General features: G+C 33.1%; 1 protein-coding gene across 2 annotated transcripts; it reads left to right on the top strand.

Moving 5' to 3' along the window:
* The first annotated feature begins 53,301 nt into the window (after positions 1–53,301).
* On the top strand, positions 53,302–133,448 carry LOC118187441 (proton channel OtopLc-like). Of its 2 annotated transcripts, XM_035357657.2 has the most exons (8): positions 53,303–53,642; positions 106,715–106,851; positions 107,303–107,516; positions 114,340–114,454; positions 118,958–119,237; positions 124,103–124,263; positions 128,542–128,722; positions 128,823–133,448. In XM_035357657.2, the coding sequence occupies exons 1-8, from the start codon at positions 53,404–53,406 to the stop codon at positions 129,806–129,808; spliced, it is 2,313 nt and encodes a 770-aa protein (XP_035213548.2). In that variant the 5' UTR covers positions 53,303–53,403; the 3' UTR covers positions 129,809–133,448. The 2 variants fall into 2 exon arrangements, with proteins under 2 accessions (XP_035213549.2, XP_035213548.2); XM_035357658.2 differs by lacking the exons at positions 106,715–106,851; positions 107,303–107,516 and having other exon boundaries at positions 53,302–53,642.
* The last annotated feature ends 10,731 nt before the right edge of the window (positions 133,449–144,179 follow it).

Below are 144,179 nucleotides of genomic sequence, written 5' to 3'. Positions count from 1 at the left end.
ATCTGCGTCATATATGCGCAATATGCAGGAATAAAACAATAAAACTAAAAGTTTCCATTGAATTCCATGTAAATGCTAAAAAACTTATTCTTTTGGTCAGAAAGCACTAAGGAACTTGCTGGCAACATTACTACAGAGGGAAAGAATACCTTTTTTTTCTACCTAATTTGAATATCGCGCGCTATAAATTTGCATTCTGGCAGGGAAATGAAACGAGGCTTAATAGGAATGAGATTTAACATAAAATAACGGTTATGAAATTAAAATGAACTTTACAGTATCTATTAGATTTATTTATTTATTTTTGTTATTACCGCAAAGCCACGACGGCTATCTGTCTAAGGTAAGGGATGCGTTCGTGGAGGACTTTCTAATGGAAATGGAATTAGAATGAACTCGTATACATGCTACACATAGGGAAAACGACGAAAGCGCCCATGCAGCTAGTCCGTTCACGGGATTCGAGCCTCGGACCGAACTACCAGTGTTCAGCGACTTTACTGCTTGGTCGCTAGTGGCTTATTATCTATTAGAAAAGTGATTGAAAAGTCAGTAAATATTTAAATTACTAAAACACGCTTTTATTTCTTTCAAATCGCTCAGTTTGCCCCCCCCAAATAATCGTAACTTTGAAATAAGTGAAAAACCATTATATTAATAGAAAAAATTTACTATTCTTTACCTTGTTGTTGACTAATGATCACTTGTCTGATCTATAGTCAGCCCAAGCCCACGAAATTCTTCGTGGCAAGGAGTGCAAGATTACGCCTGCCGTTGGCAACAGCCTTGAGCACTTTACAGATGTGAGTGCGACTTAGCTCAATTGCATCTAACATCTAATGGCGAACGTGTCTTGACAGCTTAGAGCAATGCTGAATGTGCAGGAGATACCTCTGACATAAAATCGCCATTGGAATATGTATTTAAAATAGGAAACAGTACAGTATCAAGTACAAGCAAGAAAGAAAGTTGTGTTGCCTTATTTTCGACAGAAGCTGAATACATCGCTCTAGCTTTAATTCTGCAGGAGTTACAATTGCTGAAACAACTAATGAAAGGCTTAGATTTTTTTCAACAGGAAGCTAATATTATATTCCAGGGCAATATCTCCTGGACAAATCTTTTCAGAAAAGAAAAAGGGAGGAGATACATTAAGCATATTTTTGTAAAATATTATATTTTCTCCCTCCTTTCTGCATGCCTTCGTGGTGTAATGGTAGTACACTCGGCACGTATTCGGGAGGTGCAGGTTCGAGTCCCGGCGAGGGCATTGCTCATTTTTCATGCCTCCTGCTTCAAAAAAAAATTAATAGCTCTAAAATATCACTACGTCTGTGATTTACAAAACCAAGGAATCGTTAAATTACTGTACTGAAACAACGAAATGCTGTATGCGGACATGTTCACAAAACCTTTGCCTAGACCATAACTTGAATTTTCTAAAAAATAATCGGTCTTGCTACGGATGACACAGCTGATTGAGTGGGAGGCTATAGAATTGCCACTGAAAACAGAAGCGATTAAACTGCTCATCCGACGTTACGTTCCCTCAACTGAAAGTAGGCTTGATATAAAAGAAACTTTCTCCTCATATGACTTATACATTCTTCTATGGAGGGCTGATAATGTTTGCACCATAGCTAGATATTTTTTTCCTTTTTCAGAGCTATGTAACTTTATTACGTTACACCACGAAGGCATGCAGAAAGGAAGGAGAAAATACCTTATATACTGGCCATACCATGCTGAAAGTACCAGTTCTCCTCCGACCACCGACGTCAAGCAGCATCGGGCGCGGTCAGTGACCTTGTATACTACCCCTTTCAAATGACGACTGAGGATTAGGGAAACCAGTCGCCAAGTTCTGGTGGTGAAGCATCGTCATCCACCACCTTTTTTTTTTTAAGTTCTGGTGCCACTGTAGAGTCATTAGTTTTATTTATTTATTTTTTTTTTTTTAAGCAGGAGTATATGAAAAATAAGCAATGCCCTCACCGGAACTCAAACCTAGACCTCTCGAATATGCGTCGAGTGGGCTACCATCACACCACCAAGGTATGCAGAAAGGAGGGAGAAATACCTTATAAGCACATTAAAATCGGCACAGATCAGGTGGAGGAAGAACTGCAATAACTTGGAGGGAAGCTGTTGAGGTAGTACGATATGCTCTGCATATGAGCAACAACTGCTGTCGTTATATTTTGAGCATTTTTCTCCCTATGTGCAAAATCCTTTTATCTCCTCAGACAAAAGCTGCATAAAGAACTACAGGCTCTGCAACAGTCTCATACCATGCCCTCAGTGGTGACGGAATGCCCCATTTTAATGATGTTGTATGTTGCATGGTATTGGTAAGCTTACTAATTGTATGCTTAAATAGTTCGAATCCTGCATCCATGATAAACGGATGTCAGTAATGAGACCCAAGTATTTGAACTCAGAACCAAATTCAATAGGCAGGACCAAAAGTTTAGACTACGTTCCCGTCTTGAAATTCCCTAGCGACCTATTACTGTCACCTGTGTTTTGTGAGCCGACATCTGTAGCTTATGTTCTCTGGCCAAATGCGCAAATTTGTCTAGACATTTTTGTGCTCTTTCATGTATAGTGATTCTGCACGGTCACTTTTTTCCGCAGCCACCCGACTGGAAGTAGTCACCATAGGATATCAGTTTAGTGCATTCTATGTCACTGACTTGCTGGAATGCCGTATTAGCAACCAGGTTCCATAAGGTTGGTCCCAGGAATAAACCTTTAGGGACCCTGCGTAACGTAGATCTCTTGACAATTCTTTGTCCAGCGGGATTTACACTGTTTGATCTGCTATCCACTGTAAATGTCAGAAAAAATGCATAAAAATTTGGCAAGATGATTGGATAGAAGGTTATAACATTTTTTTGAAGTGTTAACATATCGTAGAAAAAAATGTTCTGCAAAAAATATATGTACAGTTTTAAATTGTTTAAGTGCTACGAATCGCAGGATATTCAGAAAAATGCACTTTTGAATTTTTACAGTGAATTTTAATGATAAAATAAATTTTACGGCTGCTAATTAAAATCTAAATGATGAGGCTGCATAACGGGGGGAAAATAGATTGTCTATTGGTGGTAATACTTGTTTAAACTTCGGCTTTATATATACAATTGTATTTAAACGTTTATACTAATCTAGATGAATGCCCTATGGCCTTTCTAGTTTTATTAGCTTTTCCAGCTAACAGTTTTATTGAAACTCTTATCTAAAAATAAAAATACTTTCTTACATTTATTTGCTTTTCTTTACGCTCAGATAGTCTTTAATGTCATAAACAGGGAATGTGAAGTGGTTCTGATTCCTTTCATTTGTCTTAATATATGCAAAATGGCCTTAAAATATACTATTAGAAAATTTTTAAGAAAAAAACAATAGTTCCCTGTCTCAGCAAATAACATTTAGTGCAGAAGATGAGAGCTAGAGAAAGGGAAAATGAAGTTTAAGTCGTTGATCGGAGCTACTGTTAAGGCGAAGAGGAATCGCCATAGGATGAAAAGGCACGATTTTGAACAGAGGATAAAACACCTCTCCCCCCCCCCCGCAATAAATATTCTTCCCTCATCCGTTTCAGTGTACATTTCAGCGAAATCAGCCTTTTAGTCGTGTTGTGATAATTTGGAACATAATTGTAGCAAATACATTATTAAGGGTACTGAAATAAGTATACTAAATTTCACTCTCATAAACCAGTTTTAAAGATACTGAAGTTTAAAATGTGTTCATTTTGGGAATTACGGCATTTTTTTAAGTACTTGGCTTAAGATATTTATCATTCTTAACACGTTAACACATACACAATACAAACGTTTTGTTATACACTATTAGACAAAAAAAAAAAAAAAAAAAAAAAAAAAAAAAAAAAGATGCACCTAGACGCAATGAGAAGATATAAAGCAAATTGGACACAAAATTGATATTCACACAGGTTTGACGGAAAATGCAAAATTTTACATTTTGGCTGCCAATGATTGAACGATTGTCGCTACAGCGCATCTGATCTGCGCAGGCTATTTAAGAGGAAAAATTACGATTCCGGGTCATAAATTCTTCACGAATTTCATTCCGTGTACTCTGGTAGACAGTAACTACGCCTCGCATACAAGTGCGCGAATGATATGCGCAGATGTCAGAATTTGAGAGAGGTCGTGTAGTTGGCTCAAAGAAGCCGGTGTGTCTTATCGGCGACTAGCTCGACATTTGAGCAGGAGCGATGCCACTATTAGACGATGTTGGCAGGAATGGATGAAACATGGCCGCACACAGCGTCAAGAAGGAAGCGGTAGCAATCGTCAGTTCTACTGCTTGCCTTAGTGCTTGCCGAACATTACCTTGGCCAGCAATGTCGCCGGATCTCTCTCCTATTGGGCACGTTTGGAGCATTATGGGCAGGGCCCTCCAACCTGCTCGGGATGTTGACGAACTAACGTGCCAGTTGGACAGAATTTGGCACGATATCCCTCAGGAGGACATCCGCAACCTCTATCAATCGATGCCAAGCCGAATAACTGCTTGCATAAGGGCCAGAGGTGGACAAACGCGTTACTGACTTTTTCACTTTATGAAGCTCTATCACTTCAATAAATCATCCAATTTTTCTCAAACTGTAAACATTTGTTTTTCTGTACATGTACATCACTTCTAGCGATTTTCGACCCATTCGTATAACTCCTTCTTGGTGCGTCTTTTTTTTTTTCTTTTCTCTAAGAGTGTATTTGTGCAGCCCAGTAGCTTAAAATTTTGTAAATTAATAGCCCCAGTCGCTGTTCAGAGTTATCGAAAGATAGTCAAGAAGATTGTGTCGCAAAACTGCACAAACTACTATTACCCATTCACCAATCAATATTTTTTGTGCACAAGTGTATCTGCTTTCCGATTTGTGCGCAAGTCCCTCTAAGCCGGGTGGATTTGAATTTGTATATATCTTCAGATTCCCCCCCCCCAGATTCTCACAGATTTTCCACAGATATTTTGAATCAATTTCTGATAAATTTTAGAGATAACTTAAATTATTATTGGGCTATTTTAGGAGCTCTAAACTTTCATTTACAGATGTTCACTTAATATCTAAAAGTGTAGTATAGAGTATCATTTAGCATCACCTTCATATAGAGGTGTGCAGCTAGCACATGAACCACAGCACACAGTACATAATTCTAAACTAATGTATACTCGTAAAGCTTCTACACTGTTCTGTCTGTACCCTGTTGGTGGTAACCACTAGCATTTCTCTATGTATTGTTTGAATTTCTATACATATAATCGTACCAATATCATATGAATATTTGCTATTAACTTTGTAACTCTATGTAAATCTACGCACTTGTATCTCTTAATCATATGTAATGCAACAACAGTGTAAGTATTTGCATATTCAGTTGTAATCCACTATTACTTGGTTTATGCAGTATAACAATAAAATGTTAGCAACTCTTCTAGGGCCCCTTAACCGTGCCCATGTTGTGAGCTCCCCTTTGTTTTTTCAGAAATAGAACATTAAATTTGCCGCCTCCGCGGAGTTGTGTTACCGTGGGATGGTCCTCTTTGGCATCTCCCTGCTGGGTTTGCACTCAATTGCGTATGGGTATACCCAGATATATCCGGAGCGGAAGCCAGCTCTGCGGTTCAAACCTGTTATTTTATGTTAATTTCCTTTTCTATCAGCCTCGTTTCCATTTCCCTACTAGAATGGAATTTTCTAGCCCGCGAAATATTCAAATTAAGTAGAAAGGAGAAAGTATTTAAAGGGAAGATTTAGAGGGTAAAATCAGAGCGTGTTCTGCCTGCTTGAAGGCCACGTTGCTAACGTTGATTCTCTAACGATCAGTATTGTACTCAGATCAGTATTGATCACGATCAGTATTGATAACGATCAGTATTGATCAGATCAGTATTGATCACGATCAGTATTGATAACGATCAGTATTGATCAGATCGTATTACTCAACAATCCATTGATTCTACATTGACAATGGTTGTATGTCAACTAGTGCGACGGGCGATATCACAGAACGATAATCTACAATCTCGATAGGCAACGATCCTGCCTCTATACAATTCCGACACTTGCTGGTAAGCATTTCTTCTTATTATTCGAGACATAACACAATATTCTGAGCAAACTTCGACCTTATAAAGCGCTTTTCGATTGAGAAATCCACTGCACAACTTTTCTGTTATGCAGTACTTCAAATGTCGTTTCTCCCTCCTGCGCTGTCTAAATTGGCTGAAATACAAATCATTTGGATATCTCAACCTTTTCTTCCTTTCATGTGCTTTTGACGTTCGTTAGATACTCGTAATTTCTTCCCGGTGTTGCTATTTTAATGGCCAGCAGTGTATCTCGAAGCTGTTTGCGAATAGGAAATTTACTGTTAAGAATATCGTAACAAATTATCATAAAGGAAATAAAATTTAAAGTTATGAATTTAGCACATAAATTTGTGCTTCATATTATACTGCATTATTAGAAACTTTGTCGTTCATTAGTTCATAAAATTCCTAAATTTGTCATACCTGATATCGTCGATTTGATTCGAATTTTATTTTCCACCGGATGTCCGATGGCTGTTTCAGTGTTGAAATAGCTATCAAAACTGGGTTAAAAAATTGCTTTTTTGATGAAAAAACGAAAAAGAATGTTTGATTAAATTGTGAATAAGAAGTTCTTAAACTGGGAACAGCAAAGCGAAATAAAACAGCAGTTTTGTGAAATATGGAAAGGAAATAAAACCAGCACGGGTTTAACCCAGCATAGGTGAAATTACAGGCTTTTAAATGAATTGGTAAAATTTAAATAATATTTTTTTAACAGTGGTTTTAATTTTAGACGACAGAAGTGAAGAATTCTTGAGGGTATGAACTTTCTGTTACAAATCTTGCAGCTCCATCAGTATGAGCATTTTTGTTCAGAACAACTTAAGCACTGACAGCTTGAAGGTAAAAATAGTATTTGGATCGTAGTAAATTTCAGACAGGGCATTTTTCTAAATTTTGGATTTAGATTAGAATGAAATTTTTTACTGAATGACTTATAATTGAATAACAATAGCACTAACAGTATTGCCACTTAAATGTTTTTTCACTTGGGCAGTCCAATTTTTCGAATGTTCTGCCAACTACAGGTTTTATAAAATGATTTTCCAGTCTTTCAAAAATTTCTGTCAAAAATTGTACATTTAATCACATACTTTAAATTAAAATTAACTGTTATGTTTCGTATTATTGTATAGAATATTCATAAATAAATAATTATTTGGTAAATGATTTGAATAATTCAGTTAATCGTTCATTATACTTGGGTAGTTGCTCACTAGGTGTCAGTACAGTAATGCTCGGCTTTATTGAAATCCATCTTAACAGTAACGGTTACGGGAAATAGTACTGACATAATCGCATTCAACACTTTTTTTTTTCTTTTCCTCTCTCTCTCTCTCTTTTTTTTTCATTCTCCAGCTGTATGCGTAAACAGAAAACGGTGAAGTAGATCTTTTCAGGGAATAACTTTAAATGCCTTTGACAGATTATGCCAATTCGAATTTGCGTTCCATTAAACAAGCTAGAAGTTATTCAACTACTAAATTAGAAAAATTTAAAAGTTCTAAGTAAGTTTACAAATATTTTATACAACATCTTAAGCGGAATTTAGTAGTCTATGAGGAAACTTGCCTGTTATCAATTACTGAAGTTGACAATATACTGAATTTCCTGTTGCAAAGTACCTCAGCCGCATAACTCGACGAATCCCCCTCTTTTTGATCTTTAAAATCTGCTGGTCAAGCAGAATATTACCTCTGAAGTGATGTGGTGGTTTATTAATAACTAAATTGTTATAATTTCTAACATTGCTTCTGCGGTGCTAAGAGTATGAGTACATTTTAATAATTGTATTAGTGTAAGTATAGTATATATTTACGTGTTTTCAGCATGTTTTTCTGTTCTTTTCAAAGATTTGTTATGGTATCCTATGTTGCAATTTTCTCATTTTCTTTGATTGTTTCCCTTTCTTTGTTGGAACCTGTATAAAGCCTAAAATGCTGTATGCGTCAGTCTCGAAACGGCATTTTGCGTCGGGTCACTATAAATGTCCTTCTCACGTTTCAAATCGTTGCCACCAAATATTATTGCCTTGTATTATATTTAAAGAAATTAAATAATGAAGAATCTGAATAAATGTATGTAATACGTTTCTTGCACTGTGAAAAAACAACGTTACCTAGAGCCATCAAATTTTGAATAACGTTATAATTTTGAATAATCCACCCGAATATGCGCACTTGGAATCCCGAATTTTGAATTTCGAATTTGTTTTATTATCTATTTAATATTTTGTAATAAAAAATTTTTGATTAAAAAAGTCAACGATTTCAAAGCGAGCAGTGGCAGCACTGTACGGAACAAAACATTTTTATCTCCAGCGCGCGAGACTCTTTATCGGAAATTCTAAAGATATGCTGTTTTAAATATTTTAGCCCACAGAAGCGTTAGTCCAAATGCTCTCTAGGGCCCACCAGCGGCCGAGCGGTAAAGACGCTGAACACTAGTAGTTCGGTCCGAGGTTCGAATCCCGCGAACGGGCTGGCTGTATGGGCGTTTTCGTGGTTTTCTTCATGTGTAACGTGTATACGAGCCAGTTTCCCTTAGAAAGTCCTCCACGAAGGCATTGCTTCCTTTAGGCAGATAACCCTCGTGTGCTTTGCCATAATTAAATAATCCAATCCAATCCAAATGCTCTCAAAACGTGTATGTGTGTGTAAATGAAAAAAAAAAAAAAAAAAAAACTTTTGGGCGTAATCAGAGATTAAATTGCGCCGGAGCCCGGCACCGGTACTTCTTCGTTTTGGGTATAAATCATAATTCTAATCGCAGAGCAACGGAGCCCTAAATAAGAAGGTTCCAGCACTTCCTTTTATGAAACTGAAAAAAAATTTCAATAGAAATTTAATCACGAAAATTTTATTTTTATTAATAAAAAAAAAATCTGAAAGCTTTCAGCTTTTTTATTACGCCCAAATGGGCCTTTTTTTTTTTTTTTTTAATTTGCAGATACATACACATTTCGAGAGCATTTGGGCTAACACCACATTGTGCTAAAAATATTTAAAAACAGCATATCTTTAGAATTTCCGATAGACAGTCTCGCGTACTGGAGATGAAAGTGTTTTATTCCCTACAGTGTTGCTACTGCTCAATATGAAAGTGTTGAGTTTTTTAATCAAAAATATGTTAAAGTTTTATAAAATATGAAATAGACAATAAAACAAATTCCAAATTCAGGTTTCTAAGTGCCCATGTTCCGGTGGAGGAATATGTTACTCAAAATTTGATGACTCGAGGTAACGACGTTTTTTCACAATGCGAGAAACCTACATACATTTATGCAGATTCTTCATTGTTAAGTTTCTTTAAATATAATATTTGGTGGAAACAATTTGAAAATGAATTCAGGATTTTCAGACTAATAGTTCTTCTGGGCCCAGAAGGCTAATTGTATTAGCTATGGGCTAATTATATTAAAAAATGCTTACTGAATTGTAATTTAGCTTTTCAGATTGTATTAAATTTTGATTCGAATTATTTAATTACTTTGATAATTAATTATTTAATTATTAATGATTTTGTTAGTCATTTTATTTTTTTATTCTTGTTCCTCATTCCTGACGGTCTTCCATAGGATTCCGGCACTTCTAATTTTAGATATTAAGCCCTGGGCGTAATGGAAAATCTGAAACCTTTCACATTTTTTTAAGCATTATTATTATTATTATATTTCGATCTACCCATTCCTTCTATCAGTAAAAAAGTGTTTGAAGAAAGTCAGGTTACAGCTATCGATTACCGCTCGCATTCATCCTTTCAGGTGAAAAATGGCAGCAGATTTATGGCTGTAGCTTACTGGGAACTATAGTTCATTTTGGTTAGAGTTTCTTAGTTTATATCTACGCTGACAAATATTCTGTTCTGCTTGGATCACAATTATATCCATTTTGACGTAGACACGGACACCTCTCTTTGTATCATTAAGAGATTCAAGCTGCCAGGCTGCAAAGTTCGACGTCTCCCACTCACCTTCGCAAATATTCTTTTTAGAGAAGAATCAATGCTTTTTTCCTGTAACAGTTCGGAAGATATGGAGACCTTCACTGACCACCTTTTGGACACCATTCGAAATACCTGTGAACAGATCCTACCCATTCGAACAGTAAAAAAACTCCAAGGAGTCTCATGGTGCTCAAAGGAGCTAAGGCTACAAAGGCAGAAATGTCGAGTACTACGTCGCAGACTCTAAGCCGACCTACATGAAAGAGGCAAGGATCTAACACTCGAAGCCTTAACCCTTTCCGGCACGCTACCTTTTAAAGTCGGAGTTTTGATTAAAAAAAAAAAAAAAAAAAAGCCAGCTCGCAAAGGACTTGGAATACGCACAGAAATTTCTAAACAACGAGCTAGTTCCACAGCATAATCTTTACCGACGATTCAAAGTATGACAACAGCGTGGGAATTGCTTTTATTCATTTCAACTGAAGACAACGTAGTGCAGGAGTGGAAAGGGTCTCTGAATACACAAAATAGTGTATTTCAGGCTGAGGTGTTGGCCATAACGGCAGCAATTAACTACTTAATTGACGGCAACATTACATGGTCGTTGCTCATTTTTCAATCTCTCTCGCTTCCAAAAAATCCTAATGTCTCTACAGTGGCGCCCGAAATAATAGGGTGGTGGATGGTGACTCTCCGCACCCAGGATTTGGCGATTGGATCTCCTTAAAGCACCAGTCGCCCTTTAAAAGGGGGAGTATATGAGGTATTTCTCCCGGCTTTGTGGTGTGGTGGTCTGCACGCTGGGCGCGTATTCCAGAGGTCGGGGGTTCGATTCTCGGCGAAGGCGTTGCTCATTTTTCAATCTGTCTTGCTTCCAGGGAGTTGTTTCCCTTGCCAGGGAGTTGTTGCCACTAGACAATGGAGGGCATGAGACACATGCCTGCTTACCTCTGGTAGTCATCAACGTCCCCGTCCTCCATTACCTGTCTCCTGTCTGTGCAAGTGAAAATGTCGAACAAGAAGTAAAGAAAACAAATTAACATAGCAATGAAAATGCAATTGGAAGCCTTAAGAAAGTGGAGAAAGAGAAAAGTATTAATAAGATTGCGATGGATTTAGGTGTTGGATGAAATATTTTGAGTTGCGAATAACCTATCCTTTACTCAGTAAAACCCGACGTTTTCGATAATTCGACATCTTCTCAATCCATATTAGGTCGAGGTTGCGGGATTCTACTCTACATATGTATGTGGATTTCCTCTGTTGCGGTCTATCAGGAAGTCATCGCACAGAAATTTCTCTATACTATTCTAGGGGGGGGGGGATCTAATATACTTGCCTTTTTCGACGAAATTTTTAGTTTTGGCTCATTGAATACCAAGCTCAGGATGATTTGTCCTAATTTTTGATCACTTTACTATCGTAAAACAGGAATAGCCTGCCGATTCTGAGATAACAATGCTGGGCTCCTGAAGTTATTTCTGTTGTTCCAAGATTTTGAAATACAAATGAAGGAAACAGAAGATGTATGGAAGGAAAATAATAAGAAGGATAAAATCTATAGGATTTATAAAACCAAAGAAGTCTAGTAGGAAAGATTAAACAGAATACCACAGAAAATGTAATGAGGAAAATAAAGTGGAATAATAGCAATAACAGTAGCGAAATAGTAATATTTATATATGAGGTTCTTAGACTATGGTGATATATAGCCAGAATGAACTTGAATTTAATGCCATTATAGCTTTGCACAAAGCTGCTGTATTCATTCAACATGACTCTAAATAAAAAGAAGAATGTAACAAATGTGTTCACAGAGAAATAGTGAAAATATACGTAGGGCCAGTGCTACGTTTTTTGCTGCCCAGAGTCTATAGAAATTGTCTGCCATCGCAATTAATTAATTTTGCCGCCCGGGGATCTCGCAATGGGCATGGCGCCAGCCCTTATTATACGTAAGTTTTTATTTTTGTTTTCAAATCAGATTCTAAGCAGTGGGTCATGCATTTAACATCGAATTACCGTGTTACTTCGACTTTAAGTTGCACTTTTTATTCAAATTTTTATGATATAAAAGTAGATTGCGAGCTAAATTCAAAGCGAATATTTTAACAATTTATTTTTGCCAATTTCTTTCTTCCCATCAATCAAATATTAAATACGTAATTTAGATCTTAAAAACGAAAATTATTTTATAACAGGTATTCGGTCTTTTATAAAAACATTTATATTTTTTATTAATTTTTCAGTTTTAAAATACAACAAATTCGAAGTAATAATTCGTTACACATTCGAAATAATTCTAATGTGGACTGCCTTCATACATCTAAAACTTAGGAAGAGTATACTTTGTATGTTTCCTATAAACTAATAACAATTTCACAAAGTCATTTTTGGATTAACAGTATTTTTAGATTATGAAAGCACATCCGTGCATTAAGCACTAATTAAGACAATTGGGAGACAGTTGTTCTACAGAAAAGCATTTCTAAAAATGAAAATCTACTGCTATTTACGAAATATTAGATTTATTTACTTCATATTTTTTAGAATTACACGATTTTCAAATATTCACAAGTTTAAACTATAGTACTATTTATTTTAATTAATGAATTAAAAACGAATTAAAAATTGAAACTCCAGTAGAATCCTGAAGATTGTTAATTACACATAGGCAAAAGTTTTAGGAATAATTTTGGTATTATGCAAACCTAACAAAAAATAACTTTTATGAAACAATTTGCTAATTAAAACAGCTCGTAGAAAATTTGTCGACATATTCAGATAATGACATTTTTCGTCACTGATGTTTCGAGGATTATACTCAAATGATCGACATTTCTAAAATTGCACCCCGTTAAAAGTGCTCAAGTCTTCCAAAATTTCGTTTTTGTATCGCAAAATGTGAATCATTTCTATTACTGTAAAACAGTTAAAGTTTTATGAATTATCGTTAACCCAAGACTCGTCATTTTTTCACTTACATGAGAGGGTGGTGCAGCGTGTCTCGATTTTTCCAAACAAACAGGTAAAAATTTGCAAGTTCAGTGCAAGATAGCGTGGTGCATTAACGTTCAGAATTTTTAACTACTGACTTCTTCCTGTACTTTGTATGTGCAATAAGTTTTAATTTGATTTTAAATATACTATTTTACATTACACATTTGTATAAAACATAATTTCTATCATTACGCATTTTTCGTTTTAATTATTTTCCAGATATTTGCTTATAAACACATAATTATTAATAAAAGTTCATGTGGTTGATTACTGTTACAGAAGCGTCTGCTGCCCCTTCCCTCTTTCTGGACGGCGATCGCTTTTAGCCATCGTTGTAAGACAGGCCTTACAGGTCCGCTTCCGCCGGCTTAGTGATTCATTATTCGCGACTTCATTTTTCAGCAACTCAGAGTAGTAGCTATCTTTCCCCACCCCTTTTATAAGCTTCGTACGTTGTAGGCAGAGTCGAATTAAGACTTTTAGAGGCCCTAAGCACTTAAAAGATTTTGGCGTCCCCACGTACAATTACAATATAACGCCTGTTACCTTCCACCCCCATTCCTTCTCCCTCGATGTTAGTTTAGCTGCACCATAAATTCCCTAGCAAAACAGGCAATGAGAAAGTTTTTTAGTGCCCGCTTTCTAGAGTCTTTATTGTGTGTCTTTCCTTGATGCCTTAAGCACAGGCATATTTTGCTTAATGGTTATTCCAGATATGATCATAAGTTTCGAAAGATAACCGGAATAATAACAGTCCTTAATGTAGCAGAAATATAGCAACTCAGACACACTCAAAAGTGTCTTCCTAACGTACGTGTACGTTCATTTTGTGCTGATATAACTAAAAATACGTAGAAAGGAATGTGTGTTATTTGGTTATGTATATTGTTTGGTACTTATGTGTACTGTTCGCTTACAGGAAACCTCTCAAATTCTGAGCCTATAACCCAATTTGATAATTATAAATATAGTACGTTTAGTAAGGAATCTTGGCTTTCAGTAGTCTGAGAGTGTGCGATTTCTTTTGGTATATGTGCTTTTTAAACTTGCTTCCACTAATGCTTCTAACAGCCGAGTGGTAAAGTCGCTGAGCACACAGATTTGATTTCAGGCGTACGGACTGGCTGCATGGGTGTTTTCGGAATTTTATGTGTAAAGTGGATACGAGTCAGTTTCTTTAGTAGGTCCTTCACTAACATATCTACCCTTAGGCAGATAACCCTGGCGTGCTTTGCCATAATCAAATAAACCAAACCATGCTCCTGGCAATCACGCCATTCTCATTAGTACAGTGACATTTTGGCCGCCATGCATTTAAGGACTTTCTAGAGTCTTTATTGTGTGTCTTTCCTTGATGCCTTAAGCACAGGCATATTTTGCTTAATGGTTATTCCAGATATACCTTTATTATATACCTTTATTATATACTTTTATTGCTGCAATAAAGACATTCAAAAGGAAATTACTGTTGCGTTTTTAGTGCTAGGAAAATCAATTTATTTCTCTGGTCTTTTGATGCAGTTATACTGTGCAATACAATAGCTGCATCTCTATTTCATATTAATATTTTACGAATTAAACTAAAATATTAGAAATCTTTTACTTTTGTACATACTAGAGAAATACTATATACCAGATACGATGTATTTTATATTATTCTAGTACAGACTATTTCATGATTATTTTATTAGTATTGGTAATGTCTTGCTTGCATAATTTGTCAGTTAAGCTCAACCATAATTGTGTATGATATATAAATATCTTGTTTCACTCAGCATTTCCTGCTATCCAATCTCGCGATACGGGTAGGAGAGGCACACCACCATATATGAACGAAAAGCTACAAAATCCCAAATCAAAAATATGACGTTTCATTTATATAGTTGTTTGTTCTCTTCCTTACATCAAATATAGGCCCACCAGCGGCCGAGCGGTAGAGTCGCTGAACACTGGTAGTTCGGTCCGAGGTTCGAATCCCGCGAATGGGCTGGCTGCATGGGCGTTTTCGTGGTTTTCCCCATGTGTAACGTGTATACGAGCCAGTTTCCCTTTGAAAGTCCTCCACGAAAGGCATCCCTCCTCTTAGGCAGATAGCCCTCGTGTGCTTTGCCATAATTAAATACACCACACCACACCACCTTACATCAAATAAAATTCAGTTTATGTTGACAGAGATACACGCCAGCTTTGAGAAATTACTGGCAATAATCCTTCTTTGTCAAGATAGAATCAATTTCCCACTCCAATTAATCAACCATATCGTACATTCTCCCCTCAACACAATTTATATCTATGCAATCGATACCCCTTGCTATGAGGATACAAATACCCAGCACTGATTTATTATTACTTTTCTTTTACTGCTCCCAATTTCGGAAAGCTTTCATTTTTAAACCTTGAACAAAAAGGTAATATTTTTATCTTATTCTGTCTTCCCTTTCTCCCTCAAGCAAAAGGCTTCCCTTTCCCAGTAAAAGACCAGAGGGGGGAGGGTTTGAGAGCTAGAATAGCATCGCATGCCTTTTCCTCCATCGTAAAAAAACCCCACCCAGCGGACGGCGAGATACCTAATTTACGGACGCCTACTCCGGAGTAGCGTCACCCCTCCTCTTAAAGGGAAGTGCGCTTGCTTCTTCCAGACTTGGCGCTTTATCGCTCAATCTATAAGCACAAATTAAGATCGCCATTCACTTTACCAACTCCCAATCATATTTATTGTGTTATTGTATGTGTGTGTGGGGGGGGAGTTGTTAGGAAATTACAGACAAAAGAGCGTAACATATAATAAAGGTAAATCTGTATTATCCAGTTAGCTACAGTTTTACAGATAACAAAGAAAGGTACGAAGTTCGCAAACGAATTCAGGTTAAGTAGTTTGTAGTTATCGCATCCTTAACACTTACGGACGCAGCAAAAATTACGCTAAATTTGGATTTTTTTAATAAAAAATTGTTTGTTTAGTGAGCTTGAAACTAGACATCAGTCTAAATGAAACTTTATGCTTGTCATATATTATAATAACAACACGGGTATATGAAGATATTGCATTGCAAATGATTTATGCAGATGATTAAAAATATGTAAAGGCACTCCTTGCAAGTAATTTGGTCATAATTAATTTGGTATGGATTAGTCAGTGGGTTCCAAATTGCGGATCGCGACAAATCAGCGACAATTTTTAGTGGGACGCAAGAAGTTTCAAAGTTCTGTTTTACTTATAGTATACTACATATATTTAATTATAATTACATAGCCGCCCAACGGGATACTGATTAGTGACTTTGACTACTTAGTGACTGAAGGACCTCGAATCCCGGAAAAGATAGGCATACTGTAAATGCATAGTGTTTTTGATGGATGGCGCCCTCTAAATGTGTGGAATAGGGTGGGAGACCCTCGTACTGGCCCCTGTGTGCTGTTCCTCAAAATTGGGAGAGAACTTGTACTGTCAGCTATATACTGCTCATGACTCTTGTCAACGGCAGACGCAATCTTGTACTCCGTGCCAAGATAAAAATTTGTGGGCTTGTTCTGATCAGGTAAGAAGAGTGAGAGTGAGTAGTCACAACAACAACTGTAATTACAAATTAATTTACAATCATCAATTATTTTTAATAGTTACATAATTTTATGTATTATTATATTTTTCTTCTGGGAAGTTTCTTTCCTTCTTTCTTTTCTTTTTCTTCTCCCCCCCCTTTTTTTAGGGTAACGTTAGTTGCATTAGTGATTACTATGGATAAGTTCATGGAAATTGCCCCTTGTTTTTGGTGCACATAAGGAAATACATGAAATCCTTACGAAATGAGCTCCTTCAGCTGCTGGAAACAGAATCCAAAATGAACGACCAAGTTTTCGCCACTTTAAACAGTGGGTCATCAGTGGGAAAAATATTATATGAATTAAAAGAATTGTCAACAGGCCTTGCGTAAATCATTGAAAACAGATTTCAGAGGATCCCAAGCTCATCTTATAACTGTTAGAAAAATACAGTATTTTTATTTTCTAACATAAATATTAAGGAAAGTGTACATTTTCTTAGTCGAGCCGCTGTTAAGAAATGAAACTGAGCGAAAGAATTCCTTTTCTCACTTATAAAACGTACGTTTTCATGAACTAGTCCTGTTTCTGCAGCTTCTTTCTGTTTGCGGCAATTCGGAGAATACCTCTCCCCTCAACGTTCTTCTGAAAGGTTAGTGTAGGGGGGGAAGAGTCGTTAAGTAGGATTTGGGCTATTCCTATGTGTGAATGCGTTAAGTCTTCACCCCGAAACTGTTACGTTGAAGACGTGTCTGAGCTTAGTCTCTTTCTGGATCTATTTACTTTCATTGTAGTATTGGTAATTTTTTTTTTTTTTTAATATTAGCAGCTATTTTCCTTTCTCTCCTTGTTATTGTTGCTGTTGTGACTAATCTCGCTTGTCTGATATAGAACAAGCCCACGAAAATCATAGTGGCAAGAAGGCAAGATTGCGCCTCTCCTCGGCAACCTCTCGAGAGGACTTTTGGTTCGCCGCATATTTGGAGTGCCCCCCATGCCGCACTGTTACTATACATTTACAAATATCCATGCCTTCTACGGGATTGGGTACGCCGACTCCTTCGGTACGGCAGTCCAAATCACTAACGACTATCACGGTTGGGCGGATTTCTTGGCTTAATGAATATGTACATTTTAGATATTATTGAGACTAGAAGGACAGAAACCATTTTGTTTATTGCAGTAAGGGAACGTAGTTTATTGGATTTGCATAAAGAAAAGAACTAAAAAATACTAACGAGCATTTAAAACCAAAGATGAAACCATTTTAGAAGCTGAATTTCATTCCTGTCAATCTGAGGCAGCAGATTCCTTACTGTGGGAAACGAAAGCTCGAAAGAAGAAAATATTCCCATTTCCAAAATTTACAATGAAGAAGCAGAAAAAAAATATATAATCGAGATTTTGATATTCTGATTAATATTCCACAAGACAGTTTCTTTGGAATAAGTTAATCTTCATCTTGATATTGTTAGACAGTGTGCCTTAATTTAGGCTCCTCTCAAAATCTTTAGTTTCACTCTTTTTGTAATTCTGTTACAATATTAACTGTTATTTTCACATCTTATCTTAATCAATATGGATGTTTTAGAGTCCACCAGCGGCCGAGCGGCAAAATCGCTGAACACTGGTAGTTTGGTCCGAGATTCGAATCCTGGGAACGGGCTGGCTGCATGGGCGTTTTCGTGGTTCTCCCCATGTGTAACACGAGCCATACGAGCCAGTTTCCCTTAGAAAATCCTCCACGAAGGCATCCCTCCCCTAAGTCAGATAGCCCTAGTGTATTCTCAATACACCACACCATGGATGTTTTAGACATTATTGAAACTAAAAGGAAAAAAAAAAAAAACTTTAGCCGTTTATAAAAGTTATCTTTATCGAATTCGGAATAGAAATAAGGAAAATGTAGTTCCTTGGATTTGCACAAGTGAAAGGATTAAAAGCTACAAAGGCGCAATTAAGACCAAAAAAGAAATCGTTTTAGAAGAAAAAATTCATTTATGTCAACCTGACACACAGATTCTTTAGTTTAAAAAAAAAAAAAAAAAAAAAAAAAAAAGAGCAAAAGAAGAAAATTTTCCACTTTCTCAAATTTACAAAGAAGAAGTTGGAAAACTATACAATCAAGGCTTTGACATATTAACCAATACACCGCAGTTTTCAAGTGTTAAAACAGCTCTACGCAAATCTAGGCAAAGTGCCGAAGGATACGCTCCAGAAGCTACTTGTATGGAAGATTTAGAAATTCCTAACATTATTAGCAACAGATGTTAACTTTTAGTTTCTTATTGTTCGATGATTTAAAAGATAGCCGGATTTTGGTTTTGTTCAAGCAAGAAGGGAAGGGAAAATGAAAAGCGGCAAAATTTTCTTTATGGATTGGAACTTTTAAAAGTTGCTCAAAGCTTTTCTCTCAAACTTATACTATTCATGTTGATATTGGGAGTACCTCCAACGAGATTAATGTTGGTTCTGTGTTGTTTTGCTTACTCCCCGATAAGCGAAAGCAGACTGAAGAGAAATTATTTTGTTTAATTAAAAATCATCTTTCTGATTGGGATCCTAAAGGAATTGTAATGGATTTTGAAATTTAATGATGATTTAGAGGCATTTTATAACTACTTTGTTAAGCAATGTCTTGAAAATGACGTCGTAACTTTACAGAGTTTGAATTTTAATGAAAAATTGCACAGGCTAAATAATATTGTTGAAGGATGGCATCATAAATTAAATTCCCTTATTAGAAAAGTCCATCCCAAAACTCTAGAACTGATGAAAGTTTTGAAAAAGCTAAAGAAAGTGATTCTTTTACTGATCATTGTTATGTAAATTTAGAAGGGAACAGAAGGAAAAAACAAACATAGTTGAAAAATAAGGAAAAAAAATCCAACGTACTCTGCTAGAGTTTTACGGATCACAAACAATAAGAAAGTATTTATCTCTTTCTTATCTATAAAATTTTGAATAAAACATGCAAAAAATTTTCTCTAAAAATATTTTAATAATAATATATATATAATTTTTAAAGAGGAAGTGATTAACACCACGCAACTTTTAAACACCCACAGTATTTTTACTGCCAGTCCTAAGCCTGGGAAATTGTGAAGGAAAGTTGGATTTTCTCTATCATTAATTCAATAATTTTAGTCATAAGGTATTTTTTCCCTCCTTTCCGTATACTTTCGGAGTGTAATTGGGATCATGCTCGACTAGTGTTCTTGAGGTCCAGGGTTAGAGTTCCGGGGAGGGCACTGCATATCTTTCACGTTTCCTGCATTGATTAAACCTAATTACTATACAAGTGAATAGAAGTATCCAATAGACGCTTGGAATAGGCGACTATTGTTCCATGTAATATGGACAAGACAACAACAACCATTGTACAAGTGTCGCCCGAACTAAAATATAGTGGAGAATAAATAAATCGTCCCCACCAGAATTCGGCGATTGGGTCCCCTTCTGCCCAGTTGTCCTTTAAAAGAGGGAGCATATAACGTATTTTCTCCCTTCTTTACGCATGCCTTCGTGGTGTAATAGACAGCATACTCGGCGCGTGTCGAGAGGTCCGTGTTCGAGTCCCGGTGAGGGCATTGCATATTTTTCACTTTTTCTGCATTTATTTAACCTATTGGCTCCACTAATCAAATTTATTAAATTTCGTATTCGTAACATGCATTTTAAAGGATTATCAGAGATTTCAAGAATATCACAATATTCCACGAATATTGAATTCACCACTTTTAAAATAGCCCTCGTCACAGTAAACCAAAGTCGCTTGATAATTGGCTTAAAAGAAGTTGACTCTAAATGAATTCAGTAACAAGTGTTGAACCAGTATTTCCGAGGTTTTAAATATTGCGATCATACGAATAAATTTAATTACGAATCAAGTTTACAGTTGGAATTGCAAGTGACTCGCAAAGTACATTTTCCCTTAAGAGAAGCTAGATGAGTAGTGGACATAGAAAAAGAGCATTGTAAAATAAAATAATATTAAATAAGTTAATAATAATTTGCAATTTCATTATATACATACATGCATTATATATATAAAACTGAGTTATTTAAGATATACTCTATAACTACTTATATTTGTTGTCAATAATTACTTACAAGTATATATGCATAATTAATTATTTTCAATTATGATTACAAATATATGGAATCACTGCTGAATCGTGCGCCATACTTCTTGAACCTTTGAATTAAATCTTTGAAACTAACACATTTACCTTTGACGATTAATAAATTTATCAATGTATTTGGATATTCTTATGAATACAAGCAAATCAAGTTCATTCAATCATGATACAGTGTTATATTTCTCAGTTACGACTTTGAGAGTTTGCGACTAGGGGGGAGAAGAGAAGGAGAATCGAAGTGTTTTGTGTTCAGGAAGAAATCTTAATTCAGCGTGGGTTAGTTTCGATTTATACATCATTTTGATTAGCTCATTAATAAAGCTCTAAAATTATTATTGGCTGTTTGAGTTTTAGTTCGCAAATTCTTTTACATCACCAGCGTTATGTAATAGTCATATGATATGGATTAATTTGGAAATGACGCAGCCTAGAACAGTTATTTATAACCAATTACTAGTATTATAATAGAAAGGTGAAATGCAGAAATATTTAAAATGAAGAGTTGATGTGCTACTATAAATTTAAATTAGAATTTCCATTTACATATTTTTTACCTTACCCCCCCCCCCATATTATATGCACCTTATTTACTTGCGCAATAGTCGCACTTCTTTTGCCAATTTTCCATTATGAAAGTCTAGGTATTATGTTTGAAAAACTACTACATAGAATTGTACAATTTTGAGGATTTTTTTCTGCTTTAAAACGGGGGTGCGACTATTACGTGAGGGCGACTATTAGGCGATTAAACACGGTATATTCATCCTAAAACTCTAAAGGTTAATTGTTTAAAAATTGACGTGAACTATATATTATTATACCAGCAACTTTTTGTTGGTGAATGTTATTTAAATTTAGATGGAAACGATCTTTACTCAAAAAGATGAAATAATAATCTAACGTATAATGCAAGAGTTTTTCTTACCTCAATATGTAAGCAATTGCGTATTAGCTCTTTCTAATTTACAAAAATGTCTCAAAATGTATGCAATTTAAAAAAAAATAATTTGAAAAATGGGGGAGAAAGTGATTAACACCACAAAACTTTCAAATGCGGCATCATTTTTTTTTCTACCGAGCCTGAAAAAGGTAAACGGAATTTTAGAGATTTCGCGAAATTTTCCTCGAATGTTGAATTTACCAGTCTAAAATACTCATCGTTCCAAAATCATCTGGTAGACTATTTTGGGAGGACTCAATGTAACTAAATTTGTTGAATTAGTGCTTCCTTAAACATTTCAGAATTGCAACTCACAGGCGTAAATTGCAGTCAATCGCGAGACGCAGTTGCAGTCGACATTGCGACTGATTGTGATATATTGTTTCTCCGGGCGAAAAAAAAAAAAAAAAAAAGAAAGAAATTAATGTAATAATGAAATAACATTAAATGAGAAAACTATAATTAAAACTAATTATTAAAAATGTATATTTATGATTATTTATTTAATTATAAATACATATAAATTCTTATTCTTACTATCAGTAATTATATATATATATGATTATGTAACAAAACGAAAATTTCAAGAGGTTTCATTACTTACCAAAAGTTTCTCCTGATCTATTGCTGCTGGGCAACAATGCCACACTGATGCTATGCTATGACCCACTGCTGCTGTGCTGCTATGCTACAGTCAAATAAGAAACATCTTTAAAGTTATTCTACAGAAACGTTTTAAATAAATCTTCGAAATTATATTATAAAATTAATTGCTTATTGTTTTAACTAATCTGAGTCCTTATATAAACGAATTTATTCTTGCAAACCAAAACCCCAATTTCTTGGTAATTAACTAATTTATCAGCAATTTAGTCTCATTCACATATATGTTTCGATGAGTATAAACAGAGCAAGTCCTTTCAACCGAGATTCAGATATAATACTTTTTTAACACGGCTTTTAACTGTTTGAGGCTGGAAAAAATGCTGCTGCGGAAGGACGCATTAGTAAAGGACATAGTAAATATTATTATTTTATTTTATTATGTATAGTAATAAATACTATTAATACACATAATAAATACTATTAACTATGCACATTAATGAGTATGTTTGAAAAATAAGCCTTGTCAGATGCAGCAATGACCATTAGTGGTAATGTAGGGGGTATATTTTTTCACTAATTCGTCTCACTTATCATGACCAATATTTTCTCTGAACGGTTTATTTACAACTCATTTTAATGCAGGAATTTGGAAGATTGCATTGTATTGATATTATTTGTACTTTATGACACTGGAAGCGATCTTTTAGTCCATCGCCAAATTCATCGCAATGGCTGTTCTGCTCTTTCGCTTTTTAAACATACCATTTGTTCATTCATGCAAATATTCTGAGATCATGGGTATTTTTTGTCTATACCTACTAAAAATTTTTTGTCTTTCTTTGCACTTCGGGAGGGGCCACGACCCAATCAGCCTGCCTTAAATGTTTCCTGTGGGAAAGGGGTGTAATGAAGATTGATGATTTCAAGCACACAAAAACGATTTTGACAATTGCGCAAACAGGAAGACAAGGTTTTTTATTTTGGAACTTTTTCCTTGGAAGTAATGTGGCGGATGTTTGCTTCAGAGCTCCTTTCAGAAAATAAAAAGAGAAAGGACAAAGGCTAGGAATTTCTTGGGAATATTTTGGCCACCTGAGATGTTCAGTTAATTTTAAAAGCTTATAGAGCCATTAGGCTTAATTTGGGGCAGAAAACACTTAAAATCGCTTCCCGGAATTCGAAACACCGATCTTCCAGTTGCTTAGCTGGACATATAACCAACTACACCCCAGGAGTACTTACCGGGGAATGCTCATGTGTTCTTACATTCTGCTGCACTTAAAGGGCGAGTGGAGTGAGTTCAAGGCCCACTCGAACTAATCTATGTGTTGATAAATTATCACCTACGTTTTAATTCAGACATCATTAGTTATTAGGTTCATTTCGGAGAAGAAAGCATGGAAAATAAGTTACCCAGGATTCTAACTAGTGTCTTCCAATTACTAACTGAACGTGCTAGCAGTTACACCATGAGAGTACGGAAGAGGGAATGCAATGGTTTCTTATGAGCTGCAGGTGTTTATTTGCAAATAAATAAGTATTTATCCAGTGACGGTATTATTTTAAATACCTACATCATTCAGAGAGATTGAATCATCATGAATGATGACAATCTGTAGTTATTTATATTAAAAAACTCATTGGGGGGGGGGAAGTCTTGAATACATGAATCAGTTATTGAAGAGATTGTTGTTATTATTATTATTATTTTATAAAGTACAATGTATCTCTAGATTGTAGCAATAAAATTTCAAAGATAAGAAAATATAATTTAAAATTTTTTTTCATCATATTGTGTGACTGAATTTCTATCATCGTCTATACTATTAATTATGTTTGTTTGTTAATATGAAAATGCACACAAGGGTTATCTGCCTTAGGGAAAGGATGTTTCCGTGAACGGCATTTTAATGGCAATTGGCTCGTACTTAGGTTACAAATTATTGTAAACTACGAAATTTCTGCCTGAAAAAGCGTATGTCATGAAAGAGATTGTAAGGTATTTCTCCCGCCTTCCTAGCGTGCCTTCGTGGAGTAGGGGTTCCGCGCGCTGGGTCGGTGTTCCAGAGGTCCGTGGTTCGATTTCCGGCGAAGGCGTTTGCTTATTTTTCATCTTGCGTACTTCCAAAAAATCATAATGTCTCTACAATGGCGCCCGAACTAAAAGGGTCGTGAATGATGAATTTCCACACCCAGGATTCGGCGACTGGGTCCCCTAAAAATCCCAGTCGCCCTTTAAAAGGGGAGTATATAAGGTATTTCTCCCACCTTCTTGGCGAGCCTTCGGGGTGTAGTGGTCAGCACACTGAGCCGGTATTTCGGAGGTCCGTGGTTCTATTCCCGGCGAAGGTGTTGTAATTTTTCATCTCTCCGGCCTCCAAAAAAACTCTGATGTCTCTACAGTGGCGCCCGAACTAAAAAGGGTGTTGGATAAGGATTCTCCACACCCAGGATTTGGCGATTGGGTTCCCTAAAGAACCCAAGTCGCCCTTTAAAAGGAGAAGTATGTAAGGTATTTCTCCCGCCTTCCTAGCGTGCCTTCGTGGTGTAGTGGTTCTGCAAGCTGGGCCGGTATTCCAGAGGTCCGTGGTTCGAATCCCGGAGAAGGTGTTTGCTCATTTTTCATCTTGCCTGCTTCAAAAAACTACCTAATGTCTCTACAAGATGAAATTCTACATAAAATTAGATTCTTTCTTAAATGTATCTTTAACAAATATTTAAATTGCTTTATACTTCTAACATTTCTACCCAAATAAAGTACCTTTTCGTTTTGTTCATTATTAATTTAGGTTAGGTTAGTTTTACTATTAAAGGGAAAGCACTCAGTAGTTATCCCCCTAAGTGAACGAGAGCTTTATGAAAGGTGTTTAGGAAAAAAAACTGGTTTTATGTTGTAGCTTTGCCTGCTTTAGGTTGTAATTTCTCAATTTATCCTTTCTTGTTTCATTCTGTGATTAGAATCTTGATCAGATGATTGTCGTGCCGCGATTACAGACAGGAAGGCCTATTCTGAGTGTAGCAATGTGAACAGTATAACATAGCTCTATGAGCGAGGTTAGATATCGTGGAATTTCGGCAAAGCAGAATCCTCCAAACGATGCTTAGAAATGGGACTCTTTCAGATATCTGAGTGTTCATGAAAGAAAGCCGCCGACTGGAAGAACTGGGTTTCACGGCTGATTATTAAACGAGGTAAACGACGGAGAAGTGCATCTGGTCAGATGATTTACAGGAGCTAAATAATTGGGCATAGTAAAAAAGTGCAAAATGATGTAGCTCAGATGTTTGAGTCGATTCGTCCGCTACTAACCCACTTTTTTCCTCATCAAAAATCCTTTTGAAGGACTCTTTCCTTTTTCATTCTCATACTCGAAAAGTCGTTTGTTGAAACAGGGAATATTACCTGATAAATTCCTTTTCGGTAATAACCCGGTTTGCTTGTTTGCATAAACTGTGTTTTGTACCATTCGATCAGTTTCATGTAATGATTCACCAATACTGTAAAATTCTGTTCCAGTTAAATATTGATTGATTGCAGAAAAAGGTACATCAAAATAAACGGAATTGGCAGAAACCAACAGTAGACACACAGCTATTGGTTGTCAGCTATGATGCTGCTAATATCATTCTCCTAATCCTTTTCTGAATATAGTAAAATATAATCTTTCTTACAAAAATAATAAAAATAAAACTGCGCGACTTAAGAGGTGTGTCAAAAAAGAAACGGATCTTTTAAAATAGTCCTCCAACTGCCGCTACTATATGCACGTAGGGCAGGTTTAAACAGCAAACTCTCATCTGTGTTATTTCACTCTGACACATGCACTAGCTGTTCATCGGATTAGTGCCAAAGTGGCAATGAAAGAGCTTGAAGAACAACGTATGTGTTTGAAATTTTGCTACAAACAAGCGATGAGACGTGGTTAAGGCTATGATATTGAAACGAAAGTGCAATCATAGCAGTGGGTGAAAATGAACAAATACGATGCCCTAAAGGCGCACTTTCAAACTAGGAATAGTTCTCATTGCAGTGTCCATGGAAGTAAGAAAGGAGGTCTTCCTATTTCCTGTCTTTTTTAGTGAACTTTGCTTTGTACGATCCTGATACAACACAACTCTGCAGAAAGAGTGACCGATGAGTTCATAATTCTTCTCTTTTCATTTTCACTGCTTTCTGAGTGTCGAAAAGCACGAAGCGACGAATATCTCTCAACGATAACGATCCAAGCTACATTTCATTTCGACGAGTGCATCTCGGTGGTGACGCTTGACAATACTTTCTAAATCAACGAGTCTGTATCGTATAAAACAGTGAAGTGGTTAAGTGCTAGTATAACGCAAAGTTACTACACATTTGCAAACATTGAAGCTTTCTCCGGTAATGAAGTCCTACTCCAACGCTACGACAGCCAGCTACGCTAGCCTTTATATTAATTAGGGTGGCTTTGTTAAGATCTAATAAGAGATTATCTAACTACAGTTTTTATAAAGTAGGAGCTCACTAGAGGCCCAGCGGTAAAACTGCTAAACACTCATATTTCTACTCGGATTTAGCTCCTGGAAAATGGGCTATTTGTACGGGAGAGTTTGTGGTCTTCATCATGTGTAACATGAACAGGAGACAGTTTTCCTCAAAATGCTCTCCTCGAAGGCATTCCTTCCCCAGACATCCTTGTGTGCATTGACACATTCTAAATAATTTAAGTGTACTCATTTAAAACGTTAGACCTGACACCTTTTTTAATGGGTGTTTTTGAAATTAAATGAAGAAACATGACTCAGTTTTAGCCAAAATCTAGTCATCACAATACAAAAAACTTTTAAAAAGACTTATTTGATAAAAATAACATTTAAAGCATGAAACAAGTAGTTTAAAATGAATATTTGGAAACAAACGTACACTCACTGACTCTTGACTTGACTTTGACTCAAACGTTTTGCCATTTTGTAAACAAATGAAAAATTACTGTCAGATTTCTAAAGCACTCCTTGGAATCTCTCATGCACTCCTTATTACCTCACAAATATCCTTTAAAACAGAATACCTGGATCTGTATGGCAAAAAATATCTGAAGTTGTAATGAGGACAGTACAAACAATCATTTTACTGGCTGTAGGGTCTTGAAAAGATACATACATATACCTAAATGAGTTTTTGTTAAATTTTTGCTTTTAAAGTTAAAAATGACTTGGTACTGATCCATCGTTTGCCGCTTCATCCTCTGATATCTAAATTTCCCGTTTCATACTTCTGTTATAGAAGTTTTTTTTTTTTTTTTTCCTGAGACAGTGAATTTTGGCATTTTTCATTAAAATGGTTTAAAGAAATTTCTATTGTTTTTACTTGATTTAATCTTGATTTCGAATACTTAATAATAGTAATATTAGAAATTTAATATTTAATCACCTTATTTTGAAAATTTACTTTGGGAAGAAGAGTAGTGAATTTCAGTCACGATATTTCAAAATACGATAACTAAATTCTTAATGATTGTTTGTCATGTAATGATCACTTTTAGTTTCAATTATTTTGAAAGCAACAGATGTTAGTGTAAAACTGTAAAATATTTGTAACTGAATCTTTATTTATTTATTTTACTGTTAGAAATTAATGACATTAAAGACCTTATTCATATCAAATATGTGTTTGTAATAAACTACTTTATTTCATTACATATAAACAAATTATATTACTTTCGTAATAAAACAGAAAATTATGTAAAACGCAATCGCCAAATACACGGAACAGTTTTCCACTTTAGATGCATTTCACCTCATGTCTGCTTATCGAAAATTTAAAGGGCCATTCACGATGGGGTTTATCTGAGCTAACGGAGTCAATTCCATGTGTCAACTAGCTCCGCTATACTTGCAATTCAGATTTTTCAACTCGTTGCGTTTTAGGGAAAAACTGGTTTGAGAAATAGGTCGGCTATGCCAGCTGTCTCCGTTAGCTCAGATAAACATCATTGTGAACGGCTCTTAAGATTTTTAATCTAAGGATTTCCGCAACAAAGTGTAGTCCCAAATACCGTGGCATCCTTATAAATTTGCTAAACTGGAGGTTTTCATGAAATCTTTTTTGCATTTGTAACATACCTTGAAAATTTTTATTACGACAACCTCCATAAAATGAGTTTCACTTTGAAACGCTTTCGCTTTTGAAAGTGATCAGTACTTTTCTAAGCACCTAAATAAACATATTTAATATAGCCTGTTTAAGACGATCACTTCTCAACCTTAAGACCAAAATGATGTGGAAATGTGCTTAGTCATCTCAGAGAGAATATAATCCCTTTCACTGTCTCCATCTTAGTTGCACTCTTATTAAGGGCCGTTCAGACTGGGGTATATCTGAGTTAACGAAGTCAGTTCCATTTGTCGAAAAAGCTCCGCTATACCTGCAGCTCAGCTTTTTCAACTCGCTGCCCCATGGAGGTAGGAAAGGGAGGAGGGGCCAACCCGCGCTAAAAGTGAAGCACTGCTTTGAAGCTTGGGTCACCAGATGGGGTGTTCTTTGTTTACATTCAGAAGCTCGCTTGACAAGATTTTGATAGTATTTCGACATACGACAGTTCCATAGAAATCGAAAAAGGGACACTTTCGCATGAAAGAAACATTCATAGTGTGATGGATAATAGCAATTTGTATAGTTTAGTGACATTTACGCAAAAATCACGTCTTGGTTATTTTTCGACAACTAACAACAGCGATTTTGATTATGAATTTGTTTTATAAAATTCTAAGCTGTTGCACTACAAAAATATAGATTTTAAGAAAAATGTTATGCTTGAAGAATGAAAAATACCTTACGGTACATTTAAAATTGTATACGTCTTTCGATACCCTTGATAGAGTATTCGCTACTTTTATTTTATTTTCCAAACGTCAAAATGTTTTAAATAAAACAAATTTTTTTCACATCCATATATTATTGTAACATGTACCTTTTAAAATTTTTTAGAGGAGAGGCTTTACTGCTGCTCAGTTTAAACCCATCGTTTTAATTTTATATACCTGAAAAATAATCACTTTGGGCTTACACGTTTTACTTATTTGGGTTAATTAAAAATAAAATTACCATCAAATGCTGCAATCCTCGTCGAAATTAATAAATATACACACAGACATGCCAACAAGTTAGCTTTCCCTTGATTTGGAACCACACATTTGTGTAAAATTATGTACAGTTTTACACAAATGTGTGGAACAGAAGAGGGATACATTTGCGAATTTGGCGGAAGTACCATGTGCGGTCAAGATGATGTGACCATGTGAACGTGCTACATCATCAAGACAGCTTATTAAGAATTTGAAAATAGGGTAATCGACGCAGGTGAAAACATTTGTATATCCTGCCAAAGGAGGTCCGATCATGAATGGTCCTCTTATTGATTCCAGACTTATAATTTTCACTCAAATTATATTCATATATATTTTTTATGTAAAACTTTCGGGTGTATGCTAAATTAGTGTAAATTACTTTACACGAAAAATATAGTGAATGCACAGAAATTAAAGATTTGCACATGCCTGAAATGAAAAATAGGAAATATGTATGGGTATTTATGCATGTGCTTGCAAAAAGCATGTATCTGCCTTTGACAAAATACTTAAATATTCATTAAATTATTTATAAATGTATTTGAAATGAAGAATTTACTCACTTATAAACAACTGTGAAAGTACTGTGAAGAAATCTAATTATTAAATGCATCTAATTTATAATGATTATAAATGTTATCTAAATATATAGTAACTTTAATATTGAATTATAAACATAAATTGAAATCCTGTTGACAAATACGTTATAAAACTATTAAGCAAGAATTGTTCGTATTGGAAAGCAATCTGTTAAAAGGTATTGTAAAGCAAATGCTATGAGATGCGCACTTAAGAACGTAATAAAGAGTTTTGGAATATGTATTGTTGAAATGAAGGGTAAAAAAATCTGATAAGTATAATTAAAAGAATTTTTCCCCTTACATTTTATAATAACTCAGTTACAAGTTTTAAATAATACTTAAAAAAAAAAAAAAAAAAAAAAAAAAAAAAAAAAAAAAACTTATTTTATTCCTTTTCAGAAATGTTCAGAGAAAGTTAAGTACTATTTAAAGTATTTCGCTAATTCCTAATAATTCTCTAATTTAAAATGAACCGCATAGAGCATTAATTATAAATTGACTTACATTTTCCGATTTAAAAGATGCCTCAGAAGCCAAAAAAATCATGTCATATTTAAAAAAGTATTTTAGGAAGAAGCTCTATAAATAGAAAAGAAATAATGCATAATTTTAATATTAATAATACAATAAAATTTGATCTTAATTTTTGTACCTTAACCGAATAAAATCGAATTACCTTAATTTTTTTTTCTAATGTAATTAACGAAAACTTGTGAAAATATTTCATTCAAATTAAACCATTCTGAGAAAACTGTCCTGTGAAAAGTATAGCATTTAATTCCGTTCAGAATGAAATGTTGTTTAAAAATATGTTGTTTTCACATACTTAGGTCTCTGAAGTGTTGTAGAAAAAGAAAATATATACATTTATATGTATATTTACGACGTAATTACAAAATATTTACATCCGAACGCGTCAAATCCCATTGAACTCAATGGTAAATGACTCAATGTTTTGGTCACCACGTAGGGATCGCCGGTGCTTCAGAGCAGGGTATGGGAGAAACTTGTTTAAGGCGACTCCATCTTACTTCCTACCTCCATGCGCTGCCCTATGGGGAAAACTGGTTTGGGAGATGGGTCGACTATGTCAGATGCCTCCCTTAGCTCAAATAAATCCCAGTCTGAACGGCTCTTTAGAGCTCAACTTTCATGCTACTAAGGACTAGAAAAGTTACTTAACACATAGACTTGCATACATACTAAATGTTAAGCAACGAGGTGAAAATTATCTAAAATATGCGACATTGATTTTTCAGTCTCAATTAATTAATTCTTGATTTGGTTTGGTTAATTGATTAAAAGCAACGCATACAACGCCAATTACCAGACTTGTATAGGATGCATAACACAGACTGCAGCTGCTATACCGTCAAATATATTAGATGCAACCATTATGATTTGCAGCCAAAAACGGGATTTAGATGCAAAGACCATGTCATTCGACCCTCCAACCGTAGCATTATAAGCACCATTACAATCGCAAACACCTTTGGTGTGCAGTCAAAGGCAACCGATGCAATGGGTAACTTGGAAAGATTCTCCTACACTGCAGAGAATATCGAACCGTGAACGGAGACTGATTACCGCAGGCTTTGTAATCATCGTAATTTTTGACGCAGACTTTGTGATATGCCTGTACAGTCAGTAATAATCATGGCAAAAAAGGCCTTTCTTCTGGTTCGGGGCTGTATCAATGCCTTACGGATCACACGTGACTGCAATTTAGTTCCTTCACTAACCATAGATTCTACATTTGCATCTTGTAGCTGCATTCTGTCCAGCATGAGCATCAGTTTTTCTGAAAGATGATCTGTAGTCTAGATAAGCCCTAATTCTTCAGTGATCGAAATCAGAAACTTGTGTGACTCTCGTATCCTTCAAGTAGACATATTATAAATTATTTGTGCACAAGAACGGCGTGCAAACACAGTTCCAATATTTAACATTAGTTTTGAGTTCTTTCTTCATGTACTGCCTCTGGGGAGTTACTGGGGCACATGATTTGTTGCGTGGGCTTCACTGCTTACAATTTATATACCCTGCTATGAAATGCTAATGATAGAGGATTTTCCGTCATGAAAATTTAGGATCAATCAGATGCGTTCTCTTTGTGTATACTGGCCAGTGTGTATCACAAAATTGAAGAATCGCTAAAAGTTTTCAAGTTATGAACATGGTTTGCTTGCCTTGTAAAATTTTTTTTATATATTTTTCTAAACATTTATCTCTTAATTTGCTCATGATCGTTTCATTTTCTAACTCCGAAAAACGTGTAACTAAAATACCAAGTGAAATTTCTTGGTGCTTGTAAGAACTTAAATTATAGTTGCTACGAATCACTCAAAGAACTGAAGTGCCTAATGATAAGTTTGATTTAAGATCAGTCTACTCAAGAGGTGATAACCAAATACATCTCTTAGACAGTTAACTAAGTTTACTGTTATAGCATATAATTACGTGGAGCTCTTTTATTAAGCTTTTGATCTGTGATCACCAAACACTTATTTATGTTAAGTTTGTAATACCAAATTTAATGTTATAAATTTAAGTTGCTTGCTTTAGATTTTTACGTTTATTTAGGCTTCTCTAATATGAAGTTACTATTGTATTTACAATAACTTACAAAAAGGTAGACGACGGCTTAAGAGATAGAAAAAACAACAGCTAAACTGTAATCTTTGTTTACTTGAGTACAAAGCAAGTACTTGCAGTCACTAGTAAAGACCAAGCAGATGAGGATTATTGAAAATTATCATTTATAGTTTTACATTTTATTTGGTTTTGCATTTTATTTTCAAAGACGTAAAAACTTACAAAGGTTATTTGATTGCTGAATTCTGTGCAAAATATATTACAATTCACTATGCACTTTGTTCTAGCTTCAGAAGCAACCATAAAGGGGATTAGATTTCGTGGAAGGAATTTATGTTTTTGTGATAGCTGAGGGAAAAATACATAATATACTGATGTCTATTCGATTTTAATACACTCTTTTTAATTTAATTTATTTACTTGAGGTTAAATGTTAAGCTTTTTTAGTCAAAGCAAATGAACACTGCTGGCAACTTCTCATAACTGCAAATTTATAACTATTGATTGCAAATGCGGGAAGAAAACCGTGCTGTAAAATTATGATCACAATAAGCAAAGAAAGGAAAGATCCTTCTAACGGAAGAAAGGAAAGATAAAGAAGACGGAATAAATAACAAACAACGATATTAACTAATACTAAATATAAAGTACTAAATATAAAGTTCAGACAAAACACTACAAAATAAAGGAACTGTTTCCAAACAAATTGTCTTCTTTCTGAAGAGACTTTTATTGACTTACAGCACTACGATTCTCAAACTTGTTTTACATTACAATACGCCCAACAGTGGTTAACATTTATACGTCTTACTTCTTCAAACAGCATGTGTGTATACTATTTTAAATTGTAAATAAATTCTGAAGTAATTTGCTTTGTGTTAAAATTCTAAGCAAATCAAATTTAAAATAAAATAAATATGTATTCTTTGCAAAGTTTGCAGAATTCAAATATGAGAATATTCTTTAAAAACAAACATTATTTTAGTAAAACGCTCTCGATTTTTCTTAAATTCTTTTAAGCCAAAAATATTTCTTGAATTGACTACTCGAATTCCTGATCTAAAAACTTTTACATGAGAGTAATTTTTTCCATTTTTCATGTTTACTAGCAATAAAAATACAAATTACTTTCTGTATTAATTCTCACTGAAGCTGTTTATTTTTAAGAGTTTTTCAGCTCGAAGTTATTTCGTCTTATTAAGTGAATATATACGCTGCAGACTTTCAAAATTAGCATGATAATAAGATTCATTGTATATCTTCAAAAGTTTCCTTCGGTCTTAACTTTCAATTTTACCTTCAAGAACTAGGTTTAGCTTTCAAAACTGAAACTAATCCTTCGTTAGGGAATATTTTAAATGGAAAAAAAAGACTCAAATTTTAACACTAACCATTGACATCTCCATTAGAATTTTTAAATTTTTTCGACTATTATTCTATGCAGTTTTGCTCACGATAATACATCCATTCAGTAGTAGCATTCTTGCATATATTGTACAAACAGGTACCAATTATTTTACCCTATAATGAGTAGTAACTGAGCTCTGAATTACGCATATCTGTAACCATAGACTTTTATTCAATGTAGTGCCACGAACCTTTATGAGAAATTTAGATTTGCAACTTTTGTAATTATTAGTGCTCCTTTCACCAGGACAGAAATATTCAAAATTTTCCTGTTAAAAGTTTTCATTATGATCTTATCAATTTAAATTTTTCTATTATTTATATTCAGTATATTTAACAGTTAGAATTCTTATAATCAATCTTTTCCCTGCTTAGATATATTTATCGTTGTATGACTGAATGAAAATTATGAAATCTCGCGATTTTCCAAAACATAAAAGAAAACGGCTTATGTTTGAGAAATCTCATAGAACTTTTTTCTACCTTGAAAACTTTACACTTCATCCAAACTTCTAACTACTTGGTGAGACTGGAAACTAAGTTTTTGCTTCCGAAATTCTAAGCCTGTTATTAAGAAGAAATTTCAATGATTATTAGTGATTTATCACAATGAGGCCTATCACAAAGAGATTTGATAAGACATCTGAACATTAGAGTTCTTTTACGTTTCGATTCCCAGCCAACAGGGCTGGCTATAGGAAATTTGCATAGTTTTCTCCCTGTGTGTGACGTACATACGAGCCTGTTTTCCTTAGAAAGTCTTCTACGAAAGTATCTCTCTTAAGACAGATAGACCACGTGTGGTTTGTAATATTGGTTGTCATAAAATCACTAATTATTTCATTAAGCAAGATAGGCGACAATAATGCACCGTTTCAATGAATACTAATAACGTAAAAATTTGGATCATCAGCTGATCGTACTGTTTTTCTAGTTAGTACAAATTTTGACGCGTATTTTAAAAGCCAGGATACTTTTAATATCGAAGAAAAACTTCTGCTATTTCTTTTACCGTAGCCTGTTTATTAGTGTAAGGATTAGTGATCAAGCGCTGTCCTTTGCATTACTATGGAACTACATCGAAGCTTTTAATAATTGACAAAAATTTTAAGCTTGTGTCTTCAATTTAAGGCAAATTTAGTGTTTCAATCTTTTATTGTAAATGAATAGTCTATGTTCATAAATCTCAGCTTTTGAAGCCAAACGTTTTCTTTTCCAAAATAGCCAGTTTATTTATAGGTTGGATCATGAGCATGACGAATATAAAAAGTTTTAGCAATTTTCTTTTACCAAGCGCTTACCGTAGTGTTTCGATATTTTTTAAAAACTTTTAGAAAAAGAAACTAAATATTTCCAGCAGACCTAAAGTTTTTCCGGCTTTTTTTATTTATTATTTATTTTTTTTTATCTCAAAAAAGAGAAGAAATATTTTTTTTCTAAGTGTTCCCCGCATGTTTCCCCTTACACATTTGCCTTTCTTATCGACTGCGGAGATATAAACTCTTTACTGTGGATGGATAGCTCATCGTAAATGTGTTGCCGTGTGCTTGAAATTTGTGAACAATTTTATTTAATATTGTGTAAGCACTTCCGTCATTTTCATCTTCATTTTCTGAACCCTTAATCAAAATGTTTAGACTGAGTGCTTGTCGGCTACGGAAATTAAATTTGATCGTCGCAAGTAATTCACAAGTAACTTTAAAAGTTATACTTCTCTAATTGTAAGTAAATTGCTTACGTAATTTTTACTTACAGGAAGGACAATTTTGCATACATAATGAACAATTTTCACACATATGAGGACCATTTGAAAAAGATGCAAAGCTTCACAGGCCGCGCAATGCATGTTTTTTGTTTAATCAATATTAAGATATTTATTCTAAAACTAAATTATCTGTTAATTATACCTATAATTTTCTACTCGCTGTATGCAAAATAGCTAATTTTGAACCATCGCGACAATTTTTTCTATAGAGGAAAAAAGAAAATTCAAATTGTAACATCGGAACTCTCTGATCCATTGACAAGCATAAATCAACTTTAATTTTTTCTAGTTAATACTATGATGCTCAACGATAGTGTCAATCAGGATGCTTTGAAATTTTGCAGCGTTAAGAAGACTGTTAATAAAATACATGGCTTTTGAATAGGGTTTCATTGTTATTTATATGCATCAGAATCGGAGTTATTTTTATTTTCCAGATAGTTTTCGCATAAAAATAAAGGAGGGGAGGCAGTAACATAAGGCCAGCCTTACGCCCAGAGAACTGTTTACATTTGTGAGTATGTTAAAGACATTGTTTATGTGCTCTCACTGTTAGCAATATTAGAGCAGCTAGAAAGCTGCATTAAAGCTATCTGCGGGGAAATGTTGCATTATGTGTGGTCAGAATTGGAGTACGGCTTGTACGTATGTCTTGTAATAAAAGCAACAAACATGAACTTTTACAGTGTTATGACTAAAATTTGAAAGCTACTTTATTTCATTTTTTCCATCAGTCTTTTCTTCCACCAAATTCTTCACGAAATGCAGTAGTTTAAGATCCAACAAATAACTTACCATAATATTATCCAACGAATAACCATGTAATAACCTACAACAACCATGTTAATGTAATCAAAGGCACAGGAATGCGTTGTTTAGTCTAAGAAAATAAGTTTTCAGTCTACATTTTAAACCGAACAGCTCTTATTTTAACTAATTAGGCTTTAACTGTTTTAGATAATACAATTTTTCGGATAATCTGTGGCTTTTCTTTGGAAAGGTTCAGTTTTATTCACATAAATGTCGTCAATAGACTCACATAATCATCGACATTTTGATAATATTTTAAGTAAAACATCATGTCAAAATTTCGTATGAAATTTTTATTTTCATTAAGTTTACATAAAAGAAATAGTATCTATCTACAAAAAGAAAAAATACTAAATTTGTACCTTTATTCTAATTATTATTTTCAAACTATTGAACTAATATCTCTCAAATGAAATTACAGAAGCCCGTAAATTAATAATGCTGTCAACTTTCCATTTCCAGAGTTATAGAATATTTGTCAGCATCAAGAGTGATCCACCAATAAATGTTCTAACAAAACAGCAAAATTACTTTAGATACAAAACATATTTTGATAATAATTTACTGGTGGAAATACCTTTTTTTTTAGATGGAGAATATCTAGTTTTTTGAGACATGAAGAGTAACTATACTGAGTTCTTCATAGAGATACTATTTCACAAAATGTCTTTTACTGTAATAATGAAAATTATTGCAGTAAAAGTAATTATATGAAACTGCAGTCAATTTAGTCAAATATATTAATTCTAAAGCAGTATCTATCTATTTCAGTTAAGATAATTGAACAAAAAAGAAAGTTTTTAGAACATTTCTTATTAATTTCTACGAAAACATATACATAAAATCATACACATTTTTTACAGCTATATTTTAGGGCAAATGTCCTTTTCAGATCTCCAACCTTTATTAAATGTAAAGGATACAGATGTTTAACAAGCATATCGATTTGCACTTTTTAATTAATCTAAACCCAATTTTAGATTGGCGACAGTTTGAAAGATAGATAAATACCTTAGTTTCCGATACAAGTTTCTTTTCATAAAACCAAAGTACTCTGCAACAGAATAATGCTGCTTGAAAAAGAAACTTTCACTGAATGCTGCCCAAACGTTTCATAGCACTTCTTTTATTTAACACTTCTGAGATCGAATAAATTAATTTAAAGGTTCAAATTATTATGTTTCTCTTGCATATGTATTCCTTTCCTTTACTCAAGCATATCGAATTCAGCCTATTTATTACAATAAGCATCATCACAGAAAAAACATCTATTATCTTTTCAGATGTATCCTGCAACATTACAAGTAAATAATCTGTAACCTTTTCAGATATATCCTTTAGAATTTTACATAAGAAAAGCATGTTCTAATTGCATAAGTATTTGTTGTAATATTAAAAGAAAATCATCTGTAGCATTACAGCTGTAATCCTTGTAAATTGCAAGGAATACCCCCTTTTTTTTACTCGAATAACTTATAGCATCCTAGCTTTCATGGAGTTCTTGGTAAACTTACAGAATGTTTTTACAGTGTTATTTCTCACGTTTTCTATTCCAAAAAATTCAAAAAACTCTACCACATTTATTTTAATTCTTAGCTCAAGTATAATTTAATTCTCAGAAATGATGCATAACTTTGATTTTTTTTTTTACCTTGGTACTATGAAAACGGTACCTTCTTATATAGCCCATGGCTTTATTAAACAAAACATTCATGCTTTTTTTCCCATTTTTCTGAATTTATTGTGGCTTTGCAACATCATCATAGCAGAATGGAGTAACTGATTTACGTATTCAAGTCGTCAAAGTGTGAAATTACAAAATCATTACACATTTAATAATTCTTAATTTGCAATAAAAATTTTATAAAATTCCCAAATTACTTATTAAATTTCAGAATAGATAAGATTATAATAGCCAAGAAGAGAGAGAGCGCAAGTGCCCAAAATCGGCTATGCGGATCAAACTTTTTACGCATATCAATAAACTGGCAAACCGAGTGAGTTATTTTGAACATAACTTTTAATTCCGAAAGTATGATGAAAACAAGAACTCAAGAGCTTAGGATCATAGATAGAAACTTCGAACACAAGTTTGCTTTCCGAATAATAAGGATCTCAAATTGTCCAAGAATGGATAATTTATAGGAACCCCAAAAGATTTTCCATATCTTAAAGAATAAAAGGTAACATTTTGAGAAATAAAAAAATACAACAACAAATATAAAATGAAAAGTTTCATTCACTTTTTTAAAAGCTACCAATGCGATGTGATTTGCTTAGCATTCCAGCCTCAGTATTTCTCTTCTAAGAACTTCTCTAGTCATTTTATATAGCTGATGTAATGTTCTGGCAGGGAGAGAAACTTTCATCACAAGCGTATTATTCTACTTTTGCGATCTTATAACGTAATCAAAGTTATTAGCATTTGTTATGAAAGAAATACGACATTTTATCGCTGTCAGTAAGGTCATTTTTAACAACTTCTTTTTGTTGCGCTTTTTAAGTTCACATTTATTTTAAGTTTAAACCTTTGTTTATGAAGAAAAACAATAGCCGTGACCAGTTTAAAAAGCTTTAAACGGAAATGATGTGTATAAATTTTGGTTATGCGTGTGCAAGTTTTAGAAAAAAATTTGTGGAGAATTCTTTGACTGTCTGTTATAAATGAAGCACGCGAGGCTTCCGAAATTGGACAGAAAGTCTGACCGAAACTTTTCAAGGTCATGAGACTTTTATCCTCCAGTTTTAAGTCTCATTTTGCCGGTATTTTAAATCTTAAATATCTGATCAACTTTTTATTTTAAAATAGGTTAAATTTTTATGAGTAGCTAAATTTTAAACAGCCCCTTTTTAACTTACATTTTTCTCTTATAAATGATTATATTATGTAATGACCCAGATTCTTTTGCTTAAAGATGCTGAGTAATATTTTGTGATGATTAGATGCTTGAAATCCTATGCATCAGTAAGCCTCATGAAAATAATTGAAGTTAATGTTTTCATTTCGCATATTTTAATTCTTGTCTTTATTTTTTTTCTTCTTTTTATAGACAAACACGTGTTCTTTGGTTATAACCATGTACGTATAAAGAAAAGCAATAGTTAGAGAACAATATATGTGCGTGTTGTGTATTGATAATATAGTTCTTAAATATGATTTTAAACCTATATTTATTTATTTGTTGTATTTCTGGTCATCCTTGAGGAAAAAGCACCACTAAGGAGCTACAAATGACCCCTTGGTGGCGTTCATAAAACATTCATTTGTAGTTTAGTTTTTGTGGTCTTTCAAAATTGTCGGATAGGTGCATAAATGCAAATATAGGCTACTTATAAAGGAATGAAGAAAAAATTTTATTATGGTAAGTTCGACATTCCTTTTGTCGAAGTTGCTTATAAGTCTTTGTTTCAAAAAGTTCAGTAAACTGAAGATTTCTAACAAAGTCGTTGTTAAATCAACAACAAAGCAAAGGTAAAGTCGTTAGTAAGAAAGTCTTACTCAATTCTTGACAAATCGTGGGAAATTTTTTTAACATAGTGCAATACCAATTCTTTCTAAAAGACTTGCCTTACAAAATTCTGATTGCAGTGCTAGGCATGACTAACTACAAATGTATCTTTTTATATCCAGACTGATTGAGACTTCTAATTTCATCTTACGGAATAAAGGATGTCATCTTAACAAGACATCTTAATAAGTCATCTTAACAAATCATGTAAGTAAGTGTCATTAACAAGTGACACTTACTTACATGATGTCATCGATTACAATATGATCATCATCGATTACATCGTCAATATGTCATCGATTACATTACGATTACAATATGTCATCTTAACAAGCGCTGTACACTAACTGTGTTTACAAATATTGAACCCAGGTATTGGAAAACTGTTGAAGGAAGGGCCAATAATCATAACGTTGGGTATTTGTAATAAAAAAATGCGTTCAAATGGCAAATAAAATGATATATTTTATTGAAAGTAAATAAAAATGTAATATTAAAAAATAAATAAAATTGTAATGGTAGAGTATTTGTAATAAATGAAATAAAGTGATAATAGCAAAGATAGGACAACGGAAAAATTTCAGAAGAGACCTAATCATCGGCGATCAGACCTTTACATTGCCATGCCGAAAATAATGCTAAAGAATTATACGTAATTATTAATAATTTAATAATAATGATTTCTTAATTACCCAGTGACACATAATTATCAATAAAATCGAAACTATTATTAATAATTAAGTTTTTAATGTAAAACATTTAAAAAAGTAAATTGATTGTTTATGATTTTTTAATTTTAAAATTGAATTAATTAGTAAATGCTTTTTATACAGCATTCATTTTTAAGGAAAAAATTAATTCATTTGCAGAAAAGTAATTTTTTAAATGTAGTTTTCAGAAAAAAAAGATGGAGAGGGAAAAATCATAATTTATGTTTCTTCATTTCCTTTCCAGTTAAAGAAAATTTATGGGTGACGTAATTGCACAGAATGAAGGACAGCTTTGGAAGTGGACCTTACAGTAAACTGATCAATAAATTCAAGATGTCTAGATTCTTCTGTATCGTCCTGTTCGAGTCTTTGCATAATGACAATCTGTTACCCGACAAACAATAGTGCACTACAGTGACTATTAGAATAGACACAGGCGATTACTTTATAGTGAAAAATGATAAAGATTATTTGCCTGTGAAATATGCTATTTGAAATGAATGAATGTGTCTTTTAGAAAATGGAACTGAATAAAGAAGCGGGAGTCGATTAACATGCTGTCTGAAAATTTCAGATGGCAGCTCTAAAATTAAAACATAAGAAGAAAAAAAAAAAAAAAAAAAAAAAGAAAGAAAGAAAGAAAAAAAAAAAAAAAGAAAAAAGAAAGAAAATCAGATATCAAAACTGTACTATTTGTTTTTTTCACTTTCTTTTTAACTGAAAACTTTAAAAAAAAAATCACAATTTTTAAAAGTATATTTTGCCGTTTGCATAAAATTAAAGAAAGAAAAATTGTATATAAATGTTTGGAATGTATAATTTACTAAATTGTCACTGCCATTGTATTTCATTTTTGATGTAGACTATATTTTGCGCAAGAACTAGAGTATTCCTACTGAATATATTATAGGGTATTAGAAGGGTATTTCACTTATTATACTTACAGTATAAAATAAAAGTTGTTGGAAAATACTATTACAAAGTGATGATAAAATAACTTTTCAAATGATTCACGATGATTAGCGATAGATTCGAAGACATATTTTCGAAGAATATTAAAAATATCTTACGCAAGGGCGATTGTCAACAACGTGATTTCGTGTTTCGAATCTTTATTTGCAAAGGGATTTTAGAGTTAATAAATATAACACATCTCACAGTGTTACATTTAGTTCAGGTTCTAAAACAATGACACTTATTCAAATTGCTAAAAAAATTAGAAAACATTTTACTGCCAGATTATTAAAATATAAAACCTGTACTGGAAAAATTTCATATTCATTATACTACAGAATTAAAAGGAATTATTCTTAAATATTAAGCTTTATTAAAACGATGCAAACTGGAGAACATAACAAATGGCTTTCTTTTAAGATAGAAATGTCTCGAGATGTTCAAAATAAAGACATCTGAAATTGAATTTAAACAGCTGAATTGCACTGAAATAGTGATCCCGTAGTTAAAATTTAATAGACAGCTGGAAAATTGATGCTATGCATTCGTTTAAAGCCATATATTTAAATCATGCGAAATTTCATTTTTCAAATTCTTTATTGATTTCACTTTATATGGCATTTAGAGACAAGAATTCGATCAAATGGCTTCTTTAAATTTGATTGCATTTCTGAATTTTCCTTCAGTTTTTAATAACAAATATATAACTTTTCAAAAGATAATATTTTGTAGTCAAAAGTTATTCACTTAAAATAATAAATTTTCAATAATCTTTCAACTTTATTAAAGGCCTTAATTTACAGCTTTTTTTTTTAATCCAACGAAATAAGATGAAATTAACATTAAACAGATTTCATCTGTATGTTTCCTTCTTTCCCTCAATAGAATTCCGCCCACCAGCGGCCGAGCGGTAAAGTCGCTGAACACTGGTAGTTCGGTCCGAGGTTCGAATCCCGCGAACGGGCTGGCTGCATGGGTGTTTTCGTGGTTTTCCCCATGTGTAACGTGTATACGAGCCAGTTTCCCTTAGAAAGTCCTCCACGAAAGGCATCCCTCCTCTTAGGCAGATAGCCCTTATGTGCTTTGCCATAATTAAATACACCAACACCAACACACCAATAGAATTCCAGATGAAAGTTTGAAAGCATTTATAAGGAAGGAGGAATTTTACACTGCCTCTTCTTGTTGCGGTCTTGTATTGAGGGGCCCTACACCCACGACCCCCTTGACTTTCCCAGATGGGGATCTTTTTGCGTTTTAGATATATGCCGAGAAAACTGGTTTTTGATGTATAGTTTGATATACGCTTAGCATGCTGTAAGTGGATGTAACGATAATAGTAATAGAATTAAAAAAAGGAATTTATTCCAAAAATTGAGTAATATATGTAAGGAAGGTATTTTATGTTATTTAACCAATTTTTAGGATTTCAATCTTTACACTGCTTCTTCTAAATTTCTCCTTTACGTTAGCCCTCGATAGGACACAAATGAGACTGAAGCGTTTTAAGGTGATAGTTTTGAATGTTTTAGAGATAAAGCCGTTAAAGTTTTGAGCCAGCTTATTTAGGCCAAATTTGTGTAGTCTCCGGCTACAATATTCTTAAATTCAAGTTTATGTTACCTTACTATCTGTAAATGACGGAGTTTTGTTTGTAAGCCCGCAAGTCGCGCCTTTCATTTCAATTAAATTAAAATAAAAAACTGTTATTTAAAACTTTCACAGGACTTTTCTATATTCATATCAGAAACTCGCTTTTCAGTCTACTGGGGTCTAAAGAACTTTTGAATTAATATTACGCAGTTAGGACCCTGTACATATTATTTTTTAATGCATTTGATTTTAATGGATGAGCAACTTTATATAATTTTTTTACGTCCGTATAAAATTATTCTTGTTTATTTTCACATTTTGCTGGTGCTTGCAAATATGAACTCAATCACGTTTCTGTTAATTTCTTCAGTGTATAAGGTATTTCTCTCACATTCCTAGCGCGACTTCGTGGTGTAGTGGTTCTGCACGCTGGGCCGGTATTTCAGAGGTCCATGATTCGATTCCCGGTGAAGGTGTTTGCTAACTTTTCATCTCTCCGGCTTTTCCAAATAACCTAATGTCTCTACAAGTGAAAAAGAAATTTCTCTAAAAATGTAACTTTGAAACAACTCAACATTTAAATTATTAGTATACCTTTCATTTTCTAATAAACTGTTTGCAAACAAAGTTTTTATTTTTTCCTGGCATATAATTCCAGGAAGCACGTGCCAGAGGAACAGTTTGTGGAACTACAACAAGGGTTGTGCAATATAAATGAAAATATATTTAATCTGATTCTCAAATTAAATTAAATGTCTTTTCATTTATATCATTTAATTTAATTCGTTTCGTGAATCATTTAATTTAATTAGAATGTATTAAATTTAGTTCATTTCGTGAATCATTTAATGTAATTAGAATGAATTCAATTTAGTTCTAAAAAATAAATGAGAAAAATTAAATAAAAGTAAATTAATAAATCATGAGATCCTTCCCTTTTGCTTAGCGAAGACAGCATAACGTCTTCATCAGTTTAATTAGACGAGTTGATTTCTTTTGAAGTACCATTGATGCAAAACACATTGCTCTTCAAGTTTATGATCAATTTATATATACAGAAAAGTAAAACACGAAAGTTTGAATCCATCCCAACGGTGCAAAAAGTGAAACATTTTAATAACTAATTTCAATAACTATAACAGCAGGGGAAGAATTGCCTGGAAGTGAAAAGAAATCGGCAGAAGTACAGAATTTCCATTATCCAAATAACCGAAACCACCTCAGATAATTGAAAACTAGGTTCATAAAAACTAAATTTTAAATCATACAAGTTTCTTAAAAATTTTTGTTTGAAATTCTAAACATAAGTGCACAAGTATTGATATCAATATTTGAATAAACCTTTTTATTAGCAAATGAAATTTTCTGCCTTCTGTTAATAAAAATAATCGTTACAAGATTTTATTTTGCTGCAAAAATGTTCTCAAAAATCCTGGAATAAATAAACTCCATCAAAATTCATGCCCATCACGAAATTTTGTAAAATTTCTACCTGCATTTTAACGAGATAATTTTCTTTCTTCATTTTTTCTTTTTGAAAAAGTCGGTTATCCCTTTCATATTGATAGCCCCTATACCTTTCAGCCGTCGCACGATCACTTCATTCTTAATTAACAAAAGATTTGCAGCAGAAACGTCAAGATGTTGCTCTAAGAGAGCTTTGCTCTTTAAAGAGCTTTTCTCAAGGCTTCAGCACAGCTACTTTTCATTCTGTCCTTTTCCATTTCGTCGTAATCATCGCCATCACTCTCATGGAACTTTTACTGTTCTCCGCATTCACGAACTGATGACTTTTCGTTATTCGAAACTTAAAAACCTGATTTACTGTTTTCTACTTTTATCCATTCCGAAGCGTCATATTGAATTAAGTCTTTCTTATCCGAAGTATCATCTTGAGCAAAGTCTTCGTACCTTTTTATCCTTTTAAACATGCCTATGAATTCATTGTCAGTTAGTTGCTTGACTATTAGGGGTTGCTGTCCTCTTAATGCTATAGAGTTTAATGTGTTTTGCTATCATGCACACTAACTAAACTCTTAACTAAGACTCTGGGTAGAGACTTTTATTAAACTCAAATTGTATAACACAAGGCACTCCTGGTGCTCAGCCAGTATTTACGGCCATAAATCAACATAAAAGTTTCAAATTTTTAAACTAAGCAGAAATTAGCTAAAAGGTCGTGTAGAGATATTTAACTCAAAAATTGGCCCTTTAACCTACACAGACGTGAAAAAATACCATCAACAAGAATAATGGCGTAGACAGGAACGTTTATCTCAAAATAGCAAACCAGTAACGTGGCCTTCAGCAGGCAAAACATGCTCTATCTAAGCAATCTAAAACCTTCCTTTAAATACTATCTCTTTCTATCCCATTTACATTCCGGTAGGGAAACGGAAACCAGAAATGACAGTAAAGATACAAAACATAAAATAACTAGTTAGCAAAAAATAATGCAGCTTCCTTACAATACATGTAAAAAAATCATCATGGATAAGAGGCAGAAAGACCCATCACTGGTGAGAGAATTCGTGATTTCTTTGTACCTTTTTTAACTGTTTGCTTGTAGTTACATTTTCCTAATGATTTCTTTAAAGTGTTTGCCAGCTCAAAGGTTGTACAGCAATCTCTTTTCTGCCCCCCTGATTTTAAATGTAGGGTTGCATCTTAATTTACATTTAATTTAAATACAGGGCAATCTTCCTATATTTTCTTCAACCTAGAATCTAATAACACAGAGTGATTACAGCAAATCGTGAAATCGACTAAAACAATTCTTTGCTTTTCGACTTGAAATTTTACAAAACAGTCACAGAAACTAACATCCGCTTTTTGCGAACTGATAATGAAACACAATATTCCAATTCTTTATGAAGTATATATCTCATTCGAGACTAACAACAAGACTCCTATGCTAACGCGTTTTTTAGTGCAGCTACAGGCAAAATCCAAAACCAAAATAAATCCAGCAATGAGGTAGGATTTCAAAGATCACTCTCTCTCTCTCAACTTAGATTCTCGCTCGTTATTTAAACTAATTTAATTTGCATTTCTGGTGGAGGTGAAGGACATTGGAAAATGCAGGAAAGATTTATTTAGCATAAGAAATAACGTGTTAAGCAAAATTAAACTTAAATGTATCAATACGTATAGCTTTCAACAATCAAAATTATGAGGTCTTGGCAGGGCATTCTTCACTTCCCATAACGCATTATATATTTAAATATTTGGGAATTATTTTAATAGCTAGGAGCCATCAACAAGCGGCAATGTTGTAGCAGATTTAGCGTAACCCAGGGTGCACCACGAGGAGGCCTGTCACACTACACCCCAAACAAAACCCAACTTCCAAACAAGCGGAATTTAGAAATTACCATTCTACAAGTCAACAAGTGGTATTCTTAAGCCAGTCAATTAAAGATGCTCTTGATGAACGAAATTCGGTATTGGCTGTTTATATAGATTTCCAATCAGCTTATGATAACGTTTAGAGATTAAAGGCTGTTCAAAAACGTCAGACATTCGGTGTTGGCGGAAAAATGTTCCTTTGGGTAAAACATTTCTTGACCCAAAGTTTTTGTGCTACTTGTTATGGCACCAGCACTTCAAAATATAAACAAGTTGGAACGAGTTTGCCTCAGGGTCCTATTCTCTTTAACATTTTTATTAACGAGCTACCAGACATCTTAGAATCAAATGGGATCGTGACCACTGCCCTTTTTGCCGATGATCTTGTCGTATGGGCCAGAGCTAACAAAAAAGATCAAGATGGTTTAAACCGAATCATAAACTCTGCGCTCCAGAGACTTGAGGAATGGTGTTCTGCTAATAATATGAGAGTTAATCAGGGGAAGACTACTTGTCAGTTTTTCTCTCTCAACAGACAACACTTTACTCCTAGACTAATGTATGAAAAGTCGGTTTTGCAGAAGACGGATGGTGCCACCTATTTTGGCTGTATTTTTGACAAGCGCTTAACCTGGAGAAAGCATGTAGTTGCTAAGGCGGGCGTAGATTACCTATCCTTACCTTTCCCACAAGATACCTATCCTTAAACGCTTAGCAGGTGTTAAATGGGGCTGTGGTAGAGAGACTCTCAACTCGAAGTATGAAATGTATATTCGACCAATACTAAATTATTGCTGTGAGATACTGATCTCGGCTACGCGAGATGTGATACAACTTCTGGAGGTCTTCCAAAATCAGGCACTGGGCATTATAACCGGGGCTTTTAAAACGACTCCCATTCTGGCAATGCATTTGGTATCGGCAAACCAACCAATGACAAACCTGATTCAGAAAAGTGCTTTCATCCTTTTCCAGAGACTTATTCGTCTACCAAGTAACCCTCATTGGAGGAATTATGATTATAATAAACAACGAAATCTGAAGACACAAAATGGCTTTCTGCAGTGTGTCTCTCGCCTAGAACAATACAATCATATAAGAACACTAAAACCGGTACTGCTGTTTATTGCTATATCCTTTGGATTATAGCTTCTTTGATGTGCGGTTGGACCTGGAAATGAAAGTAGATAAGAAGGAAATGAGTCCAGAACAACTAAGAACTATAGCTTTCGAAACAATTAAGCAACGTTTTCCGGTTGAGGAATGGATACATGTATATACGGATGGCTGTTTGACCGATAGGATTCAGGTGGCTGGTGCTGGAGTTTTTAGCAAGCTTTTCAGTTTCTACATACCTGTAGGGGGTTACTCCACTCACTTTGATGGAGAACTGAAAGCCATTCATGTAGCTCTCCAACAATTATCATTGAGACAGAGCTCGTTCGGGAGGGTTGTTGTATTGCCTGATTCGACTTCAGCATTACAGGCCATCTCCTCTTACCAAGAGTGTAAGAACATTTGTGTTAAACAGTGTCAGGAAGTTATAAAAGAACTTTCCCTCAAGATATCTTTTCAATGGGTACCTTCCCACTGCGGTATTTATGGGAATGTGATGGCTGATATGCTTGCGAAAAAGGGGGGTACTGTTCTCCAAAAGCCAAAAACGAGTGCAAGCCTCCCTTCTATTAAGCTTCTGACATCGCCAACATGTCAAAAGACTTTTAGAGATTTTGCCACTCGGGCTTTGTGAGGGCAAGCCTTGGAGTGTTCTCTCAACAAACCCAGCTTTTGTTCCTGAGCACCCGCGAACAGTTGCGGTTGCATCTTTTAGACTATTGACGGGACATGACTGTCGGAACATTTGGACGAGTGTGAAGCACTGACAAATTTTTCTTGTAGATTTCAGCGCTATTGGCAAGCAAGGAGTTTGATGGCCTAACTACCAATGCAACTGGCATTTGACAAATAAAAATAAAAATAAAAATAAATTTAAAAAAATTTAATAGCTATGGTAAGATATGATGAAACTGCTTATAAAAAGATTTAAAAGAAATTTTAATAAACATCAGGCTTTGCCTAAGTATTACACAAAACAAGATAATTATCTCATATTTTACAATGAGATACAGGAAATAAAAATAATTTAGATATTTTAACTAGTTTAAGCTCTTTTCTTAACAAGAATATATTTACATAAATATTATATTTTAAAGTCTTGAATACGCGAAATATGAAATATATATAACACGGTTCATACATTCAAATGTCTGTTATTTTCATATTCGATTAGTCCATTCGAAATCAGTTAAACTGACAAAAAAAAAAAAAAAAAAAAAAAAAAAAAAACTGCACATAATCAGAGCCGCCTTAATAGCATGATGGGCACATGCACAAACCATTGTGCTGAGCCCCTACTACAGCAACTCACAGAATTTCAATGGAAATTAAATGTGTACGGATTAGCATGGGCCCGCTATGCTCATGGGCCTTCCAAGCAAGTACTCAGCTGGCCCACACGTTAAGGGACACACGTACAAGCACTGTGTACATGATCAGTGCATATTCTACCATTAAAATATAATTTAGTTTGTATACTCCATTCGAATTTAACGACAGAAAAGTGGTTTTTGCAAGAATAAGTATCGTTCTTAAATAAGAAAACTGTAAATTAAAATATAAGTTAAGCTATATTTTCCTATAAGAATGAAAATAGGCAACGTAAGTCAATTTTTACATGCTATTGAAGGGTATGAGCATAAAAATATTCTATTGCTCACCATTTTACAATAAACCATTTAAATAATTTTTTTTTCATACCGCGGTACCATTAAAGAAAATTAAATGTGTTTACATAATTGCATGCTTCTGCTACAGGATTTATCATCTGTATACAGAGCTTAAATTGTGCTGGAGTCCACCTGAGCCCGGCTCTGGTACTTCTTAGTTTTTGGGACACAATCTAATTCTAGCCGAAGCGAACCGGAGCCCTAAATAAGAAGTCTCCAGCACTTTTTTTATGTAACTGAATAATTATTTCAGTAGAAATTTGATCTCGAAAATTTTATTTTTAGCTATAAAATTATATAAAAAATTACTTATTAAATTTTAATTTATCTCTTTACATTTTATTTAATTTTAATTACTTAATTACTTTAGCCTTTAAGTATTTTAATAATAATAATTAATTAATTAGGAATCAATTTAATAATAATTAATACATATTAACTATTAATTAATTTGATACTCATTAACTATTTAATTTTTAAACTTATTAATGGTTTTTAGTAGTTATTTATTTATTTACTCTTGTTCCTCTTTCATGACGGTTTTCCATAGGGCTCTGGCACTTCTACTTTTAGAAAATAAGCCCTATCTATACATATAAAAGGAAGACTCTGTCTATGTGTGTGTGTGTCTTCCATTTGTGCTGCGCGTAAGCTAATAAAACCAGGGCTACGAATTTTGGTATATAGGTGAAATAGGTAACACAATTGCACATACAAGAGCCAGTGCACCTCGAAAAGATTTTTTCAAAATTGGAATGAGGTTTTCTTTTATTTTAGGTTTTTTTTGATGAAATCGCATCAAATCGATAATCCTGCCTCATTATATCAGCAACAATGGCACGCAGCCATTGTTGCCGATATATCCACTGTTGCCATTGTTGCTGATATCAGCACTGTTGCCACTCTGAAAAATGAAGGCGATAATTCTGCGCAGTTTATAAATTTAATGTTTCTTTTGGATACTGGACTTTTGTCGTGCGAAGGCAACGGGAAGTTGATTAATTTATTTATTAGTATAATTAATATTTGTATTAAGGGATATTGCTTATTTCATTGTAGTTTTTTTTATATTTAATAAATTTTTATTGAAATTTGTGGGTCTTTTTCTTTCTATCTATCTCTCTAAAATTTTGTGCAGTTTTTAAATCTAATGTTTGGTGTCCCTTTAGGTATTTTTCCGGTATGTTTAAAAGCCGGTATGTTTCCGGTATGTTTAAAGTAAGTAATAAATCATACCTTGTTTCGTTTGTTACAAAATGTATTTTCAAACGCTTTAAATTATTGGAGCATGAAACATAGTGTAACCTAAATAAGAGAAAACTGGTGAAGTTTGGCTACAAAATTTCCCAAGGAAATTCCATTCTTTCAGAAGTTTGGCTCTCTCTGTTGTGGAACTATTATATTTCGTGCGCAATAAATGTGGTAAGTTTCATAACCTTAGAAGGGATTGGTTAGAAGAAAACAAAGGTGGCTTAACTGGAAAACTAGATTAAGAAAATAAAGATGTTTTAACGAGAAAGCCCCGATTGATTAGTGGTTAGAGTTTCAGGTTATCGTATCGTTCGTTGATTCGGGTTCGAATCATAGATGTTTGTAAGAGTATAGTGTCTGTGCGTCATGAAGAAATTCAAAATACACACCCAGCCGAACGTCCTCTCGAGTGATTTGCGGATAGCAGAAGACAGAAAGAAGACCTTTGGTCGTACTGTCATGTATTCAGGGTCATGGTATTCAAAGCCTATGCCAGCGACAGATGCCATCTTGCGCTCTTTGTCGTGATAAACTTCATGGACTTGTTCTGATTAGGTCAGACAAATGTATCTTGTTCTGATTAGGTCAGACCGATCGTGACTTGTTCTGATTAGGTTAATTATACGAAAATTGAAGTAAGTAACTACAACAAGAAAGCTAGATTATCAAGACATTTCTGCAAAATGGAGGTCGTTCCTAAATTCATCTAATTTAAGCATTAAAGCAAGACTATTGCCCTGCGAAAATACGAAATCATTCATACCAGAGCATTCCGTAAAGTTGAAGAAAACTTATAAGGGTTTGTTTCTGGTTTTAGACATAATTTGATAGAGGTGGCAAACTTGTGAGTTGTTAAAGCTTAAATTTAGCCGGCACTTCTCAGTTTTTTAAGTCAAATTCGTAGTTTCAGCTGGAGACAAATTTTGTTTTTCGTTCACATTCCCTGACGGCTTGGGTTTAGAAAAATAATTTGCGATATAAAGCTCCTGCGCGTATAATTTTAAAGATATCATAATATTAGGTGAGGCCCGGTGGCGTAGTGGCTACCGCGTCGCGCGGCTGCACTACAGGTCGGGGGCTCGATCTCCGCGCTGGGCAAGGTTGACTTAGCCTTTCATCCCTTGAGTGGGTCGATAAATGAGTACCAAGTTCGCTTGGAAACTAAACACCGGGGGTCTTGCGTTAAGCTGACCACTTGTCCAGGGCATATGCTGACGCACTCCGGGACCCGAGGTCAAGATAGCAGATTTCGGGGCACTGCTGGCCGTGGCCCACTAGGGCTGTTTAGAGTTAGTAATATTAGGTATGCTCCACTAGTAAATTCAAATCAAGCAACTGCTATCACATCAGTATATAAAATTAGGTTTAATTAAAAAAAATATTAAGGCCAGGGTCAAGAATGGAGAAGATTTTGCGTACTTCAGGAATTAGTTTCCAGCGCTTAATTATACGAAAACGATGCGCAGAATATTCTCGATCAGTAAATTCAAAAACTCATACAAAATAACAGTTTTCATAAGAGGTTAAATGATGATGAATCTGCGGTCTTTTTAGGGAAGTGGTGTGTGCATTTCTGAGAAAAAAAAAAAACAAACAGAAAACTACGTACAACTACCTGTGAAAATTCGTTTTCAACATTCTCACTTGAACATTTTACCTAAGAAGATTTGGCCGAGACTGACCGAATTCATTCGAAAGATTCCATTAGGAGGATCAGAAATTGGAGCAAAGATATCTAAGTTAGATAAGATCCAAATACGACCGGTGATTACTGTTAGTTTGTAGTTTTTAGTTATAGAAAACGACACCTAATATATAAAAAAAAAAAAAAAAGACATAACTAACTGCAAGAGTTAACAATATTTCTGATATTTATATAAACTTGTGTATTACCTACATGGTTTAATACTTCTCTTGTTCACTATTAATTTTGGGTTTTTTAACAACAGAAGGAAATATTTCCATACATTACTTAATATAGTAAATCGAGTTTAAATGTTTTGTAAATTAGTGGTTTTTTAAACATAGCATGGAAGTTAAAAGGCGAGTTTCTCAAAAGTAACATTAGTTTACCATATTCTGCGTTATCTTCTATGCAAAAAAGAAGTATCATCCTTACAGATTTCAGTTACATGAGCATATTAGTAATTTAACTATTTTGTCTCTTTTGTGAAAATCCACCAAAAGACTTACGTGCTATGCATTTTTTACTTTTATTTTGTATTCAGAAAGGTCAAAATGTTTTCGTTCGTGTGGCGGCGGACAAAAAGAGTAAATCCGTTTATTAGTGATAAATTATTTCATTCGAATCTGTGCCTGCGAACTACAATTTTCCTAAAAGGCAAAAGCGTGCCAAAAACGGAGGAAATTGTGTTTCCTATAAATTGTATTTCTCCATTTCAAATAATATTATTTACCTAAAAGTCAAATCAGAGAGGAAGAGGGGAGCATGCGCGGTAAACGCTAAACCGAGCTTCACTTTGAATCAATGGTGAGGAGTTTGACAGTTGTGGGAAATATTTTGGCTGAATTCCAACCCTAAAAACCCGCCAAATCCCTTTCCACCGGTAACCCTACTGAACAACAACACGTGCAGCTCTTCGGTTTTCAAACAGAGCGAGCGAAGCAGCGTTGCTTTCTGCCGATCAAAATCATGGCATTCGAAGTTGTCAACTCAAATGTTTGACAATGTCTGCCGGTGACAGCAAGAAACCAGCGATAGAAAATGATAACAACCGACTATCGGTTGAATCGAAAGAATCCTCGTACATGGGTTTTGATCGTGGAATCGACTCTGACATCGAGATTGACCCTGGGTGCCGCTCCGTCGAGGAGCAAGGGAACGCTACAGATCCTGTCACAGCAGGAAGATGCTCCAGCGAACCGCACCTCAAGAGAAAGATGGTACTGACGCCAAAACTTGCGAGGTGAGAGATTTTTCCTCCCATTTTTAGCGTCTCTTTTTCAAGTGTCAAAGAAAAATGTGATTACGTTTGTTTTTAAAACTGCATTGCGCGTGAGAATTTTAATGAGTACAGAAATCATAGAGTATCAGCACTGCTTTCCTTCCTGCGTAAATTTCAATGTGTTTAAGAACTCTGGAAATGTTTATTTCAAATCAACTCTGGCAAGCGTCAAATTTCATAGAAAATATTGCAAAATAAAACTTAGGAAATAATTTGCGAATCTCAGTTTCGTAATCCTAATAAAAAATCACAGTTTTTATTGACAAACAGTTGTTAGTTACAGCATCGGGGAAGATAACTTATGAATATATTTACAAAGAATTAGTTTTCTATAGTAAATTTTTTAATTTCTCCCTGTCTCCTGCAAAGTATGTGCAATGTGTAAATACAATTCATATCTTTAGTTACATATGTTTGAGTTATTATATACTTGAATGCATGAGTTCTTTATGTTTTTCTTTCAATTCCCCTGGTATATTTTGAAGAATAATTAATCATTTTCCTCCAAATGTGATTTTGTCATAATCTTTTTCCTCTTTATTTCGTAAAATTTATTATTTTTTGAAAGGTTCTTCTTATGAACTTCGATTTATTAACTGCCGTTAATAAAAGTATTCAAGCCTTCACCGTTGCTTGAATTTTATTTATTTATTTATTTATTTTTTGTTCATGTTTTTTATTTTACTTAGTTTTTTTCGAACTAGGTTTAAAGAATTATAAATATATGTAGAAAATACAATCCAGAAAAATACTTGTTTCATAGTATATTAAATAATTTAGTCAAACATTTCGCCTATAAAACTATTGGTTGTGCTTATTTGTTTGTTACCGTTTTTTTTTTTTAATTATTATTATTTTTTTTCAATCAACATTTGGAACTTGATGGCATTAAAAAATATGCTATTATTTTGTAAAATATAAATGCTTTGTGATGTCAAAGTATCAGCAAAGAAATTGCAATATATATAGATAAAACGAATACCTACCTACTCTCGGTGTGACTGAACGAAATGAATTATTTTATGATTCAGACTGTCATACCGATCCTTTACAAATGCTTCGTTGAAATGTAATTTGCGTTAAATTGACAAATGGTCATAAGCTGTATTTACTGAATTATGGATTTTAAAATAGCATTTGGTAGTAGTCCTGATAGATTAAACCGTAGATTTAATTTTAAAGTGATATTTCTATGGTTTATAATTACATTTATTGTTTATTAACAAGGCTGAATGTAGCAGATAATATAAATTCCAGCAATGTGTAATATAGATTTCAAGAAAGGGCTAAGATAAAAAATTATGAGAATCGAAAGTGTAACACAAATTTTTCTTTGGTAACATTTCATTTCTCATTCGTCGTTCACAATACACGCACATGTATAAAAGTAGTTTAAAGGTGACAAGGTAAGTAAAGTGTCAGACAAAATAACACACTAGAGAGAGTACAGGTTCTTTAATTTTAGCAAAACTAAATGTTGATTAGTTTTAGTCTTTTATAACTCACAGAAATAATATTCATTCAGCCGTTCTTATGTGCTACCAGCAGTCAATGGTCTTTGTAAAGGAAATGAGAGGCACTGCTTTTCCTGTACACTTGTTAATCAAGTGGTTTTATACGGGGACTTGTTGAATCACACTGATTAGCAAGTCTGTGACTGCGAAGTTGGTTTTTCTTCAGTCTCTTTCTCTTTTATTTACTTATTTATTTTTTGGTAGAACATGCACTGGTCTTTTATTCTTGATATATTCTTCATATAGAGCAAATTCTTTTATTTGTGTAGAGCATTTTCACTGCCATAAGTTAAAGATCGCGAAGTCTTAAAAAAAAGTAGGAAAAAGAGAGAGAAGATAACTTTTAATCTAAAAAAAACTCATATTATAGTGCCACTTCAAGGAAGAGTGTATGATTAATTTAAAAAAAAAAAAAAACTGAAAAGACAAAAATAATCATAAAATTTTTTTAAAAATCATGCGAATATTTCTCTTGGGTTCGTAATTAAAAATTGCATCCATTGTTACCAACTCGTGAAACCAATCTTTACTGTTGGAGAGAAGTAAATTGAACTCAAGAAGAATTTCAGTTTTAAAAGTTCCGATGTTTGTTTCTGCATTTCTTTTTTAAACGCGAAATAGCGCACGTTACTGGAAAAAAAAAAAAAAAAAAAAAATCACCTCCACCGTTAGATTTTATTTGGTTTGCAGATGGTATTGCATAGGAGAATTAGAGGTAGAAATTTCGCAATTGGAATATTATAGTAGTATCAGAAACGTATCATATGGGTATAACACTTGTTATAAAATGCTATTAAAATACAGATAAAATAGCTTCTTAAATTATTTTCTTCCCTATAGTGATGAATAACGCATTTTTATAATAGGGAGGATAAGAAAATTATCTGACGATTGAAAACAACATGTTTTCGTGTTTTCGATCTTTATAAACGCTGGGTTTAAAAAAAGAGTAAGGCAATATTTTACCTAGGTTAGGTTAATGGAAGCTCACTAGAGCTAGTTAATACAAAGCTCACTAGAGGCTGTCTGCCTAAAAGGAGGGATGCCTTGGCGGAGGACTTTCGAAGGAAAATTGACTCGTATGTACATTTCTCATTTGTGAAAACCACGAAAGCCAACCATGGAGCCAGCTCTCTCGTCTGGGCTGAGGTCTCAGTATACATCGGTTTTAACCACTCAGCAGTTGGTGGGCCCTTTTGCATATGTAACCTAAACTGAAGTTTTCAGTCATACATTGAAAGGCAGTGAAACTGTGATATGAAAAATTATGCGAAGATTGGTCCTATATACCTTTTCTTATACTTTCTGAGTAAACATTCTTTCTATTTCGAAAGTCATAAAAAGTTGTCGTTAATGAAACTTATACAGCTTAAATGGCAGTTTCTGAAAATAATGGCAGAATTTAGTTCGTTGAGAATTAATACTTTCGAAATTCTAATTGAAATTTTATCTTTTTAAAAAAACTATTTTCATCTTTAAATATCAGGATGAAAACAAATGCCTATCTTTATTGATACATTTTTGGCCATCAATACATTTTTGTGACTGAAATTTTATTCTGGGTACCTTTACGTTCAATGTTCTTTTTAATAAAATGTAACTGGGCCAATAATTTTGTACGAAATCTTTTAATTGCTAATCTGATATCAGCGCCTGTTTACATTGTCTTTAAATGCATGACAATCAAACATGAATCACGTAACAACTAAGGGGGGTAAACACACCAAAAGAGCGTAACCCATAGTAACGAAGTCGTAGGAGAATGACCTCTTTTTACCGCTTTAATGGAAACACAATAGTTGGTAATGACTGATGTTATATAAAAATCGTAATAATTTTTGACTAACTAGATTAGATTACAGGACGATTCATCTTTATCTTACTGATAAACTTATTTAAAAAAAAACATTTCATCCTTCTAAATTTTGGAATTACAATGGCAATATGTAGATAAAAGTAAAAATATTAATTAATGATTTAAGTTACACTTAATTCGACTTGCGGAAGACAGCTGCAACATTAGTTGCCACCAAAGTGAACTTCAAAATAATTTATTTCTATGTGATTATTGAACACTTTCGTATCATCTGCTGCATAAATTTATGTGTCTTTTAGGGTTACTGTAATTTTATATTGCTGTCCTTTATTTTAATAATAATTATGCATATTTTCTCCCAGTTTTGTTTAAAAATTCCGTAACTGAAATATAAATAGTGCTTATTTATACTTTTCTGCCAATTTTTGAAAAGAAGGTGATGATTTTAATTGAGGCGCAGTACACATAAGCCCCGTTCACATGCAACGCTCCTTCGCACAGCTGCCGTTAGCAAGGGGAGAAAAAGGAGACATGAAAGAGTTTCGTCTTTAGGACCCGTTCAGAAGACCACCGTCTTCCTTCCCCTTTACATCTAAGCCTCTGTGAACAATCACGTCTCCGAATTGGCAGATTTCTAATACTGTTTACACATTTTTAACGCTGTTTACTGTTGTTAATTTTGTAATCTGTACTTTCGCAACTGGTGCCTGAAATTTCGTAATGGTTCCTGAAAAATATATGCTTTTTAATTATTATTATTATTTTATAAGCTGTTATTTAGTTCACTCTTGGTGCTTGTGGCTATTGTTAAAAGATGATTATGGATTTTTAAACTGCTCCCCGATAAGATATAGAACTCAAAAACTTTGTACATACACTGCTTGTGGATGTGGTGTCACGCTTTTGATTTTTAGAGGATTAGATTTTTTTCAAATTTAAAGTTGAAACGACTTTCTGCAAATATTAACAAATAAACTGAGAATCTCAGAATATTACAGTTTGCACCATAACACACTGTGGAGGGGGAAAAATTAAATGAAATTTTTAGCGTAATTTTTTTAAAAAAATATTTTGGGAGAATTTTTGAAAATCGTTCATATTTTTAGACTTTTTGACGCCCATTAGTTTTAAAATTTCATATCTAAAAATATATCTGTTACAAACTTCCATCATTTTCACAGCTTATAAAACAAACTTTTCGCATTTAAAAAAAAAATGATAAAGGAAATTAATTGTATGATTTTTTTACTTTTTTGAAAGATATGCAAGGAAGCAGAATGGGAAATATTGGTTTTTCTTGGGCATCAATTCGAAACACCGGTTTCAAAGTAATAATCTCATTATACCACAATATTTTTATGACATTATTTATGCTATATAAGTTCTTATTGTTGCCAGCTGTTAATTCAGCGCGAGATTGGAGATATTTCTGAGTTAACTTTCTCTTAAGATGCGTTTTGCATTCCGTTGTGTTTAACGTTCTTATTAGATTGAAGCATAACTACTGATTATACTTAGTGATATTCTAAACACTTGTACGAGTATTTCTGTGGAAAATTCCAGAACTTTGGAGTGTTTATGTTGATAAAATAAATTTAATTAAGCTATCATCGGATTTGAGTGCAATGACAATCATTTACGTACTATTATCAACCTATTACAAACCCGCACGCACGCAACAATATTATAATTAATTAAAACTGTTTTGAACGTGTTTTACAAAACAAAAACAGGTAAAGAAAAATTATGCTTGCGTTTTATGAGATTTTGCAATTTTTCTGGCCACATAAGGTTTTAAAAAAAGGTTTGTAATTTATGTTTATATTTATCAATTGAATAAATAGCACTAGGTTTGATTTATATACATATGTGTGTTCTGAAATTCAGTAATAAAATTTTAAAGATTTGAAATGATTAAATGTCTATTTAGACAGTTTGTATTCTTTAAACTGCAAATGCAAACTGAGAAACCTTTTGCATTTTTTTCAATAAATCCTTTTACAAGTCCTAAAACATATACAGGTAGGGACTAAATTTTTTATTATTTGTACTGCTTACTTAAAATTATATACTTTATAGAAACAAGGATGGGTTTTTCAAAATACTGAAAGGAAAAATTATTTGAAATGAAAATGTGACTGAGATCATATTTGTTTTAAAGATTTTAGATAAAAGTGTATTTTTCCCCCTCAGAAACTAATTCATTAATTGCAAAATCATTCCTTGAAGTTATTAAGAGCACTCTAATAAATACAATAAAAAACTGGGGGGAGACATTGAAAATTGTAGGAGAAGAAAGACATTTTAATTGTAAAAGTTTTCTTTAAAAATTTAAATTAAAAAAATACTAGCAAAAACGTTTTTTTCAGCTTAAAATTATTTTGTCTCACAAAACCATTTAATAATATTCATAAAAAGTAGATGAAAATGCTTAAATTTAAAAAAAAAATCATTCAAAAGGTACCGAGTCCCTTGTTGCGTTGAAGCCGATATTCACTTGTCTTAACTTTAGTTTTAATTTGAACGAACCTTGTCTGTATTTGTGTATAATTTCCGTATCTTGTACAGTTCTATCTAATTTTTAGGGGCATACTATCACATCCCCAGACATCTATCAGCGCGATTGTTTCGCTGACAGTCCAGCGAGCAGTAACTAAAATTAAGTGAACCGCGCAGTATAGTACGGGAAATCTCCCCATTTGCCCTGCTCCCGAGAGGTAAGGAACATTCAACCAAGTTTTACCTCCAATTCGGCGAGGCAGTTAATGCTTGTCCCATGTGAATGGGGCACATTGGAAGAACCGGTTTTCGCTAGCGGTCGAATCTGCTCTTGTGAACGGGGCTATAAAGTATTTGGTTAATACAGAAACGTTTCCTTTTGAAAAAAATTAATTTCGTGTCTGATAGGAAGTAACATATTACAGATCTCATCATAAAAATCATCGGTGGGATTAAAAAAAAAAAAAGATGTGGGTGGAACCACATGAATCAATCACATCATCAACCAGTGCGCTCATGTGTTGTTCTTTTTATGCCTTTGGATACGGTCTAGTGATTGCTTCTGTTAATGCAAATATTCCCAAACCTTATCTTGTAAATTGCTTCGCATAGTTTGGAATTCGTGAGTTGCTCATGTCGGAAAAGTAAGTTTCTCGTTACCATGCTGATATTCCGTGCAGGGCATCATTATACCGCAAATATATGATTCACTACCAGAGTATAAATGATTTGTAATTGCGTATTTAGAATACAATGCACGTCTTTAGCGAGTTGGAGAACTGAACAACTGCATAGAGAAGTAACAGAAGCTCTACATTGAGATACAACGTAAACGGAATTCCGAGCCTGTATCATATATTTGGCCAAATGAAGGGCGTTGGTTGTTGAGAGACCTATTTACAGATGGCAAATTACATTCTTTAAATTCACATTGCAAATCTTGTATGACACATTGCAGATCTTGTGCTGCAAGTGTGTGTATGACGGTGGACTTACGAAACTTTTGTTGTGCGCAGATACAGTGAAGCATTTGCATACCTCTGCAAAATTATGGTCACCGCCGGTCATAGTAATTGGTGATAACTGTCATGTTAATATCTCTTTAGCACTATTCGAAGGCATCGTGATTCTTTACCTACTGTCTTGTTTGTTATAAAAATTGAAATACGAATCTAGGCAACGCTTGTAAGTCTTGCTACTTATTTGGGACATGTTATGGATAAACTGCGCTATGCATTGTAGAGCTAGTGTACCACTAAATTATCTGCTATATTCTCAAACTAATCAATATTGTTTATTTTTATTCACCGAGTTAATATACAGTAACATTTATCTTTACCAATTTTCGGTTTCTAATATTTCATATAGTGTAATAAATGTGGACTACTTTTTTAATACGGAAAGGTTTGTTTGTGTAATTAGTATATGGTGTGAACAACTTTTATAGTTATAAATCAAATTCATCGCATTACTAGTTCGAAGAATATTTATAATGATAATTTAATCTTAACCATGCTCATGCTTGTAAAATAAACAAGATCGCTTATTTATTAATTTCATTTTTTAAAGTTTTCAGGATTAGAAGAAAAACAAATTTAGAACAATTTTTTGACTGTCATTAAATTTAAATGAATCACTGGAAACACGCGCTCGAGCCCCTACGCACGCAAGGCGGGAGGGGGGGATGTCTGTAATTTTATTCTTCAGTTTACAGTTTAAATCCAGAAAGGTCTCCCTCTTTATTTCTTTACTCTTAATAGGTACATAAACACAAACTTTTACAAACGCTGCAGTTAATAATGTTTGTTTTTACGCTTCGACTTAAAAATACGATCGCATTGCCCCTCCGGTCATGTACTGTAATTTACATTTACAGTTGATGCTTACGAAAACTCTCTGCGCAGAATATTTTCATCACCGTATGTTCACCTTTGGCTTCTTTATAGGCATCTTTTAAATATGTTGCAGAGAAATTCAGTGACTGAAGCTGTTTGCTTTATTATTTATTCTCTTATTTATTATTCTCAGTAAAAGTGAAAAGCCGTTTACCAAATAGCTGACTGTGAAAAATATGTACCTATTAAAAAAGGATTTGCATTCCTTAAAATCAGACTTATTTTTCTGTTCCTAAAAATGCTCAGTAATTCAGTGCAGTGGTATATGGGCTTTTATGAATGTGACCCCGCTGATGACTTTTTCAATCTTACACTTCACCCTCTACATAAGTAAAATAAACAGTTAAAAATTATAAACTAAGCCTACTTTTTAAAAAGCATTTATATTTTATGTTCGAGATTATGAGTTATATTCAGCAACAGTTTCGTCTAACTAAAAATAATACTTAGGGTATGTTGTAACAAAAAATTAACACAACTGGTAGAAAGGTTTGACCCCTTAATAAATACTCGCGACAGAGAGGTTCCATTCCACTATCATAAATCATAAGAAATCGAAAAATTTAATAAAATTCATTTAAAATGCATCAATTTTTCTTAAGCATCAGCGTTCAAATACTTCTAAATGTAGGCTAATGTATTAAAATTCTTAATAATGAAATCTGAACGAATTAAAATGAAATCAACTGTTCTAAATGTTTTTTTTTTTTTTTTTTTCTTTTTCTGAAAGACTAGTAACATAGTCGAATGCAACACTCGTTAGCCAAGAAATTAATGGAAATAAATTTAGAGAAAATTTCCTTGTGCTGCCCACAAATTCGCTCGAGAACTAAAATTTGACAATTTATTTAAGAGGCTCAAAAGTCGCTGTTGCAGATTTTTAAATAGGAGAGAGGTTGCATTGTAACAAAACCGGGATATATGCGCAAAACTTTTTTTTCCGTAAATCCGCTTATTTTCCAAGCATCGAACGCTGAGATTTTCTTTTAATTATACTGTAAATCTTTATTTGAAAAGCAATTCTGTTGAAGATTTTATCTATAAAGTCGGAGTGCTTGCTCTTTTCGTTCACTGAAGCTATAAATCTATTGACGATTTTGTGCAATAAAATCTAGAGTTAATTTTAGAATTATTTTATCTTTTGATTTGCAAAGTTATATTATCATTTTCAATTAAACGATTATGTTTAAATAGCAGATTTCTTCATATAAATAAAAAATGAATACAAGTCAACCATTCTTCTATTTATTGGGCCTCTTTTTCTTTTGTAATGTACTTGCTATATTTAAATAATAGTACACCATATCCATATTTAATACATCAACACTTTTTTATGTAATGAAGTTATTGTAAAGCGTCCACAATTTCTGTGCATTTTCTGGAATTTATTTTTCTGAACTTTCCTTAGATTCTCAATGCAGTAACCGCTTTCTTAGTAGTAAGTTTATTTATCAAGTTATTTATCAAGTTATTTATCAGTATCGAAGTAGATTGTTTACTCCGTTGCACGAATTACTTGTCAGAATAACTAATTATGGTAAGATATTTTTTGTTTGTTTGCTTCCCTGATTATGGCAATGTACTCCAGAACTTTCTGCTTAACGGGAAAGATGCGTTTGTGAAGGACTTTCTAAGGGTTAGGCTGGGATTAAGGCAAAGCACACGAGGCTTAGCTGCCTAAAAGAAGTGATGTATTCGCAGAGGAAGTTCTGAGAAAAACCTTCAACTTCATGTTACGTATGAAGAAAAACCATAAAAATTCGTATGCAGTCAGCCTATTTGCGAGGCTCTGGATCCTAGTCGAACTACCAGTCTTGAGCGATCTTAATCGCTTAGCCACTGGTGGGCGAATCTGTAAGTGAAATGGTTCTAATTCACATTACACATGGGAAAAACAACGAAAACATCATTGAGGACCGCCCGATTCCCGAGATTGCAGCACGTGGCGAACTACCAGTGTTCAAGGATTTTTTAGCCACCCGGCTACTGGTGTGCCTAGTTATTGGAAGAATAATACATCCCGCCCCCGAAAAACAAACTTTCACCTTTCAAAGTTGTTTATGTCGTCCATAAAATGGTATAATGTAACATATGAAATTCTATTTTACATTTTGTAAGTTTTTCAAAATATTCCGCCGATTGGGAAATTAGTTGATGCGTTGTGTAACAAATGATACAATGACGTCTTCTGTTTTGCTATCAATATTTCATTTAAATACATGTTGCTGGAATAACGAAAATGTCGTTGAAATGTATGGGAAGATGTGCAAAAGAGGATAGACAGTAATAATAATGTAACGCATATGCGCTATTTATCCCCTTCGCAGAAATAAGACATGCGTAGTTAATTTATCCACGTTATTCTTGCCTTTTCATTCAAGCATGCTACATATCAGCTTTCTGTAGCAGCTTAAAAAAAAGCAAGTTTTTTTTTTTTTTTTTTTTTTACAGATACTGAATTGGTCCGGAGAAGCATTTCTTTTTCAAAGTAAAGAACCAAATTATTAAGGGGGAAAAAAAAAGAAGAAAGGAAAAAAAATCTATGATAACAAAAAACAAACAAAACAAACAAACAAACAAAAAAAAAAAAAAAAAAAGAAGAAGCGAGGAACAAGATTCTGTTTTGAAAATGCGTATAAGTGTTAACTGTTATGGATTATTCTAATTTAATAGCAGTAACTACTTCACAGACGCGTTCTCTAATTAACGATTTAAGTCTGTACATATCTATCCTAACACATGCAAAATTAACACACAAAGTTTAAAACAAATAATAAGCACACAGTGTAATTCAGCTGAATAATTAAGACACTGTGGGTTAGTTTATTAAGACTATCTATTACCTTTCTTATATGTGATCTCATAGAATTTCCGAATACATTTAAAGAGATGTAGAAATTTCTTAAATGTATCCACATAGGGTTTTCCCCATTGGACTGTATTTAAGTTAATAGTTTTTAGTTATTTTGTTTATTGTTTAACATTAGACAGAATTTTTCAGGAAGTTAGCTCTTTTGGGCATTAACAAATCCATTAATGGTCCTTTCAATAAAATATTCTGTGTACCACGAATAATAAGTTTTTCTCCGTTTGGTGTGATATCCTATACATTTAGTTCATTGGCGCTAAGAATCTGTAATGTAGCAAACTGGTACCAAAATTCTAAAAATAGGCATGAAATACTTTTTTCTCTTCCCCCCTTTTTAAAAAAATGCTATGTGAATTTTAAAATTAAAGACAAAAGAAAATGCATATTATCTTTGAATATTTATTTCATGAATATTAAAAGTTTATTGCCGCATTTTTGCGATTTGTGGTGCATGAAATTCTTAATTTTAATTAAAAGTTAATAAAAATAATTTTACTTGATAACAAAGCTGCTACCAGTGTTTAGCGACATAACCGCTGGTGGGTTAACGTTCAGTTTTAGTCTAGAAGTCGCGTTTTTTGTATTTTATATATTGCAAAAATTTACAAAATACCAGACTTATAAAAAAGCCTGTAAAACACGTTACAGACATGTTAGTATGTTATAATATAACAGGTAAAGCATGTTAATAAAACTTTGCGAGATGTCAATGTATTTTGACCAAAAAGACCACAAGAGAAAAAGTCCTAAAATGTCTAAAAGTATTCCCATGTACAGCTCAAAGTTCTAGTCCTAAGAGAAACTCTTTCGGCATAATAAGACCGAAAATGACGGGTTTCTTTTCTGTCCTAAGATCGAATGCAAAATTTATAGAACAATAAATCAGAAATATTACCTAGTAAGGTTACAAATCACATTTAGTATTAGTCACAATTTCATGAGGAATTCGTTGACATGTGCTGATCCAGTTTTCAATAATTCAAAACAATCTATTTTGGGGAAGGGGGAATTATAAATGCAGTTGTCTTTGGCTTAGTATGTGTCAAGTGTATGGGTTTTTCCTTGATCTGATAAAGGTTAATTAATCCAATATTCCCTAATAGACAACTGAGGTGAAGCCTATTATCACTATATCGGAAAGCGGAAAGGACACAGCGGCCTAGAGTTGAGACAAGCCATAACTTGCGTTATCAAAGTTTGAAATTCAGGATACTTCAGCACAATATCATTAACAGTTTTCTTTATATGAAATTTCATTAATTTGACGGTTGATTCCCATAGTCCACCAAAATGGGGAGGTGAATGCGGATTAAAGATACATTTTATTTCCTCTAGAGACTAAAAATTCGTGGATTTCTTGATTTTGCTTGTACTATAAAAAGTCTTCTAATTTCTTTCTCTGTATCTTTAAAGTTAGTACCACAGTTGCTGTAAACCTCAGTTGGTTTCCTCTTTCTTGAAATGAATCCTTTCAATGCACTTAAAAGTGCCTTTGTTGACAAAACACACAAATAAACACGCGTGACATTTAAATGATTTTTGTCCACGTCCCCTACACGATGTTTGATAACGAACGGTCCTAAAAAAAATTTACTCCAACTCAAAGAAATAAGTGGTCGCGATTGTATTAATCTAGGTGCTGGTAAATCAGCCATTATTTGATTTGCCGCTTGAGCTCTGCAATTTTCAACATAAGTTTATACTAATTTTCGAGCAGCTATGATCCAAAATTACTTTCTTAATAAAGATAGAAGTTCTGATATTACATGCAGATATTTGTCATGAAAGAGTCTAGATGGGATTTTTGTCAGATTGTGTTTTAATGTAAATAAGATTAGATGTTTTTGATTCTCTGATAGATGCGCTTTTTCCAGTCTTCCTCCTATTCATAACACTTTGTCATATTCTAAAAATGGACAGAAGCTAAGGAGATTGCTGTTTGTAAGTAAATCTTTTCTTATCTCCAAACAGTGAATTTCTTTACTGAAGTTCAGTCGTTGTATTATTCGAACAATACAAAGTGTTGCAGCTCGAATTTCATTACTAGATAAAAATAAGGTATTCATATCTAGACGTGCTACACTTAAATTCAACATGAATCTTAATATCCAGGCAGATATGTTTTGTAACTTCGGAAATGAGGATGTCTTTGACATAACACGTTTCTGTATAGATTCAGAAACTACAAATGGTACTGTTTTACGTGTTTCTGGTAATGCCTTTTCATCGACAGGGATATGTTCATACAAGGAAACTTCACTGAACTTTAACCAAGGAGGTCCATTCAATCACATTTCATGAGACGGTGGTTCTACAGGAAATAACCCACGCGAAGCGCAATCAGCAGGATTTTCTTTTCCTTCAACATGACTCCAATTTTCAGCTAGCAAGATGGTTTGTATTTCAGAAACTTTGTAGGATACGAATACTTGCCACCTTTTAGGAACTGACCTTGTAAGGATCCTAAGTTTTACTAACGTTTATTTTATTTTAAAACTGTACTTCTTATTTTCTACTTCCGACCAGAATTAAATGCTTTAACTTGGTTATGGAAATTGTCTTACTAACGCCCAAGTACTTAAGGTTACAGCCGAAAACATCGCGGCGAAAACATCGCAGACGAAAATGTCGCGGAGAAAACAACGCAAGGCGAAAACGTCGTGCTACAAAACATCTTGGGAAAAAACATCGCAAAGAGAAAACATCGCAGTTCTAAAACATCGTGGTACAAAACATCGTCGTCGAAAATAAAGCGGTTCAAAAGCATCGCAGTTTAAAAACATCGTCGTCGAAAATATCGTGGTAAAACATAAAGTATCTACAAATCATCGCATGACGATAACATCGCAGACATGCTTTTTTTCAGGCATGCTTTAATAAGTGTAAATGGATATTCCCATAATGATTTGTGAGCGCAAGATGGAAAGAAGGATAATTTTTACTTTCAGATTTTTTATTAATTAATAAATTTTTGCTGAGAAAATAAAAAGGAAACTTAAGCATAAAAAATTAATGCAACTTATAGCACTTAATAGAATTTTAAACCGACATAGTTAACTAACAAAGGCCATTAATAAATCATTTTTATAAAGTTTTTACTGGTAATATTTCATGAAAAGTATAATCTATAAGTTACATTTAATTTTCTATGCTTAAGTTTCCTTCTTATGTTTTCAGCAAAAATTTATTAGTTAATAAAATATGTGAAAGTAAAATTTATCCTTCTTTACACCTTGCGCTCACAAATCATTATGGGAATATCCATTTACAATTATTAAAACCTGAAAAAAGCATGTCTGCGATGTTATCGTCATGCAATGATTTGTAGATACTTTATTTTTTACCACGATATTTTCGACGACGATGTTTTTAAACTGCGATGTTTTTGAACCGCTTTATTTTCTACGACAATGTTTTGTATCACGATGTTTTAGAACTGCGATGTTTTCTCTTTGCGATGTTTTCTCCCACGATGTCTTGTAGCACGACGTTTTCACCTTGCGTTGTTTTCTCCGCGACGTTTTCGTCCACGATGTTTTTGCCGCGATGTTATCGGCGGACACCGTACTGAAGTTGTGGCTTTTTGCCAAGCGGGAGAGAGAAGGAGTTATAGGAAGTAAGCCGCTTGCCACTGTAGTTTTACGAGTTTTCACTCAGTTGCTGGTTGCCTTTAAGGCCAGAGATTTAGCCCTCTTGATATTTGCAGACGTATCGTAGTTTTAGCAGCTCGGCGTACTACATACGTACCTTTTTTTAAATAAAGGTCAGTCTTAGTGCTAGGCATTTGTATACTAATTCAAAGTTAACTTTTAGCTAGAGTTTTAGTTAGTATTTTTTTATATTCTTACGTTCAGACCACAAGTGGTTGGTCTCTGTATTCCGAAGCTCGGAAATTCCTGTAAAGTATCGAAAATAAAGGGTTTCGTATACCCTTCCTGCCTGTGTTGTCTACTTCACACCTTCTTGAACATAGCTTGAGTAAGCTCCCTGTTCCTATTCAGGACCATTCATGTTTCCAACGCAAATCAAGAGAAACACAAGTCCTGACAACCTTAGCCATGACAACACGATTTCTGAATCATTCCATGTGTATTTGGAATCAAATTTTATAACGAATGCAGCTCTGACAGCCTTAATCAAACGTGCCAATTATACTGCTGCACGTAATTCCAGTCTTGGCATTGTGATAGGTTTCAAAGGTGCTACACAAGTTTTAGCTGTTAAAAATTTTATATAAATGTTAGAGTTGTTACATGGTTTGACGTAAATAACTGCTGTCTAGCCTTTTTCAGACGCATCACAAAATCCGCGAAGTTCACATCGAGAGTAATCAGGTAGCAGCACTTTTCTAGGTACATTTATGGAATTCAGAAGTTTAACTTTTCTACATGAACCTCTCCAATTTTAATCAATCTCTTCTAGTATAGGTATTATGTCAAAGACATCTTCATTTCCGAAGTTATACTAGAACATACCATGACAAATGTAATTTCCACATTTGCTGAAGGATCATTTTAGCGAGAATTACAAAAGGAGGTATCTACCCCAACGGATTGAATAACCTTGATACAAATTGCAAAATAACCCTTTTAGTCGAAACACCTTGATAATCTAATACACCGAAATTACATTTGAATTCGTCATTGTCAGAATCTCATTCCAATCCCAGAACTTCTAATGGTTTATTTTCTATTACACGAAGAATATTGTCACTAACCTTGTTTGTTAAGCCAGCATTTTTTAACAATGATGGAGCTCAAAGACACCCTCTTTTAGCAGTTGCTGAAATTCATTTTTTAGCATTTGATATCAATGCATTTCTTTCCGGACTATCTTTAACACCAATTAGTACATCTTCAACGTAAAAATCTCTTAAGACTACATTCTTTGGCTTCGGAAAATTCACTCCTTCATCAGTCGCTTCATTGACTCAAAACTTAGATTGCAAGATATGGAGCAGCTGCAGTTCCATATGTGACAGTGTTTAAACAACAAACTTGTATTTGTTTATATGGAGCTATCTCCATAATATTTTCTGAAACTCTCGATCTTTTTCATGAACTTTTATTTGTCTATACATAATTCGAATATCAGCGGTTATTGTAATGTTATGAAATTTAAATCTTGATAAAATACAAATTAGATCAACTTGTATTTTTGGGTCTATCGTCAATGTATCATGTGAATTAACACCTGTGGTTGTTTTAGCACTCGCATCAAAGACGACTGTCAGTTTTGTTGTTAAGCCAGATTCCTTCAATATGAAGCAATGCGGAATCTAGTAATCTTTATTCTATAATTCACGATCTGTGTTTGATACTAGTTCTACGTGTTCCAGTGAAAAATATTGTTTCATAAATTGAATATACGGGTTGTAAATTTCTGGAATTGGATAACAGTCTCATCTCTAAATACTGAAATCTGCATCACTACTCGAGATTTACTCAAAATATCTCTAATATGTTTGAATGGTTATGGAACTGAATAACGGCGTGTTTTATCTCTAAAATGAGAACCTTCAAAATGTTCTTCGTAAAGTTTTTCTTCTTTTGTTAAAGACTGTGCATTTGGAAATTTGTTCAACTCCCAGAAAGAATTTACTAACTCATTTGTATTTGCATTCACATGATTTACATGTACTGGCTCAGCTGTTTGTGACTCAAAATTTGTAGTACCTGAAATTACCCATCCCAGCCTCGAATTTAGTGCAACTGGAAAACTTGAGTCACTTTTGACAGTTTCTCCCGTAATTAAGTGCAGAAATACATTTACACTAAATAAAATATCAGTTGGTTGTGACTTGTAAAATAATGGATCAGCTAACTTTTAATCACTGAAGTTATCGAAGATGATTGATGGTAAAGATACGTAGGTAACATTATCTGCCACCTTATCCAGTATAAACGCTGATGTTGGAACTCGAACATCACTTTTAAAATGAGCACATGAATAATGTTGAAGTGCCTATTAATCTGTAGGGAGAATTTCTTAAAGCGCCATCAGCTGCACGAATTTAAAATATAAATATATTATCTCCATGACACTGAGACGTTATACTTAAATTTTTCATTCCTACTTGTCAATAAATAGAAGTTATCTGCTAGGGCAAAGAAGCCAATTTCCGTACGTACAAGGATTAATTTTAAGATTTGTGTTGATGCAGTGGGACCACAGTGTTTTGTTTACCCAATATTAAGGATTACATTTGGGAATTATAAACAAGGATATTTCCAAAATGTTAGTCATATTTATTTCAATTACCTTCTATAAACAGTTTTTCAAATAAATAACACCCGGATGAAGTGTAACATTACCCACATAAGAAAAATCAAAATGCCGTTTAGAATACACTTTTCCGTAAGCTATTTATGTCTTTCGAGCATAATACATGTTATTGAGAATACTGTGGGCGCTCATGCGAAACAACTTACTAGGATCAAATCTCAACTATTCGCTAGCAGAAACGTGCACATGCATTCTATGTCCGTGTATCTGTGTGTTATATGCTATTAAAAGAATGCATAAACACATCAAGAACCCCGCAGTCAATAAATAATGATAATAATAATAAAATAATTGTTTCTAAATAATACCCCGGGAAAAGGACATAAGAGACCCAATGTAGCCCGCTTACCACTAGTTTTGACTATCATTATGGTTATTTTTACAAAACTATTAACTGCGCGGTTACCCCCACACCGCTGCTTTTTACAAAACTTAAAATCTTCGAAAAAGAACATGGGTGGTACAAGAAACCATTTATGCCTTTAAATAAGACGCTTAGTTTTAGGTTTGGCTTGGATTGTTTGATTATAGTAAAAGTACGCGAGGGTTATCTGCGTAAGGGAAGGGACATTTTCAAGGAAGAATTTCTAGGAGAAGTATTTGGTGATTCATTACACATATGGAAGCCTCGGAAACGCCCAAGCATTCAGCCCGTTTACAAGGATTTGAACGTAGGTCGAACCAGTGTTCAGCCACTGGTGAGTCTAAGTTCAGTTTTAGATTAGAAGTTGTTTTTTTAGATTAGAAATTGTCTTTTACGTTATGCAAAATTTTTCAACATGTGAAAATGGTTTTAAACCAACCTGAAAAGTGAATTATATTAAAGACCGTATTATGTTTTTATTATCTTATAAAATCATAAACAGAAACGTCTTGTTAACGTCGTTCAGTATTTCACAACTCCAGTCATCGATATTTTATTCATCTTCGCCGTCTATATTAATGTTATTTAAATGTTCAAAAATGAGAGGAAATTATTTTACAGTCCTGAAAATTTGAACTCCCAAAATTCTCTTTAGTCCCATACACATACAGAATATCGGAATAAAGTTAATAGGAAATGAAATTTGTTGCACATAGATTACATACGTTTGAGGCTTAGCAGACAGCGACGGACCGTGGAGCTAGACAACACAGCACCTGTAGCCGTATTTCAAAGTTGTGCTAATGCACGAGATGGCGCTGTACGATCCGTCACAACCATGAGGATGAGGTGTCTGGCGTCCCGTGCCGTTGTGCTATTGCGTACTCCACTGCCAGGATTCCGTCTTGTTTGATTCACCTCTGTACATTTCTTACAAACACGTATCACTGCTGTGGCATTACGCTGCGTGAGGGCTGGGATTGCTCCATACGAAAGCCTACCCTCTCGCATGCCGACTATGCAGCCTCGTTCGAACTCCGTTACTTGTTGGTGTAGCACCCTCCGTTGTTGACGTGGCATATCGACCACGGATTTAACGTTCACCACGGACAGAGGACGTTAAACATATTTCGGTGCTTTTGGAACTTTGGGGTTATACTGGCACACAGCAGGTAATGCTCTTGCCAGTTCCTTATCTAATCCCATTATGGGCCAAACCAGATAGGATGGTTCTCCCGAAGAGGCATGTCTGAGTGGGAGAAGAAACGGAGTACCTTGCTTCCGCGTGGAATCTGCCAAATTGAAGGTGCTATTGTCGGGAGGAAAGTTCAAACACGCCGTGCGTCATGTGCCGTTAAACGTCGAATCAGAAAACGATGGGGAAGGGCTGGCCAATTTATTCATGAAATCTTGTTGCAGGTACATAGTGAAAGGTAAACTTGATGCAAAAATACTAAAATAAGTGAAAATAATGGTAAATGTATAACATGAAAAGTAAGCGCAGTTAGTAAATTGCAGTCTAGAGGCCGGTGTCGCTCGGCTATATTTCAGTGCAGCTTTTACAGTCCTTTATATACATGGAACAAGCGGCCGGTTCTCATTCCACGCATGCGCAATCTCTTTGTAATTCTAATCTTGAGCATGTTATACCTCATATTACAGTTCCCGTAAGTTCGGCTCAATTTGCCTAATTATTTCATGGCTGCCATTAGACTGGCATTGTATAGTGTTCAGCAGCGATGAATCCCGCTTCACTCTTGAAGGAGATAACCACAGTGTTCATGTCTGGAGAGGACGGGGCCAGCGGTCCCAATCAGCCTTTGTTTTGCAAAGGCATACAATCAATAACCCCTGGTGTGATGGTGTGAGGCGCTATTTCTTATGACGGCAGGTCATCTTCAGTCATCCTCCGCACATCTTTAACAGCTCAACGATATGTTGATACCATCTTGCGGCCGGTTGCATTACCCTTCATGGCACGTCATCCTGGGGCCATTTTCCAACAAGATAATGCCAGGCCATATACCGCTCGCATATCTCTGTACTGTCTCCGTGCGGTTGATATTCTTCCTTAGCCAGCAAGGTCACCAGACCTTTCACCAATCGAGCATGTCTGGAACATGGTAGGGCGCCAGATTCGCGCACCACAAAATATCGCAGATCTGGAGTGACAATTGATGAATGCCTCGCATAATATGTCGCAGTATGACATTAAGAACCTCTACCATTCCTTGCCTCGATGAATTCAAGCATGCATTGCCGCTAGGGGCGGTTCGACCAACTACTAATTTGAACACTCTTTGGGTAAATGTTAGCCATAACCAGGACTATGACCTTGGTTTTTAATCATTTTATTATCTGTGTATGAGATATACACATATTCAATTTCATCAAAAACAATCACTTCCTTCATGGCGCTTCGATTTTTTTGCAAAAGAATGTATTTAGATAATATTTTTATCATTATAAATTTAGATACATTTAATAATTAGATTTCTTCACAGGTAACTTTCACAGGAGTTTATGAATGAATAAATTCTTCATTTCAAATATATTTATAAATAATTTAATAAATATTTGCATATTTTGTTAAAGGCAGATACATGCTTTTTGCAAGCATATGCATAAATACCCATACATATTTCATATTTTTTAATTTCTGTGCATTCACTATATTTTTCGAGTAAATGACTTTATAATAATTTAGCATATACCTGCAATTTGTACATAAAAATATGTATAAATATAATTTGAATGAAAATTATATGCATTATTTTTAATACCCACTCAGAGGTCAGTTTTTCTTCGAAATTCCTCCACGATGGCATCTCTCCCTTAAGGCAGATAGCACTTGCATGCCTTACTCTATTTAATAAAAACTTAACCTGACCTATGTGCAATTCTCTGATAATATAATAAATAATAACTATCCATTTCACATTTAAACATTAACCGCATTGTCATCAGATCGCAATCTTGATTGCCTTACTCTGTATAATATTGCTTCATTCGCCGAATTCGCAAATGTATACGTCTTCTGTTCCACAAATTTGTGTAAAACTGTATATAATTTTACACAAATGTGTGGTTACAAATGAAGGACAAATTAACTTATTGTCATATCTGTGTGTATATTTATTAATTTTGAAGAGGATTACAGCATTTGGAGGTAATTTTATTTTTGAAGTAACCTAAATAAGTAAAACGTGTAAACCCAAAGTGATTATTTTTCAGTTATATACAAATAAAATGATGAGTTTAAAATGAGCAACTATAAGGCCTCTCGTCTAAAAATTTTTAAAAAGTGCATGTTACAATAATATGTTGATGACAAAAAAAAAATATTTAAAGCATTTTGACGTTTGGAACATAAAATAAAATTAGCTAATACTCTATCAAGGCTATCGAAAGACGTATACAATTTTAAAGGTGCCGTAAGGTATTTTTTATTCTTTAAGCATAACATTTTAGTTAAAAATCTATATTTTTGTAGTTCAACAGCTTAGAGTTTTATAAACCAAATTCATATTTAAAATCGCTGTTGTTAATTATCGAAACATAGCCAAGATGTGATTTTTGCGTAAATGTAATTAAACTATACAAATTGCTATTATCCATCACAATATGAATGTTTCTTTTATGCGGAAGTGTATAGTTTTTCGATTTGTATAGAACTATCGTGTGTCGCAATACTATCAGAGCGCTGTCAAGGGAGTTTCTGAATGTAAACAAAAAACACCCCATCTAGAGACCGAAGCCTCGGAGTAGTGCTTCACTCTTAGCGCAGATTTGGCCCCTCCTTCCTTTCTTACCTCCATGAAGTAAACCACTCGAGAGGACTTTCAGCGCACCGTGTATTTAGAGTGCCCGCTTGCGTACACGCTTGAAAACATCCATGCTTTCTCCGGGATTCGAACCCGAGTCCAATGAACGATACAGCAGCCAGGAGCACTAACCATTATACTAATCAGGAAGACACAAATGATATTAATTTACTGATAAGAATTTAACTGTACCTTAAAATCTTGTGTGCCAGTCTGATTTAAACCTAAATGTCTAACCTAAGCCTGCACTTAATATCAAGTGCAGTTGTCGCCAGCAAAAGAACTAAGACTTACAAAACCAACTTAATAAACAACTAAAATTGTAATCCTTCCCACTATTTTTGATTGGTAATTTAAGGTAAATTTCAGTACAAATGTGAAGAGGTACTAGTGTGCGAATTATTATAGCAGTTGGCCTAAAACAACTGACATTTACAATTTAATTGCTTAATCCAATAGACGCCAAAAAATAAGCTAGCTATAATAACAGAAAATCGAACTCAAGGCTAGTTTAATCTGAACGACCAATAGATCACCACCAAAGACAACACAGAGGGGAAACTGAAGGCGACGAGCAATTATGGGAAGCAGCAAACAACCCTAGCTTTTCGTAAATTGCAGTTAGGAACAGCATTGCTTAAATTTCATGCTCACGGGATTTAAATTTCTATTTAAATTCTAACCTAGAAGAATTACTGTTCTAGAAAACAAGATCTTCGCATGATATAAATTTGCACTCAAATTCTGAACTGGAAAAAATAGTGCTACAGAAAAAGAGAAAAACAGAGGACCACAAGAACAAATATTTCAGTATTACACTGAATTCGCATAATTATCAGAGGAATATATGGCATAAAACACCTGCGATTTCCGTTTTTATTATTCACTCTTATATAACGATAAATTTTCTGCTCATGCGGAACTATTTGTGGGAAAAAAAATGAGATCCGTATTTACATTGCTGGGATTCTGGTAACCTTGAACTAATTACCATTATAAGTTTGTGTAATGTGTTTGCAGTTAACTAACAGTTATTTTAGGTGGTTAAACACTGCTAAGGAGGGACAGTTGTTCGCCAGGTTTCAAATGCAGATTGTGACTCAGATATTTTAGTATATCACGAAACATTGTTGTCAGTCGGTGTGAAATTTTTCTCATTGTTAAACCAATTTATTATCGTCTTTATATCCCGTGTGCCTTTTCTGTTAAGGTGTGCTTTCTCAGGTGCGAAAAGCACTTTGTTTACCTTCTTGGAATGATTTTTTCTCTACAGAATATTTTATCGTGGGTGAAATAATTCTTTGGTAAATATTAAATGCCGCATTTTTTTTAAAGGCGCGAAATTTTTTCATTCAGAAACAAAATTTAAAGTGTTGTAAAAATAATTTTCTCTGATGTGATGCTTTGAAATGTACGGAGAAAGATGAGACTTATCAGTGGGCATCGGAAACGTTAAGTGATTATCACAATCGAACTTTGTTTTCATTTTAAGTCTCTCAGTTCATAAATTTATCTGTTATATTTGAGTTTAACTCAGATATACATCAGGAGTGGACTAAAGCTGCCCCGCAGACTAATGTGGCCCTTCTAATTGCTTAATCCGGCCTGTTATGAAATTCTCTGCAATGACATTTTCATCTTTTTCCGTTGTATGCAAACTACCGAAATCAGCGACACGAGGGCGCATCTATTGTTACAGTGTATATACGCATAATATATGCGTCTTTATATTAGCTATCAACCTAAGCTGAGAAACCTAGGTACGCTAGAAAGCATGTGCATCCGTCGAAGAATATAGTGTTAACACTTCTAATAGTTTTAATTTAGAAATTAAACTATGAAATATCGTTGTGATAAAATGTCTCATCAGAAAAGAAAGCTTAGGGAACATTTCACCCTTAAATTTTTATTTAAAAAATGAAGCAGTACACGTGTCATCAATTAATGATCATTAGAAACGGATTCCACTTTTTGCGTATTTGTAATTTTATTAAAAAAATTTTTAATTACGCCCTTCCCATCGCATCTTACGAACAAAAGGAGCATCGCAAAGGATCGTTACGGCCCTGCCCTCATGATACACTAACAATGAACTTTCTGGCCCGTGATTAAAAGTATTTACCCACTTCTGATATATATAGATGCGTACGTATGTGAATATAATGCGTCATCATGCATACGTATATATAGAAAACATAATAACATGTTATACAATAACATACAATATGCATAGCAAAAAAAAGCAGAGCCAAAAATTTTCAGTGGGAAGGAGATGCATATGTATAAATAATGCTAAATTTGCTTTAAAATAAACAGTTTCACGCCTAGAACTCTATCTAGTGTTATACGTATTTATTTCAAGGAATTTTTCATATTTCAGGTTATTCGTATAATAGCTAGTTATCTCTTAGATGTCACTTTTCCCGTGCGGTAAAATAGCTGAAATCTGGTGGTGTTGTGTGACTAATCTCATTTGCCTGACAGTAACATCAGAACAAGTTCACTAAATTCATAGTGGCAAGGAGAATAAGATTGCGCCTGTCGTTGGCAAAGCTTCGAGCACTATACAGGTGACAGTACGACTTCGTTCATGTCCGTCCCCAGTTTTGAAGGAGAGCACCCCGGGGAAGGGGACGGGTCCGAGGGTCTGCCACCCCTCTTCCTTTACCACCAACCTCTCGAGAGGATTTTACAAACTATACATATACAAACTTTCATGCATTCTACGGGATTCGAACCCGGGCTTCGGCATCGCAGTAGCCTCCCCTAACCGGTGTCCGCGGATAACATCGCGGACGGAAACGTCGCGGAGAAAACAACGCAAGGCGAAAACGTCGTGCTGCAAAACATCGCAGTTCTAAAACATCGTGGTATAAAATATCGTCGTCGAAAATAAAGCGGTTCAAAATCTTCGCAGTTTAAAAACATCGTCGTCTAAAATATCGTAGTAAAAAATAAAGTATCTACAAATCATCGCATGACGATAACATCGCAGACATGCTTTTTTTCAGGCTTTAATAATTGCAAATGGATATTCCCATGATGTTTTGTGAGCGCAAGATGTAAAAAATGATAATTTTTACGTTCATATTTTTTTATTAACTAATAAATTTTTGCTGATAAAGAAGGAAACTTAAGCATAGAAAATTAATGCAACTTATAGCACTAACAGAATTTTAAACCGACATAGTTAACTAACAAAGGTCATTAATAAATTATTTCTTATAAAGTTTTTACTAGTAATTTTACATGAAAAGTATAATCTAAAAAAAGATTAGAAAAAGGAAAGTAAGTAACTGCATGACCTTATCTATAAAAAAATTGCTAACTTAATTATGAGATTACTTTCTTCACTTTTGTTAATCTAATACTCTTATAGTGAAAATTATTTCTTGTTTTGTTTCAGTTTATTCTTAAAGTGTTATTAAAATTTTCATGCACAGCGTGCAGTCAGTTACTTGAATGTCGATTTGTTAGTTGTGACGAAAGTCAGCTATATAATATTTCAGTAGGGTTTGGATTTATTAGATTATGCTAAAGCACACCACGGCTATCTGCTTAAGGGGTGGGATTTTGTGGAGTACAGTCTCAGGAACTGGTTCATATGCAAATTATACTTTAGGAAAATAACGAAAATTTCATTGCAGCTTTTTTTAAAAAATTTTTTATGTTTTTTTGTTTCTTAGAAATAAAATATACTTGCAGTGAACCTTCTTGGTGACTATCTCCCTAAGACGAACAGTGTTTTTGAGAACAATAAACATAGGTTTTCATCACTACGCAAAGTTAACCACATCCACACAAGATTAAAAAAAAGATATGAAACTTTAAATTGGATTTCTAACATTTAGTTTTAGATTTAGGCTGCCCAGACGGTATAGTGGTTTGGGGAGCCGGGCCAAAAGATACCAAAGGTCCCGGGTTCGAATCTCGGACGAGGCACGGTTGTAACTGTTCGTCCCTTCTTAGGAGGCAAAGGTAGCTTACTATTTGGTGCCACCATAATAAAGTGAGCATCACTTCTGGCCTTAGTAGTGGCCAAGCCGAAGTAAGCTGAGGGCCCGCCATTGGTAAAAAAAGCAACTTTTAGACATTTCTTATTAAGCACTTAAAAGTATTTTATTTAATTTTTCATATACATTTTACTCGAAAATTTTGTAATTACTTATTGAACTTACAGTGACCAACTTCCTAAGACAATTTTACTGTTTTTCTTCTGTGTTTCTATATTTTTTTAGAATATCTTAATTTATGCCCTTCAGAAATCTGTAGCAAAATTAAAATTATTTCTGAGTGAGATTCTATTTTGCGGCGATTCTTTGTCCTCGGAATTCTTTACCTAGCAACTTTGAAGCGACTAATTTTTCTTGTAAATTTTTAATTAAAGATAAAATTTAATGAAATAAAAACTTAATCAAATTTCCCTGATGACTGAAACGTTTCAAGTACAATTCTTTTGCAATTTAGTTGTGGTTGAATGACAAATAGTTTGGAATAAGAAAATGTAACTTTTTTATGTATTATTTTAAATGTTTTATAAACATATGATTTTTAAATATCAACCACAACTAAATTTTAAAATCAGAGTTCGCTTCGTGCATGATTATTTTTTAATTAAAATAATCAGAAAGAATATTTTTTAAATAAAATGAAAGTATTTAGTGTTCCACGCATTCAAATAAAAGGATACGTTTTGGAATACTACAAATTTTGGAAAAAGATATCTTTAAAGAAGGTGTGTTTTCCTTGGTTTACGTATTAAATCAAACAAAATATCTTTTTCATCTTTATAATTCATGGAGTTATCCATTTCTTATACTTTGATATGCGTTCTCTTTAATATACATGCAAGGCTTAATTAGTACGTTGGTTGTGATTCATACTTATTAACTAGGAGTATGATATATGGCTTTACTAATTGGGAATATGATTTGGCCTTTACGACGAACTGTTAAAAAAATAATCGACGTAACGTCTACATTGATAAGCATAATGCACAATGTTCCAAAGACCTACTTTAAATTTATATGTGATTATCCACATAACACAATCGTATGATTAATTCTATTCAATTTAAGTATCTTTAAATCAAACAAAATATCTTTTTCATCTTTGTAATTCATGATGGAGTTATCAATTTCTTATACTTTGATATGCATTCTCTTTAATATACATGCAAGGCTTAATTAGTACGTTGGTTGTGATTCATACTATATATTAATACTTGTATATACTCGAATCACATGTTTTTTTTTTTTTTTTTTTTGAGTACTGGTTTGCTCAGACTCCCACTTTTTTGTCCATTTTATTGTTGCAACATGTTTAATTTTTATATAGTGGCGATGGTGGATGGTGTGGGAGTGTGAATAGTTGTATATAGTCCTTATTTATTTTAAATATTGTTCTCATTCATTTTTGTAATGTTTATTATATTGTACATTGTCCTTATATGCACTCTTAGACAAAAAAAAAAAAAAAAAAAAAAAAAAAAACCACGACGCACCAAGAAGGACTTATTCGAATGGGACGAAAATCGGTAGAAGTGATGTACATGTACAGAAAAACAAATGATTACAGTTTGAGAAAAATTGGATAATTTATTGAAGTGATAGACTTTATCAAAGTGAAAAAGTCAGTAACGCGTTTGTCCACCTCTGGCCCTTATACAAGCAGTTATTCGGCTTGGCATCGATTGATAGAGGTTGCGGATGACCTCCTGAGGGATATCGTGCCAAATTCTGTCCGTTCAAAATCCCTGGGGGTAGGCAGGTTGAGTGAGGGGTTTCGCAGTTTTCCCATGCTGTGCATAAATACGAACCAGTTTCCTTTACAAAGCCCACCACGAAGTCATCATTTCCCTTAGGCAGATAGCCCTCATGTGTTTTGCCATAATCCAAATAACCAAACCTTGCTCAAGCGGGTTCCATTTCTCGTCGATTAATACTGTGTATATGCGCCAATTATGTAATTAACGCCAGTGGCTTTAGAGCCCCTTCAACTGCATATAAAAACCTTAATATATATATATAGAAAATACCCCCTTTTCCACAAAGATAGTAAATAGCAACAAAAACCAAAGGAACTAATTTTCAGCGGGAAGTAGGTATATGTATAATGTATATATGTAAATAATGCTGATTTTGTCTTTAAAATAAATCATAAGTAGTAAATGTACAAAGCAACAAATACTTTTTTAAACTAATGTCTGCATTCTTTAACAAGGTAAATGAACTTATTTTTCATCATAAAAATGTATAGCTGCTATTTCTTCTACATTTATGTGCTTAAGAAGCATTTGTTGTTTTGTTGCCTATTTTTTATCAATGAAAGCTTTGAGAAGAAATGGAAAAAAAAAAAAAAAAAAAGTAAGTCATTGGGCATGTATTTTCAGAAAGCTCACTTTATGTTCACACCCCTCAAAAAAATAAATTTGCTGTCTGTGATGACTTTCAATTCCGAATGGACCTATATGAGACAGATATCCAGAGATACGTTTTTATACTTAAAGACTGATTAAACGCCGGGGAACGCAAATAATTTCAATGTGCCTGTGTTTTATGCCTTTCGAAGCATTTTCTTTATTATTATTTCACATCAATCTTAAAATGATATATATGAATTTGCATAACAAAAGCGTAAGAAGTTAAGAAAGTATTTGTAGTATACGTTGTGTTTATTATTGCTCGAACAATTTACAATTGCAACAGTTTCGGTAATTTTTTTAGCAATTTTTACGTAGCTGATTATCTGAATTTCTCTAGTTTTTTTTTTTTTTTTTTTTTTTTTCATCCTTCCGGTATTTTTAAAATTCTGACTTTTAAGTTTTTGTCCCTTCATGTGCAGTTGACATTAATCCATTTTATTGATGCAACTAGATTTCAGAGATAGAAAGTTGAAGGGTTTACCTTTCTAAACATCTTGTACCAGATTTATTTGAAAAATATTGGAATTCTGTTGTTTAGGCCATCAAAGTCTTACACTTGAGAGCTTGCAGAACATTATGTTTTGCTGCTGTTAATATTTCTCATGCTATTATCAATGGTTATCAATGAATGTTTCTATGGTTTTTTCGGTGTTTTAGGGGAGTAAGACCTTTTCGACAGCGAAAAACTTTCCCTTATTATTATTATTATCGCAGTAAAGCACGTTGCAGATTCAAAATATTTTATTTATAGAAACTAAACACTAATATTTTAAAATAAAATTTAAATTTTTGTCATCAATATTATATTTTTAGTAACAAAATCTTGATAGATGTTTGAAACGACAAATTTCAGATACATGATCGCACGCAGGTACACATAAAATTTTTTCGTATGCCTAGAATCACTTCAAAATTGCATTGATATTTGCATATATATTCAGAAATTTAAGTGAACATATTTTTATTCTAACATGTAAAGTTGAAAAATTTGCAGTTCTTAGAACATGTAGTATATTTTTAAGCAAAATGAGGGGCTCAAAAATTCATTTTTTCTTGGAGATGATTTTAAATAAGTTCATTCAACACATACAGAGAAATAACATGACTGAATAAAGTTTAAGGTTTCTTTTTGCACCATAATAATGTTCTAATGACAGCTGTGCAGCTTCGCATTTCCTTTTATTTGTTTTTTAAAGATTGTTGTTTCCTGAATAATTTTATGAATAATTGTTTCAGCTCGATCTTGTCAATTTCAGACGGTTCTTGTCAATTTTCCGAATTGATTTGTACATCTGCATTAAGCACTTCATTATCAATCAGCGTTTCATTATCAATATATATATATATAGCCTGTTTTGAAATTTTCCAAGGTTTTACGCCAACAAATCTATAATTAATAGCTTTGCTCCATCCATGAATATGATTAATGATTCTTCAAAATCAGATCTTTGAAAAGTATTTTTGCTGCTAACAGATGTAATTCTAAATAGATATGCTTATGCATAATACTATTAGCATAAACAGAGTAAAATATTTTTTAAACATATTAATTAGTCTCGATTAAAAGCCATTTACAAGACACTTCTTAAAAATTATCTCTTTAAGAAGGGGCGTGTCTGTTATATTTTACGTCTTTTACCTTAATTTAGAAGCGTCTAGCACTACAAACCTAAATATGTTATATATTTTTGGAATCAGAAAAGTTTACTATGTTTTTTTTTTTTTAAATCAGAATTGAACAATCGATTTTTTCGGGGCCTAAAAAGGTCTTATTCCCCTTAAATGGCCTACGCAGTCGTGGACCTGTATGATTCATAAAATAGAAAGCGATATTTCCGCTGCAACAAGAGTTGACATGATATCCTTTTACCCAAGTGTAACTGGAGGAGTTTTTAGTGATACTTATCAGTTGATCACTGTCTCTTCGACCTAGAAAAGATTACAATATAACATAATAATAATAATGTGGAAATATTAATGAGTTTCTTTGCTTTTGAGAAAGTCATCTTGTTTCAAATGTGCAAATGCTTGGGTTTTCCAATTTGTTACAGTGTCAGAATCGAAACAGTTTTATTTTGAACACTACGCGCAATTTATTAACTCAGTAGCGTTAAATGTCGTATCTTCTTGTACGTGTAAAGAGCAAAAACATGGATTTAAAAAGAAATTTTTGGTAAATAGCAGTCCCTAAAATTTTTTTAAAAATAATTGCCATTCAGTTGCATTACATGCTATATTAATCGAACAGCAGAATTCTCCGTACATCTAAAATTAGTAACAACATTACATTTTTTCCCCCTCATTTTGTAAAATAGCTCTTTCATTCAGATGGATATAGACTTCTTTTGTTCTCTGTTCATCTAGAAGTTCCCCCCCCCCCCAGTCTAAATGAATTCTACTCGAAAGAAATGGTGCAGTTCGTCTCGATCACTTTTAAATCGTTGTCATATTGCAGTTAAAATTGTAGGTAATTCATGATTCACTGCAAAGTTTATTCTTATCAAATTGTAGAATAAAATGATGTAATTCATTTTTGATATATCTGGGCGGCTCTTTCTATAAAAAAATATTTCATTGCAGAACGATAAAAAAATTATTATCGCAAACTGTCAACGCAAAACAAAACTGTCAACGCAAAACAAAACTGTCTTTGGGAAATACGAAGAAGGAAATAAAAATATGGGGGATAGAAGCAGTGATAGCATATGGTGTTACTATTGTTGGGGCGTTTTCATCCATAACAGAACGTTATAATATTTTATAAATATTGTTAAACCTTCCATTAAAAACAAATTGCTGAACCATAAAAATAAGAAAACTCTACAGCCGTTAATTTTCTCTTTCGCACTGTCTCCAATCGAAGTACAATAGTTTTCTTTAATTATGATATAGGTTATTCCTTTTCTTGTGTTTTTTTAAACTTTTCGTGTGGATTTAGTTATTTTCAACTTGCTTTGAAAGAAGTGAAAAAAATTTCATTTTTCATATTAGATATTCTAATTTAAGGATGCTTTAATTTGTATACCTTTTTATAATGAAGCTAAAAGTGTTTTCCTAACCTTACATTGCCCTGGAACAACAACTGTGTACCATAACTTGCGAAAGCCTCTCTTTTTAGCCCAAAGATTAGTTAGGGGGGCGGTCAACGTATTTTGCCATCTGCAGTACAGTGTGGAAAAAAAAAAAAATTACCCTACATTGTAATGTTATCGTATGTATATTAATTTTAACTTTGGGGTTTAAAGTAGGATAGCTTGTAACAGAAAAGCGAATCATTATTTGAATTTTTTAGTCAGCGGATTAATCCAGATAAACATTAATAGGAAAAATTCAACTTGCTTTAAGTTGCGAAGAAAAAATAAACTTTTTTAGGAAGATTAAAAAAAGTGATAGGTATTCCTATTTGCTTAAGAAATCTGCTAAGTCAAAATAATAATAACAATAATAACAATTGAAATGTGCCCTTTTGTTTCTATTTTCTTCCACCTGTAATTTTTTTTTATTTTTCCTTTTAGAAATTTGTATTTCTGAAGCAAAACGTATTCGTAGTTTATATGCAAAAATAAACAAATAAGGTTTTATATTTTTTCATGAAACATAGAGGAGTTATTCCCTCTAGATGGGGTAACTCTCAAATGTTGTTCATACTGATTATCTTATTCTTAGAAAAAACATTATATCTCACTGTTTTGTTCATTCATTCATTATTAATAACAGGGTATGTGTTCGCATATTTTGCTGGATATATTATATGATTGTGTAATAATATAAAACTTTGAATCAGAAACGTTGCCAGAAAAGAGGATGTGAAGATAAATTAGTTCCTTTGAAAATTTGTGAAAAAAAAGTAGCTAGAAATTTGTTTGTATAGATAAATAATACATTAGGAAATCGTTTGCATTCCATTCCCGCTTTCTGAAAATTTAACATAAGCATTATTTTATACAGTGCCCCCCCCCCCCCAATTAAAAACTTTTTTGGTCTGTTTTCAGTCGCCAATCAAAACAATTCTGTTTACCAGCTTTCTTTTAAACTGAAGTTCAAAATTTAGATATAAATATGTACATTTTAAAAAAAAGTACCGTTTCTAAAAACACAAAACAAGTATTGGCAGTTTCCCTTGCAGTTCTGTCGCGCATACATTATATTTATTGTAGTGTCAGTATTTTGATTGAATATTATTGTTATTACTCATCAACGTAAGAAAGGATTATTATTAAATTAGTGGAGTTATTAGCGTATGAAAGCAAGTTAAGGTTGAAAACCATATGATTCTTCCTCTAAGCTTACAACACAAATTTGACAAATGGAACTGCAATTTTGTGTTCCTTTGTTATTGCAGGCATTTCCGAAAATGATTTTTCTCAAGACTATTTTGTAAAAGCTCTAACGTTTTAAATAATAACCGCATGTTGAGTACCATTCAAATATATTTAAACGTATAATACTGTATAAAATGATACCATGTGTACAATAAACTAAATAACCTAACCTCCTTGTTGCTGTCTGTATTTCTTTGAAGAGAAAAAAATAATTGATAACTTCTTGATTCCTTAGTGAACATTTTCCATATTATTACTGCCCACCATTACCCAAGTGGTTAAGATAGTTTAATACTGATAGTTAGCCCGTTCGCTTGGGCTCGAACCCAGACGAATGGACTAAGTGCATGGTTGATTTTGATGCATTTATTTCACCAGCAATGTGAATACGATTCAGTTTCTCATAAAAGCTATCCCTGAACACATCCCTCACCTTAGGCAGATAGATATGCTTTGCCATACTTAAATAACCTGTTAATGCTTTACATTATTCTGCATTTCATATATTACTATGTTTCATAAGGGCCCAACTGACATAACTAAAATTAGCATCAACCGTACAGGGACTTAGATATTCGAAAAGCAGCATAACGGGTTCATCACTGGGAAAGTTTCTAATCCTTATTAATATTATTTACATTTCTGCATGACATAATAACATTTATACTATTAAACACTGATTTATCTTTACTGAAGATGTCTCAATATTAGGAATTCTCAAACAGGGGGGGGGATGTTTTATTTAAGTGCAGAAATTTAAAAAAATTTTTTAACATTTTGTTGTTTAGTTTATAAAAACATGTTAGAAATTATCTAAATCGAAATAAGCGTATATCTATTTTTTGCGTTTCGGAAAGAAGGAAAGGAATGATCTAATAATGAAAGGGGTGATTGGAGCAAAAAATTCTGAGAACCACTGCTCCATCTCGACAACGTTTGGAACGCCCGAATTAACTTTTCTTCTGAGCCACTAAAACTGATCTTTGTGAAGACGCCTAGATGCTTCCTGCACAGAAAATGGACTACAGGACGTCAAAATAAAAGTATTCATAATGGACTTAATGATATGCTGTGCAGCTATATTTTTGCACAGCATGACAATATTTTATTCTGCACTACTGTAAAATTATTTTTAAATTTTTTGCTTAATTTTCAGCGTCCTTGTCTTATTTTGACAGGTGTTTACCCGGAGTCATATATTACACTTTTTTTTCCAGTTTTCACTTCCTCAAATCCGTCTCTAGGTGCTTAGCTCAACCGTAACGTTTTTTTGTTAGTTGCATCTGCATTCGGCATTTGAATTTATTGTATACACTAAATTTAGAAACTGGCAAATTTTAAAACCTATTATAACCAGCTTAAGACTACTAAGCACTTGTAGTTCGGCCATGGTCCAAAACCTCGCAAAGGGGTTGCCTACTAGTCGGGTGTTTTCCTAGTTTTCTCTGTACATAATGTGAATATGAGCCAGTTTCACTCTCCTTAGGTCGGCAGCCGTTGTTTGCTTTGTCTTAACTAAATTAAAAGAAAAATTAAATATATTAATAGTAAAACGTAGTTTTTTATTTATTGATTAAACTATGTTGGCATAACAAATTGAAGAAGTGATACTTTTCTGAGTTTATAGTTTATTGTAATTGTTGACTGAAAAAGGATTTATTGCTAGGGAATTCGTTAGCCATCCATGATGGTTTAAAATACTACATACACATTTCACCCCTCAGTTTACACTTGATTTATAAAATGTCACTTTGGGTCATGGCCAACCTTCTCCGTATACTTTTGAGGCGTATTATGACTCTACTAAATCAAGTGTTTCTTTTTTTTTTTTTAATTGCTGTTCTACTGAAGAGATCCATAGAGAAATTTTTACGTTAACTAGTTTCTCAGGATGATGCTGATTAACGAATGCCTAGACGTGTTTTATATTTCTACGCTACTTTAATTGCTGGCGCCTGGACTCTTCATTTCTCTGTCAGTTTTAAGTACCTTGTTTCTCTGTCGCCAATGTGATCAAGCGCACGATTTAAAATGGAACAAGCTATTCATTGCATACGCCTTTATACTAGATTCAAATTCAAATAGTTAATACTTAAGCCATTTCATTGCATGTATCTTCAAAGTTTCTTTTGCATCTTTTGCGTCACCGAATGTGATTTAAGGTTCTAATTAAAGTCGTAAAAACTGAAAATCTGCTCTTTATTACTAGTTTTTATCGAATAGTTATTATGTTCTTCGAATTACCTTGGTGTTTACGTTAAACATTCAGGTTTCTTGTGTGTTACTATGCCGGTGATGAATATAGGGGCATAATTACTGTGAAGAATTTTTTTAAATGTCATGCTTATTAATTAAAATTCTTTGCGTACAATATTAGTTTTGTGATGTATAATCGGAATTGTACACTTTGTTTTAGGGGTCTCTGTGTTTAGCGTCCTTTCCTTTTATTGCCTGATTTTTGTTCTACTGAAGTTTATTTTTTTGACATAGTGTTCCGAGTAGTTTTGTGATCGGGTCTTTTCCTAAAAAACGAAATATTCGTGTGTGAGAATTCCTTGAGTTGCTATTTTTAACGCAAATAAGGAATCCTTATTCCCCGTATGGACAAATGATGACATGCTGGACAGAACCTACGTCTCCCGTGACTTGGAGAACCCCTTCGAAACAATATTACACTAGAATCTTCAAGTTTCTATTTGACAGTGTAGGAAGGATATAAGCAACGAAGTTTTATAGATTACATTAAGTTAACCGATTATATTAAGTTAGAAATATATATTATATATTTTCCGGAAAATAACCTGTCTTTTCGTTCAGGTGCAGTATTAAAAACGTATTTAAAACCTGTACATTTTTTTCCTTTTTAGAGGAACTTCTGTAGTGAGAAGAGAGGAAAAAAAAATGTAATTATGGGTTAACGTATATCTATGTAACTAAGATCTAGCCTATATCTCCGTGTGTGTATATAATAAAACCTCGATTACTAGAACTCAGATAATTTGAAATTTTCGGTAAATTGAACGGAATGCTTTCTGAAAATGTATTAAAAATGAATGCTATCTTTGCTTAGATTTAAAAAAATAAAAAATATTTTATAAAGTTTGCAAAATCTGATAAAACACTTTTTTAATGATGTTGGAAGTAATTTTTTCTCCCCTAACCTTCGGTAAATCGAAATCAAATTATATTCCTTTGTCTTGAGAGATATATCTCCGGCTTCTTTCGTAGAATCCTTAAGTAGAAAGAAATTCTGCTAATATTTATTCATCTCCACAAGCAGTCTAACTGTTTCGATTATTAAAAAATGAATATTTTAAAGAATCTTTTAATTCATTTGACAAATGGAATCCGGATTAATGATGTTAAAAAAACTGAGCTGTTTGATGTTTTAAATATTTATTTTGTGTTTTAAAAGGTTTGTATTATGTCACTCTCCTCATAAATCTTGTAAAATTTATTTGCTGAACACATTACAAGAATAAACCTAGAAAAATCAGCAACCGCTAAAATTGTAACTATAAAAAGCAACAGGAAACGGAAATCGGAATTCGTACTAGGATTAAATTGCTACCTGGATGTCGAAAATGATTTCCAGCTCATTGATATTCAAAACTGGAAAATCCTAGCTAAAAAAAGAACATTCTAAAATAACGGTCCGAAAAGACTGAGCGACTGTGGTTTGTCATGTCATTGATGATGATATCTTAAAATTTTTAATATATTTTCTTTAAGGCGCTGAAAGGAAGTATGTTATAAATATTATATTTTCGTACTCTGATTGCATTAATATATCACTATTACATTTTTGGTGCTAAAAGAAAACTAAATATACTACTAGATGCAAAGAAACTTTTTTTATTAACTTTCATTGCCTTTTTCAAGTGGACAACAATCTTTTGCATTTTTTCAGAACCATCATTTTCGCTTATAACATCATAACCGAAATTCATAAAGATGAATTTCTAAATTTTAATTATGCTTTAATATTTGTTATGTATCTCAACAAATTTTAATCATTAATGAATGCAGTAATTCCTAACTTTATTTTTAAACTGTAATTCCTTCATCTACGAGTTCATTTACGAATAACCATATAACCTTTCTAGGTGCAATTTGTTGAAAATCTTGTTCTGGAACTTAATGTTTCTCAATTATTTTCCTCTTGATCCTTTCAATTTCAACTTATCGAGGTTTAATTGCATTTGAACCCCATTTTTCTTTTGATCCTATCATAGGTGCATGCGTTAGGCACAATGATGTAAACGCTCAATGATGAGGTATTAATTCTACATAAAGTTTAAATCATGAGCTAATAATTTTCTATAATGTAAATCATGAAATAATGTTATATGAAACGGCTGTATCCAGAAAACTTGCTAGTAATTTCCATACATCAAATGGTCAACGTAGCCATTAATTTTCTTTTTGCATGAAATTATATGTATTTATTGCTTTCTAAAATTATACATAAGAAGTTGATAGGTACAAATACTTAATCATGATTAATGAAAGGCTACGTAAGCAATAATGGCGACAAAGTTACAAATAATACTGAAGGCTTGGTCTTATAACTGGATATATTACTAGTATATTGGTGTGCATGTTTATGATATCTGATTTCCATTTAAATTTGATCATAGGTTTAGTTATTTATTTTTAACTGAAACTACATTTTCTTTATTGTGTTGTTAATTTTCATAAGCGTAGTGTTTACAGTTATTAACGTTACTCGTATTAAAGTGAACGTAGGTATGACGTTGAATAAAAAATAACCTGATATACTAAACAAAGCAAAACAAATGTCATCGGGTTTTCATAAAAATCAGGAAAGATTCACTATTCTGGCATTCTGTGAGTAATATTGGAAATCCAAATATTCATACTTTATTTTATTATATATAACGAGAAGGAATTTTAATTTCAGTTAAGTTTACTATTTTTTATTGTAAATTTTTTTACACAGTTTTGTTCGCATTTCGACACCAAGTGTCTGCGTATTTGTACAATAGACGTATGTCAATATTATGTTTGTGAAAATTATTATAATAAGTAATGATTTCAGGATTATATAATACTGACGAATAATCATGTACGGGCAGATCTGTGAAAGTGAATCCGAATCATAAGGGACGCAAATAATTGCTGTTTTTAGTGATCTAAATTTTAATCCGTAAACTTTACAATGAACTGGAAACGTCAGAAATTATATTTCGTCATTGGTAAAAGGTGTGTGGTGTATTTAATTATGGCAAAGCACACTAGGGCTATCTGCCTAAGGGGAGGGATGCCTTTCGTGGTGGACTTTCTAAGGGAAACTGGCTCGTATACACGTTACACATGGGGAAAACCACGAAAACGCCCATGCAGCCAGCCCGTTCGCGGGATTCGAACCTCGGACCGAACTACCAGTGTTCAGCGTCTTTACCGCTCGGCCTCTGGTGGGCCATTGGTAAAAGTACAGAACTTCTACGTGCGTAAAATCAGTCGAAAGAATAGCTAAGTGCAAAGAACTTTCTGCAAGACAGATGAAGTAGAATTATATTGGAGGCGAATTAATATGAAGAATCACAAAAGATATTTATGAAACACTAAAACTGATGTAATGAATATTCGTATTAATATTCATCTTCTCATCTCTGATTTGAAAAAGGTATAATAATTTTAGCTGTAAAAATGTAACATATTATGACTTCCTGGTGATGATGTATTAGGAATTTCTGTTGTTTTGGGTGATAAAAAATTTACAGTTGGTGGTTTATGATTTATTTCGTTGTTATGAATTTCCTTATTAACATTTAAAGAACTGCTATGGGTGTTTTAAAATACACTTTTCATATTTGCACATTTATATGGGTCACATTATTATAGATTAATAATATTTATTATTTTTGGTATTATACGTAATGCTTATTCAAACGGAAGCTACTAGTTTAAGCAAATAGGTATGCTTTTTCAGTACAGCTCATTGTATCCATCAGCAAGAAGTAATCATTTTAAAGCTTAATTGACGTTCTTTCGTTGTAGTTTACCGTTCTCTTTCATGGGAAGTGTAAAAATCATTCAAGTTATCGTAAATACCAACTTCTTTAAGTGTTAAAAAATTTGAAGTATCTGGATAATAATACAAAATAAGATCTTAAAGATGATATAGCTGCAAAATATTACATTAAGCAAAAAATACCAAATACACCAATTAAGAAAATTAATAAATTCCTTTGAAAAACATTAAGTTAATAACTCTAGCTAAAAATTTTTAAGTAAAATGAATGAGATTTGGAAAATGAGTGATACTTATTAAGTAAACCGTATGAGTTTACTGAATTATATCTTGAAAAACAGAAAGTTTTGTTCTTTAAAACGTTAATAATTTTAATTTCCGTTAATTTTTTCCCCCATTCTCCCTTTTAAAAATTATTCTGCAGCTTTTCGTGAAAATTATTGTCAAGTTCAGTTTCTGACAGACGTTTGAAAACATAATTTTAATCCTGTTATATGGTATTGCCTATGTTAATAAAAGACAATTAATGAAATAAAATTCTAAATGGGAAATAATAAAACTTTATATCAGTTATTAAAGATTTAGATTAATAAGGAAAGTTGCATTTCTAATAATTCAACTTTGACCGTAGCATTTTCAAAATATAGATCTGGTCTGAATTTATATCTAATGGAGCATTTTTGCAGAAATTCAGGAGATTTTACTTTTTTTTATGAATGGATGAACTTTGGATGAGCATTCAGTTTTTATTTTAAAAAAAAATTGATCTTGTGAATAAACGAAAGTTAGAACTTCTACATTTGCAATAATACGCGTGTTTACTCGCATTTCTAGTTGTTTAGTTATTATTATTGTACCTTATATTGTAAAGACATTAGGCTGTTCAGAAGCAGGAAAGATGAGCAATGCCCTCGTCGGGACTCGAACCACGGATCTCTCGAATACGCGTCGAGCGTGCTGACCACCACACCACGAAGGCATGCTAAGAAGGCGGGAGGGATACCTTATATACTCCCCCTTTTAAAGGGCCACTCGACAAATACTGGTCGCCAAATACTTGTGGTGGAATCGCCAAATACTGGTGGTGGAGAATCATCACCCATCACCTTTTTTAGTTCGGACGCCACTGTCCATTCGCCACTGTCCAGACGCCACTGTCCAGACATTAGGCATTTCGAAGCAGGAAAGATGAAAAATGAGCAATGCCGTCGCGGGGACTCGAACCACGGACCTCTCAGATAGGCGTCGAGCGTGCTGACCTCTACACCACAAAGGCATGTTAAGGAGGGAGAAATACCGTATAATATAATAAAAGCTTACAGTTAAATTGTATTATCTGACTGAGTAATCAAATTCATAGAAAGATAAATAGATCTACAAATTTTTCATATAGAACATGTGTTACAATGCAAGAATTTCGACTGCAATACTACTGCTGTGGAACTACTAATAAACAAATGTATCGAAACAAATAGGGCAATAATGTGATTATTGTCTTGAAGTTGTTCGTGCAACTAAAGGAAGGAACTTAGTAAAGTAATAAAAATAATATTAATTACAATAATTTAAAAAAAATTATGCGTAAAACTTTGAATTTTTTTTTTTTTTTTTTTTAATTTCATGTATTAGTTGTCTTTGTCTGGGTGTGGCCAGTGGCCGAACTGTTAAGACCCCCAAATGTTGGTAGTTCAACTTCGAGTTCAAACCCAGGCGAACAGGTTGGCTGCTTGAACTATAGCGATTATTATTAGTACGAAAACTGTCAGTTTTAGATTAAAATTTCGCAAGAATTTTCTTTCAAAATTAACTTGTTTTCCGTTTTGGAGATCATGTAGAAATGTTGGAAATAAATTCTGTAAGCGAGGTCTGATTTGAAAATGGAAGTTTCGGGCAAATCTTCTTGTGGTGGCCTTTTTTTAACGTAGTAGGTATTACTCGAATCATTATGGAAAACATTTCATGAAATAACCAAATAATTGAGTATTGTCTTCATTTAAAGCTATTTAAACAAAAAAACGCTTTCATTCCACTATTTGAGTTTATTATGTATCGTATAAAATATAAGCATATTCATTTTAAACCAAGTTCTTATTTTTCTGTATGAAACTGGAGAAAGAGTTTTTATTGACTTCAAACTTTAAATTGTAGAAATAAGATCAAATTGAAGATATTCAGGAAAAGCTAGAATATGATGTTCCTAATTTTACATTTTAAAATCTAGAAGTGGGAAAAACTTTATATATTTTAAATAGTATAGGAATATTTGTAGGCCCTTTGTAATGTGTGCTGGCTATATATTTGTGTTTAAAAATGCGTTTTAGCTTCAGCTAAGTAAATGCTAAACTGAACTGACTACTTTATTAAACTTTTCTAGTTGATCTTCGAATATTATTTCCTTGCTGCCAAATTTTCCGAAGTTCTATAAGCATAAGATTATTGAAGCTGCGACCTGGAAGTTTTCTTTTTGGATGAAGCTCTGTAGTAACACTTTCTATACTGTTCTTGCTGTCTTTGAAACGGTGTTGACTGTGGGGATAAAAGAACTAGGAAATCTCAGCATGAGCAAAGCAAATAGGAGGGTGTCACCCTCTTCTGTACCCTCCTTAATTCCGCGAATTTCCTAAGGGTTGTCCCATTTTTTTCCCAAGTCTTGCTTTCTAAGCGGTTTTATGTTACGTGTGCATCAGTGCTTTCTTAGAAGATCTCCGCATTGGGGTGATGACGGATTGAAAAGAGAAGTTCATTAGTGCTTGTAAAAAGGATTCTTTTTCAACTCTTTTTACAGGGCTTGAGTAGGATTATGGTTAAGATACACAAGTTGTTAGCAAGGAAAAGCTCCTCGTAAATTTGTTCCTTAATCATAGAGCTTCACTAACTTGGAATAATAAGGGAAAAGAGAAAAGAGGGAAAAAAGGAGGAATATAACAGTGAAGGCATTTATTTTTTGTTTTGAACAGTGGCTTGTTTTAAATTTGTATACATTTAAGTTTGAAAGATATAGACTGTAAAACTTGTTAGATTTGGTTGCCTTTCTCTTGAAAAGTTAACCAGTGTGCAATTATGAAATGCTGATTTCATCTTATTAGCGGAATTTTAATTGCTCCAGAAACATTACTCCAAAAATCTAAATCTTTTTTAAGAATTTGGGTGGAAGTCATTATTTATTTATTTCTATTTAATTCGTGGTGTATATTCAAGAAACAGCATTTATGATTTTTTAAAAAATGACTTTTTTTCCCGCTGTTGAATTAAGGATCCACAATGAAGTATGGAACGTTAGATATATGTAGCTTGCCTTTCATTCAGAATTTTAATGCATCCCTTAGGGCCTGATTTCATCAGAGAAAAACAGGACTTATGCCCCTACAGAATCAGAGGAGCTCTAACTCTTCCTTTAAGATGTACAATTTGTAATTTTGTTTTTTAATTCTAAGTTTAGAAAATGTAAAATTATAAGAAAAATACAGAAGAAATTATTTCTTTCTCGTGTGAAAGAAACAAATATTTTAATCTATATTTTATTCATTTGCTTGATTATTCAATTGATTAGTAGTGTAACTGCGTTATTTAATCCTGGTTAAAAATGTCTAAGCTTGTATTTTATGCAACGCATATTAAATTGAAAGCATTAAAACAATCGTGCAAAAGTTGGAATTTATCTTTTTGTTTGTATAACTTTGAATGAAAAATGTTAAATTATAAAATTATTTCACAAAATACTTTTTATGAAATGTACTCTACGTGAAATAAAATTTCTAACAATGGTAACTTCTACTTGGAAAACATTTGAAGGAGGGAGGCTCAGTATCAGTTTTCGCTCTGGGCTACACTTTTAAAATAAAATTTAAAAAAATGTAAATCGAGCCCTTCACCACCACTCCCATTATTTATTTATACATTTATTTTTGAAGTGGCAAAATGATAATTTACTATTTCCTTTAAAGTTTTACGCTTGATGTAAACTTTACATAGTTAGAATTACTTTGGAAGTGAACGTAGATGTTAAAAGTGAGCAGATGTTTCTGGAGGAGCGGAAAAAGTTGCTTTGTAAAGTTTGCAAATTTAAGAATTAAAATGAATATTTTGAAAAAAAAATTTTGAATATTTATTGCTATTTTATTTATTTATTTCACCTACGATTATTGGAAGAGAAATCATATTATCAATTTTGGGTAGGAACAGTCTACCAGGACAACACTACGTTATTGGAAAATTTCCTATTTCAATTTGAAGGACCCAATACGCAGGTTGGGAATTTAATTTTATGTAAACTCTATGCGCATTTTTTAGTAGCTTAAAATACAGCACTACAGTTTCATTCCCTAATTTGTTCTTGCATTACATTTGGTTTTCGCCGCTTTCCCCCTTTTTCTTTTCATTTTTGTGCAAATTATATTTGTGACACTTTTATCTTTTATCGCTAGAATATTGGCTAAAATTAACGTCTGTGTCGCCATCTGTTGTTTGAATCTGCAACTCGCAACGGTGCGCCCAACTGGCAAAGGAAGTGGACGGGGTGTTGAGGGCTTTTATGAACAATATATCTCCCCAGGAATTAGTTTTCTCCTCTGCTTTTGACTGCTTTCTCCTATTGGCAGAGTATGCTTCAATATCTATGTGTCCCTATATTCAATATCTATCTATGTCTATGTGAAATTCTTTGATTTTAGGGAATTTTGCTATAATCGTATTTGTAATCTATCTAAAAATTCTGCCTCTTTTTGTATCACGTTTGCTGACACATGTCGTGCGTTCAATAATTACATTTCTTCCATTTTCAATAACTGAAATTGTTTTATGGCGTCATTTACTGTAACCGATATAAAACCCGCGTCTTCCACATTTAAAGCCTGACACATAAATTAAAATCATCATTAGCTAAAAAACTGTAGTCATTTGTATGAACGTAGTTTAAGTCGTACACAGTACAATCCGATTGTTTCGATTTTGTTGTACTTTTACTAGCCGTTTCGAGAGAGTTAAATTCTTGGGTGAGAGTCCGATATTTATCATTATCATTGAATCTCAAACTTTCAAAAATATTTTAGTTAAATTTAACCCTTTCCGGCACGCTACCTTTTAAAGTAGGAGTTTTGATTTAAAAAAAAAAAAAAAAGGTAGGCAGTCTAATCAAGCCTAGAGGAGTACACAAGTAAAATTTTGTGAAGATAGCACTTATCGTTTTAATTCTGTGGGTGTGCCCAAAGTGGCACACTGATTGAATAGAGCTTCGAAAAGAGTGCTGAAACGAGCATTGTTGTCAATGAACCGACCGATGAGATGCGGGAGAAACAAAAAATACATACTCTCAGTTGTCCTAGATTATCGGTGAGCCCGGTCGGGGCACACCTAGGGTTCGCCATTTGATTTTAGGCAAGATTTCAAGCTAAAAATTTAAAACTAATATAGAATAAGGAGATTAGCATACAGCCGAAAAAATAATATAGAAATTTCTTTCCCAACAATTGCTTTTATACCCTAAAAATAATCTGGAAGATTTCTTTGAAAAATGAGGATCTTAAAAAACTAAACATGGCTAAAATATATGGACTGGTTTGTGTTGAGCTGCCATCTACTATAAATAAAGAAGGTTCAGAGTAACCTTAGTAGCTTATAAATCCTTTTTCATTCAATTTTTCTGTGCGTACAGAAGGAAATTTTTAGGTGTGTCCATACCGGACACACTGTGCCGCAAAGGGTTAACTGATCTTGATAAAGACATTCTTGAAAGTTGATGAGTACCGCCATCGCCATCATTAGAATTACTCTGCTGCTTCATCTTTTCTGTGTTTGAAAAAGGAAAATCTGAACGAATTTGTTTTAGTGGGGGGGGGGGGCTATCTATTAGTACTCAAGTTATTCCGAAAAATGCCGCCAAGCTTTGAGAAAAGGAAACTGTTCAGTCCAGACCAAAGTTGCTAAGTATCTAGTTACATGCACCTGTTTCCTTAAGTGGGGAAGTGGATAACTTTCAGTTAAAAGTCCACTGTTTTCCTTCTCGGCCCATCTTCCACCAAGTGAAAGTGGACATCGCCCTCCAAACATTATCTGTCCGCTCCAACAGATCAAGGAGTGATCACTATCCAAAACATCGGATGTAATATGCTTTTAAACATCTGTTAAAAGCATATTACACCCGATGTTTTTTTGACCAATTTTAGTGCGGTTAGAAAAGAGAATTGACAATCAAGGGCTTTATTATATCCCAAATGCAATCGCAATCATAGATGACTCACGAGGTGAAGGTAAGCAAATGACAATGAAATGTGTTTCGAAGAATATATACCATTTTATTCTCACAGTGATAACTTCTGCAAGCCGATCCCCTTTCCCTTTTAACAGGTGAAGCTCTTATACGGCAAAATAATTAAATTTGTAATACGTTGTAGTATTCGTGAATTCTCTTGAAGAGGAATTCACGTTCTACAGTTCCTGAAATTTGTCAGTCAAAGCATTGTTGAAGAAATTTAACTAGAAAATCTCTAAGAATAATTCTTAAATCTGCAAGATACATTATGATTAGAATTAAACAAAAGCTTAAAACTCATCAAAGTTGGGATGAATATTTTTAAGAGTTATTTTGATGAGCAGCGAATATGATATCCAGGAAGGGAATAAAAAGTATTCTCGCCAGCTTTGAAAAGTTTGTAAGGGAGAAGCTTTTGCGAGTTCAAACTTAAGTGTAAGATTTCGTCCAGTCTTCGAAGACTTTGTCATCACAGCACGATTACCTAATTTTGTAATTATTATGTAGATTCTAGTTCCTCCTCTGTGATGCATGTTTTCAGTTGACGCTGAGAACGATGCTGTTGAATCTCGACTTTCAACCATACTGTCACTCTAAAGTTTCACTTTCAACAACAAACAGACATTTCTTTTCTGGTACCTCTGATACCGTACTTAGCGCACGGACATGATTAGGTAGCAGAGACAATCAGTTTGCATCCTGTGATGTCTACACCTGTTGGTCGATTTTAATTGCCATTGAAACCAGTTTTTACAGCAACAAAAACATATTACAATTATTTATATTCATTGAGTAAACTAATTTTTATTTACACAGAGCATTGTGGGATGCCATGCCAATCTTCCTATCGTGTTTTAATCCTGTTGTTTTACTTTTGACCTTTTTTTCCTAGAGATTTACTGGTCGGTGAGAACTTGGAGATGTGGAGCAATAAACCGCATTAATCTCTAGCCAACTGTTGAAACCTGGTATTAAAGCTTTATGAACTGCATATGTGTGAAATTGACATATATCACTTGTTTAATTCCTTTCCGTTGTCATCCTAACTTATGTATTCAATTTAATGGTGATCATGCCACCTTCTGATATTGATTGGTATGTTAGCTGATTAAGAATAAGCACTCGAAAGTTATTCTATCTATTAATGTATCACTTATTTTTTTTTTTATAAAGGTGTAATATAGTTCTTGCGGTTGTAAATTCTTCGTCAGTAATAACCCATTTACTTACGCATATGTTACTGCAGTTAATTTTTTAAAATTAAAACTTGCCTTTCAATTCGACACATTCAGCGAATAGCAGTATGTGTAGTTTTCTCTAAAACCGTTTCAATGCTTTGTAAGGTATTTCTCCCGCCTTCCTAGCGTGCCTTCGTGGTGTAGTGGTTCTGCACGCTGCGGCGATATTCCAGAGATCCGGGGTTCGATTCCCGGGGAAGGCGTTGCTCATTTTTCATCTCTTCTGCTTCCAAAAATTACCTAATGTCTCTACAGTGGCGCCCGAACTAAAAGGGTTGTAGATGATGATTCTCCGCACCCAGGATTTAGCGAGTGGGTCTCCTAAAAACCCCAGTCGCCCTTTAAAAAAGGGGGTTTGTAAGGTATATCTCCCGCCTTCCTAGCGTGCCTTCGTGGTGTAGTGGTTCTGCACGCTGGGCCGGTATTCCAGAGGTCCGTGGTTCGATGCCCGCCGAAGGTGGTTGTTAATTTTTCATCTTGCCTGCTTCCAAAAAAATCCTAATGTCTCTACAGCTTAATACACTGACTACCAATAAGTATTTGGACACCTGTGATAGAAAAGAAAAACTAATTTTATTCAAAATCAATAGTTGGTAGAGCCTCCACGAGAGGTAATTACAGCGTGGACCATTCGGGGCATACTTTCCACAAGTCTTTGTATGACAGCTAGTGGTATTTTCTTCCACTCGGCTTGGAGAAGACATAGAAGTTCCTTCACCGATTTTGCCCGGGTAGTGCACCCCTGAATTCGGCGATGCAACTCGTCCCAGAGGTTCTCGATAGGGTTCAGGTCTGGACTCTGGGCAGGCCAGTCCGTTCGATGAACTCCATTGGCACCATACCAAGCCTTGGTTAACGTCGAAACATGACAACTGGCATTGTCGTCCTGAAATCGTCATTTGCATAGGTGTCCAAATACTTATTGGTAGTCAGTGTAGAAGGCATCCATTATGAGCAAAGAATAGTGCCGAACCAACTGAATGAGTTCAAAATCCATTATCTTTTCTGTATGAAAGGCATTAAACAATTCATTACAATTAGAAAATATCAAAATTTCTTGAAAATTTCATGACCGAAGAAGGAAGAATAACGATTAAAGAATCACCTTAGACACATGTCCACAGAGGAAGAGAGGAAGGATGCCTTCGTGGAGGACTTTCTGAGGGAAACTGGCTCGTATACACGTCACACATCACTTGCGTTGAAACAGTAGGGTTATAAGAGTGAAGCACACAATTTTGCCATGTTTCACGGGCTTAAGTTTAATGAGTTATACATATACAGAAGTACTTAAAACGTTATTGTAACCTTGTGTCAGGATTAGGTTATCTGTTAAAAAGTGAATCAAAGAAATCAAGCAAGCCGTACAAAAAAAATGAAAGTTTTTAATTCTAAGTGCGTAACAAATCGGTCTAGAAGCTTGGTAAATCTAATAATGAATCTGGCCATAAACACCCGTAGCATTTTGTCGTGGTTGTTTAATGTGATAATATATTTAATTATTGGTAAGCAATTAAATATTTTATTAAATTTTAAAAATTATTAACGTACGTGGTATTTTCTGAAGTTAATTACTGAGGCTATCGGAAGTCTTGAAGTATAATTTCGTTAACAAATTGAAATACAGTCATCTTAAGAGGCATGATAAGGGAAAATATTGCCATCTAAATACCATACGAAACTACCGAAGAATTTCTGACAGTATTATATTTCGTAATACATAGGAAAAATATCTGATGTGTACACCACATGACTTCCTTGCACGGAATAATAAATTATACGCATTTTTTGGTGCATTTCATTTAAACTTATTGGATTGAATTAAATCTACATCGTCAATACCGCATAAACCACAACAGAATAAATGCACCATAGCGACACTCTGGCTCTAGGTTCACTTAACAGCTTTACATTTCGTCCATATTATAACTCAGATTGCATATAAATTTATATCAATTGAAGAATTATCTAATCGTTGCCACATGTTCTATTCAAATACTATAATAAATCTAAAACGATGTGTAAAAGAAATTAAGCAAACAAAACAAAAAAGAAACATTTTTTCACAGACGATTCAGTATTTCTCATTCAATTAATTCAGTTCTCACTTCCCGACAAGGCAAAAATACATAAAAACTCAAAATATCTATATTAAAAATTACGAAGTAAATCTGAAACACTTATTTCCTCGAATAAATTCCAGAATGGATTAAGCATGATTTAATTCGCAATAAGAAAAGAAGGCGTTATCTTTGCTGTTGCGAAGCTTAGTTTCTCTAGTTTGGCAACAAATCCGTTATTTTGCCAAGTCTGAAATGTAAACAAACATGTCCGCCATCCGTAAAATTCATTAGGCTTAGCTGCAGTTAAACAGCGTTTAAATTGTTGATAACTCCACAAAAATTGCATGCAGATTTACTCAAGGCATGAAAACCTTAACCGGAAGATAAGAACAACGTAATTGAATCATTTTTAAAGCAAAAAATGCACAATTTACAAACATATAAGAATAAAGAGACAGAGCTCACTGAGCCGAGTGGATATATATATATATACCTTTGGTGCGGCCAATTGTAACCAAAATACGCAGTGCACATCTACATGTTATTGCAGTCCTACATACAAAATTTCAACTTTCTGAGGCTACTCGTTTTTGAGTTATGCGAGATACGTACGTACGCACAGACGCCACGAAAAATTCTCTTCAGAATTCATTTTAAATCAGTTTTATAATTTCTTTTTGGGAAAAGAGTCTTTTATTTTGTCCTTACTTGCGGATGTCACGCAAAAAACATCATTAAATTGCCTTGGATGGCAGTCAAAATCGATATTTTGGGTGAAATATGATACCCGAAATTTTTCGCGATTACAATACTTTCTTTTCACTTCGTACAAGGAAGTAAAAAAGGAAAAATAAAAAACTTTATAAGCAATAAAAAAGGTAGTAAAAGCTCCCAAATTATGAACAATTTCTAATGGTATGTCTGAGCAGAAAATGAACCATGGTAAACGTATTACGAAAGTTTTCGGTTGTCAGGTTTCAACGAAAGTATCCATTTTCACTTCTTCCCCGTGATATGTTATAGCAGCCCCAAAACGAATTGGGGCTGCTATAACATCTAGTTATGCACATCCCTTTTTTTATTGCAATCGGGATACCAAAAGTATATGCACACACACACACCTACCATCCGGCCTTTATTTTGGCAATCGTTGTTCGTTAGTAGTACAGTTGCAGTTGTAGAAGTGTTCTAAATAGCAAAAATATTCATGTTTTGGCAATTTTAAACAAAAAAACATTTTAGACTAATAACGGAATCTGACTTCAAATGCGGTCTCCTGCATTTAAAATTAAAAAAAGTAATTTAATTTTTAATTAAAAAATTAATTTTGGATAAATAACGAAATTTATCTTTTAATGCGGTCTTCCTCATTATTTTTCATATATACTTATATCTGGAAAAGATTTAATACTCGTTACGAAAAAATAAAAGTACAAAAATTTTGACTACTGACGACAAAATTTGACCGGGATATTTAATTTCAAAACCTACTATTTTTTGTCATTTTCAACTTGCATTGAGGAATCAGTTAATTAAGTTAGAATAATTCGAGGAAATGAGTTTAAATGGAGGGCAACAAAAAAATTATATATTTTAATAGGCCGTACAAGGAAGTCACGTAATGTCCGCATCAGATTTTCTTAAGCTTTGCTTTGTATTCTGCATTCCAAGGTATCTGATAGCAAATCGACAGTGTACTTGAGAATTTTTGTTGCAAAATATAGTATGGTCAATGGGTGACATGCTTTCTCCAGAAAGCAACCAAGGAAAGAGAAAACGTCTTCTATTTTTTTTCCTGAACATTTCTTTGAACTCCACGTAAATTCTGATATATTAAGAGTCTACGAACTGACTGACTGTATGGTTGATTTTCGTGGTTTTTTCCGTGTGCAATGTAAATACGAGCCAGCTTTCTTTAGAAAGTCCTCCACGAAGCATTCGAATATTAGAAATCTGGACTTTATAAAAAAAGCAAAATTTTCTAAATTTGCTGCGTAGGACTCTTTCTGGGCAATTTTATTTTTCATCTACCATAATTCACAAAGCACACCATTATGTCGATCTGTGACGATGGTAAATAATTTAATGAAATACAAAGTGGTTTTCGAAAGGAAATGACGATTTGAACTGCGCAGAAAAACTTATAAAAATATTGCGATATTCTTAGAAGGTAACTATTCAGTCTCCAAGAGTAATTTGACGAAAACCACTTAAAAAGATTATCATAGAAAATTACAATCTGTCTAACAAGGCAATTATCATAAAAAATTGCAATCTGTCTAACAAGGCGATGTAAAAGCTATCTTTAAAAGCCCAAGAAACCTTTACCGATTTAACAAATGTTCAGAATGTCTGAAAGACGTGCACATATAGCTATGAACTCATAAAAACAATGAATAAGTAAAGTTTTTTCCCCCCGAGAGGAAGGAGGGGATTGATTACCAAAGTAAACAAGTACTAAAGTAACTTTTTAATAAAAAACATTAATTATTATGATTTTCATCTGTTATTAGACGCTTACTCTTCACAGTTCCACAAATTTGTATTATTTTCTGCTGACTAGCGTGAATTACCTCAAGTAATCTACTAGATAGTCAATTTTTTTTTACTATTGTATGTGTTTATTCATCTATCTGTCTGTCTACTATATACTCAACATCTATCTGATCTACTATATAATGTTCCAACCTAGAATTTACAGCTAAATGTGTGGAACCTTGAGATCTGGTAAGCGAATAATCGCTTTAGTTCAGGAGACAGACTCGGAAACTTCATTACCCTTTATTGCTCAAAAATAAAGTTTACAGATGCCCCTTTCTCAGGATGTACATAAAAGCTTCCACTTGGGCTTGAACTCAAGAATACTAAGAAATAAAAACTTAACTAATGCTTAACTAAAAAGATATAGCCGAAGCTATCTAAATTCTACAGGAGTTGGCCGAGCGTAGTAATAGCTTAAAGAGAGTGTATCCAAAAGGCAAACGCGCGCTAGTCAGAATCTTTGGCTCTCTAACGAACTCAGTAGAACTTAGACTTTAAGTACTGCTCTTCCTTAATTTGCATTTAACCGCGATTCTGAAAAAGCAGTCCGGTAGGAAATTGTTAGCTGAAATTAGGAACGACAGGAAAGTGGCTTTAACAAAAAATAACCGTTAACAACTTAGGATAAACCTTACAACTGTATGGACAAGTGATGGATATATTTACGCAGAAAAATTTGTGTAAAAAGAAGCTTAAACATTAGAGGAGATAATTAAATGAAATGTTTAAAGGTATGATCACCTTGGATGGCAGCAGAGACTTAACAGATCTTTAAGTAGTGGTTTAAGTATTTCGATGACGTATTTGATGATCTGGCTGAGTTTGGCTTACTGCATTTATCTTTTAAATTTTACTTTTAAAATGCCTGAAAATAGTATCAAAAAACTTCTTTCAGTGTTGCCTTATTGACCGCTCAAATATTCAGTTTTTTAATTTTTAAACGTAAAACGTCTTCTGATATTCTAAATTTTACGTATTATTATTAAGGAGCTTCATTGCAAAACACCGTGGTAGAGTTATTCATATTGCGGTGCAGGTTATTTTGCTTTAAAAGTTGGATACTTGGGAAAACTTAAAGTCCAGTTTTATTACACACAGAAAAGTGTTATTCATACACCTACAACTAATCTTTAACTTTCGGTCTTACACTATGCACTAAGTAATAGGTAATAAATATCGTTGAATGTCACATCAAGTATTAGTAGTACTTTTTTATTAAATCTCTGTTAACCTCTTCGTTTCGACGTCGAGAGAATGGCGTTTCTCTGTGCGCGCGTTACCTTGAAGTGGTGAACGTCATTGTGTATTCGAGCGCAATTTGCAATAAGGCCTAACATGCAAAACTAATTCCTATAAAATCTGCTTTTTAGGGAAATATTTGGATTCTTTCATATGCTTTTAAATACTAATATTTCTTATGATATAAACAAAAAAATTATAATATTTACAATTAAAATAAAAATTCAATATAAGTTAGTGTGCAATATTAGTAACATCGATGGTATTTACATATATAAATTATTTCTGTGCAGTAAATTAAGTAAAAAACTTAAGGATTCAAACATCAGTGCCTATTATATCCTGTTGCCAGATTTACATGCAGCATTTTAAGCCATTTGCACTTCGTGAAATATTTCAGAATTCTGAACATGTATTTAAGTATCGCTCGCTTTGCATTCGTAGAATAAAATAATAATATGAGAACAACAAAGCTAACACTCAAGAGATTCCATTCAATAAATTATCGCAGCATTCTGATGTAATTTATGGGCATTTAAAATTTGAAATTAAAGGTTTCGTTTCAGCGTATCACATACGATACGGTAGGCCCACGAAGGGAAATTGGAGCTTACGATGTGTGATACGCTGGGAGCGAAGAAGTGAACGAAATGAAAACAAATAAAAGTTTTTAAGAGTTCAAGATATTGATCTTTACTGGGAATACATTCTTTTTTGAATGAATCTATTCTTGTACTGAAATGAGACAAATTTCATCTTGCCTGGAGTAGGTACGGCAGGTGAGAGGAAATGTCCTTAATTTACGAGAGCACATCTTATCGAAGAATGTTCATGCCGATATTACGAGATTGTGTTACAAACTTAAGTGGTGTAGAAACATCGTGCTTACTAGCGCGTTATTGCTACAACATTGAAGCTACTGAAACCAGAGCTAGTTCGAGTCCCATTCGAAACCCAAATTATTACAAATTGACCTTAACATGCCGTTTTAATTAAATGTTATTTCGGTTCATAAAAGGGATTGTTAGATCTGTTTTAATACAGGCAGAAAGAAAGTGAAAGAAAGTGGTGTCTCAGTTCTGAAAAAAATATTTTGTTTCCTTGCTAAGAAAAGTAAAGCTTGCTGAAAAGGGCAGAGTAAAATTCTTGAAGCTTGCAATGGCTCAGTGGTATTGCTCGGCTGGTTTAGGTGAAAGTTCCCAAGATGTCATCTTGGCTCATGCAACTTTTTTTCTGTATGTTATTTTTTAATGCTTGCTTGAAATTGTTTCTCATTTTAAATGTGCTTTACACTGAGATTTGTATTACGTGTGTTGCGTTACTTGCTGATGTATACTTACTCTATTGTATTTTAATGTTCAAAAACGAGAGATTCAGGAATCTAAACTTTTATCCAATGATGACTGAATTCATCATAACATATAGTCGAGAAAATCAGAGGGCTAATATTTACAAGTAATTTTTTTATTGCATATATTTCCCTGAAACAAGCAGTTATGAAAAAATAGCGAACAAGAGGCTGTCATTTAGAAAATATATGTGTTTGACCGATTGTTCGTTATGTCTGTTATCATAAGAAAAGTGAAAACTGTATAAGCTCAGTATAATATTTAATTCTTGACTCAAGGGCAGAAGAAAATTATGCAACTATAAGAATTTAATTTAAGAATTGGTTAATAAATTCTGAATTCTTCATGATATTAGAAAATTTTCTTTATTTGCTTTATCGACTTAAAGGAATTTCCAGAATAAATTAACATTTATTGAAGAAATGACATAATTATCTAAAAATAAATTTAAATCTACTTGTTCATTCAAGTATTATAAGCTTGCACAGTTGTTATTATGCTAAATTTGAATAAAATTGTGCAGAGTCTTAACTTTTGTTTCCTTAGATGGGAAAGTCTGGATCCTCCAGAATCAGGTGATTCTCAAACGCTGGTGCCCTCAGAATTGAATATTGTTGGAAGGGATAAAAGCGATTCTCATCAGTTGAAGACGAGTGAAAGTGGGACTAACAGTGGGAAACAGAGTGAGATTCAATTGTTTGTTATAGATAGACTATAATGTCATTTTTTGGCATAAAGATATTATGATCATGGATAAAGATATTATGATCTAGTAATTTAAGAAATGGAATAAGACTTTTAGCAAGTTGCTATCTGTAAAAGTGATTTAGACTCCTTTCTGTGTCAGAAATTAATATAATCATTATACTTTATAGAAATGTGTAAGTAATATGATATGCATGCTCTAATATTGATATCAAGTTAAATTTCCTAAAAAAATTCTGTTAGGTATTTAATGATTAATGTTTCTTTATGTCACTATCCATATTAATTTAAGTGGATTGAAATTTTAGTGTCATAAAAATGAATAATTAAATAAGAATAGTTAGATGAAGTCTTAAGATTATAGTAATAACTTAAAATAATTTATATGTATAGTAATAAATCAATTCTTTTTTAAAAATATTATCGCAGCATTACCTTCTCTCCTGAATGATGCCCCAAAAGTGTTCCCAAATCACAAACAGTCTGAGCAAGGAAATTCAAATGTCTTTCTTCTCGAAACTCCTGCTGCTATTACAGTTGCTGCCCCTCACAATTCAGGAGACTCCTTCACTAGTATAGGAACTCACTCCGTTGGCTTTCTAAAATATGCCCCCGTTTCTCAAAGAGTTCTGAAATACACCAGGTAAGATTGCATGCAATTAAAAAAAAAAGATTGTTGCATGAGTTTTCAAGTGCAACCTAAAATTAAGTTGAATGGGAATCCAAAACAGCGAAAAATTATGCAATGGATATGATTTATTTCTGAAAGTGATTGCTGAAATTTTTAATGCCAATATGTTTTCAAGCGAAAAAAGTTAAACGTCAGCAGTCAAATGTTTAAAAGACTGATCCGTTATTTTAAGTTAGGCGTAGAATAAGCTGTCTTAATTGTGATTATTTATTTATAAAATTGCGACAGCGAAGTGCAAAGTAAAGTTTATTTAAGTTGTGTATTGCTTTGCACTTAAAATATGGTTACCTAATATATCGTACGTACATAAAACCTCTCATTTTAAACGTTTTTATTTTTCTGGTATGGCTTGAATTTCTCCTGAATGTTTACTGCGGTTGCAGGATGTTTGTTAATTAGCATATGTTTTTCCTTTCTGGTATGCTTGAATTTGTCTTCAGTGTTTACTGTTGTTGTAGGATGTTTGTTAATTAACATTTGTTTTTCCTCTGCATTTAAAAAATATATAATATTATGACTGAATATGACTGAATCCTTCGCGTCTCGCATTTTTTTTTTTCTTTCAAAAACATGATGTACACCTCGCCCAAAAAACAAAAAGGGGGATAGTTTTATATCTCCCGTTCTACTTTTCTGATTGAGGAAATTTAGCTTGTGTTTTTCATGTCTCGAAAGTGCGACTTATATTTATTAGATTTTTATATATTGTTCTAATATAGGTATTTTGACAAAACATCGGGCTTTTTCTGAAATGATACCAACTATTTATTTTTCATATTTCGTTTCTACCCCTCAAATTATGCCTAAGCATTAAATTTTGTAAAATTTGATGGGAAACTTACCGATGTAACCTAACGGTAAATGGCAACAGTCAGAAAAGCTTTAAAAGAAAACGGTTAAAAAAAAATAGCAACTCAACCGTTCGTTAGAGATTCGACAGATTTGTGCGTGGACATAACTTTTTCTCTTGTTCCAGAGTAAATTTCTTTGTATGATTTTGTATTAATATTGACATGTAAGTTTCTTTACGTAGTGTCTAATTAAATTCTTTTTGTCCAGAGTTTATGTCCAAAGTTTGTTTCAGTTAAATTTTACCAATTTTGCTTAACAGTTTTACAGCTAGCCGTGAAAACAATGCTACACCGAGAAATTTTTAAATTTGTCTTGGCGCATTTTTTTTTTAGTTTGCGCTAAGATTAATTCACTTGGCGAAATTCGTAATTTATGGTAACCAATTTTCCTTTCCCTTTCAGTGTACACAAGCGGAATAAAAGGTGCATCGTTCATTCTTTCAAATAATTTTAACATACTGCGCAAACCGTGTTGGCGTTATTATCGCGTATGACAAATATGCTAAATTTCAAAACGCGCCAGTATATAAATTCACGTATATCTTCGGAAATTTTAAATAAAAAAACTCTAAATTTTTGCAGGTATGCCTAGAAATACATCTGCTTTAAGAGGATGGTAAAAATGTTGTAGGTAATAATTCAAAAATGTTTTCGAAAAATTTATAAAAATTATTAAACAATACAAATTTTAAATACAAATAAAAAAAATCATTGTGAATTTTATTTGGACTGAACGCAAATTTCAAATTGTAAAAGAAGAAATCCAGTAAGTTTAATAAAAAAAGAAATCTTAATAAATATATACCATATTCAATTAGCATTGAGGCGCTAAAATTTTGAGAGCTAATGTTTTAAATACTACTTATGCGATTTTTACAAAACTTTGGTATTTTGGCATAATTTGAGTAGTAGAATCAAAATATGGAAAAAATTTAGGTATGTCATTTCAGAAAAAGTCCGATTTTGTGTCAAAATACCTATGCTAGAAAAATGTTATATATAAATCTAATAAATATGAAAGTTGCGCTTTCGAGACATGAATCAGAAGTTAAATTTTGTCAATCTGCGCAGTAGAACGAGAGATATAGAACTGTCCCTTCCCCTCCTTTTTTTTGTGCAAATTGTACATTGAAATTGTATAATGATCCTTATACATAAATATAAGTTGAGTTTAATACCAGTATTTAAAAGTACGACGAGTAAAAGTATTTCACATGTTTTGATTATTATTATTATTATTAGTATTTGGTTCCTTACTTCTCAGCGCGTATGTCTACAGAGCTACTAATTTTCACCATAAATGCTATTTTTGAAAGTCTATTTCATATGCATATTGAGAGAATGAAATAAGAGAGACCCTTGTAAAATTACAAGGAGAATGTATTCTTTTTCAAAGACACAAAATTTGTTGCTAAATTTGTTCAGTTTCTCATAACATTGTTGTTGCAACGAAATTAATAGAATGTCATTGCATTCTTCTTTATATATTTATTTAATAGTGTATTTTATTGCGTACATTCTTCATACTTTGATCTTTCTGCCCTTCGTGAAATAAAATATTTAAGGACTTCATGCCAAAACTGAAATTAAAGCTATGTTTGTTTTTAATAAGAGTGCAGCGTTTGTGATTTGAACATTTAGTATATAAATGCTCATTATATACCATGCACTGTTTAAAATTTTACGCTTCAATTGTCCTGCATTCTGTTTTATTATTATTATTATTTGCGAATTTAACGCTCATAATATTCATAAGTTGATTTTTTTATTTTTGCAATGTATGTATAATATCCTTCCTCAGAGCTTTTAATGCGAGAGAGAAAGAAGGAAAAATTTTTCATGTAATTAAATCTAATATTTTTATTTTTTTTTATTTGATCACAAAAATATATTTAGTTCTTCAAATATTGTTGCATGTAATGTATGCATGCCGCAAAAACTTAATAATAAATGTTATATCGAATTATAAGTTTTCTACGTTTAATTTGAAAAGCAAATAATGGTTATAGCTTACAGGGGGGGGTTAAAATTAATACAGAATTACATTTAAGTTTTCTCTTTGAATACATAGAAAAGTTGTAGAACATTGCAAAACAGTAAATTGTTTATAACCCATACCATATGTCGCCCAGACGGTATAGTGGTTAGGGGAGGTAAACCGCTGAGTTGGCTTCCGACCCAGGTATAGATATATCCATGCAGAATTGGTTATCAACTCGGCGGGAGTCAACCACTAGCTACCAGGCCGCAGCCCTGGGCAGCCCCGGATGAGCAGACGACATTTATAAAATGCAAACAAGAGATATACATATGCATACAAGGCACTTGAAGAAGAGTACAACAATGTACAAAGAAATATATATATACATGTGCATACAAGGCACTTGAAGAAGAGTACAATCAAAATATATGTATATACATATAAATACAAACTCATATACAGATATATTGTACACACTTACATAAATGAGCCTACTACGGTACCGAAGTGCCCGGGTTCGAATCCCGGATAAGACATGGATGTTTGTAAATGTATAATGTCGGTGCGGCAGGGCGGCACTCCAAGCGGTGAGCCGAAAGTCCTCTCGTGTGGATTAGTGGGTGAGGAGAGGGGTGGGAGACCCCGGATTCCCCCTTTCCCGGCGTGCACTGCCTCAAAATTAGGTATGGAAAATAGAAGTCCAACCTCTCTTCGGAGCAAGCGGCAACCATTGTTCCATGTAATGTGGGGCACGACAACAACAACCCATACCGTATGTATTCTCGGGTAAAGCAATGTAAGAGAAATTACGCTATTTTTTTCCCTCCCATGCATTTCTGTCATGTTCATGATTTCAACCTTGTAATCTGAAAAACAAGGTTTAATTCCAACGTGGACAATAGAGAATTTTTCCGATTCCAAAACTGTTAATAGCTTCACATAGGATTACTATACATAAAATACACTGCTGGGATTAAAATTGCAACACCAAGAAGAAATAATCTGACAAGCTTCAAAATCATATGAAAGAAAGAAGAGGTTGGGATATGCAACTGATTAGTATCTCAGCGCATTTAGACGCAGCAAGAGAGAGCAACGACATCTGAAGCACTGCATAAAAGAAAAGTTGTGTAGTGGATTTCTCATTTGGAAAGCGCTTTGTAAGGTCGGAGTTTGATCAGAATATCGTGTTATCCCTCGAATAATAATAAGAAATGCTTATCAGGAAGTGTCGGAATTCGATAGAGGCAGGATCGTTGCCTATCGAAAGTGTGGATTATCGTTCCGTGGTATCACCCGTCGCATTGGTCGACATAAAACTACTGTCATGCGAATATAAAATCAGAGGGTTGCTGAGGGTCATACTGAACGGCATGCAGGATCTCAACGCCTTCCCATGAATAACGTCCGCGAGGGCAGGTATATTGTGAGGTCAGCCCTGCAAAAGCTTACAACGACATCTTGGACCATTAGTCAGGAAATAGGCATATTTGTAGCACATCCAGTAACCGCTCGTACTGTGCGTCGACGTTTGCAGCAGCGCGGACAATCAGCACAGTGACCATTACTTAGGCGTCCCTTGACAATGCAGCATGGAGAGAGACGGCGACTCTGGTAAGCCGAACGACAAAGCTGGATACAGGAGTGGCACAACTTCATCTTTTCAGACGAGTCCCGGTTCAGTATGCGGTATTCTGATGGCCGTATAAGTATTTGGAGGCTTCGAGGAGACCGTACGTCGCCTGCTTGCATTCGATATCGGCTTAGGGGTCCTGCACCTGGTGTGATGGTTTGGGCAGCCATTGGATACACGACATGCACATTTCTGGTTCGCATCGACAGTAATTTGAACGCAGATCGGTACATTTCTGACGTTTTACGTCCGGTGGCTGTGCCCTATCTTCGAGGCCTGCCAAACGCCTTCTTTCAACAAGCTAATGCATGACCACATGTTGCACGTCGAGTTCTGATCTTCGTGTAGGGTATTCGATTGCTGCCCTGGCCTGCACGGTCTCCAGATCTGTCACCCACTGAAAACATCTGGTCATGGGTTGCTGAGAGACTGGCTCGCCACCCCTCTCCAGCTAATACCGTTGATGAAGTGTGGCATAGACTTGAAGCAGCATGGAATAAGGTTGTCCGTTTCTGTCATCCAAGTCCTGTCTGACTCCACGCCTAACCGGGTAAAGGCCATTTTAGTTGCCAGGGGTGGCTGTTGTTCCTACTAATTTCGTCCCCTGTAAACTCCCAAACTGCTTACAAATTTAATCATTTTGACTCCCTGCCTTACTCTTTTTTTTACGTGCAATAAATATCTTTTTGCATTTGCTTTCCTTCATGGTGTTGCAAGTTTAATGGCCAGCAGTGTAGAATAGTAAGTAAGCGGAATAGGAAATGATATCTGTGGTTTTCTTTCAATCGGGAAGTCTTGCTAGGATCTAAAGAATTAATAGCTCAGCTCATCTTGCTTGTTGTTACTGGAAGATGTTTTTCTACCCGGTATGAGTAAGCAGTGGAATTGTGTAAAGTTGTCCCCATTCTAAATCGCAAATGAATTCAAAGGCCTTTATCAAGCGAGCAATAATGAGAAATTACTACCATTATAAGCACATGTCATTTTCTTTTACGCTTACAGTATTTCCCTTCATATTCTACGGAAGATGTATAACTCGATGAGCAGTTTTAATGATAGTTAAGAATCATATTTAATGGCTTTCCTTTTTTGACTATGGTAACGTGCACGAGGGCTGGCTGCCTAAAGGAAGGGGGACGTCTTCGTGGAGGAATTTCTTTGAGAAACTGGCTCGTGTTTGTATTGCACATCAGTAAACCATGAAAACATCAAGCTGTCAGCCCATTCGCCAGGATTACTAATCCTCTGAAATAACAATGTTCGACTACCGCAACCAATCGACCATTGATGGACCCTAATTTAATGCGTATCAGGATGTGTATCGAACGTAAAGAAAATAGGACTGCAAAGCCCTAAGCAATTTGCGTGCCTTTGCTAACCTTGGTTAAATGTTGGTAAGAACCTAGATTGGTATGCAAGCTTTAAGAATATGTAACTGTAAGAAAGCTACCTCTTCCAATAAATCTCATTTTCTCATGCAACTAATTATGGTACATCGGCACCGCTTATTTGATGAAATTTTTGGGATCATAATGCATTGCGAGATCGAAGGGTTTATTTTAAAAGAGGTGTAGTACTTTTTAGAAATTTTCTGTTAAAGAACCCGTTAGAACTGCTCATTCATGTGTGAAAAATGTAACTTCATTATCCATCACCTATTAAATATAAATGCAAACTTTACATACAGTGGAATTCCTTTCTGAAAGTATCCTCTTTTAACAGGATAACGCTTTGGTTTCATTAGGTTGGCCTTTTAATGGCTTCAAGATTCTTCAGCCATTAATCAGTTTGAGTGCTTCAATGATGTTTTAGAATTGCAAGTCCTACGCGCGATTTCAACCACGTAAAAGGTTTGGCACGAGACACCACCCTATTTCCAAAGTCTAATATTTGTGACTTACCGAGTAAGAGTTATTTTGGTGTTACATGGGATAGAACCCTTTTCGGGTGATCGTAATGTCTTCTCTCCCAGAAATAAAAAAGCAATTTCGAATAAAATCATGGAAATTTTATTCGCACTTAACTATATTCATAAATATACTAAAGTGCTAAAAAGTACACTCTGTTATTTTATAAGCTTAGTTTCTTTACATTTTAAATTGCTATTTAAATTTTCATATCTGTATTTTATTCTACAGCTGTGACTTGCAATCTTGTTGTATATTTATGCAAGCATACTCACGCACACGGGCATATATATATATATATATATATAGATATATATTTTATAAATATACATGTATTTTATAAGCTGAAATTAAAACTCATCATTCAGTCAGTAAATTAATTATTTTTTTTTTTCCTTTGCAGTGATTCTCTGCTTATCATGCTGAGTGGAATTTATGCTAAATTGCTGGTTGTAATGGGGATTTGTTTTCCTGTTGCAGAAGTGATATCAAAAAAGATCCCTGTATCCTATTATGAAGTAATTTTTCTTAATGTTTTTAAACAAAATATATAAACCGTTAGAACAATGTGACATTCAAATATCAAATAAATGCTGAGTAAGATTATACAGATATCAATTTACATATTATTAAATACTTGCTGATGATTTAAATATTATTAAATACTTACTTTTCTGTATCATAAAACGCAATAAATTCCTGATGTTGTAGCGAAGTATTATTCAGGTGTTTTAAAAGCGCATGTTATGTTATGTGATTACAGTAAACAGTGATGATACTAAAATATGTATTTCAGGTATGAAAAATAATAATTAAAGTAACAATGTAGGATTGACTAAATTGTGCTTGTTTAGGTCTTTTTTCATTTAAAAAGTTTTCTTCTTTAAACTGTGTTAAAACAAACTCTGATGTGAGGTTTATATTTATATATCATCATATATTGTAATTAATATTAAATACGTTTCGTTAATAAAAAAAATTTTTAAAAGATGAAAATTGCTCAGCAAATTCTGAATGCTTAGTATCTTTATAATTAATAATGTTGTGAAAACAGGGAAATGCTCTGATAATTCATATAATATATTTTAAACTGTTTTTGGAAAAGAACAATTGATATTTTAATATAGATTCAAAAATAACATTCTCTGCTGTAGAGTGTAATATTAAAATGTGATCAAAGTTATATTTCTTTCATTGTAGTAACAAGATATCCTATATTTATGTGTACCCAGTTTATCTCTGTTTGAGAATCAGTCATATGAAATGACAAAAGTTGAATAGGTTATGGACAATATCTCCAGTTACAGCAATACTTCTATATCTGCAGATAATATGTTCCAAGTCTATAAAAACTGACTGTCGCTAAATAACGATTAGTATGTAAAATAGAATATTCCTGTAGCATGCGTAATTAAGTGAAGTTTAATTGGCAAATCGTGTACAATGAGATATATCATCATAAAACGATAATAAAATATAATGTTCCCTGTATTACATTTGTAGAGACATTAGGTATTTTTTTGGAAGCAGCAAGATGAAAAAATTAGCAACGCCTTCGCCGGGAATTAAACCACGGACCTCTGGAATACCGGCTCAGCGTGCAGAACCACGAAAGCACGCTAGGAAGGAGAAGTACCTTATATACTCCCCCATTTAAAGGGCGACTGGGGTTTTAGGGGACCCAATCGCCAAATCCTGGGTGTGGAGAATTCTCATCCAACACTCTTTTAGTTCGGGCGCCACTGTAGAGACATTATGATTTTTCGGAAGCCGGAGAGATGAAAAATTAGCAAACACCTTCGCCGGGAATCGAACCACGGACCTCTGGAATACCGGCTCAGCGTGCAGAACCACGAAAGTATGCTAGGAAGGCGGGAGAAATACCTTATATACTATACTTTAGTTTTTATTTTCCTTTCTTCTTGTTTTCCTGTTGTGATGTTTTCCAGTTTATTTTCTTGGTTTTCTTTACATGTTTTTTGTTACCCGGGGCCCCTTAACACCCTTTGGTTTCCTGATTATAGTGTTTTTAAATTGAAGTTTTTGAAGTTTTTAGGTTTGTTTTTAATTTTACTGCCTGTTGCCAGGACATGGCCGGGTTGCTGGATGCCCTCGTTCGTGGTTTTTGCTTGGCGCAGCCCTTGTTTGTCATAAAATCTTGTCGATTAGGTGGATGGGGCTGCGCCCTATTTGTACCTTATATACTCCTTCTTTTTAAAGAGCAACTGGGGTTTTTAGGGGAACCAGGCGCCAAATCTTGGGTGAGGAGAATTATCATCCAACACCCTTTTAGTTCGGGGGCCACTGTAGAGACATTAGGTATTTTTTGGAAGCAGGCACGATGAAAAATTAGGAACGCCTTCGTCGGGAATCGAACCACCGACCTCTGGAATATCGGCCCAGCGTGCAGAACCACTACACCACGAAGGCAGGAGAAGTACCTTATGCATTATATGCTGCACTACGAAATAAAATAGTGCAAAATAGATTATACCCTACATTATATTTTCTCTCATACCCATAAAAGTAAAGAATTCTGGCATTTTAGGCTAATTTGGGAAAGACGGAATAAAGAAATTCAAAATTAAGGAGCAGTAACTGTACTTTAGAGTAAAATGCACCATTCCAAGCGATGGTAGAAATAGGAATCATTTATTTTCGCAGCACTAATAATACAGTTATTCCTCAGTTACTGCGGTTAATAGGGACAAGAACCGGCCGCGATAAGTGAAAAAGTTGTGTCACCCTCTCATTTTTAACATACGTACATTTTTTGTATATGTATAACAAGCAAGGTAGTTAGTACAATACTGTATGACCAATTTGGTCTAGAAAACATTTTGCGCAATATGCTGCAAAATAAGTAAATTAGAAATTGTAGTAAGCTCGCCTAAAAGTTACCAGGAGCTGTGGCTCCAAAGAGTTCAACACATTTTAAAAAACAATGTCATTGAAGGGTGAGAAATTATGCTACACGAGAAAATAAAATAAAATATGTATATGTATAATATAAATAAGTGTTTTAATAAATTTTGTATATGTATAATATAAATAAGTGTGTATGAAATCATATAAGTGCATATGTTATCATTAGATCATTAAAGAACAGAATAGTTTCAAACATGTGAATAAAATATTGATAGTATAAATAACATACATAAAATAATGTATAAATAACATAAATATGATATGTGTGTGTGTGTGTGTGTAACATACGTAGATGTAACTAAAGTGTACATACTGCAAAATCTGTTTTTAAAACTCTTTTATTCTTATAACAACTTTTCTTTTATAACAAGGTACGTAACCCACCTCTCACAATAGCTTCTCTTTGTTTAATCTTTATAAATGTGGATGAAACACCTGTGCAGTACGATGGAGGTGAAGAAGATGATTTACTTCACAGGTTAATGAGAGCTCTACTGCTCCTCAGATGACGCCTCATCGTCGGTACTAGGGGCGCTGGATCGTCGCGGCCAGCTTCGGATCGAGCTGGGGTAGCTGCAGTAGGCTGTGTAGAGACAGTAGGAGAAGCTTGTGCAGAACTTTTCGGCGCACAAGGAACATCGTGATAGGGAGTTGTGACCATTGTTTTTTCTTCTGAGCAAAGATGCCCTTGTACAACGCCATTACACCGTCAATACGGCTCTGACCATGTTTGTTGTTGATTTCTTGGGCCCTTTGTTGCAGAGCTCTTGCAGGTTTTCCGAGGTAAGGCCACGTTTTTCAGCTTCGTTGCCGTCAGCTACCTCTTCTTCCTCACTCGCCGATCTTGTCATTTCGACGAGTTCCTCGTCGGTTAGGGGTTCGATTGGCACTCGATCAGCGTGTTCACTTCTTCCGTCGTCATGTCGGAGAACACTTCTGTGGCTACCAACCGAGCCAGCCGTTGGCTGTGTACGGCGGAGTGGAGAACTTCGTCACGCGTAAATCCGTCGTAGTCATGGGTGACGTCAGACCCCTCGTAGCCAGCCAATCAGAAACGTGGATTTTGAATTGTGTGGCCACTTTCCTGCCTTCTGCTGGCGTGCGGGCAACTTTCGCGCCGTAATTCATGAATTTTGAATTTTTTATGAATATTTTTGAACAATACGCGATGTACTGAGGCCGCGATAAATGAACCGCGACGTAGCGAGGGATGACTGTATACTAGTAGCTTCCAAGCACTTAATAGCATCACTAGGCTTAACATTTTGGGCCTCTTATTGGGATATACAAGATATTTATGAGTTAACAAGTATGAAAGCAGCAGAAACAGGCTTTAATGATAATAGAATGGAAGAAAATTTGAATTGGTGAAGTATGGCTTTAGAAAAGAAGAAAGATAAATGTTTTTTGACCACTGACTTACCAATGGAATGATAACCATTGAGATGGGATATGATCTTGAGGGGTATCCCGTAACTTCAGTGCACACATAAAAATCCACAGTGATAATTTCTATCCTTCCTGTTTCGTTACATGTGTCAACACAGGCGCATCTGAAAACAGTATCAAACAAGCTTTTCCTTGGTCTGTCCTCATAATGAATAGCCCTCTTGAAATAGCTTAATTGTTGTGTAAGAGACAGCCAGTTTTAGCACTTTTGACAGATGAACGATTTCACAGTGCCTCTTTCATTGAGTATGCATATCCAGAACTTCATTTCATTTGTTTCTTTATTTCATTAGATAAATGAAAAGAAACATTAAATAAAGAGCAGAATTAATAAAAACAGCTTTAACGTTTTAGCGGTAGATATATGATATTTCTTTCTAAATTTTGTATAAGTTACTTTTTCTTATCCTCTACTTTCTGTTTTTAACTCTAGCTTTATAAAGTAAAGTAATTTCCAGTTTCAAAATTTTCTAGGTTAAAAATTTTTTTCTCAGTTTATTAGTTTAAACAACCTTTAAAAATAAGAAAAGTTTATTTATTTATTTTTAGTTTTAATGTTTTATTTTGGTTGTGATTTTATGCTATTTATTTACAGTGTTTCTTAGAATATCTATGCAGAATTAAAAGACATCTTTTTATTTTAGGGTTTCTTTTTATATTTGTATGGAGGAAGCATATCTTTTCTTTTGTTCATGTACTGTTTCATACTGCGATCTGAAAGGTGCTGTAAAAGTCTAGTCTGCAAAAAAGGAATAAACTCTTGCTTAAGATCAATGAGTAAATCAAATAATTCTGTACCTCAGTCAGAGGAAGAAAATGGTAGCTTTCGTAACAGCAACAAGAGTTTAAACCATCCATCAAAACAAAACAAAGTCTCTGTAGTTAAAGAGCATGGAAACTTTTACCTAAGACTTGGTGCTGTTGGTAAGATTCCTTTATATATATATATTAAAAATAAGCTTTTGGTTTGTAAGTCTTTTTTTTATTTATTATGTTTTGCAGTTGCACAAAAATAAAATATCATTTCCAGCTCTCACTAGTATGTTACCACAAATCAAAGAATAAATTATCAATATTTACATTAGTTATTGATACTACATTATCTTTGTAAAGATGAGTAATGTATTTTTGAATTTTTATCAGTGAAACTGATTTTAATTTCATTTACGATATCAAAAGTTGTTTACGTAGTATAGATATGTTAGTTATTATTCTGATTGTGAGAAAAAATGATGAGTTTTTAAACTGCAAATAAATTAAAAGGCAAAGCAAGTGAAAAACGAATAAAAAAGATAAAGAAATGCAACTATAATCGTGAATGAAAAAAATGAATGTAAGATGTGTTTGATGCTATAAGCATATAATAATAAATTGTTATGAGGTGTAAAATCATGTTAGATCACGAGTTATGGGTGATTATTACCTTTCTCCTGTAACTTCATCTGCAAAGCCCATATTAAACAATTTAGTGCTTTTGTTAAAACTGCACATTGTTCTGAACCCAATTAAAACATTGATTTTTCAGAAGCAGCAATTGCTCAATTTCTTCATTTGTATAAGGGAGAATGAAGAGTTATAGGAGGCTTAGGCCAAGTCTTCATCGATTTAGGTGGTAATCAGACCCTGGTATTTTTAATATTACACTAAGGATACTACATAATTTGATTGAGAAGTTTTAAGATTGATTCTCTTATTCAGAATCAGATAACTTATAATGCCCTTTTATGTTTTCCTTTTTCAAATTCGAATCCTCACGCTGTGTTACACACTGTGTTACAGTGTTCAATAATCACGCTGTGTTACAGTGTTCAATAATTGATTCAAAAACATGAAATAGACTCTTTTGTGACATCTTGTTAGCACTGCTGGCGTGCTGTTTTTCATTTTCTCATTTGGAGAAAAAACCTCTTTTGCCGATTTGCAGTTTAAATGATTAGACTGCCTAGATATTGGCTAGAGACTGCCTAGATATCGGACAGTGTTGTAAATGCCACAGAAGCAACAGGGTGCAATAAAACCACAGTTTCTTGCGCAAATCCATTTTTATTTTTCTCATGACTCCACACAAACTGTTTTTGAAATATTTGCATAGTAGTTAAAGTTCGGTGACTCTCATGGGTGTGAAATATTGACATGTACCACAGCACATAGCCTACCATAACATGCTTTATATTACTTGCGTATTTCCAACTTGAAATGCCTACTTGCATATTTCCAACTTGAAATGCCATCATCAGCTACTATAGCATTGTGAAATGTGTCATCACCATATACATACTGTAACATTTTGAGTGTTTCATTATGGTTTTTCTCTAGTACAAATATCTGTTATTTCTTTGGCATAAATCATGGAGATGTCTTTCTGACATGGCATGACAAACCATAGTAGGTGTTTCCTCTCGTTATGACCAAATTATGAAAAGCATGGTCATTGAATTGAAAATTCAAACACATCATTGCTCAAATCCCCAGTCATCATCAATTCACCATCCTCAAACTATTATTTTTACCATGCAAAAGAATCCGAGATGTTCAATGCTAAGTGGTACATTATCTTCCAGCTTGCAATAATTATTTGAATGAATTCAAACGATGATGAAAACATGAAGCATGCGCATAATTAAAAGCATGCCCATATGCTTAAAATGTATGATGATATTCTGAGTAACTTTCTGTTTTTAAAAATTTTCAATGGGTTAATGGGAATAGTACCAATCACATTCTAATAAAATACGCTAAAATGTTGTAAAGATAGGAATATGTCGATTTGTTAATTCATTAATATAAAATATATAAGCAATATCTTCTGAAGGAAGGAATCTGCAAAAATAGCTATCTTGTGCTTTGCTGTAATAAAATCAGAGAGGACTTTTCAAAGGGAACGTATTGTGGTTGATCTTTAGATTATGGTAACTTGGTGATTTTTTGGCGAAAATTTGGCGACCAACTCTCCTACAGCAACCCTCTATTTTTTTTTTCTTGCCGCCATTTTTGTCTTCACGAAGTAAAGACATGTTTCTTTTCTTTTTATCTACTGAACACTTCTTCCAACAATCTACTAGCCGAATTACACTTATGCTAGAAATTTTATCTAACAAAACTGCTTAATCATGACAAATGTTCACTGCAAAATTGGGAAAAAGTGCACAATACCATACTCCTTACGCGTTTTTCAAAATAACACATACACATAAACCATGTACACGTCGACTTATTTTTACTTAAAAAAACATCCCAGAATTACACAAAAAATGGCATTGCGCACACTCTTCACTATATCCATGTACACTGATTTTTTCTCATAAATTAGAAAAATTTCACGAAAATACATGACAATTTTCTGAATCTTTAAACCTGGTAAAAAGAACATATATGAAATTACCTGATCGCGAAAAAGTATATACCCTTTCCAAATATGAACATTTCCACATATAAAATAAATAAAATATCCAAAAACTTTTACCTCTAAATCATCTATTATATTATAAACGTCACCAACGAATTCATACCGCAAGCATTACAAATACTTAGTGTCAAATATTTAAATTATTTCCATGCACGTTTACTTCAACTAAAATGTATACCAAATTCCTACAAACATAAAATTCACAAAATAACTATCATTTAATTAAAATATCACTAAACCATGTACACGTCGACTTATTTTTACTTAAAAAAAAAAAAAAATCACAGAATTGCACAAAAATGGCATTGCGCACACTCTTCCCCATATCCATGTACACTGCTTTTTTCTCATAAATTAGAAAAATTTCACGAAAATGCATGACAATTTTCTGAATCTTTAAACCCATTAAAAAGAACATATATGAAATTACCTAATAACGAAAAAGTATATACCCTTTCCAAATATGAACATTTCCACGTATAAAATAAATAAAATACCCAAAAACTTTTACCTCTAAATTATTTATTATATTATAAATGTCACCAACGAATTCATACCGCAAACATTACAAATACTTAGTGTCAAATATTTAAATTATTTCCATGCACGTTTACTTCAACTAAAACGTATACCAAATTCCTACAAACATAAAATTCACAAAATAACTATCATTTAATTAAAATATTATTAAATTCAAAAACACTACTTAAAATATAAATAAGCACATACATTAAATTAATAAAAATTAGCTTACAATCCTAATTACTTTAAACTAAATCATTGCTAATAACAATTTTCCCAATAATACCAAATTACTTTACTTCCATCTTACATTTAGAACAATGCATAAAAATAATATCCTCAAATAATTAAAAATACTAACTTACCTAATCTTCTTCAGAATCTTGCTTACATGGTGGATACACTTTTATTATGGATTCATTAAAATTATTGAACAATTTTTTCTGCGAATTTTTCCTCCACACTTCCTCCGCTAAATAAAAAGCAAAATTCTCTTTATCACATCTAGAATTCACTTTAGACAGTGCCAAACAATCCCAAAATTATTCAACCCTACTTCACACAACACACAATGAAGCTTAATACAAAATAATATACAGCCACAGATATTTTCCAAATTCCCCCCTTTTCCGATTAAAGAACCGTAATTCGTCCATTAATATCACATGACATCTCATTTCCCTCACACAAAATAATGCGTAATCAGAACTGAGTACTGCTCACATTTTTACCAAAGTCCCAAGTAGTAACCTTTATCGCCTCCAAAATGTCGCCAAACTACCAGTTACCATATTCTAAAGATCAGCCCGTATGAAATGAATTTCATGGCTCAGTGGTCTTCCATTTGGCCACTGGAGGGTCTAGAGCCTTCAGTGCTCCATTCCTGATAATGTGCAGATTGGTGTGACCATTGATAGAAATACTGACCCATACCATAACTCCACCTACGGCAAACTGGACACTCTCATGCGCAAATGCAGGAGTACTCCTTGTACCATGTTCTCTCCAGATGAAAACTGCCTCTTGTCAGATTGCACACTAAAGTGTGACTCATCCATTGCTTCACTCATCTCGTTCCCATCTGAAATGCTCATCTGCCCACCTTCTGCAAGCAGCACAGTGGTCCTGTGTCAACGAAATACAAACCATAGGTCTTCAAATATATGAACCCACATAGTGGAGTCGATTTTGAACAGTTTGAGTTGAAACCCTGGTACCAGTAGCCCACTGAAGATACTTTTGCAAGAAAGTAGCATTCATAATGCAGCTTCTTTTGGCCATTAATGTTAAATACCAATCTTCATTTTGTGTTGTTGCAGGCTTACGATCTTGTCCCGATCTTCCAGTTTCCAAAAAACAGATTCCATAGTCTGGAAATACACTTTGAGAAAGTCCTAATGTTTCCCCTACAACGGATTGTTTTGATTCACCTCTAAATGACCGATGGCCCTGCGAGCTAAATCATCTTGCTGAAACATCATATTCACTGTTACAAAACATTCAACTTGTGTCAATCGTTTTAGTATCTTGCTGTAGAAGGAATGCTACAGGTCGTTTTTCACTCCTTATCTGAAACACATAGTTTCCGATGTCACAAACAAATCTTGCACATTCCTAACTTTTAAATGGTATAGTTTTCTTTTTTAACCTCTTCAGTTTAATTTTTGTTAAAAAAGTTGCTCATTATATTGTCATTTCACATCAAAATCACAGTATCCCCTAATTGTTTTGAGCAGTGTATTTCTGTTATTGATCATTTTTCTTTTTATGTAATTAAAAAGTATATTAAGAACTACAGTATAATATTTTCAAAGTATGATTAAAAGAATTTAGGATAATATCTGAGATTTTTCCCCCCTAGCATTTGGAATTGCAAGCATGATCTATTCCGGATTAGAATTTGGGCAGTTTTTTGAATTAGAGTCTGGAACCAGTTGTTATAATATTTTATATGGAGTTAGTCCTATAACAAGAATGGCTTTTACTTTTATCCAGATGTATTTCATATTTCTTAATTCACAGGTAAGTATTCCTTTATTGAAGTAATTGTATGTATTGGTTATAAGACACGTAAATTTAATTTTTTAAATCATGAATTAGCATTAAAATAATTTTATTTGGTCTTTGTGATTTTAAAATACATTTTCAACATGAATAACTTTTCTTTATTTAGACTTAAACATTCAGTTAAAAATATTTTTTGTGGTCTTTATATAAATTTAAAATAAATTTTTCAATATGAAAATGAAATATGAAATATGAATCAATCAATATGAAATATGACAAATTTATTATTTAAATGCAAATATTAAAAAGAGAAAATGATATAGGAGAGAAGGTACAATGTGACTGTTTTGATAATAAATACAATATTACTATAGGCTGTCCCAAAAATATTTACAATCTTTGAATGCTAATAACAGGAACATTAATAATAGCAATTATGCATTTTTTAAGTGGCATAATGTATAGATATTTTAAAATGACAGAAATTGGCAGCAGTGCATCATCTGCAATGCTATAGAATAGATAAACAAACAGTGGATATTATTTTAGTGGGGGAAGGGAGCACAAGCTGTGTCTAATATGATTCCATAATTTTGGCTTTGTGGTATATGCATTCAAAGGCTGTAACAGAGCCCACATTTCATCTGAGGTTCTTCTCTTATTGCTGCATCATCCTGTTCTCAGATCACGTACCATTCTTTCAAGTTTCTCTGAGGCAAAGTATAAAACTCTCTCAACTGTCATCTTTGCACAGTCTCAGTTTTCTGATAACATTTAAAAAATTCATTTTTTTTTTTTTTTTGTATAAAAGGAAACATTCTCTTTTGTATTATTTAGTGCACAGCAATGCTTTCTTCCAAGTAGGCTGTGATGGGATTAATAATAATATAATGCTTGCATGTGCTCTCACTCACTCAGTGCAGTTATTACAGCTTCAAACATAAAATGTTTAAGTAGGTTATCTTTAATAATTTCTCTGCTATTAACGTGAAAAAGTGTAAAAATTATTTTATCTACTATGCTGTTTTTGTAAAAACTTTATACATTTCCTATATATTCAGTTACAACACTATTAATTTTTTTAAAAATCTTTTAATATTATCAACTGAAGTTTTATGTTTTGTTATGAAGCATAATTTTAAAGTTTATGACTGTTTGAATTTTATGTACCAAAATAAATTATTTGGATTTAGTTTATAAAATTTAATTGCAGTTTAATAATAAATAGGTACAAAGGTAATTTCTGAACATTTGGAAAAAATGTTATTTGGATTTAAAATACGAAAGAGCACATATTTTTAATCTGATCTGATCTCTTGAATATTATTATTATTATTTTCTTTTTCTCCTCTCAGTTAATGGAAGGCTGTTTATAACACATTCTTTGCTTAATATGTTGTTTTGCAACTGTTTTCTTATTGTATCCTTTTCAGCTAACACTATTTTTTGCTATTTTTTCTTTATTTATGAAATTCATATAATTATTTCTGTCAAAATATAAGACTGCATGGGTATTTGAATGTATTTTAATTTTTAATGAAAATTTGCAAAAATGTTCAGAGAATTATTGAAAACTGATAATTTTGTTTTAATTTCATTTCTGTGTAGAATAATTTTAAAAATAAGACATACAGCACATAGTTAAAGTGCATATTCATGTTCTGCCCAGTTGGTTTTCAATAAGAAATATGTGTTTACTTCTTTCCTTATAATTTATATAAAAAAAGTGCAGTGTGTGTTGTATAAATTGTCAAGCTCAATATTTAAACTGACAAGGAAATCACTTTTCTTGTGAGCACCTAGTAACAAATTCAGTTTATATTCAGCTAAAACTCTTCAAGTCATTTTAATAGATGTTAAATACAATCATTTATCTCTAAATATGAATTTTTCTACTTTATATCGAGCATACATATGAATAATACTGCCGAATTATTGGTAATGTTGACATCGTAATTTTTAGAAGAATATATTTGCATGAAATAATTTTTTTATGTAATATGAATAATATGAAAAATTAGTTTTATAAATTCAGACTTTTTAACACTTTATCTTTACTTTTCACACAAGAATCTGTTGAATATTATGAATATCTTTCTTAATTGAATTTTCTTACATTTTTTTAAAGTATTTAAAATAGTATAAGGGAGTTTTGCATGGCTTCATAAATGAATTTGGGCTAGATCATTTATTGTACATTTTTTCAATTTAAAAATTGTGATGCAGCGAAGTTGAAAAATTAGAATTTTTCACTATATTCCTATATACAAGGATGAAAGAATTTCAGGCTTAGAACTTTTAACAAGCAATAAAATGCTATTCAGTGGTAAATTTAGTTTAAAGAATTAAAAAATATATATATAATTCAAAACTCTGCTATGATATTCACCTTGAAGAATTGAAATATGTATATAGAGTTTTATCAAGGGATTTTCATAGCATATACAGGAATGAAAATCAATTTGTATATCCTATTTGTTACTATATGTCTTATCATTACGTGTCATATTTGATATTAAATTTTTCTTGGTCAATACTGTAACTAATGCTATGGATTTGTATATTGTTATTAGTTCATTCAGTTTGGCACTGTTAAAAAAATCTATATATTGCTAGTAAGCAATGTCATAAATGTCCAGATAAATGAATGTCTAGGTGTAATAATTCTTCTTCTTCTTCTTTTTTTTTTTTTAATTTCAAAGATTTTTAAAGTGCATAAAATAAGTCTGAGTGGAAGAAAATCATATGAAAGAAACAAAGAAAGATTTTCACCTATAATATTAGTCTAAAAAAGTTTCAGCATACATTTTAAGAAAATGCCATTAAAAACAAAGAGTTTTATGTCTTATATTTAAGTGTTTGGGAGTAGTATATATAATACTGCTCCCGTTAGTTTTAATTTTTATTTTATATTTTCTAATAATTTTGCAGTTTTTAAATTCATGTTGTATTTGTTTTTTTACTTTTGTATTTTTTGCATATAAAACTGAATATTATAGCTTAGTAAATTCACTACAGACTATTTATATATTAATTTAAAACTACATAAAAATTTCAAATCTTGATTACTTGTGAATAGGGATTTTATTGTGTAATGTTTAAACAATTCTCTTTCTGTTAATATCACATAAAAATATATTTTAGCTTAATTTTGAATAAAACCTATTTCTTTTGAATAGAACATAGATTTGCAGAATTTTTAAAGCAAAACAGTATTAAAAAAAGAACATGCAAATTACATTGTCATTTTATATGAAAATATGTGTAACCAAATTCCTGTTGCATTTAAGAAATTTGATTACATTTATCTCAAAAATATAGAAATATATTTTCAAGTCTGTCAGTTTTTAAAACCTGATATTATGATAATATTAATGCGTTTTGTTTTATTTTTATCTAAACAAACACCATGGGTAAATTAATAGTAGAGTATAAATATTGTTTATTGTTTAAACAATATGAATTCTTGTGATATCATTTTATTTTCTAATTTTGCTACCCAACCAGGATATCGGTTAGCGACGCTGACTGCAGTACCAAAGTGCATGGGTTTGAATCCCGGAGAAGGCATGGATGTTTGTAAATATATAGTGTCCATGTGGCATGGAGGAACTGTTAAATATGCGGCTAGCCAAACGTCCTCTCCAGAGGTTGGTGGTAGAGGAAGAGGGGTGAGAGACCCTCAAATGTGTCTCTCCGGGGTGCTCTGCATCAAAAGTGGAGGGCAGAACTGAGTAAAGTTCTGTCACCTGTATGGTGCTAAGGCTCTTTTGAACTACAGGTGCAGTCTTGCACTCCTTGCCAACGTGTATTTCATGGGATTGTTCTGATGTTACTGTCAGACAAATGAGATAAGTCACAACACAATTTACTAATTTTACTGCTTGAAAACTTGAGCAGGGAAAATTATGTGTCATATCTATTTTTGAGAGGGTTATTGAGTAAATAAAACGTTTGCAACCATTACTAAAAAATCTAAAGGAAAATATATGCTAGGGAAAGGAATATTTGAATAAATGTCTTTATATTTACAAAGCTAAAAAATATAAATAAATACCTCTAGTGAGCTATACTATTTTTATCTATTAATTGTTGCTTTTGTACTTACTATAAGATAGAAATATAATCTGTTAAGCTTAAAAGCATTCATTTAAAATATTTCATTCATTCATAGTTTCGTTACAATATATATGCTGTTCTTTTTTTCTTAACTGAACAATTTACTAAACATTTTGCCTAAAAAATAATGGAAATTAGTTTAACTGGTAACATTTTCTTTCAAATTTGTTGCAGGTCTGCATAAAAAAATACAAAGTCCTGGCAAGATTTGGACTCATGCATATGATAGCCACAAATCTTTGCATCTGGTTGCATGTGTTAGTTCAAGAAACTAAACATGGGATATTAACCTTGATCAATGTTAATTTCACATTGCCGTTGTCTTCATCTGTTCCATTGAATATAGTGGCTGAAGGTAAACTATTAGTTTCCCATTAATAACTTAATTTAATCTTTATTAAAAATTTAAATTTCCTTTTATCCCACTAATTTTCTGATGTAAATTTGATTTTTAGTTGCCACTGAAGAGAACTTCACCAACTCTTTATTTGAACAACCTATCAATCACACAAGAGTAGAACGTTCACTTCATGAGCAAATTTCCCATGTTATCTTTGAGTGCAGAAGATCCAATATAATGGGAGAACTTGTACAAGAAGCAAGTCATTTTTTATTCCCCTGTACGATACAATATAGCCTTATTTGTGCAGCTATTTTATATATCATGTGGAAGAATATAGGGAAGCAGAAACATATAAAATGCAACACTGCTAGCAATACTTCTTCTCTGAGTGCTCTTCAAAGGCAGTATTACCAGGTTGATTGTACTAAAGCTAACAAGGGCCTGTTCACTGGTATTTTAATTCTTGTGTTGTCTATTATCAGTATCATACTGTTTTTTGTTCTCATTAATAAACCAAACTACAAAGCTCTAGCAATAATGGAAGCTAGAATTACTGAGCTTAGTTTATACCTTCTGACTTCCATAGCAGTTGCTGCAGCATTGCTCCAAGTTCGAGAATTAAAATACAACTCAAATCAAGACACTGAACTTGATCATATACTTCTAATTGTAGCACAGAGTGGTTTGTATCTTTTCACCATGTTCAGCATTATAGGTGGACATTTCACAACTGATGACAATACACTTCTGGTACTTGCAACATCATTAGCGTGTATCATACAGGCTACTCTTCAAACCATTTTCATTTTGGATGCTTCTCGTTGCTATACCAGTACAATAGATCAGTTAAGAAGAAAGCCAGGACGGGAACTGGTTACGTTCCTTTTAGTTTGCAATTTTGCGATGTGGGCTATGAACACATTACAAACTCAGAGATCAGATTCAAATCCTATTCAACTGAAGTTTTATGGCTTTTGGGCTTGGACAATAATAACTCATATCACAACACCACTTGCGATTTATTTCCGATTTCACTCGACTGTTTGTTTGTGTGCCATTTGGAAAAAAAGTTACAAGATAAGACCTGATTATGTGTGAATATTATGATATGGTCACATAATGCAAGAAAACAAGTAGTTTTTAACGTAGCTTTATTTTGAATGCAATATATATTGATATGTTACAAAAAGTTTGAAAACAGTATGTTGATATGTTTTATATCTTTGAGAAAATATGACTTAATATTTTCTCAAACATAATTAATATTAAGTTCCTAAAAACAAACTGATGAACTGCAGACTGAAAAAATGCATGTACATTCATGTATAATTTGCATATGTTTCAAAACATTTATGAATTAACTCTTGTGCCTATTTTAGTCACAGTTTTTATAACATTTAATTTTGTATTTTAAAGTTTTCATTTGCTTCACCATTTTTGTATTATTATTATTATTATTGTGTGTACATATAAATGTTGTGTATGATGTCTGTAAGCTTGAAAATTAAGTAGCAATGATAGTAAACCATTTCTCTTTGCTGTAGTTCTTCGTAAATTTTGTGTTTGATTGTTCAGTTGTTCACAGTAAATCAAAAATCTGCTTTTCCAGACATTGATTCACATTAATTGAATTTGGGCAGTATTTTTTATTAATTATTCATATTATTTTAACAGATGATAAAAGTGTTTTTGAGGTTACTCACATTTTAAAATTTACAACTTAGATTTCTTAAAGAAGCTGCAAATGGAAAAATAAGATACATTGCCAATAATATCAAACATAAAAGAAAAATGCTTTATCTGACACATATTTTAAACAATTGAGAATGTACTATGGGTGTTAACTTTCCTATTTATATCTTGGAACAATTAATTGCTTTGATGGTACTGTGAGTTATTATATCTGCTTATGTATAAACACATAATTATAGATATTAGAGCATGCATAATAATTATATCTGGGCAATTAAAGAATCTTATTTTCCTCTAAAAGTACATATTTGAATTTTACTTTCTATATGAAAATACACTTATATCTCTAACAATAAAAGCATTTATATATTTGACTAATGTTTTATTTCACTTTCTAGAACTTTGACAAGTCTTGGTTCTCTAAAATATTCTTAAAAATCTACAATTTCCTTTAAATTTTCTGCTTCAGTTTTAAATCCAAATTATAGTGACAACTTAAATGTTTTTAAAAATAAGTAATATTTTAATTTAAAATTCCCGTTTATTTCATTCTTATATTTTATGGATAGGTTTATTTATCAGAAATAAAAGATTTTATGTAATATTTTGTAGGGCAGAATGATGTCCATACAGCTATACTTTATTGATAGAAACTTAACCAGTTATAAATTAAAAACAACAAACTTTATTAGTATTAAGTTCCTGAATGCAAGTTGATGAATTGTAAACTGAAAAAATGCATGAGTGTACATTTACCATCTGCATATGCTTCAAAACATTTATGATTTGGCCCTCATGCCTATTTTATTTACAGTATTTGTAACATTTGAATTTGTACAGTAAAGTTAAATACATTGACTAGACATTTTACAAACCTGAGTAATTTTAGGGATTCAAAGTGATTTTATTTGATAAGAACTGTCAGATTTTGAAAAATATGACTTTTTTTAAACCATGATGTGCATTTAATTCATACATAAAGTACAACACTGCCTTTGATGGAATACTTTGGAAACACTAGTGATTCATGTAACAAGAGTAGATTAGTTTAGAATCTTACATATTATTACAATCTGCTAATAATCATGATGACATAACAAAACATAGTCCTTAACTTATGATGTTTATGTTTTTGTAAGAGCTAATGTAGTATTTTTAGCACAGATTTTAATTTTCTAGTTACATCACAGAAATGAAGAAATGTATACAATGTATATCTATATCTATAGATTTAAGATATATAAGTCACATAAGATCATAAAATCAGGAATTTTAAATATCTTGAATAGTTCAAATATGATACATAATGGTTATATCTTGAAGACATTCAAATAGAAATGTACCAAGTATATCATACATGCTACTCCTCAAACCCTACTCATTTGGATGCTTCTTGCAGTTATACTAGGACAATTGAACAGTTGAGAAGAAAGCCAGTACAGAAACTGATTACATTCCTTTTAGTTTGCAGTTTTGCGATGTGGGTTATAAACACATTACAAATTTAGAGATCAGAGTCAAATCCTATTGTACTGAAGTTTTATGGCTTTGGGGCTAGGACAATAATAAGTCGTATCACAATGCCACTTGTTTAATTATTTCTGATTTCAGTCAACTGTTTGTTTGTCTGCCATTTGGAAAAAAGTTACAAGACCTGATTTTGTGTGAATATTATAATATAGTCGTATAATTGAAGAAAGCAAATAGTTTTTAATGTAGCTTTGTTTGAATGCAATATATACTGAAAGGAATAGAGGAGTGATAAGAAAAAAGATATATTTGCACTTTGATTGTTATTTTGTGTATAACAGAGCTGTGTAAAATTGGCAAAAATCACATGTAATGCTTAAATTACATTAACTTTGTCATAAGAAAATATTTTCGTATTCTTTACTGTTTCCTTAAATTCTACATGTAAACTCTACGAAGAACAATCCATTGCAAGCAGGATTGTCTAATTATTTCTGTTCCATCAGGTTTTCTCCCTCTGTTTCCAGTGCAGTGTAATCTTAGTCTATTTTGTGTATTTATAAGCAATGTGTCTTATTCCAAAATGCTTTCTGGTAACCAGTACTTCTCTATCATATTAGATGTCAATTCTGCTGAGGCTGAGATTTGCATTTATATTGCATGAAAATGTGTTATTAAAATTACATCTCTATTGGCTAAGTGTTCTTAGGAAGACAGTGAATAGCAGTAACATTTTTGCATTAAATGTGTTCAAAGTTTTGAGATCAGTGTAATATTTGTGTGTGTAAATTAAACTGATAAAAATTCAAAAATTTTTGATATTGTTAAATATTTGATGTTTCAAATGAAAGCTGTGCAGTGTGTTTTTAAAAAATACATTAATATTTTATAAAGTATTACCGTCTTGCTTTCCATTGTACTTTAGTTCATTTCTTAGACTTCCATTTAACTTCTGTATTTGAAAAGTGTAAACTTGCACTATATTGCAGTATTTCATTTTTGTTTACAACATTTCATAGCATTAGTAATAAGGATTAAATTAAAAACTGCTGCTTGCTTTTCATTTTTAGCTATTCAATGTTACTGTTATATTGTTAGTTGTTTGATACTATAGCTTATGCAATCATAAACAATGCTAAAACACTGATAAAAGTGTTTGTATGGCTAATGATTGAACTGTATTAAATTAATTTGTCCACATGTATTGAGGGACAGTATGTAATCATTCATTGCCATTTTTACTGACATACATGGGTGTGTATGTATTATTTTCTTTAGAAGTATAGATAAATAGATTGAAGTTTATTATTGATTTACATTTTTTTAATATGTATCAGGTATTATACATGTGTTTCTTTCATTTTGTTGAATTAGTAAAGTGCTTTCTTTGTAATAAAATTGTATCTTCACCATATGTCATAGATGGAGTACTTATATTTTTTTACAGTGTTGGTACTTGTGCATTTTATAATTCATTTTTAAAATGAAAAAACTTTTCTATGTGAACTTCCATTAGTATTTTGATTAATCTCTGGATCATTTATGAAGTGGTACTTTTTAATTTTGTATGTTACTGGAAGGAAAAAAAAAAAATAAAAAAATTTGTCTTTCATGTCTGAGTTATTTTCTATATGAGAAATAATATAAGAATGTTATTGAATCTAAACTATAAAACTGAAAAATTCTCAGTACAAGAAACAATGCTTTAATAATAATAAAAGAGCAATGTAATTTGCAATGTAGACATACGAATAAACAGATTAAACTTGGTTATATCCAATCCTGTAATTCCTTCTGTGATTATATTTTGTATACCCTTGAAAGTGTTTTTTCTAATTTATTTTTGTAAGTAAGTATTCTTGGTCGTACAAAAATTGATTTCCAAACAAATTAACAAAACTTAATTTCCACGGACACCTTTCATATTAATTTTAAAAATAACATTTGAACCATGATTATGATAACAATATAATTTGAACAGTACAATTTGAACCATGATTATGATAAACGGGTGGTATTTGCTCTGACGTGGAGGTTGACGATGCTTGGTTGTGGAGAATTCTATGGGAAGTTGAGGAACACTCTCAGTTCTCGAATTAGGGCATCCAAACAATTTCATGCAATTAAAGAAATCCTATTGTATTCACTAAAAGTAACTGGTGTGGCTTCACAGCAGATTACATCAGTGAACCATTCTTTATTGAGAACACTACTCTAAGAGGACCATACTCCAGTGCCATTAACACATAAAGATATAATATGCTGAGTAGTTTTCTCATTTCACAATTTCAGCAGGAGTAGTTGCTGTATCAGGTAACTTTTATGCAAGATGAAACACCCAAGTGCTTTGGTTTGTCGCTACAGCAGCTGTTGCACCAGCACTTTACAGAAGAAAGGGTCATTAAGATCTTTTTTTCCACTTTGCATGGCCACCTCCCTGGGTCATAGATAATACTGCTTACAGGATGCAATGTGTGATCGACGAGAAGGTGGTCACATTATACGAGGTCTATGCTGTCGCCGGTGAAGTTCTTTTATTGAATAAAGTGCTACGGTGCACTGAAATATCTGTAACCCTTTGGGTCAGTTCATTTGCTGCATTGAAGCGGGTGTTGCACTGAAATTTCTTCTTTATTATTGATTTGTCTAGTTCTTAGCTGTGTGGACTAGAACAGCACCATATTTCCCCCTGTTGGTAGCTTTCGGAACTAATTTTTTTCCCCCATGTTGTCATTAGCCCTCCTATCAAATTTGGTGGGATTTGGCATTCCATCAGATAGGTCGAGCTACAGATGGCTGTGAGTAGTGCTAGTTTAAAAATAAATACCTAATTGTTAGAAAATATAATAAATAGTTTATAATATTAGCTTAATTAAGGTATTTTAATCAATGTTACAATTAGTATACGTAAACTCAGATGCAGATGATCTCATTTTCATTTGCCTGAAGCTATTTAAATGATGCCTATTAATATGCATTGACTTAGTATTAAAATTATAGAAATAAAAATGAGTATGTTACATATTAATCACTATGCAGCAATTAATTTATTTAGCAGTGTAAAAATAATTTAATTAGAATTGTTCAGTCTTGGTTTGGCTTTATTTTCAATTGCAAAATCTAATGCACTTCAAAAGACAAACTGATAGGTTCATTTGTCATCAAGTGTAAGTACTGTGTTCATGCACTTTGGTCCTGTTGCAATAAAATCAGTGTATTGCAGCAAGTTGATACTGAATTTCGAATCTTGTTAATTAATGTAAATATAATAGTTTTATCCTTAAATTCTACTTCAGGGGCTGCTTTGTTATAAGCGAATTTAGGTGTTATCATGAGGCCTAGAGGCTCCAAGATGAGATGGTGTGTTTTATTCATAAGCATAGACAAATTTATAAGCATAGACTTTATTCATAAGCTAGAAAGCTTTCTGAATTTTTGACTCTAGCAAAACATGTTTTACGTACTATTAAATAACTATTATTTAATTATTTTAAGTAAATGTGTTTAGAATTTTAATTTTTAGCTTGTGAAAGCTGACAGGTGACATTCTTAGTGGTATTACACCTTGTGAAAGGGAAGTGATGAGGGTGCTGTAAGAGAGACGAAGTGAGTAGGAAAGAATAATGACAGTGATGTTTGTATAGAAAGGTGGAGTAATGGAAGAAGGTGAACATTGTTTGATGTACTCTACATTGAATTAAGCTCTATATCATGATGTAAAAATGCTGTTGAAAACAGTACGATGAATTTAATTGGCATATTTAACGATTTGGCATTCTCCCAGAAATTAGTCGAAAAATAGGTCATTTTAACTGCTTCCTCATTGAGAATATTTCTCGGCCAACCAATATTTCACCACCAGGAAAAAGAAAAGACCACACGCAGAGAAACGAGCTTTGCATGCACTTTTAATGTTAACCTGACTGTCTGCCTCTAGTAACCACCATACCATCCATGGTAGACCTTACTTTTAAGTCCTTTATCAAATGGAAAATTGAGCTTTTAAAAACTTAGAATTATGAATTCTCAAGCTATACGTACATACATACAAATTATTTGAACGCCCTTAAACCTCTTAAAATAAAAAATTCCAAATGCGGTATTTTCATTAGTATTTGAATCTTATTTTCAGTAAGTGTGTCTAAAAGGCAGAAGTGTTTAAGCACTTTTATTATATAGTATCCTTTGCCTTTAGCAACGGATTCGAAAATTGCTTTTAAATTCTACATTTCCTCCTTCACTAGGTAAATCATTTCTATTAGCTTCAAGAAAAGATTAGGCAGCAACCCAAGACTGTGCATTAGTCTAATATATTGTAGAGCCATTAGGTCTTTTTGATGCTGGAGACATGAAACTATGCAAAGCCGTCACGGAAACTCGAACCTTGAACCTCTCGAATACGCGTCGACTTTGCTTCCCATTACACCACGAAATCATGCAGAAAGGAGGGAGAAAATACCTTATAATGTGTAAGATCTGAGTACCATAGAAATTGTACATTATTCTAGAATGTGTAAGATAACAATCTTCTCCTGTCAAAGAAAGTAGATTTTTATACTGGATATTTTTCTAGAATTTGATGCAATTACAGACACTACAATTATGAGCTAGTTAAGAATCCTATTTAAATGCTCTTTCTTTTGATAGACACAGTCTATGAGATTTATTTGAATTTAAAATATAAACTTCGATTATTGGACGACCAAATTCAGGGTCCGGGCACTTTGCGGGTAATCAACTTTCTGAGAGGACCATCCAAAGTCTTCGATTATCAGGGATCATAGGTTACTAGTTTCTATTAGTGGCCACGAAGCTCATTTTCAGGTGTTGTATTCCATGAAATTTCATGGTGCGTTTATTAGCCGTACCTGCATCAGATGTAATGTCAGTATTTTAAGCCTCAAGTCGTGCAAGAATATCCCAGTTTAAATTCATAGAGTATCTGTGCTCACAGTTATATGTTCTTTGTGGTCATTTTGACGACGTCGTGTTCAAGAGTTTTACACTTACTGATGGCTTTTGTACCAAGACTGGTCGGCCGGGCAACCAGATCTTATGACATCTAATCTAAGAAAATAAAATAAGCCGTACCGCCAAAATTGGCACAACCGGCAATTTAAAAGAAACAAACTGAAAGATAACTGGATAAACACTACAACAGAATAAGGACTACTTATCCAAAATCTCATCCTCCGCTGGAGATGTGTCGGCGCCGCCAACGGGTCATCTCGACCTTCATTCAGAATAGAAACCACCTATTTCTTAACATAAAATGACTAAATTGAACTCAAGACAACTGCTAACCTAAACAACAATTATAAAATACAAATATTGCCTAGCTTAACAAACAATAAGCATTTACAGTTTTCAGTAAATTATACATTGTATGTATACAAATTACATTATAATTTATGCAATTCAACTCAAAAATTTAAGCAATTAACCAAAAGGATCGAAATATACATAATTATTCAAATTGGTAATAATTTTTATAAGTTCTAGTTTAGCTTTATTATTGCTATATAGATATTTTTCATTATTTATAGATATATTTCGAAAATATTCTCCTCTAATTTCCTTCTTTAAGGCACAGTCCCAAATGTAATGTCCATTAGATGCTCCAGATGCATCCTGACCACATCGGCAATGAATATCTTTCCCATGAAACCTTTTTAGATATTCTGGAAATTGGCCATGTCCTGTTATCAATTGATTTAGCAATCTATTGTAACTTAATCTTTGCTCTTTGACAACAGGAAATATTTTATAAACTTTTCGTCCAGTTTTGTCATAATGCCATCTTTGTTGCCAAGTGTGGAGAATCTTGTCATGTAGTACACTCTTAATATAATTAAGAGATAAAGGAACCGTGATATCAATATCTGTATTATAGCATGCTTCCTTAGCAGTAGAATCTGCTGCTTCATTTCCATGAGTATTCGAATGTCCTGTTATCCAATTTATATGTAATTTCATTTTTGAATTAATATTGTGAATATAATTTCTGACTTTATCTACTTTTGCAGATAAACATTTTCTAGAATTAAGAGCTCTAAGGATGCGCTGGGAATCTGTGAACACCGAAATCTCCCAATTTGTAATATATTTCTCATTTTCTTCCTCATTAGCCCATCTTATGGCGTTTTCAAAGGCAAGAAGTTCTGCATCAAAAATAGTTGAATTATTATTCAATCTTAATTTAGATTTATATACAAATTTATTATTTGCAAAAGCAACAAATGCTGCTCCAACATTTTTATCAATCACGGAGCCATCAGAGAATAATTCCAAACCAACACCAGTTCGAAGAAGTGTCTTCCAGGTAACCTCTTTAAATTGTGCCGGATGAAAATAAAACTTTTCTAATTTTGGATCAATTTCTCTATTAGAAATCTTCAGGTCACAATGATCTATATTCTTCTTCCATATGAACAGCTTTATAAATCAGCGTTTCAGCGTCAGCTACTAAGTCTATAGGCGTAACCCCAGCTAAGACCTGTAGGCTGGTGGTAGAAACTGTTCTGTAGCATCCCGTAATGGGTAGCATTGCAACCCTCTGAATCTGTAGCAATTTATTTCTCACCCTTTCCGTTCCAGTCCACCAAACGGGTGAGCCATACAAGATTATTCGTTCAATTCCTCTACTGTATAATTCTTTTAAAATACTTTTACTTTTAAAAGAATCCATACATAATAATCTATTCATCTTATTCATAATCTTAAAAATTTTTTCTTTCAATTAAGTTAAATGTGGCAACCAACTTAAATTTGTATCCAAAATTATACCTAAGTAGTTAAGTGTTTTTTCGCTGCGGATTCTTTTTCCATTCCACGCCAATAAAGGTAATCTGATTAATTTTGAGCCTTTTGGGATTGTTATCATAGCCATTTTATCTTGACTAATATCCAGCTTATTTACTTTACACCAGTTATAAAGTTTATCTAGAGCATTCTTTGCTTTTTCTTCTATAATTAATCTATTACTTCCAGAAATCACCAACACAAAATCGTCAGCATAAGCCTGCAAAAATACATCCTTTTCAAATTTCAATTGTAAGGCAGTATCAGCCACCAGGTTCCAAAGTGTAGGGCCTAAAACAGAACCCTGAGAAGTACCTTTATTATAATTTTTCTCAATATTTATATTATTTCTTCTGTAAATAATTTTCCTATTATTTAGATAACTATTAATAATATTGAAGAGGTTTTGAGGACATTTTAAATCTAGAAGTCTTGATTTGATGCTGGGCCACCATAAGCTATTAAAGGCATTGCTAATGTCGATTGCAATCAAAGTAGTATGTAAATTCTTTATCTTATTAATTCTTATAGTGTCAATAATACTATTAATTGCCAAGATAGTATCTTTCCCTGGCGTAAATCCATATTGATTTGCATTTAGTAGATTATTGCTACCAAGAAAATAAACAAGCCTATTGTTACTCAATTTATCGAGAACTTTACCCAAAGTGGGTAATAAACAAATCGGCCTGTAAGAAGCCGCTTGCTCAGGAGGTTTATCTTGTTTTAAAAGCAAAACCAATTTGCCAATCTTCCATGTCTCAGGAAAATGTCCCCGTTGAAAACAAATATTAAATAGATCCAAAATGAATTTCCTATTTACATAATAAAGTTCTTTATAAATTTCCAAAGGAATGTTATCATGACCGGGAGCTTTATTCATTTTCATACTCTCCAGAGCAGCAGAAAGCTCATCGGCAGTAAACAAAACATCATTAAAAGACTCCAAATCAACTTTTATTTTCCTTCGGATATCCCGATGTTCACTTTCATCCTCCTCTTCTTTATCTTCCATAAAGTGGAAGTTCATAATTTCCTTTATTGTATCTTCTATATTTTTTGTGTAAGTACCATTACTTTTACGGATAGCAGTAAAAGTGACAGGATTCATCTGCTTATCTGTGGCAATTTTAAAATGCGTGCCAAAGGGACTTTGCAGAGACAATTTATCCCATATTTTAATCCAGTGATTTTCTTTTGCAATTCTAATGTTCTTTCTATATGTTGCAAGATGTTTACAATAAATTTTTTTATAATTTAATCTATCTTCGCCACAAGAATTCTGAAATCTTCTTCTAGAAGCTCGAACTTTTTTCCTTTCAGTATTTAATCCATTATTCCACCATGGAGAATAGTTTTTCTTTTTTCCTGTATCGTTATAATTAAACCGAACATTTTCACATATGTCACATATGATTGAATTAATTTCATGTAATTGAGATTCTATATCTTCATTGATTTCAATGCCAGAAAAATTTTCAAACATAAGCTCCTTTAGAGCAATCCAGTTCAATCTCTTCAACTTAATTTGGTTATTTTTTTCTAATCTCAAAATGAATATAATTATGATCACTAAGGCTAATTTTATCAGAAATTTGCCAATTACATATCTCAATATCTTTAATCAATCTGGAAGCAATAATATCAATCCATGAATTTCCTAATACTGAAGAGTATGTGGGAAAACTGTTTCTATTGTTGTTTACAACAAAGTTATTTTCAAGCAGAAATTCTGCTAATTTTTTCCCCCTTGAATCCATGTGGTTTTGGCCCCACAATGGATGTTTACAATTGACATCACCATTTATTACTAATGAAGTATTTTTAAATCTATCAAACAAAGAAGACAAACAACGTAAATGATCATCAATAGTTTCTGATGGGGAAAAATAGCACGTAATCAAGAGAAAAGGACTTTTTCCATCCACCAAAACAGCAACTATGTCTTTAGAAGCATAAATTTTTAAAATGGATAAATTTTCATTGAATACAAAGACACCAGATCTTATGTTCTCACCTTTATTATAATATGCTCTGGCATTTATTGGTAAACCATATATCTTTCCTTGATAAACATAAGGTTCTTGTATGCAGATCAGATCAGTATCACTTTCTGTAACCTCATCTCTCAATTGTTCTGTGGCCTTGATTGCATGATGTAAATTGATTTGACAAATTTTAATTGTATGAGATTTACAAGCCATAATCAATTTTTTTGGTCAATAAATCAACTTGTCTAATATAACAAGGACATTCTTTAAATGTATTTTCATGTTTAGCATTAAGGCCCAGTCCAAATCTCGAATTTGCTATTGTACAATTATAACATTTATAATCTGTTTCGGTACATTCAGTTTGAGAGTGACCTTCTAAACTGCATTTATTACAAATAGAGGTTTTTGTACAAGCTTTTTTAGTGTGTCCAAAACCATAACACTGGAAGCATCTGGTAACTCTTTTATATTCTCTAATCTGGTGCCTTGTCCATTTTAAATAAATTTTCTTGTCTTTCATAACCAGATTAAATGATTGTGGGTCCAAGGAAACGATCCAATGACATCCCATATTTGATTTCATATTGAATCTCGGTTCTATAAACGCATTCTCTAGAACGACATTTTGAGATTTCAGTAAATCCCTTATTTCCTCTCCATTCAAGGCAGGATCAACATTATAAATCATAATTCGTGGATGTATTTTCTTAGATCTTTTTACATCCAATTCTTCTTTCAATGTACTATTTTCTCTTATTGCATTTTCAATTATTGACAAATCGTCGTATTTAGTGACCTTAATCAATACTCCACCATTTTTTATTTTTTGTACTCTCTGCACACCTATTTTAAGATCAGTTGGAGAAATGTTTTTAGTTAATTTCTCCTTTACTTGTTCAGAAGTTTGATTCCTTTCTTTAGGATATATTAGAGTCACAAATTCTACTTCTTGTTTCTTAAAACGTTTTGTTCTAGATCGTGATCTTGATCTTTGTTGAACTTTTTCTGCATAAGTAGCAGCTTGCTTTTTATGCTTTCCTCTTATAATATTTTCTCTTTCGGCCAATCTTCCTCTTAGTTCACCATTTTCAACAAGAACACTATTCATTGCATTCTGCAGTTTTCTAAATATTTCTCTAATTTTATTACCTACAGATTTGTTCACCTTATCAGATGGGTTACCTAAAACCTCATCCAATTCTTTAGAGTTTTCATTAATAAAGGACAGTACGTTGTCAGCGATATAAGATACAGTATCTTCCGATCCCGTTGAAATTCTATCTTCTTTTTCAAGAACTTCCCGCTCATTATTCGCCATCCCACGCAGAAAGACTAACTGAATGGTGCACCAAAACTTCAATTGTAAATAAAGGCATCCATTATTAGCCGTGTTCGAAGTTTGAAAAGCTTTTATCTCTTAAAAGACTTGTTGCAAATGAGTAAAATTTTGCATAAATATCCACAAAAGTGTATAGAATGAAAGCACAATCAATTTATATATTTACATGGTGTATAAACTTCAAATAAACAGAAAAACTTTACAAACGTATGCAAATGAGCCACTCAGAAATTCAACGTAAAAAAGCTTGTAACTTTCAAAGTACTTAAATCTGAAGCACAAAACCGAGCACGTAATTCAAGAGTAGCATATAATTAAAAAACATGCATTATAAATCTACTTGCATGGTCTTTAAATATCAAAATTAAGCAAAAGTCACATGCGTATGCTAATGAGCAGCTTGACACGTAGAAATTTTCAAACACTTCTAACTTTCTCAATTTTACTCATCCAGTCAAAAGATGCACATTTTCAGAAACCGGAATGAAAGATGGATATAAAAAACTCACTTTCACATTCACATAATTAAAGCTTACCGAAAGACAAAGACTTTTTTCCAGGCCAAAACACATACCAAACAACATGGATTCCAGTTACGGTTGCCAGGACCGCACATAACTTAAGTAGATCAAAGCTTGTAGCCCGCAGCTATGCATCCGCATTAACTACTGTCAGACATTTTAATCTCCTCAACACAATAAAAGTAGAAGGAGGCTTAGTTTTTTATTCTCGTACGTATAAAATACTTTTGTAATTTACCGTGGTGATCTTAAAGGTTTATACAAATTGAAAGCGCTTTTTTGTTTGCATGAATTTAGTACATAAATGTTAGATCTAATATCATTTCAGCAGTTTTTTTTTATAATAGCACATTACTAGTACTCAAAACTACTGGAACTTACGAGTTTCGAAATCTGCTGTGTAATGACATCTTATCGATTTGCTTGAGAATAGTTATTAGAAATGATCATCATGTACCTTTTTAAAGAAGTGTACTTTATATTTTATCTTTGTAAGATATGAAAATTTTGTTATATTGCATTGCTGAATCTGAAAACTAGATAAGTATGCAGTGAAATATATATGTGCCTTTTATCTCGTGAAATAAGAATAGCGCCTGGAAAAAGGAAAAATGAGGAAGATTTACACAGTTATTATATGTTGGAATATTAAATATAAATCAGGTCATAAAAATTAACCTAAAATTGTTATATACTGATCTCAATTTTATATACTGATCTCAATTTCCCAGCCTTGAAGTTATTGTTTGGTGTCATCTTAGTCTGCAACTGGAATTTGTACAGACAATTCAGAAACGATGCGTGAGAAAGATCTGAAATCCTCTACAGGTCGTCACTACACAATGGAATGGCTGCGAAAAAATGCGCATAAGAAAACTATTGAGATGGTTGGGGGGGACAGAAACAGGGCACAAGAACAAATAAATGTTAAACATAAACATTATACCAGTTTCATAATTTACCCCCTAAATATTTTATGTCTTTGTGTTTTAAAATAGCTTGATGTTCTTATGAAAAGTTCAGGCTTTGTTTAATTATGCGTTAAATTTTTTTCCCACTTCATTTGTAAAAAAAGAACTGGGAGTAGAGGAATTTTGTTTCCGTGGAAAGAAATATGCTTTTAGCCACTCGATTTGCTAGTAAATATGAATGTTTATAGGTGGAGTAACTTAATCAAGGGGAGTTGTCAAGTAAAATGATAATGGAATTCTTAGAAATTTTATGAGTGGCAATAGTGTTCATAATATTGAAAAAGAAGTAGGATAATAATGAACCAAAAGAAATGCCAAGAATCCAAACTTCATGTAGTCGGATAAGAAAAAGATCAGTGTCGGAAAAAAATGAAGTATTTAATGCTATAAAGGAATATAAATCTTTCCACGTAAATGTTTGATGTATGTGCCCTTATCAATAAAGATGACCAGATATTATTAAAAAAAAATTTATGACTTAATATCTAGATTTTCTAAACGTGAGAAAAACCAATGCAAATCACAAAGTACGGGGGAAATATTATACAGATATGCAATTTTTTAAATTTGTAATCAATATCAGAAAAAATGAATCAACATGCACACTTCTGCACGATGGTTGATTTGAATTCGTACTTCTTAAACGAATACTTTGCTCCAGTGATCTTAGATAATTCATTT

This window comes from Stegodyphus dumicola, chromosome X2 (genome assembly GCF_044657685.1).
Source record: "Stegodyphus dumicola isolate Sdum_Otavi_A_Nest chromosome X2, ASM4465768v1".
In the NCBI taxonomy this organism is placed as follows: Eukaryota; Metazoa; Arthropoda; class Arachnida; order Araneae; family Eresidae; genus Stegodyphus; species Stegodyphus dumicola.
The sequence above is the reverse complement of the archived record's forward strand: the minus strand, read 5'-3'. Positions and strand labels throughout refer to the sequence as shown.

Bases quoted from the DNA above. Each gene is read 5' to 3' on its own strand.
- LOC118187441 (XM_035357657.2), top strand. From the start codon at position 53,404: ATGTCTGCCGGTGACAGCAAGAAACCAGCGATAGAAAATGATAACAAC. The intron at 107,517-114,339 runs GTAAGATTGCAT...TTTCCTTTGCAG, and splicing joins AGAGTTCTGAAATACACCAG to TGATTCTCTGCTTATCATGC. The intron at 114,455-118,957 runs GTAATTTTTCTT...TTTTTATTTTAG, and splicing joins TCCCTGTATCCTATTATGAA to GGTTTCTTTTTATATTTGTA.